Here is a 115,333-nt window from a genome sequence, read left to right as displayed (position 1 = left end):
TCTGCAAATGACTTTAAATCATGACACTTCTCTTTAAAAAACCTTTTAACCTGATGTCGAGAGGCTTTGTCAGGCCACCATAACATATTTAAGATGTGTGTCACTTGAAAAATTGTTTTAACACTTAAAGCATGGAGTTTGGTGAGCTGTTGCTGTGTGTGCACCACTTCAGATGGTAAACATTTAGACAGAACAGAACATTCAAAGTGCTTAGAAAAGCAAATGTCAAAGACTTGCCACAGCCTGGAAAACCAAAAGCTATCCCTGTTAATGGCTTCTAGCAGATCTATGAAGCATTAGTAAGTGATTTATTGACCATTAATAAAGCTCATAATGACAGCTCATGTTTTATAAAGGATGCCTTTCAAAGTGGGACTGAGGTTGCTATAAAACAGTTGTTAGATATCAACTGGAGGCCAATCTCAACATTGGCTGCCATCCAGTAAAAATGCTATAAATCCGTCCCCTCTTGGCATACATAAAGGTAAAGGCAGCCATGAAAATACAAAACAAAACAAAAAAAAACTTCTGTAATCACCCCTCTGAAGAAACTGAGGCTTTCACAACATCTCTAATCGTCAATGAAGCAACCTCTCAAAGCTGCAAAGGAGGTATTTGAGTGAAACTATCAATCTGCCAAGAGCTTGCGTGGGTTCAGAGACTTTCAAAGAGGAAAACACACTGAAAGAGCTTCTGGGTAACAATGTGCCCCCACCACTATCATCAACCTTTTTGACTTTGCCTGTGCATGCAGGGAGCTGGTGCAAATAAAGGAAATGATGCAAATGGATTTTTTGAAGGAAATGCTTCTCATTTTTTCAATCTTCGGTTCATTGATTGGCTGTTGAAATCTTTTCAGTGGTTGAGAGTCAGTATATAGCTCAGCAAAGTGCTGCCAGGCAGAAGCGGTTGAGCTGAGGACGCCAGACGAAGGCAAGATGTTTAGTCAGAGACAGACGTACCTGGAGAAAGGTAAGTTTCTGCTTCACTCTGTGGCGTCAGATTTGAAATGAGTTAAGATTCAGGAGAAGCCAGTTTTCGGAGTTTGTTGGGATGCACATTAATTGTCCTTGATTGTAGTAGTACTGTTGATATTACACCAACTTGAAGGCAATTCTTTGTCATATTTGAAAGTGAGTTTTGCAGGGGGGGAAATAAACCCCTTTCACAGTAGAATCTAATCATCTACGTTCACATCTTCTGTTATCTCCTCCATGTTTCGCAGCCCTCCTCTCAGCAGTGGCAGTGCTGCTTCTCCTGACCACAGCAGGACAGACCGCCATGACTGACGACCTGCAGACCACACCGACTCCTGCTCTGTCAAACTCCGCTCTGACCACGGAGCTCATCAACAGTACGTGTCTTCAGTGTGTTAAAAAGTGTTTTATCACTGATTTATAGAAAAACTATGAAGCTCTAAAGTTTAAAAAAAAACAACAGTATTTTTATCTGGTGTTTGGAGGTGCCATAGAAATCTGTGGGGGGACTCATCCCTATTGGGGCTCGACTGTGCCAATCAATCATCAACTGATCAATGAATCCATGTAATGATAAATAATTGGCAGCAGTATGGGTCCCCCCTCCTGTCACAAGGAAGAAATTTAAGATCAAAAACATCTGACAAATGAAAAATGTAATGATCTTTAAAAAAACAAAACAAGACACCTTTTTGAATGAGTTAATTGGTCAATAAATTTGGAGTTTTGATGTTATTTTTTGTTCTGTCAGTTTTAATTTAAAAATTTTCCATCTGTTCTGTCATGTATTTGACACTTTATTAACTGACTCACTCATTATCACTCGTGTTAAAACGTGATGACTGAAGCCACCCTCGCTCTTCCTCTCTGCAGGCAGCGTGGAGGAAGGTCGGGTTCTGCGCTCACACAGATCCTGTGGAAGCGAACATGCAAACTACTGTGAAAACGGTGGAGAGTGCATGTACCCCCAAGACAGTGACCAACCATCTTGCATGTAAGAAGTGTTATCTCTCTCACACACACACACACACACACACACACACACACACACACACACACACACACGCATGTTTAGGCCCAGCCTGTGGGTTCCTTGTGTGTTTTAGTTATGATCAAAACACTGCTTCATATCTACATGTTGGTTCGTGTTCACCTTGTGAATACACTCACATATTTCCCTGTCTGCTCTGCAGCTGCAAGCCCTCGTACAGCGGGCAACGCTGCCTGTTCTTCAGTGTCACTGGGAACACTCACACCAAGCCTGAGGTGGAGCAGCTCATCGCCATCAGTTTTGGTGTCGCCATGTTCATCCTCGTCCTCTTTGGCATCATTTACTGTTTTGTCTACAAGAGGTGAGGATCTGCACATCATTTCTCCATACGATGCTGTGTTTGTGTGAAGGAACAGGGGCATTTGGGAGCAGGTGAAATATAGTGTCACAGAATTAAAGCATCAAAACATCTGAGTTAAAACTTTTCACTTTTAAGGAAATGATCTAATTAATTTTCAAGAGATTACTCATCAAGTCGTTGCATATTTGTCTGGGATTTCTTCATACCATCAAGCAAAATGACACATTTTCGGTGCTTCTTCTTTCAGTCTTGTGGTTTACAGTTGTTAAAGTTGTTAAAGTTCACACTTTGAGTGAATTATATATATAAAAAAAGTACATTTCAAATTAGTAGCATTGGTGTATTTACAGGCAGTTAGGTGTTAAGAATTCTAATTCTGATGGTTTTTCTCTTGCAGGTGTATAAAATCAGCAAAACTGATCAAATCTGCACCAGTGTGAGTCGTCAGTGTGACCTCCAACAACTCACTGTTCATCATCATCATCATCTCCATCACGGTCTCTTTGGAAAAACATCAACAATCACATCTCATCGTACTGTACAATCCACAGCACTGATGACGGTTACCCAGCAATTAAGAGGATTAAGTTAATTAAAACGTGTCAGACCCTGCGGAGGATCTGATATTTATCGCCTCATCGCCCTTTCAAGAATGTGGGAAAGCAAACATGGCTATTTATTATAAATAGTAATTAATTTATTGAACGTGTTCCATTTATTTAAGTTTTTGTAATAAATTTCTGAAAAAAAAAATTGTGTTGTTTGACTTCCTGCGGGTGAAAGGTGCATAAACACACACAAACACCACGAATTGCCTGAGAAGATGTTAGTATGAACATGTTAGTATTTAACAAACCAGACCTGAAATATTCTTACTTTAAATTCTAAAAATCAGTAACTGTTAAGTCTTTAAAGGAATATCATAGGTGGCCTATGTGTAGGACGATGATGGGATTAAACCACATCTCTCTGCAGCGGTGAGGCCTTCATTCCACCACCAAATGCTTCTACTCTGCTACATTACACACAGAAATATTGTACTTTTTACTGCACCAACCTACATGTACTTTTCAGGTACTTTTGCAACTTTGTAATTTCTCAAACCAAATTTCTGAGTGTGTAAAATCGAGTGCACTGTTGCAGGCTATTAGAAACTACTCAACAGTGCATAAAGATGTTAAAATTATCCCACCTTGAGCAGCCTCAACAGTAACAAGCTTCTATATGTTCACATAGAATAACACATAAATCCATGATAACTAGGCCTATTTTTACATTCTGGTTTAAGTACTTTTTCTGAAGTAAAGGACCTGAATACTTCCCACATCACTGGTTATCCGTTATGTGCACATCTTTGAATAAATACCGGACTTCCACCTGAATTTGAAGTGATAAAAGGATGAAGAGGATGACGATGGCAGAAGCAGCCTCTGCTTGTTCTTTGGAAAGGGCTGCCTGCAGGGTCTGTCTTTTTATTCATACCTTTGAAGTGTGAAATTGTCTAAATTATAGGAGTCTGTCACCACACCCAAGCCGCAGGATCGGGCCCGTTGTTTTCCAGTTTGTCAGTGCCAGGACTCAAGCGCATCGCCTGCCCCCTTTTTAGTTATCTTGACAACTCGGAAGCGTCCCCAGTCCAGACTGGCTCCTACCTGCGCGCCCACCGAGCCTCCTGTCAGCGACCCGGCGCCTCTGAAATGAATCTGAACAGCAAACCTTCAGCGCTCCTGTCGCTTATCGGTGAGTTGTTTCATTTGATCGTTTGAGAGGAAGGTTGGCACGTTTGTTTGACGCTCATTTGACGCGTCGATCGGGGGTGACAGGGTTCAGGTGGGCCGTCATCATCGTCAGGAGACATGAAATGTACTCTGAGGCAAAGGCAGTAATCAGAACAAGCTATTATGAAATGAAAAGGGATTACAGTGTTGACGCACTGCTGCTTTAGGGCCTGCCTGAGTCACTATTTACGTTTCATTTCAATTTTTAATATACTGTTGGGTAGTTCAATCAATAGCAATGCAAATGAACAAGCTGGTCATGTGTGCAATCTCGATTTGCAAAGTAACCATAGTCACCATAGCTGCCAGATAAATGCAAGGCAGTAAAGAAAGGTGCAGTAGAGTATAAGTATAAGGTAGCATCAAATTAAAATAATCAAGTAAAGTACAAGTACCTGAAAACTGTTTTGAAAAGTTACTGACATTGATATTTCCATTTTTTGCAACATCTTATTTTTATTTCAGCACATTGAGAGGGAAGTGATGTCTTTCTCCACTATATTTACGCACTGTATGTATGTGCAGCTGTAGTTAGAAGCACAAATTACAACTTACTCCACAGTATTTCAGAAGGAAGTAATGCACTTCTTACATGACATGTCATTGACAGAAGTTTAAGATCAAGATGCACAAAACATACAACCGATGCACTGCTATATATTAAAATACCAACAGTAAATAAAATGATGATAAAAGATGACCTCAACCAGTTATATTAAAATGCTAATAAATAATAAACAACTAATGATTATAATAATAATATAGCAGGATCCATTCTGCTGTGCAATGAGTATTTTTACTTTTGATATCTGAAGTTCAAGTGCTCTGTACTGTTTCTTTTGTAAAATTAAATGAGTATTTTTATGCTATGGAGGTGATCGCAGCATTTCTTTCATGCTGTGAAATGTATCTTGCATCTATGCATCAAATCCTGTATCTGGACTGAGAGCATGAAAGTACCTCTGAGGAGACAGATGTGTGCAGCAGAATCACATCTGCACATCAGAACTCCGTCACCTGAACTAAAACGTCAAATGTGAGTGTTTGAGGGACCTTTTACTTTTAAAGTATCTTGCATGGGATTTTACTGAGTAAAGCATCTGATTTTCCTTCTCTACCACAGTTATCACCAATAAGCCCGCTTCTTAGTCATAACTCATTTCAGAAATCGACCTGAGTGGAAGTTTTGGAGTCAGATGAAAGACTCACATACCTGTGTTAATGAGCTGACGCACATGCTGAGCTCAGAGCCTGAGGGATGCTGAAAGATGTTGGCAATTAAGACATGAATGGGAGATTTAGTATTTGACAGCACATGTGGTCTGATTAGGCCTGTCATTTGCTTGTTGTTCAGGTTTGTTCTTATCTATAAAATGTCACATTACAAACAGTGTTTTCTAGCTTGTGTAAACTGATGATACCCAGCAGTGGAGTGAGTACTCAAATCCTTCAGGAAACTTACCAATACCACAATGTAAAAATACTGCATCACAAGTAAAATCAGTATTATCAGCAAAATATACTTAAAGTATTAAAAGTAAAAGTACTTACTCTGCAGAGAAATAGAGAAATATCCCACTGCTATAACATAACATATGACATTATTAGATAGTTAATACTGCATTAAAGTGTAAGCAGCAGTTTTCTGTTGTAGCTGACTGAGGTTTATCTAGTTTAAAATACTTCATGTATTTAGGCAGTTTGGCAAAGTGGTTCCCAAACAAGGGGTCGGGCCCCCTCTGAAGGGTCATGAGATTAAACTAAGGGGTCGTGAGATGATTAAAGGGAGAGGAAAAGAGCAAAAAACAAAATTCTGGCATCGTTATTTCTGCAAAATAAAAAAAAAATAACCAGCAGCTGCAGACAAATGAAGGGGAGTAAAAAGCATAATATTCCCCCCTGTAGTGGAGGTAGTAAAGTAGGAGTACCTCAGAACTCTACTTCAATGCAGTATATGTACTTAGTTATTTCCCAACACTGTGAGTACCACGAACACAGTGTTAATTTCTTATTAGGATTTAGAAAGTGATAGAAATCCAAAAAATACCTCCTTAAATGAACCACTTCTTGAGTTCTGTAGTAACTTCATGCAACTCTCAGTTTAATTCCTCTCACTTTGATGATGTGGGTCATGTAAAGCGAGCTTGTTGTGGCCCTGCTTACCTTTGCCCTGGACACGAACAATCTGGATTAACCAGTGTTGCATATTCAAGTGAGAGAGTCAAATTCCCTCATGATTTTGCAAACAGATGGAAAAATACAAGAGCAATTCTCGTCCAGATTAACGCAATGAGGTGAGCTCAGTATCTGGATCATATTGGCTCTTGACCTGCCAGAGAGAGTGAGTCAGTGATTAATGATACATATGGGCTGATCGAACAGTGGTAATAAGTGAAAAAAGTTGCTTTGTCATCACTTGCAGCTCAAGTGCCCTATGTATTTTACACCTATCAGCCACATCAGAAACACCCAACAACCAGCCTGAGCCCTCTCACAGAAAACACAGAGGAAAATATCTCTGCAGCCATAACAACAGACAGGAACAGAAACCCAGAGAGGGTGCAATGGCCAGGCTTTTATAGCAAGTATAACCAGATTCATAACCAGTCGTAACCAGACACATCTTGCATCCAGGTTCCTGTGTTTTTCTGTCCTGCCTGCAGGAATGTGGGCGTCTGCTTTATGAAGTTGTGCAGGCTGGTACAGGCATGAGGGCTAGGCAACACGAGCCACACCACGTCAGGTCCTTCTTGGCATAGTTTACACAAAGACACTGGAAGCCAATCAGGCTTATCTAGCCAAAAATTTTTCCCCCTTAATGCTAGTGTGGTGTCTTACAGAAACACACTCAGCAAACACAAATCAGTCGCTCTGCTCACGTAAAATATCATGTTACACGTGCGAAGCAGATTCATTCTTTATTATTGATGTTCATTTGAAATCTATGAAAAAAATGTAGCTTGTCATGCAAAAATGATAATCCAGGTCTCTACTCGCATGTCAAATTAAGGTTTTTATAAACAACAGATACTGTTATCTGTCATGACAAATGAAATTGGGTCAAAGTGATAATATGGGAGAAGAATTTAACTTATGACATTATAGTTTTTCCCTCATCCTGAATAAAAACCGTCACCAATGAGGTCAGACATCAAAGTTATGTATGTAAACCAACATGTCTAAATAGTAATCAAGTGACATTTTTATGATAGTGATTTCCAGGCACAGAGGAGAAAGATCTGCACGCTGTTAGTCTCCAAATGAATAATTTATTTCTCATTAAGAGACAGGCAACGTGTTGATCTGTAAGATCTTCATCAGGAATACTGTTTTCCAACTGTTTGCAAAATCTCAAAGGAATTGGACTCTTTGACTCTGTGAAAAGATGAATATGCAACACTCAGCTGGTTAATGCAGATGTTTAGGGTCGAGGGTAACAGTGAACAGTGCTGCAACAAGCTCACCTCATATTACCCACATAATCAAGAGCAGGAGAGGAGAGGAGGGTGATGAAGGTCTGAGGAAGTCTTACAGATGAACAAAACAATGTTTATTTTTCTGGTTTTCTTGTAAAATATTGGAAAATTGTACCTTTTCAGGCCCCAAATCATTCAAATTAAACAATTTGAGAAAAGAAAATCACTTTTTTTAAACTGATCTCAACTCATAGATATTAAACCTGTGACAAGGGGTCGCACGTTTGTTTTAAGGGACACAAGGCAAAAAGGCTGAAAAGGCTGGGAACCAGCACTTGTGTGGGATCGTTCAAGTCCAATCATAATAAACACTGACCTGCTGACCTTAAACGCAGCATAATTAACGAGCCAGTGTTTCTCTGTTCAACAGGGCTCATGCTGCTCTGGCCACATGTACTCACCAAGAGTGTCTCATCCAGCGCCTCTCTGTCTGCAGGTATTCAGCCAGACGGCCGTCATCTTATATTTGTGTATTTCAAACTTTCTACGATAACTAATGACTTTTTTTTGTCAAGTATAATGAATGTGCAGAGATTTGTCCTGGAAGTATTACTGCAAACACAGAATGCAACTGGAAGTGACCTCATGAGGGATATTGTGTATTGAGGCTGTAGAAAGAAATATGTGTGTGTCACGACCTCTGTCCAGCACAAATGAGGCATTTAAGGAGTTTATTTTAAAGCCTGCTCCTGTAAATCGAAGACATTAAGTGGTTCCGAAGATGTCTCTAAACACAGGTCTGTAAGATGAACAAATGTTTATTCATCCCAGAGGGTCCACAGAGTGCCATTCAGTGAAAACGCTGCAGTGTCCCGTGAAAAGGCTTAACAGAGGTCTTGTTTTTGGTCTTTTAGGGCAGGGAGAAGAGCGCCCTCATGTGGTGAAACGGTCAATACAGACCTGCAATACCACGTTTGACAAGTACTGCCTGAACCACGGCCAGTGCATGCTGGTGGTGGACAACAACGAACACCACTGCAAGTACGATCCTGTGTGTGTGTGTGAGTGAGTGTGCGTCTGCTGCTTTTAATCACCATGTGTGAGCAGGAATGACTCGTCTCTTTGTGTTGCAGGTGTGAGAGGGGCTTCTATGGCCCCAGGTGTGGCAAACTGGAGCTCGTCGTTCAGCCGATGGGAGAAGAGCAGATAATTGTCACCGTTTTCTGTGTGAGTCTGCTGATCATAGGTCTGTCTGGAGCTCTGTACTTCTGCTGCAAATGGTAAGGCTTTCGTCTGTGGATGAATGTGTGTGTGTTTGAGACTTTGATGTATGAAGGGTAGTAACCACTGTAAGTCACCAATTTACTCAAGTACTGTACTGAACGTGCCTATAATCATCGCTTATAACAGTGTATGAAATGACAGCATGATAACATGACAATGTGAAGGTGGCAGCTTGACGATGAACTTAAAGACAAGCATCACCTGGATGTGCAGCTCCCCTTAGCTTTATGGAGATTTACAGTGAGTTTCAGCTCAGTGTTTAGCTGACTCGCCCACAGTTTTACTGTTTTGATGAACCGTCGCCACTCTCATATCTTCATTTTCAGCCGCAGCAAGCAGCTGTTTTTAGCAAAAAAGGCCCTAAAACTGCCCTGTACACTACCTGGTCTGCACCAAACAGCAGATAGTCAAAGTTAACGAGAGTGACTGTTAGTTGGTGATATTACAAATGGAATTGGTGGAGCCCAAAAGCGGAAGAAAAGAGAGTGCATATTGGACTTACATTCAAATGAATCTATAATGTTGCTCTGTAACAGCTGGATGTTCAAGAACTTAAGATTTGATATGTCAGTGTTGTGTTTGCAGTTTGTTTACACTGCCCCCAAGTGGCCCAAAAAAAATTCAGTCATTGCAGTTTTAATTACAATTTTGAGGTACATGTATTTACTTGAGTATTTCATTCTGCTGTTACTTTATGCCCGTACTCACTTATTATTTACTGCACTACACTGAACTGATTGCTCGAGTTACTTTGCAGATTTTACATGCTGCACACGCTACAAGGACATTCACCTTACCAAGTAATTTTTGTACATGATTGAATCCTTGAAGTCTAAAACAAGTGAAAAAAATGACATCATGATGAGATAAATTCAGCTGTTGTAATAAAAGTGTGTATGTACAAGCATATGCTGCTTATATTATTAACAGACGGGGAGTAATAATAACTGTAATCTTTATTTACGTATGTTCCTTGTAGCTCAATGTATGTAGCTTCATGTTTTTGTGCTTTTTTCTTTTCATTATAAACCAAATACAAGTACAAGAATTCATTTACACCGAAACTCTCCTTTTACTTTTTCTGCTGATGCATTCTGTTCGTGCAAATACGGTGTGATCATGGATTTGAGGGTGACTCAGACACTGCCTTTCATCATGTAAAACCTGCAGGTGTAGCTCGTATTTGAAATGAAGCCCCTCATGACGTAAAGTCTGCCGCAACATCCTGTGTCATGCAGACACACGTCAAACCTCAGACGATGATTATGATCTCAAAGCCATTCCTTTGGACATTTAATCCGGGTCACCAGTTCAGCTCATCCCAAGGATTCTTTGAGGGTGGCACAATGTAAAGTAAATGATTTGGTTTGCGCCTGTTTGAATAGACTAAAAGATGTTCTGTGTTGCTTTTACAGGTATAAGAAAAAGAAATTCCCCCGTCAGCAGAAGCGGCACGGTTACAAAGGAGTCCAGAGTGTTTAGAATCCCACACACACCCACTGCATCCGCTGCTGGAGAGGGCAAACCAGGATTTTCCCAGTTTCCGAAATTGAAAATTTCATCATACCATGACGTTACCTGACCGGCTTACGCTCACAGGCTGCTTTACGGGATTGATCTTACTACAGAGAGATTAAAACGTTCAAAAAGAAGCAGCTTTGCGTGCGATGCAATGAATGAGACACATGAAAAAAGTGTCTGTGGGTGACATTACTCACAATGATGGAGGTTCATGGAAAATTCATGGAGACATGTGCAAGTCTGAACCGACGTCAAGAGTAAGAGTGGACGAACGTGGAACATGTCTGACCCCTCGTCGTGATCCATACGTATAGAAATTTAGGATTTCGAATCATGTACTTTTAAAGTTCTTAGCCAAGAAGCCACAGCTCAGATTTGACTGAATTTGACTGGCAGTAACATAATAATGATCTTTATCAGTAAGCAGCCCTGCTGTAGTATCTTCATGTTCTTCAGGTTGCACATCTTCTTTTAATGCAGCCTCATATCAAAGTGAAATGCATTACAAGAGAAAATGATCAAATCTTACCCATCGAGCTGCTTTCAGGCCTCTAATTTACTTCCTCAAGTACAGTTCTCTGCTGTTCTGTAGTTTTTTATGTGTATCTGACCTTCCTGCCTGGAGTAACTTCTACTTGTTGTTGCTTTGTTGTCCTTCGCAGCTTTGATGAATATTAAAAATACACATTCTTGTCATTATCACTGCCGTTAGACTGGCAGCTGAGTGTAACAGTTCTGTGCCTTTTTATGTGTTTAGTGAGAGAGTATTCTCATTTTGATAATTTATTATAAAGTATTATTTTCTATACTGGAATCTTCTCTGTTTTGGAAGCTCTGTTACAAAAATGAATGAAATGTATGAATTTCCTTTTCTGCGTCATTGACTCTGGTCTTCGTCCCACATTGTTGTCTGAAGGTTCCAGTTGAAAGTCTTCACATTTCACCGCCTTCTCGTGTCTTTGTACAGTTTTCACATTTTTCTGCCGTGTGATGAACAGTTTCCTTGAAAGAAAATATCTCTCTTTACCAACGCATATTTTTTTTTCTTTTCTACATGACACGACACTTTTGCTAAAGCAGTATTACTGTATCTGTACAAACACGTTGACTAAAATATGAATTATAACAAATACATTTCAAATTTGCACCTTGTTATCCACTTATTAAAGACTGACCTTTATCTCTGTAACTCTTTTCTGGACTTCGGATTTAGGACACAAATGTAATTTTTGTTTAACTGTATTGTTTCAAGTGCATTCAAAAAATAAAAAAAGAAGTAGGTCCACTGAGCAACGTTATACGGTAAGTGAAAGTGGATCATCTGAGATATGAGATAAGTTTCCAAATGTAGGTTAATGCGGCACATGTCTTTTTTTAAACTGTCGCCCCATTATTTAGAGCTCTGCTTAAAAAAATCAAGATGCGGCTTCAGATATCCTAAAAGCCTCAAAAGACCCTTTTTCTCACAAAGGACACAATGACCAAAGTGATTAAGCACATTCACAGCTGCATTTGCCTCACGGTTGCGCGGTGCTGTGCATGCTGGCTCACTTATGTGACTCATCATTAATGTTATTCGTTACACCTGTGCTGTTCCTGCTCTGACAAGTTAAAGTGTCTGCAGCGAAAAAAGACCTTTCATTAGCAGAACATCTGATTCACTAACGAACCTGTTACCTTTTGAATCAGACGCATGATGGTATCAGTGGGAGTGTGGCGTCTAATCATACCTCCACCTACAACCCAGACTCCAGAAGAAGTTGGGAGGCTGTTCAAAACATAATGTGATAATTTGCTAAGCTTTTTTTTAATTTTTTTTTTTGACATATAGCCCATTGAAAATGATACAATATAGTTTGACCTCATTAACTTCATTGATTTTTGTAAATATAAGCTTATTCTGAATCTGATGGCGGCAGTATGTTTCAAACAAGGTGTGACAGGAGCAACAAAAGACTGAAAGTTGTGGAATGCTCCAACAACACCTGTTTGGAACTTTCCACAGGTAAACAGGTTGATTGGTAACAGGTGATAGTATCATGATTGGGTGTGAAAGGGGCATCCTGGAAAGACTCAGTCGCTCACAAGCGAGGATGGAGCGAGGTTCACCACTTTGTGAACACATGATTGGATAATAGAGATTACTACACACATAAAATGTTTAGACCTAGGCACTTTTTTATATGATGTCAGAATGAAAGAATTTCTTATCAGACACATTAATCAACTTTACTGACCTTTGGATATAATTACACGTATCGGTATCGTATGGTTGCACTTTTGCTCATGTTGTTGCACTTGTACATTTACATGAGAGGGATGCAATATTAACTCGTTCAAAATAGAAAGAACTGCAGGCTTTTCAGTCATCGTCTGACCTCCTGATCACAGTGTCCGCTCTGGAGTTAATCAGTAAACTCTGCACCCTCATTAGTGCTTCAACCAGAGTCAATGAGCCATTCTTAACACCCAGCGGAAGCATCCTTACATGTTCTGTATGCAAACGAACAGCGGCGATTACACATAAACATTAACTCAGCTGCAGACCTACACACACACACTTAAAAACACATCAGCGTGCACTTACACACGCAAAGACCCACAAACACATTTCATTCTAAATATAAAACGTGGTGATAAACATTCACAACAAAATTCAGGAAATGCTTCTCTAATCCCCACACTGTGCTCATTCCCTGTTAACCGTTATTACCTAATTATTGCATAAGTAATAGTAGGTTGCTCATGCAGTGAGTAATGTGGTTGGTGGAAGCCCCATTAAGCTGCATCCTTGCGTGTCCTTTAACAAAACAAAAATGTCCACGTGTGTCATGTACACATCTGTTTTGCAGCTCAAGGCTGATTCATGTCATATTTTCACTGTTCTATTTGTTTGCCATGCTCGGCTGTAGGGACGTAATGTAGGTCTGTTGGTCGGTCGGCCCACCGCCGCTGATATGTCTCCACAGCTATCGGATGGATTGCCATGCAAACAGACATTCATGATCCTCAGAGGACGAATCCTAACGCTTTTGGTGATCCTGTGACATTTTCTCCACTCCAACATCTGCTATATGAACCAACATCTCCTCCAGCACTATTATCATGTCCAAATTTCAATTTGTCCAATATTTTGGTTTGATGGTTTCATAAGACTCAGATGTAGCCTGTGTTTGATTGCTGATTAACAAAATGTTATCCAGAATTTTAATCTTTGGTACAAAACTAGTGTAAAAAAATACTGGATACCTCTTTTGATATCACGGCAAAAAGAAAAAAGTCCTAAGCACACAAAATAATATATCTTTTTATTATCAACCTGCACACATTCCAACACATTTACTATAATGTCAACAGTAATGGTTGAGGACCAGTTGATTTTCCTCCACTTTGTTTGATTCGTGTAGCCTTGAAATCTGATTGAAGACTGGGGCAGGTGTTACAAATCAGGGCAATCAACCTAAAAAGGCCAAATACAAGTCCACACAATCAAGAAACCAACCAGCACAAACCAGGAAAAAGCAGCAGCGCTTGCCTCAAAGAACAGCCTTATACAGTTTTTCTTTTAATTCGCGCGTGTGTGCACACTTACATCTTACGTTGTGCTTCACGTGGGCAATAATCCCTTTTATTGTGACAGCTCCTGAGCGTGTAACTGTTTTGTGAAAAAGCATGATTCAAAGTTTTATCCAAATAGATACGGCTGCATTTGCGTGTCAGGACCGTTTCATCCCTCGTGGCATGGGCTGCGTTACAGTGTGATTACAGTGGGCGGCTGTTATGAGGTGCTCCTCTCTGGGCTTGTGTCAGACTTTCCACATGTTCATATCACATATCCCCAATGCCATTACACACAATCCAAACAATTTAATTCCACAGCCGCTGGAAACAAAACCTGTCAGAAGCGTCTGGCTGCTGTTGAGGCCGAGGAATGAGATGGAGAAGCTCCCAGCATTCCTAGCAGGTTTCTATTGGATTCCAGTGGAGCACAAATGATGGCGCAGCCTCTGTCTACAGACACAACAACATAGCCAACACACCCTTCTGTGCAGCAGCATCCACACCCAAACCTTAAGGTCTCCTTATGGTTACAGTGTACTGAAATAGTAACACTGTTCACCATTTAATCAAACCACAAACACGACAGTTCAGACACAGAAAGACACCCTGTTGAACAATACAAAACATAGGTGGAATATTAAAATAACAGGTCGTGTGTGTTCTAACCAGTGATTGAATAAAAATAGAACAAAAACTACATGTAGAGGAGCTCTTCACTGTTAAAAACACAACTAAAAAATGGTTTATCTAAAAAAAACCCATGACTTATCTCTCAGCAAAAAGCAAAATTCAGAGTTGAATTACTATCACTTTGTTCATGATGTCATTTTTATCGCACCTTTCACCATTAGCTCATACCTGTACATGACAGCAATTATCAGTCACAAGTCACAATCATAAAAAACTCATTTTATCTCATGCCTTCATTGACAAGCTTTTGGTCATCTTTGTACCTTGCTTTAAGTACAGACGTGGCTCGACTAATGGACTGACACTGTAATTAAGGCCCTATTCTTGACCAAAGAACGAGACGTGTGGAAGCAATAACAGCTAAAGAGGCAGGAACAAATGTTTCTGTGTGTGTTTTAATGGTGACGAGAAACGAGTCAGAATACATCAAACTGCTCTGTGTCTCAGTCTCGTTCAGACTTATTATTCCCCGACAGAAGCCTCATCATGTGTAAGAACATGAGGTGCAAAATGTGTTGCCTGAGGCAGAGCATTAATCATTAGACACACACACACACACACACACACACACACACACACACGTACAAGCTACGCATACACACACACACACCTTTGTTACGTGAACCTTTCTTGCTTCTTCTGGGATGTAACTATGTTAAGTGTGTTTAAGCGTGCACACACATACACACACACACGCACACACACACACAAACACTTAAACATACACATACACAATTGCGTCTGTCTCACACACACACCCTTCCTTCTCCTTGGAGTTGAGAGGCAGGCGTTGGTCTATAAAAGCTGCACCCAGCGGAGGTAAAGAGAGCAAAGCACAGCCTCTATCAGCAGGGGACAAACACACACTCTGACACACAGATTAGTGCAGGCCTGTCATACACACAACACTCTCTTCCTGGGATATGAACCCTCTCGTCCTCACCTGTCTCCTGTGCTTCGGTAAGTCTGGACTTGTACTTGTGTTCTGTGTTTGTTTGTGTCTGTGATGTGCAGAGAGTAATAATGAGGGAAATGGAAGGAAATGTAAAAGGGTACAAGAATGGGGGGGGGGGGTAGGAAGAAAGAAATGTCTCTGCAGGTGAGGACTTGTCAGGCAGGAGATGGATATTCAGGTGTTCTAGAGAAAAGAAATTGTGTCACAGGTGCAGCACTGCTGACTCTCAAATTATTACCGGCTCAGGTTCATGTACCCTGTGAAAGGTCAACATCCTTTAAATACTTAATTGATTCGTAGTTATCATTGTTGTGTCTAGTGTGAGCGATGCATTCAGGTACAGTGTGGCTCTGGATGTGGACTGGTCGTGCTGGTTTCAGTGCTAATGCAGTGTGTGCCTTGGAAGCTCAGATTGCTCTCAATGTTTTAAGATGAACGGATGAGTCAGTTGTAAATGGGCTAAGATTTCTGAATACAATGTCAGTGGAAAGTAACTAAACTACCTTCCTGGCGGCTGTAGAAGAAGAAGGGAAAAAAATGACTAGTTTGGTTTCTCGCTTTGACAGAAAGGTCTTCAGATGCTGTGTCGAAAAAGCACATTGAACTACATTATATGATTGGCCCTTACTGCTTATCATTTTCATGTCTCTATGTAGATTTGATCTCACGCATTATTCTTTTTTCTGTGTGTCCTGTTGGACTTACAGTCGTCTGCGGTGTTCCTGGTACTCAGGGATCTGAAGCCACATTCTCCGGTGAACTAACTGGAGTGTCTGGGGGTCCAGCCTCTGGAGAGGGCCTCCAGAGTCTGCTGGCCGACGATGACGAGCTGGAAGTAGACGAGGAGCTTTCAGGAGCCGACAACTTCAGCCTTCACGGTACGACAAACAAAACACACGCTTTCCTTTTTTAAGTCGAGTGCTGCTTGATTTGGGGTGAAGCTCATTTGTGACTGTTGATGGATGATGATATTCAATAATGTGACCAGTGGCTGAAAAGTTGTCACTCTTCAAAATGTTTAAAACAAAAGGCAGTGTTTCCTGTAAGTTCCTGTAAAATGATGCCATAAACCTCAGTTAAGTTTCATTTACAATGTCTCCTTCTACAGATTTACAACCCGGTAGAGATGAGAGGAAGAAAAAGAAAGGCAAAGGCAGGAAGAGGAACAAGCACAGGAGCAAAATCACCACTGCTTTCAACCCTGAGCACACCTTCCTCACCAGCGGATACTCCTCAACTCTCAGCACCACCGAGGATCCCTGCACCTCCACCCACCTGGGCTACTGCATTCATGGCTACTGCAAGCGCGTAGAGGGCCTGCAGGAGCCGGTGTGCATGTGAGTACAGCACCAGTTCACTCTGTATATGTACGAATATGAGCTCCATTGACCAGATTCAGACTATTTTGTGTGCAGACACCAAGTTTAAACCTCTGTTAAACACCCAAATAACACTCTGAGTTCCTGATGTCACATCTCCTCACTGGCTGAACTTTTTGCTCTGGTGACTCTTTGCTTTTCAGATGTATGAAGGGTTACGACGGGGAGCGCTGTGGGATCCAAACTCTGAAGACGGTTAAAAACGTGTCCGATCAGGGCACCAATATTGAGTTGGTGCAGACGGTCTTGGTGATCATTGCTGTGGTCCTGTCAGTCATCAGCTGCACCGCAATCCTGCTCATGACCTGCGCTCAGTAAGTATGCACGTGGCACACACACACACACACACACACACACACACACACACACACACACACACAACTTCATGTGTATCTGAACAGCAGTGTAAACCCTGCTTTAAGCTAACAGACGTGACTAATTGAAAGATTGTGTGATAAAGTGGTAAAAAATTAGAAACAGTAATGTATGGAGCACCAACACTGACAAAATGTAGTGAAAGTCAAAAATAATTAATTGATAAATAATATAGCGTGTAAAATGAAACAAATTTTGCACTTTTCCTTTAATTACAGTCACTTGGTAAAAAAAACAAAGATAAAATAAATTACATATATAACATGTTAAATCTTATTCTTTGGGTTCTCTGCACATTAAAACATTTAATAATCTAATACATTTAGAGAAAAATGAAAAACTGTATCCATGAAATTCACAGACATTATATATTTAGGCGGTCTCACCCCTTTCGTGTGTCATGAACCCATGGGGGTTGGTTAACATGAGTATGCTGGGTGCAGTTTGTACAGGATATTTAGGCATTTAATTTAAAAATGTTCAAACTTTACATGGACCAGCTCACAGTGCACTGGTTGTGAATGCCACCTGCCTCTCTCTTCTGCGAGGTATCACTTTTCATAGTAGTTGGAAGTATAATATGAAAGGCCTGATGCCAGTGGTTTAGTACAAAATCCCCTTTATTGTTCTTTATTCTTTAGGACTGTTATAGGGCAGATTAATGAAGCTTTAAGCGTGAGGGCAACCACCCTTACCTTGGTGAATCTCAACATAACACCCATTACAACCCACACATCCTGCCCAGAAACACTTCTTGGCATTCAAACACACTGACACATCAAAAAGCATATTAACACACCCAAACACACCCACACTGTACAGGTGTTGCTCACCAGCTTCACAGGATGGACTTCTTGACCTTTACACCTTTCACATCTCATTCTCAGATTTAGTGTAGACCTCTAGTGAAAAATGCAATTTCACAACAAATTGTGTTGCGTCAATGTCACACCTTACTCAAGATTTCCTTTAAACTGCAGTCTATTATTCAATGTAACAGTGTGACCAGTCATTGACTGTACAATCATCGTTCCTTATCAGTGTGTGACCAAATCACTTCTACGGCTGGAATGTGGGGCAAAGTCAGTTGTCCAGTAGCCAGCAGTGCAGTTAATGCTTTACGGCCACGGTTAGCCGATGTACTGAGGTGTGGCCATAGAGAAAAAGTTGAATTTATTACTGTGAGAGTGAACTACCACCAAGTTCTTTTCAGGTCAAAACAGCCTACAAATAAAAAACAATGTGGCAGGGTTGATAATCAATGCACTTTATGGGCTGTAGAATCACTGTACAGGATCAAGGTCATGCACTCTGCACTCCTCTCAAAAAAACTTTACTGCCATCGTCGTGACAGTCACGAGCCCTTGGCCCACATTATACTCATGCTGAATGTCTTTTGTAGTTACAGGTCACATAAAAACTTCCTAGCCTCCTACCTGGGGACCGGGTCGGAGCAGGAGAAGCTACAGAAGCCCATCGGTGACATTGTGGTGTGACGGCGTCCAGTTATGATGAGGTAGGTGTTGCTCAGGTTTTGACCTGCTTGTGTGTAGACAAACACACACTCAATCTCAATATCCACCAAACTTGAAAACTTCAATTGATAGTTTCCTGAACCTCTCGTCCAATCACAGCTTAGCAACAATAAAGCAGTCAAGCTTTGGAGTTGTCATGTTAAAGCTGCTTCTCTCTAAAATCAAGGAACCATTGTTTTGAGAGCTAATGAAGTGTGTCAGGGCGGCGGGGCTCAGTGAGCAGTCAGTTTCTAAGACTCAAAATGGAAAACCCAAACCTTCACCATTCGGATGCTGATGTTAATGCAAGCAATATTGTCAGAAGGCGATGTAATCAGGTGCTCCTGGATTTCCGGTGGTGTATATTTTAATGATCCAAAACTGTTGCTTAAGTTCTCAGCGGGCGGTGTCAGGCCTCCGTTCACGTGAGCCTTAAGCCAAACAGGAAAGAGTGGGCTCAGAGAGTGACAGAAAAGTCCGTACGGCTGTTGTTGTTATTGAATCAGGCGAGTTGCGTCACGCAACGAGGAATCCCTACTAGAGGAATTAGTCTGGATTAGCCGGGGATGTCTCGGCCTGTCCCATCTCTGCGCTGCATACCAGCGTAAAGAAAAACCACACGCTCGACGGTACACATTCACCCGTGTGTCCAAACAATAACAGTACTGACACACTGACTGTACACGTGATGACCCTGCTGTAAGAGCTTAATGTGTGCTTACATGTGGTGAGATCTCACTGAGCTACACACGCACACTGACATGCAGATTTCTCGCGTTTAGACACACAGACGTTTTCGCCTGGAGACAAACAATGCGGCCGTGCAGCATTCTCCGCGTAGCCTGCGTGTCAATCAATGTCCTTCCAGAGAAAAGCAAGTCTGGCTCACACGTACAGTAAAGGTTCGCTCCATAGCTTTAAAGGAATGTGTCTGTCAACTTGTAATTTGTTGGCTCAGTGGGATCAATGCCATACTGAAGGTCACACTCTCACGCTTTAAATTGTTTTGTTCATGTATTTAAAGGAGCATTTTTTATTGTTTTAAGACTTATTTCTATAGTTTTGGCCATTATTTCTATCAGCTTTGATAACTCACCAAAGCAATTGCTGAGATATGGGACAGACTATGGCAAGAAGGAGGTGGTTGGACAATTAGACAGAGTCATATTTCAACCACTTAATTTTGGTTGCTAATAATTCAGCCATGGCAAGTACAGTAAGTCAAGTTTTAATGGGGAAGTTGGTGTGAAAATTGATGGATGTGTAAAATGCACAGTTGTCAGACCATCTGTTGTTCCGGCCCTGATGTCTTTTTAATGATGCTGCCACCTGCCAAATCTCACACATCTTAACTTGGTGTGTACAATGTTATTAGTGAGAGGGAAATGACTGAAAAAAAGAGTTTTTTCTATTTAGATCATTTTTAATACATTTTTTATACAACTTTGTTTTAATCCAATGAATTTTAAAGCTGAGTTTTCTTCAACTGTGTAACATTCGCCCATTGGTCGTATAGAAAAACACACATTAGCCAACAGTTTTTATTGCCTAATTCTTAAACAGCACAAATTATTCTACTGGAATCCCAAGAAAAAATCTACACATAGTGGCTTTAATAACAGCATCTGAGTCAATAATCAAACCTTGTGCACAATCTACAGATATAAATGACTGGAAACACAACATCTGTGTGCTTCCTTTAAGCAGGATTAGATAAACTGTCGCATGCTTGATTTCTTAGAAAATAGTTCTACTGTTACACAAAGTGCTTGCTGTGTCTATGCTAACACATTCATTAACGTTTGATTTCTCTCCGTCTGTCCTCAGCCAGCTGCAGGATTCAAAGACGAAGCGGACCGGAGGAGTCTGAGGACCTGAGAAGAGCAGTAGAGTGAATAGAGCGCTTCATTAAATGCTGTGTAACAAACACGCCATCCACAACTTATTAGAATGTAATTTATTTCGTGTGATTATTTATTGCTAACAACTTTATGAGTGTTTGTATGTCGGACTATTGTTATGATGTCTTTTATGTGCGAATGCTGAGCATTCAGTGCTTTGATATTCTGTAGCTTTGGTTTTATTTATTGCACTGCTGTTGTTATAGGTCAGAGAAACGCTCTTCATCTCGCTCTGGAAAAGGGATGGAATTTGATCACCAATAAAGTGTCTCAGTGTTATGTGAAAGTGTCATGTGTTCATGCATCTCTGCCTGAGTTTTATGTTTACATTCATCCCATACCTCAGCAGCCGGCTCGCACAAACACCTCGGCCTTTTAGCCAAACATAGATCCAGCAGACAAGAATAATAACCCTGAGGGGAGCTCACTGAGGAATTCAGAGACTCATGAGAGCATCACAAAAGCATGAGAGGCTGGAAAAGTCGTTTTAGGTGTGTGTGTGTGTGTGTGTGTGTGTGTGTGTGTGTGTGTGTGTGTGTGTGTGACAAGCAGGAACATCGCATGAATTTATCACTCAACTTTAGACAACACAAATGTTTATACTGTACACTATTCATGCCACCACACACACAAGCTCAACCAGCCACTGTGTTGCTATGACACTGCAGTGTGTTTAACAGTGATCTTCAAAGCTTTGTGAGTGGGCCGATGACGTGCTGGTGTACAGGTGAACCGGGAAAATGAGCGGGGGCGTGTCTGGTCTGAGCTATTTTGGGAATGTTCAGGTAACTTGGAAGTAATCTCTAAAGACAAATACAAACAAAGACTTGAACATAATCAGACGGGACAAAGGACAGAGGAGCCTAGAATAGACAGTAGGCCGAGAATAGACACAAACAGGGCAACGCAGTTTCACATAAACACAGAGAGACGCAGGTTTGTTAAAGTGCAGCACAAAGTGAAATCAGGAGCAAGAAGAACAAAAATGTGATGCAGACTATAAGGCCATAACAAGGGGAAGATAATTTGCAGAGAAATATCGATTAAAGATAGCTGGCAAGTGTCACTGAAGCAGTTCATTATTAATGTGCAGTATTCATGAAGTCATCAGCCCGTTTCATGTTAACATACACGCACATATCACAGTGAAAATAATGGAGGAAGCAGCAGTTACTCTGGTGATATGCTGCCCCCTGTTTGTTTGGATTCTTAATTCTTACACATTGCACCTTTAAAGTCATAAAAATAATGTTATTCCACACCGTCTGACAGTCTCATACAGATACAAAGCCTAACTTCAGATGCAATGACTTGCCACAAGGAGGTCGGTGAGATTTCCAGTCAGAGGAGAAGACGACCGTGAAAGGTACAAGTGTGAAACCTCAAGAGCAGCAGAACGTCTGATGACATCAAACTACTTTATTCTGTGAAGTCTGGCTTTCTGAATACTCAGAAATGCTTCGGTTGGAGTTGTTACTTGTCGGTTCTAACTTCCTCCACTGACACCTGATCCCAGCGTGTCTTGATGACAACATTCGGGGTCCTAATAAACACATCAGGTAGTCAAATCCATCAGCTCTACGTTGTCTCTAAACTCAATTTCTGTATCTGTGATCTGGAGAAAATCATTAATGCTTTCATACTCACACACATTTCACACCTTTAGAAATGTGTTGGATGCATTTCTTTTCTCATAAAACATTGAATATTTACACACACATGTCCAACGCATGTTGAAAAATGGAAGGCTTTATTATTGTGTTGTTGGGCTACTATGGTACGAGGTAGACATGCACGGCATTTGCATTAAATTAGCATATAAAGATGAGTCACCTGCCGGGATACAACTGTTCCCGGTCACTTTTGTAAAACACAGTTTCACTCCATGTTTGTGTGTGTGTGTGTGTGGAATCGCGTCACCAGTGAGTGAAGAAAAAGGCGAGGCGAGGTGGGCAGCTCATCCAACACACACACAAGTGATGCAAGCCATGGTAAACATTTACTTTTGTGTGTGTGCGTTTGTGTGTGTGTGTGAGACAGTGATCTCCATGGCAGAAATGGCTATTTAAACATGCCAAAAGCATTCATAAACACTCACGCATTCATGCATTTGACAAAATAAATTAATACGGGTGTGGTGAGCTTTGATAGTTTCGGTGGCACTGAGGTGGGCCCGCGAGCTTTTGTGGGTGACCATGGAAACGGAGTAAACACAAAGGCAGATGGTTGGTCAGTGAAAATAAATAAAGCACCTGCTGGAATTTCCTGGGCGTGGTGACCTTTTTTTTTCCCCTTTAGGGAGCAGGTCAGTTGCCAAGGTAAGTATTTTGTGTGTGTGTCTGTGTGTGTGTGTGAGAGAGTTCATGTGTGGAGTGTTAAATGAAGCGTTTTAAGAGATGCAAAGCAAATTTTGTTGTACAATGTGCAATGACAAAGACTTTCTGTTCTATTCTAGTCTTAATTTCCCATGCAGACTTGCATATCAACACAATTACATGTGCTGTCAACAGTTTTTAGGTGTGTTAGTGGCAGAGCCAGTCAGCCCGCCACTTTGGTCCAGACTGAAATATCTCAGCAGCTATTGGATGAATTGCTGTGAACGTTTCCTCCAGCACCACCACGAGCAGTAACGTGCAATGACATCTCGCACAGGAAAGCAGCGACAGTGTGGCATATGTCACTGAATTAACATAGCGGCCCAAGTTCATGTTACAAATGGACAGACAAAATAAAGTCTACATTGGTTAGCCTATGAATCAACAAACATGTCTGAGGCCTTATTTGTGGAGCTACTGTCCAATCAAACCTGATCAATGGACATCTCCAGCGTACAAACACAGATGAGGAGTTTAAATATTTCTCTGCCAAAACTTGTAACAGTTCAACATAGTTTCTTCGTTTTCCTTTGATTTTGATGTGGAACCTGGACTGCTGTCAATGCAACCATTTCCAACAGTGTTCAGGGCGATCTGAGAGCAGATGTGGGCCGTTGATGTTTCATGCTTCAGCAGAGCTCCTGGGAAATTGTTCAGGTCACAACGACTCCTTTCACCCACATGCTGTCACTGCCATAAGCAAATACTGGCAGCAAAACTAATGATACAGAGCTTTGTTTTTATACTAGTTCTACAATAAGTTACATGTCGACATTATGTTCACTGAATTATTGTAAATGTGGACCCCAGGAAGAGTATATGCTATCGCAGTACCACTGTCAATCAAAATCAGCAATTATTAAAGCATCTTTCTATGTATCTCTATTCAATAAAATGCATTTTTTTTAAAAAGTCATTTTTGCTTTTAGCTGAGTCAAACCTCCTCTGTAAATTTCTGCACCACTAAGTCGAGCAGAGAGCACCACCTGCTGATGAATTATGAAAACTGAGTGTCAGCGTCACATTACAGTAAGTCCCAGGTCGTAAGGACTGGGTGTGCAGACGTAATAAGCCGGCTAAGGTAACTTCCGTGCGACACGATAAACCCAAAAGAATTTAAAGTGGGGAGCAAATATTGCAGCAAGACGCCAGAACTCCTTCAACTCACAGCGATGAAAGTGAACAAGAAGATAAGGGAGACAAAGAAAGCGATGAATAATCCTTCTGAGGGCCAAGGCAAACATTTCCTTTCACTGGTAATGGACGTTTCATGTGTTAATATCTCATTCAGTTTGAATAAAGGCCCTGATGCAACATTTTGCACATTTCCTGTATGGGGTCTTCAGATACACCGTGTGAATTTCTCTTCTGTGCTGTGGTCTGACTCAATCATGAACTCATCTTTTTTTTTTTTTTTTCTTTGTGGTACAGAACTTAATGTTCTCTGTGTTGACATTACTGTAGTCGACTCAGACAGGAAGCATTTAAGCATCATCTACAGATGATGCTGCAGAGGAGGAAGAACTGAAACATGATAAAATGATGAGACCTCAAAGGTTTTTATTTTGAGAAGAGATACACAAACCTGTGAGGAGCTGCTGCTGTAATGAGGCGCTGTGGCAGTACAAAATTGTATGGCTGTAAGACAGTAGAAAATGTCATTTTCACACACAAATGATATGGATCAATAATGAGGGAGGCACGCCTGAGAATTAACCACACAGGAAGTGGTGAATCTGTTTGGTTGATGGGGTGAATGCTGCCTCTTTGGTGTTTTGCTTTCATCTCAAAAGTCTTTGGTGTGCATCTTAAAAAAAAAACAAAAAAAAAAACAAAACAGCTTTTACTTTGGTTTATTGCAGGAGAGGCATCAATAAGAACCAGAGGGGCTCGTACCCCTGCTGTACTTCTACACTTACCAGGAGGAAAGTGGAAAGATTGTAGCGAATCTCAATTATTTAGAAAAAACAAAGCAGAAATTATGATTTGATGTTAAAAAAAAATGCATCCACATATTTGCATTAAGCAGGAAAATAAAAGCACAAAAATGGAATTTGCTAAAACTCGAGCAGTACAGTAAATCTTATTAGGATTAAATGAATGCAGCATAGCAGAGGTGCAAAGACACACGTGGTTAAAGTGGTTAACTTTGTCAAGAACACAGAGTAACGATGTCTCATTATATCTGAGGCGACTTCATGGTCTTTTTGATCCATGTCAGTTGTTTTTCTGAGACAAAAGCGTACACTCCAGGCTTTTTAAGTATGCCACACTTGTATCCAAAAGACGTGACTCCCATCAGAGCTCCATTGCACAGCAGCGGCCCTCCAGAATCGCCCTGAATCGAGACAGAAGAGGTACATGTCATTTTAGGAACATGTATGCATCGCAGCTGAGGTGGTGATACGGTGATGACAGGCTGTTCACCTCCTGTACTTACCTGACAGGTATCAGCCCTGTTTTTACCATTTGAACCAGCACATATCATGCTGTTGGTGATAACAGGCTTAAGGTTGTAATAGTCAGGAGAGTTGCACTTCACTCTGTCGATCACAGTCACGTTGGCAGACATCAGGACGTTTGACATGGCCTTTGCATTGTTCTTTGTACGCCCCCATCCAGCAACCAAACACTGGGTGCCAGCTGCTGGATCTTTGGCGGTTTTACCCAGTGGGAGACTCTTCACCGTCTTGGTTTGCTTCACTGGTTTGTCAAGCTGAAATTTAAAAGAGGAACATTACTGATTGATGCTGACTATTCTAGTAAAAAGTAAAAAAAAAGAAAAAGAAAGAAAGAATGCAGTGTCAAGTGGTTTAATGGATGATGGATGGGCATAAAAATGTATTTTTTACATTTTCTTATCCAGGATACTTTTTCGACTTAAAATCTGATTAGCATCAAAGTGTATTTTTCATACATGTGCTGTAATTACAGCAGCCAAATACTGCAAGAAACTGTTTCCACCTTAATATTCTCCATATTAAAACATTATTTATTGTTGTGGGAATGAAGAAGTGTAATGCAGTTCTAAAAACAATGAGTGGATCAACATTGTGAACAATACTCAAGGCAAAGTTAAAATCAGCTGTTTGAGGACAAGTAACAAAGATACAGAACATGCACGCTGGGATCGTAGCCCACTAGATGCCTTTTAAAGAGAGAAAAGCCTGACTTTGGCAAATATTTGATTTGGATCAAATCTGGTTTGCAGCTTGCATGACATCTTTATCTGCTGCCTAAACAAACTTAAAAAGCAAATATTGAGTTTAGACAAATAGCTCAAAATATGTTTCTCAATTGTCTTGAACCACTTTTTGCTTCATCTAGGTGATAATTCAAACCTTACCTTGAGCAACATGAGGTCATTGACCTTATCTCCTTTGTCATAGCAGGGATGACGAACGTGGCTCTTAACATTTCGGACCTGCCTGGAGTCTTTCTCCTGGTCTTTGATGGAGTGCACCCCCAGCAACACCTTCTTGATGCTGCAAGATCAGGAAACACATAGATCAAAGTTCACATTCACGAAAGGCAAACAGCAGTGCACAGACTAATGATAAGATGAAGACTTTATTACAGTTATCTTATGATTTCATGTATGATACACATAAGAAGAACTCTTTTCGAGACTCAGACAGAAACATGCAGCATTTTTTTCTTGGTTATAAGTATTGAGACGTCAGTGGTGGTTGGCGGGTGCTGGATGAAGAGTTTACACCCTAACAGCTGATATGATTCAGTGGCAGTTGTTGAAAGTGTAAAACTGGGTGTGAACTGATATAAAACAGTTTATCTTCACTCTCCCTCCATACAGGAGGAAATTTGCATCTATAGTTCTGCATTCATGTTGAATACAAGGGGAATCGACCTCTGACAAGGCTACAGCATCTGTCCTGAAGTACATTTTTCTCTTTGATGTCAGCCTCCTCTTTGTCTGTTTAGTCTGTAGAAGTCTTATCTCTAAAAATTACAGCAGGACCACAGTGCAGACATGAGCGGGTTTAGAGAGTTGTGTGCAGTGTATGAACCTCAAACCATTTCTTCTCCTCGATTTACCATGAACAGTGTCAACAGAGGAAACCAGCAACAAAATGTGCAAAAAAGAACTTCACTGAAACAACAATGTCTCGACCCTAAACTGCATTTGTCTTTTCACGCATGTTTTCTCTTCAGATTCTGTCGTCCTAAATGAAATTAAACATCATCTCAAGCCCGTCTCAGTATTTCTGTGGTTTCTTGAAGTGAGTCTCAGCAGTATGTCTTACAAGCTTGTGTCTCTGATGAGGTTAAAGAGAGCTTAGATGTTTCATTTAAGGAGCAAACATTCAGCTCAATATAACATCAGAGCAGCTATGGCAAGATTTTAAATGACCAGGACACAGTATCTTTTATGTCATCTGTAGAAAATAAACATTAGTTTTGGCGCATATATTGACATTTTGCAATTTTGGGGATATATGTGTGGAGCTTACTCAGGACAGTGTGCAGCAGTCAGGACCCATGAGGTGCTGATCAGTATCCCTCCACAGGTTGGTGCTTTGCTCTCCAGCAGAGCCATGAAAGGCAGCGAGTGCGGCTGCACTTCTTTCCCATCAATAATCTCAGAGCCCTGACCTAAAGCACAACACACTCAGTTCATTAATTTAACAGAAAAAGCAGAAAAATTGTTCAGTCAAATACGACATATTACTCGGCTGCTCTGTAACATTCAAAGACATCAGTAGCATTTCTTTGTATTCTGCATGTTTACGTGAATGAGCAACATAACGCAAAGTACATTAATGCAATATAAAGAACATGTAACTCACTGGACTGGACAGTGAGGAGGACCGCACAGGAGACACAAAGAACGAAATCCCTCAGGCTGAACATTTCTTCTTATCTCCGCCTGCGATGTGATGGTGAATGCACTGAAACCCACTTTGATGCAAACACTTGACTTTATGTGTTAAGCTCAGAGGATGTGGTCTGACCATGGAAATGCATGAGTCAGCACAATGGACGGCAGCATAACATGACAATAGGAGTGTACGGTCTTCATTTAGGGGGGCTGTGGTCACAGTTTTTGTCATTTACCAGCCATGATAAGCAGTTTACTCACATGCTCTGTGCATGAGGCTTTTTCTTTACGTGAAGCAGGTCACATCGTCTGCGTGCACATATGTCTGTGGTGTTGGGGGGGGGGGGGGGATATGGAACAGGTATGACTGGAAGCTGTTGTCAGCCCCTCTGGCTACACTTATGAGTTTCTAATAACGTCATTCATGAATCAGTGGAAAACCTGAGAAAATGAAACATATCTGTTGATATGACACCAGGCTGCTGGAGGTCAATGGAAAGGAAGAGGAAATTGCTGCAAGAACTGTTTATGTTACCTTAAAACAATGGTTTAACATTTTGGGAAATACATTTATTTGCGTTCTTATTTTGAGTAAGATAAAATATTGATACCACTCTCACATCTGTCAGATACTGCTTAAGGCTCCTGCCTATGCTGGTTAGCTTAGCTTAGCACCAAGACTAGAAACAGCTAGCCTGGTTCTGTCCAAAGGTAACAAAATCTGCCATTCTTTTGGTCTTTGGACAAAACCTGGCCAGCTGTTTTCCCACTAGCTGTTTCCAGTCTTTATGCTAAGCTAAGCTAACTATCTGCTGACTGTTGCCTCACATTTATCGTATCAATCTTCTAACACTCATGTATTTCCCGATATGTGGATCTTCCTTGTGAAACAAACAAACAAACAAACAAACAAACAAAAAACTAGGCATCATGTCAACCATTTAATGGAGTTTATTTATTCATATGACTTTTAGTTACATAAGCAGCCACAAAAGAAAGCAACAATTCGCTTCCAGTATTTTTCTAGCGTAGAATAAAATATTGTTCAACACCCCAAACAGAATGTTAAAGGATATCCTGAATGCACCACAGATCTTAAAAAGATTAAAGCGGAGGCACATGAGAACAACTACATTTGTAGTCAACACATACTTTATATAAGATGTTCAATGCCTAAAGCATCTCTGTGTGTTTTGGACTTAGCTTACTTTACAAACAAGTATGTAATTTTGAATCAAAATACTGTAAATGTAATTTTTCCTGTTTTGACATGCAAATTTTAGACCTTAAATTTAAAACGTCCAAATACCTGTAACACCACCAAAGGCCCGACTGCATTAGACACATTAAGTATGTCTCCTAAAAATGGTGTTAATATAGTACTCGTGGGTAGCAGCAGATACATGCTGAAAGAAACAATTCAAAATTTTACTTGATGTAATCTGCATGCAATTCTAGGCCCAAATTTAAAAATACTGCATAAAGAAATAATAAAAAAACAAACAAATAAAAAAAAACCAACATAAAAGTGCAAAATAAAAATACTGCCAATACTTTTGATAAGCTGTGGCCTAATGATATGACAAATATTATCTGTTTCCTGCCACATTCACATTAATGTTTTCCTTTGTGTCTTCATCTGGACTAAAATTTCTCACGTTTCATTGAAACAACATATTTAGATCAAGGCTTTAGCTAACTGGACCTTTTCACATTCACTGACCTTGTTCCTTTAGATATAAACTAACTAACTAACTGGATAATCCCTGTGTGAGATTTGATGTGTCAAAAAAAAAGTAACATAACTAATACTTTTCAATTTCTCATTACTGCTGATTCAATCTTTATGTGAATAGCGTGCATGACTAGTCCATCTATAGCTGCAGTCACATGAAGTTGCAGAAGAAAGGTTGGTGCAAACTCTACCTGCTGCAGTTTAACAATAAAACTTGATTTAGAGAACATGTTTCTGGGTAGCTTTGTTGAATGTACAGTGCATCTCAACGTTGAGCAGAGGAGAACCTCACAATACAGATCACACTGTGTTTCCCAGCTCAAAGTAAATTCTCTATGTCAACACTACAGTCATCCATGTGCCCACTGAAGATCATTTCTCCATTGCTCCATGCTAACACATTAGCTAAGATTATGATGTGTGATGGTATGGCCTTCACACCATCACTGACAAACTGAAACAAGTGGTCTGCCAAGACAAGAAAATATGACACAAAAATATCCCTAAAGTTTCCCTGGTAATTTTTCCTGTTTGGGGAAATAAACGTGGCGTGCCACCACAGGCTGTGTGCCGCTAAACATCATAGTGGCTCATCATAACCGGCTCCAACAAAGTCTCGAAAATGTGTCGAGAATATAATGATTTTCCTTGACAGTTATTTACTGCTAAAGGCTCAGTTTTCTTACTTTTGATATCAGTGCTAATCAGTGCTACCTGTTTAACTGTGATTTGTTGTTGGAGATTTTTCTTACTCCTTGTAGCCCACTGTTGTAACATGTAACGTCCATATCTAAAGGTTTCAAAGTAATCCACCAACAAAAGTCATGCAAAAAGTTGCAAATTTTGATTCACACAAACTTTCAGCAGTGCCTCTGAGCAACAAGTCAACCCCCGAAGACACCACTGAAAGCCTTTCACATTAGCAGCTGCAGAAAGTGTTAACTTTGCATTGGCATCACTGCAACTGTCACCTTTGGTACTGTCATGCTCTGTTTCTTCTTACAAGCAGAAGCTAAACAACACAGGTCAGCTCAGGAGACATCCTGATTAAAGCATATTATACCATGCCAGTGGAAATAGGAGGACACTGGAGCTGTGAAGTGAATGATCTACAAGGACACATGTCTATTTTATGTCTATTTCCTCATCACTTGTGTCCAACCCTGTAATTTTAATCAGCCCAGTTTTGTTACATATTCAACCTGTTCAGGATACTTCATGTTCTGTTTCGTGAACGAATCATGACATTGTGGACAAAGTTACTAATGGATTAATAAGCCATTCTCTATCATCTACACCTTACTCTCAAAGATCTTTCCCGTGGGGGTCTAGACTATGTTTTTTTTCCTTATTAACCAATTCCTCTGGTTTTCTGAGGGATCAAGTCAACAACGATGTCCTCAGTTGAGAGCTCCACCAGTGAGACATCCTGATCTGACTCCTTGAATTCACCTGGAGAAGAAAAAAGAATGTCACATGCAGGATAAATATTTGACATGCTTGTGTCTTTTGAGGAGCATTTTAGCATGTTAACTTTCTTACGCAAGAAAGAAGAGTTTTTCAGGATACGGTAAAGAATCCACAGCGGAGGAGCCAGAGACACGAGCTTGAGCGACTTCAAAATGACAATGATGACTTTGTTCTGTCTAACAGAGTCCACTGGGGAAAAAGACAAATATGCATCACATACAAATACATTCATTCATTCATTCATCTTCTATACCCGCAAATCCCTTTCGGGGTTGCGGGGGGCTGGAGCCTATCCCAGCTAGCAATGGGCGAGAGGCGGGGTACACCCTGAACCGGTCGCCAGCCGATCGCAGGGCAACATAGACAGACACCACTCACACTCACACCTATGGACAATTTAGAGTCACCAATTAACCTATTCTGTCTGTGGGAGGAAGAGAACCCACGCATGCACGGGAAGAACATGCAAACTTCCCTGCCCAACTTGCCCAACCCGGGGATCGAACCAGCGACCTCCTTGCTGTGAAGCACGCGCACTACCTGCTGCGCCACCGTGCCGCAAATACATAAAAAATTTAATTTTGCCAATAAAATAAGGACAAAAACCTATCACAAATTCTCAGAGCCCTGAGTGTCTGAACAGGTTAAAAGTCTTAAGGGATCCAGTTTTTCAGAATATTTCAGACAGAGAAAATTTGGGCTTTGATATGTTGACAATAATTAATTCCTAAATGAAGTCTTTCGTACCTCTTCTGACACGTAAAGCTGTGGGGTTACTTTGAAGGGTCACATTTCCTCCGGAAACGCTGTCAGGCCGGACGACCAAAGCAGAAATCTCTATGAAATACTCTGTGGCTGAAGTTAAGTTGGAGATGTTGACGTTCATGAAGGAAGAGCCATCAGTGTAGGGGTAGAGGAGCGTATCGCATGTGTTGGTGCATGTCGTCACATTGTAACTGTGTGGCGTCATCTGCATAAATGCAGATACATTCCAGCTGAGAATCACATGATCAGGGTCCGCTGAGTCTTCCAACACTGGCTGCGGAGAAACTGGACCTGTTAGGCAACGTGAAAATGAAAAAGTCAGAGAGAAGTATTAGGTCACCTACACTTGTCGTTCTTGTGTTGAAAACATGTCTTGTCCCACCTGGTTGGGGTTAGTTACCAGGTAAGGCATCACATTGTTAACTGGCTGAGGATTGGGTTTGGCTGTTTTAAGATTTGGCACTGTAGCAAGTGAATGGTTGGGGTTAGGGCTGAGGTTGGCTTTGGGCAGGTAGAGGGAAACGCACATTGGAGGGGAAGCAGACTTTGACACAGCATCAGACCAAAGGAAAATCATTATGCGATAACTTTTAATAATAATACACAAAATATTAAGAGTGAACAAGGAAGGTATAAAGGTCAACCTCTGGTCTGCTGAGGTGTAAACAAGCCGAAATATGAAATCTAAAGGACCAACATGTAACATATTTAAAACGAAGTTTGAAGTGGAGTCTGAGAGCAGGTAATGCTGCACTGCAACAAAACACGGCTTATTATAATTATGGTTATTGTTAGGTGGTGACCTCTAGTGGCTGCAGTGATTATGATTGGAGCAAAGGAGGAAGTCAGATGAAGTCGTCAATGGGTCAAGACAATACAAGGTGTCTTGTAACATAATGTTATTGATGGGAAGTAGGATTGTTTCCACCATCCACAACAAAATCACATATTATGTCATGAACATGTACAAGCTGTAAAAAACAATCTGCTCCTGAGACAATAAAGAAGATATTTCTTATGTATTAATATCATGTAAAAGTTACCACATTTACCAGTTTCTAAATTGTGCAAACAGGAAGCATTACTCACCCTGGCAGACAACCATGTGCAACTCGTCACAGTGGCGAGCCAGCAGCTTCTTCTCTTTCTCCAACATGGCGTCCAGACTTGCACAGTGGCCTTCATAGTTTGTCCTGAACCAGTCATCATACCTCAGTTCTTCCCCGTTGACCCACATCCAGTCGCTAAAGGTGGTCTGACGATGCAGGCCAAGCCAAAAGCTGACATTGTTTGTAGCAGTGGCGTTGAGGAGAGTGAAGTATTGCTCCTCTTTGCTCAGGACAGTGAGGTCGACATAGTGCCTCTGACAAAACTCCCGCGCTTTGAACCAGGACATTGGTCTCTGCACCAGGAGGTAATGTGAGATTATCCATCCCACTGCTAAGTCATGGCACACCACTGAGTGAGAGGATATTAACAGAGAGGAAAATGGGTGAGTTATTAAGAGCTTCAGTACTTTGTAATCTAGCTGCATTTCTGACCTGATTCCCTGCCTGTACACCTATGGATGGATCTATGATCCTGTTCTGTCTCTTAATAATGAGTATCTGCCAACAAAATCCATTTTTTGTTCTTCTAATTGAAGTTTCACAGCATACTCAGGCTACAGTGACATCGATGGTTTCCTGTAATATTTTCTACAGTGTGCTATAGCATCGATAATAATATGTGTGTAGAGGAGTGTCAGTGTGAATGTGTTGTGACAGGAAGCAACAGCAACGGAAAGGAACTCAAAACAACTACAAAGAGATGCAAAATGACCACAAAGTGTCACAAAATGACCACAACACAATGCAAAATGGCTACAGAGTGACATAGGGCAACTACAAAGAGACACAAAATGATGACAGCAGTCATCCTGTTGTCTTCATCCTGTTTTTAGTTAGCTACTATCAGACCAACCCGTGTTATATTTTTGGTTGATTTGATATTGTATAAAAAACGGTTTGAAGTATAAACAAGATCCTTGTAATGTACAGCAGGTAGCGTTGTGCTTTTCTTTGTCTTAAAGTTCCCTAATATGTCAGATCTTCTCAAAATCTGTCAGGCGGTGGTTTGTGATGAAACATATCAGTTAAAAAAAACACATGAATGATATATATTAGATGCACTTTTGTTATGTTGTACAAGAGCTCTCTAAATGATTACATATAATAACAAATAACAACAAGCTTAATAAGTTAAAGTAGGTGGTAGTAGTAGTGGTAGGTTACCCAGAACAGCCAGTCGCTGCAGAATCTGCGTCTTAAACATGCAGTAGAGTCCGTGGTTTTGTTTATAATGTACTGTTTGGTTCCTTTTCCATCCAACAGCAGACAATCAGCTGCTGATTATACAGATTCTTTGTAATGTGTAACCTTCTCATCTCTCCCCTTCGTCTGCCTAAAACCTCTGCTCGGCAGCTTTATAAACGCCATGGAGTGATGCAGGAGGTGGAGAGAATGGGAGTGGCCATGCTGCTCACCTGTGTCAGGATGTTTTCATTAATTATTCTCAAAGAGGCATTTCAGATTCTCAAACATTGCATCAGCTCTCTTACTTTAGGCCTGAAAAATTCCATTCATTCCTCACCTGCTTGGGTATCGCTAAAGGTTTGCACCACCCTTGAAAAACGTCACCTTTACTCTCTGATTACAGGTTGAGAGAACAACTGATTGTGTAGTTTGACATTGTGTTTTAACAGGCTGCACAGTGTAACTGAACACCAGGAGAAAGGTACTGAGCTTTTATAGGAGGTGCTAAAAATACTGACATGGAGCTCCGCCCTCAAGTCTATTTTAAGAGCCTGTAGTCTGGATAATGCTAGCTTCCGTGTGGAATCTGAATCTGATAATGAGTTACTAGAACAATCCTTAGTTTGAAGTAAAGTGAAAATTCAAGGACAATGAAGTGTGGGTGACCTCAGCCTCTGCTCCATTACTTCGCATATGAATACTTGTGACGTAGATTGGATGTGAAAGTGAAGTGTTCACCAGAAGAACATAGGCTGAAACTCAACTGCTCCAAGACTAAGACTGTACAGCTCACCGCGGTACTTTGAGCTAAATGTTAATGTCGCCATACCAATGATGCCGCCAGTAGTCATTTGCAGGGATTAACCCCTATTTCATTAAAATTTCACAATTTTAAGTTCCCTGTTGTTTTAAGGACTATTTCAGAGTTCAGATTAAATGAAAACTTGCTGGATGATTGAATGTGCAATGCCCCTCACTTGCCAATCCATGCTCCCATTTAAGGTACAGTGCTGCAAAAAGAAACAGGTAGCATATACAAACTAGTTAGCAATTCAGAAATAGTAATGATGGATCCAGCAATTACAACTTTTCACTGTGGTTCCATAAATCACCGCCATGGTGTGTCATTATCTCGGTATAGAATATGGCAACATGATCAGAAGAGACTTACCAGCCTCGGGACTAAATACTTCCTGGTGTAAAGTCAGTGTTTTATCCAGACTAGATGCTGTACAGTGTGTTTTATTACTGAAGGGGTGATGCATCTTGGTGTCTAAAGTCTAAACCTCACACATTCCACCCCCTCTGTGAACATGTTTCCCGCAACACGTAGCACATTAGATGGGGGTCTTTTTTTTTTCATAGTAAGTCTTCACCACAGGTACTTTTCCACCAAGTGTTCTCTCAAGTAAAGTCTGGACACATACGACATGCAAGTGAGAAATCTTTCAATGCCAGGAGGACTTTACTCAGCATTTTCTTGATGTGTAACTTAACCGTGAGAGCTGTCAAAGAACAAAAATAAACCCTAACAAATGCACTCTACTGTTGGATAAACTCACGTAGCTGTACTTCGACACAGTCTGCTCAGTGTGGGAAATGACACACATCATCAACAAATGTCAAGTAAAGACACAGAAGCTTGATAAAGATCAATCAAACTTAAGCTGACAGGCTGCAGATGAGAATAAAGATTTAATTTAATTGTTCAAAGTCCCACAGATATTTATAGGGTTATATACATATCTCAGAGGTTACATGTAAGATGTAATCAAGAAAGAAAAGAGAACAAACACGAAACAAAACATGAACATCTTTTTACAGGTTAGATGAATCACTCTCAGGTAATTAATCCCAAGTGCACAGTATTTGTTATCACTGTGACTCCTCATTACATACAAGGCTTTACAGCACCAAGCGCCAGAGCACATCAGTGAATTTTTAGCTGCTCACTGTCCACAAAGGCTGTGTAAATACAGGTTAGAGTAAAAAGACGATCAAGCTTTAGCTCTACTGGCACCTGAGCTTCAGCACAGTCCTCCAGTTAGCATTCAGTCAACTGTCTGACTTTATGTTTATTACCTAAGTATTTTGCTACATAAATACCCCGTCATCCACATTATAATCAGCAACATGTAAAACTTAATTGTAGTTTTTTTTTAAAAAAGGAGTCAGGAATATATTACATAGAATTTGAGTAAATTCTTAATATGTCATTTTATTTTTTAAAGGAAAACCTTCAGTTGTGGTGCATGACCTTTGACAATAAGCTTGACTGTGGTAAGCTAGCTCAGCAGTGTGGTTATTTCAGAGAAGGGGGCAGGAAATGTGCATTCTTGCCACAATGGCATTACCAGGAAGGTGAGTTAGTTTGTGGACACGAGTTTTTCGCAGGTCTGACTGAACGCGTTGATAATTACATGTCCCAGATGTGAAAGCGTTGGTCTGCTCCAGCAGAGAAAATCTGAGTGCTGTCAGGGTTCAAGGCCAAGTGCAGGACTCGTTGAGAATGACCTGACAAAATAACAACATGGTTGAACTTTGTCAGAGTTTTCATCACATCAATAAACAAAGTTTTAGCAACACAGAACATTGACATTTCAATGCAAAGCTGCACATTCACTCAACAGTAAGTCATGAAAAATATACGCAGTTTAGCATCTTACAGATGAAAATGAGTCTTAAAGATTCTCCAGATATGACATTCAGTCCCGATTGGTTAGAAAAGAAGCCCCCTTCCCAAACAGAAAACAGCCAAGATGAACACAATCACGACTGAATAATAAAGTGAAACAAAGTGGCAAAATCCATCCTGATTTTCAGGCTAAAAATCTCCACCAGAGTCACTGCAGCTTGTCAATCAATGAAGAACACAATTCATACATGTATTTTAAATGATCTTTACAGGACTTCTTAAGTGTATTTCTGACTAAGTTTTTCTTTGCCCCCGACAATTCACAATACTCAAGGAAACTGTGACGTCTCAAATCAAATGTAGTGACATTTGATGTGTTTAATTCATAGTTTCAGGACGTGAATGAGTCAGAACAAAATGACTATCAAATATCTCAGTGATCGATGACAGAGTTGCAGCAATGGTCCAACTGTCACACTGCTGCTGCTGCTGCTGCTGTTTATTAATATTACTCAGCGTGTATTGTGATGCAGTACATTTATTCCTATGAGGCCGAATGTGTGAAACTGACATTGTTGTAGCTGTACGTGAATCATATTTCATGTTCTCTAACCTGTGAGCTGGTGGGTCGGGCTGAGGGAGGGGAACTCCCAGGTCCAGCAGGTGAGGTGGTGCTGAGGAAGGCCGTGAGCTGTGAGCAGACAGCGCTTCTTTTCAGCCCATCGGAGAGAACAGATCTGCATTTGGAGTCATTGGGAATAATCTATAAGTTATATCTACAGCACATAGTAAAATACCTCTGCTGCACTTTGAGTCTTAAGCACCTGTGAATTAGTGTTGGCAGAAGTCACACAAGTCCCTGAGCCTGCATCCCAGAGTCTCAGCTCTCCATCGTTACACCCCCCTCCGGTGGCGATTGTCTTTCTCTGCCATGGACACCATCCCATTGCCTAAACACACAAACACAATGAAAACACGAGCACACACACAATGGTCTGCAGATTGTCTGGTTGTTCAAGCAGACCGCCCAGTGAATAGCTGCAGGATCAACTAAGCCCCTTTAGCATAGTAACCGGCCTCATGCCACTCAGATTCACACGAGCTGAGATTAGTCATTGTTAAGTCATACATATGCAGTTGCTGCTGGAAATGGTTGTGGTTGCGTGAGTGGTAAAAACCACCAATGTGTCATTCCCTGTGAATGATGCAGGTGGGCTCTTGCAAGAAAGTAAGACAAATAACCAGGTTGTGCTTTTCGTGCTGGGGCTGTACAGATGGCAATGTCTTTCAGCTGGTCCGTCTGAGATTTGGTGCAGACTTTGGTGATTTCTTGACTTTTCATCTAGTGCCACCATGCAAACATGCTAAATTAAGATGGAAACTAGCAGTGGGCGATATGGCCATAAAAGAATATGAAGTCCAGCCATGAAGCATCCACTGACCTTAACAGCACTGGGCTGTTCCATCTTAGTGACTGGCTGGCGTGACCTGGTGAGCCCTGTGACATCACTATCCCATATACAGAGAAGGCCCTCTGTGGAGCCGCTGGCCAGCCAGTCACCTCCTGGTGACCACTGAAGGCTGCAGATCCCCTCCCTCTGCGCGGCTGTACCTACCAGAGGTGTAGGAGCCCGAGGGTCGAGGTGATGGATGCGTCCGAGAGCAGAGCCGCTGGAAGATAGTGATAACTGTCATCCCCCTGCATAAACGCTGCACATTTCATACTGAGACAAAATGTTTCCCCTTTCTTATGCACAGTGATAAGATTGGCAGATGTAGAAAGAAAATAGTTCCTACTTAAAACTGCTTAGAACAAGGTCTGTGGATTATCTTGACTAAGCAGGTAATGATTTCTGGAAAGTACCATCTCGTTCTGTTATGTCAAAGAGTAGGCAAACATCTCTACAGCCAGTATCTCCAGAACTCAGCAACTCACAATCAAACAATCCAGATGGATAAACAGCACTATGGGTAAGAGAAAAAAAAAAAAAAAAGATTTTTGGGTGTACTGTCCCTTTAAATCAGCACAGCTTTGGATGTGGCTTAAGAACAAATGGTTTTCTGGGTCATTCCTGCTTTAATGAAGTTAAAGATAAGATAAGTAGCTTTATTTATTTTAGCACCTTTCAGGAGCATAACAACACAAAGTGACTCGTTTAAGAAGTGACTGACAAACTGACAAAAACGCACAGAAAATAAGATAGAATAGATTAAATTATTACACAAAGGCAAGTCAAAACAGGAGGGTCTTAAAGGTGTCCACAGATCCAGAGTCCATGCAGAGCTCTGTAAGTGATCTCAAGAACCTTGAACTGGATTCTTGTAAATGATCCAGGGAAAGCTGAGACGGGATGAGATAAGGGCGTAAGAGTGCAACTTAAAGTCACTTTCTGTATAGTGTACAGTCAACACTTACCTGCTGAGAAACTGCTGTTTCCAGGAAATAGCTCTGACCACAGACAAGTGAGATGGCAGACACCTCATATTCTGCTTGTGTTCGACATCCCACAACTAAAAAGTTAAAGACAGAGGCAGAGTCACCACAAACTGCCAGCCTGCTCATTCAGCTTGGTGTTTACACCCCTCCACCCCACCACCATAGCCCAATTGGTATGAAATCACTGGTTTACTTGAAGCTCCAACACTTCTACCTGTATCTCCCCTCGCCTGGTCCCAATGCAGAGAGCTCTGCCATCTCTGCTCCAGCTCAGACACGAGATGGACTGACAGTCTGACGGTCGTCCTGGTTGTGGACTCGGGTCCAAACATCCCACCAGAGCGCGAGTTTCTGAATTCCAAAGGTAAACAGAAGAGCCCAGGGCTAATGCAATCATACCGTTACAACTGCAGTCGAGGAGATTAGTGTCTGAGGGAGAAGAGATGGAAAAGAGAGAAGAACTGCAGAGCTATGTTGTGTCTGATGAGTCCAGGATTGACAAACAGGCTTAACTGGAGGCATTTTACGCACTGAAGGTTTCACTAGTGTGATTCTGTTTTTATTGAAATCACCAATGTGTTTGTCCCGGTCAGCAGCCATATTTTGCTTGCTATGTTAAATGTGATGTTCAGTGATGTGTTCAACAGCAGGGCGTGTGGCCTCATGAAGGCAGGAGCTTCTGACTGATCCATAAAGCTTCAAGGCTGAAGGTACAGGCCTGTAGACTGAGATCTAACACACTGTTGGTTTGGTCTTTTCAGAATAACACTGCCTTTACCTTTTAAACACAGAAACAGATAAAGAACATGAGTTCAGTTTCCTCCAGTGAGAATAACGCAGGTTTTGTTGCTCACAGTAGTCGTTCAGCAATGATGGTGCTGCCAACTTCATTACCGGCTTTCCTTGCAGACTTGCAGAAGCTTTGTCCAGAACAGCAAATGGCTGCAGATCAGGTCTTCTCCCATCAGAACCTGCAGTGGAAACATATCACCTAACATCACAGTGACAGTAAACACGTACAGAAACACACACAACTACACATAACAACACACACGAAACTACTACTAAATACCTCCAGAGCTCCATAAGACAATACAATCGTATCAGCAGACACTTAAGCACAGACCTCCAGCAGATTCACTTGATTAACAGCATTTCTGCTGACTGCTTAAAACATTCTCGTCTTCTGTCATGGCATCATGCTGCATTGCTCTGTCATTCAGTTATTTCCTTGTGTGTGTGTGTGTGTGTGCATGTGTGTGTCATGAAATGCTGTAAGAATGTAGCGAAAGACAAAATATTCTTGCCATACCAGCCTGTTCTTGAGCGGCAGCTCGCCACACCAAACCCTGCAAAACAAATGAATTATTCTTTGTAGATTTAGCCCTTTACATGATGTTTCTATTCATGTTTCATTAAAAGTTAGCAGTAGCAATGATTTTTGGACATACAGTGAGACCATAGTTAAACTGAAGCTTTCAAAGAAACCAGATGTTTCTCATTCTCTGTCTAAATTTTCAACATTATCACTGATATGCTCACATAAGAAAGGAACACAGCCTGCGGATGGGAGTTTAAACCCGATTTTCATCTCGCTGCACATCTTTTGTTTTGCTCTCTTGTGATCACACAACACATGCAAAAATCCCTACCGACAGTGCCAGAGCCACAAGTTCCTTAAACAGACCTGTTCTGGTGCATTTTCTATGGCAGGCCGCCCCCTGGCAGTGACGGTGCGTGGCGTGTTCAGTAGTGTGACAGACACGTCATGGGACACGCATCCAACCAACGCTGCCTCTGATTGGCACAAAATGATATCCCAGACAACGTTCAGCTCAAAAGAATGCTGCAATGAAACTGACATTATGCAGTAAAATATCAGTCGGAATTATCAGGCCTCTTACATTTAGCTGGAACTTCAGTTTTTTTTTTATTTTTTATTTTTTTTATTTTACCTAAAATGATTACATTATAGGGCGGCACGGTGGCGCAGCAGGTAGTGCGCGTGCCTCACAGCAAGAAGGTTGCTGGTTCGTACCCGGGGTCGGGCAGGGCCTTTCTGTGTGAAGTTTGCATGTTCTTCCCGTGCATGCGTGGGTTCTCTCCGGGCACTCCGGCTTCCTCCCACAGACCAAAAACATGCTCATTAGGTTAATTGGTCTCTAAATTGTCTGTGTGTGTGAGTTGTTTGTCTGTGTGTGTGTATGTAGCCCTGCGATCGGCTGGCGACCGGTTCAGGGTGTACCCCGCCTCTCGCCCATTGCTAGCTGGGATAGGCTCCAGCCCCCCGCAACCCCGAAATGGGATGCGCGGGTAAAGAAGATGAATGAATGAATGAATGATTACATTATAGGTTACAAGTAAAAGTCCCACATTCACCACCATCTTCAAATTTACTTAAAGCATGAAAAGTAAATTTTAATTTGGAAAGAAAATCATAATAATGAAACATTATGATATAATATATATACATGACTAGATTGTTGATAGTGATGCATTACTGTTGTAGCTGCTGGAGGTGGAGCTGCTTTTACTGGTTATACAGTCACATAGTTCAGTCCAGTGGTTCCCAGTCGAGGGGTCAGGCCCCTCCAAAGGGCCACAAGACAAATCTGAGAGGTTGTGAGTGTAAAATGGAAATACTCAAGTGCACCTTAAAATGATACTAAAAATTGGTAAATTGTTTCTGATGCAGCTGAATTTGAGTGTTTATTATTGACCACAGTTCTGGTGCTGTCGGTAACACAGCCAGCACATTCTGCTATGCACTCGTTTCTTGTTTACCTTGGAGGTTTCCCTTTCGGTCCCTGTGATCCGGCTCGCGGTGTCTCGGTGGAGAATCCAGCAGCAGCCTCTGACAGACTGCATCAAACTCAAAGCTGGGCTCACACTGCCCCCCAGTGGCCAGCGGTGTACTCGCAGCAGGACCGTCGCGGCTGCTCCCCTCGATGATCCGCCTCTTGAAGCGCTTGTAGGAGACGTGATGGAGGTCGTTTTGTCCCTGAGAAGACAAAACATATTTTATGATTTCATCTAAGAAATCCTAAGTCTAAGTACTCTCAAACTACTGTAAACTGACTTAAACTTCATATCTCTACAAACTTAAAACCACATAACTTCACAAGTGTCAAGCAAGCAACTTAAAGAATAAAACTTCCGGTTCACGCTTTCACAGCAAAAACAGATGGATATTAAAAATAAAGTAAAATCCCCTCCGGTTCCAGTTTCAAAGGCTGACATTAAGCCATCAGACACTTTAAATTGTATTTTGATACGAGTACACTAGTTTGACGAAAGTCATTTTAATTATGTTTGTAAGCAATTAGAATTACAGTCAGATTGATCTCCCAGAAACAACTCAATTTGGGAATTAAAATTTTAGCTACAAAGGGTTTAGTATTATCATGTGGATACTTTATATTTAACTGAATACTCCACTGATAAATGTGACCCAGTTGTTGATACATTTCATCTTATTTTGAAGGGACAATCACACAGCTTCCGGTATGTCTGCATAGGGAGCTTTACTCGGCTCCTCCAAATCCGCTCCAAGACGTTTGGCAGGAGCCCCGATCCCGACCACGGCTCGTTCTTCCCCCTCCAAGATGGAGGCCTTAGGGGGCTACCCTGCCAAGTCCTCCAGCCCAAAAGCGAAGAAGCTGACGGTCCTGCTCAGCATGACAGTCGGTGTGGGCTGTTTATTCCTGCTGCAGACGCAGCTGGTGAAGCCGAGAAAACCTGCGGATTTTTATTCTTTCGAGGTCAAAGACGCGAAGGGGAGGACGGTCTCTCTGGAGAAGTACCGAGGAAAAGTAAGTCCACATCATCACCAGATTTTTCGGTTTGACAGGGAACCCGTGCAGGTTGTCCAGCGTCAGAAGAAAGCGGGATTCGGGGCATAAGATGTATTTTCATAGTATTTCTTTGAGCATAGTTCCACCGTTTTCCCTCCTCTGCACAGGCGTCTTTGGTTGTAAACGTGGCGAGTCACAGCGAGCAGACGGAGGCGAACTACAGGTCTCTGCAGGCGCTGCACCGGGAGCTGGGCACCTCTCACTTCAACGTCCTGGCCTTTCCCTGCGGCCAGTTCGGGGACACCGAGACCATGACCAGCCGGGACATCGAGGCTTTCGCGAAGTCCACCTACGGCGTCACGTTCCCCTTCTTCAGCAGGATCAAAATAATGGGCTCAGAGGCTGACCCTGCCTTCAGCTTCCTCACAGGTCGGCACATCTGGCTGCTGCACACCGCATCTTAGTACTGTTACTTTTAATACTGTAATACAGTGTAAGATCATCTTACATTGTATTACAGTATTAAAAGTACCAGTACTAATGTCTTGCATTGATATCACAGCTGCATTAATGTGTGTGTTGTACTTTACTGCTGTACTTTAAGGTTGAGCTCATTTTAACTACTTAATATATTATTTGGTAGTTTATTCAGCAGCAATGCATCATATTCTTTAAGATCATCATATGGTTGTAATGTCGCCGTCCTGTGAGAGCCACATATCTCCAAAAAGTCCAGTTTTAAAGGAATACTTAATCCTTCAGTTTACCAGAAACATTCACATTCAGAATCACCAAATGTGGAGATACGTGGTTTTCACTGGACAGGAAGTGTGTGAAAATATATTATCTGTTAAAGTAACAAGTAACTAAAGCTGTCAGAGAAGTGTGATGTAGTATTAAGTTGAATAAAATGGAAATACTCAAGTGTAACATAAGTACCTTGAATTTAGTGCAGTACTTGAGTAAAAGTACTTCCAGTGATCGCCTGTATTGACAGCATGATTGATGATCATCTCTGGAGACACTCAGAGCATCGTTAAAACCTGTAAAATGACTGATTTTCTGCTCGTGTTTTAGATTCTGTCAAGAAAATCCCAAAGTGGAACTTCTGGAAGTTTCTGGTGAACCCAGAGGGGAAGGTGGTCCGCTTCTGGCGAGCGGACGAGTCCATGGAGAGCGTTCGGGAAGAGGTGACGGCGTTGGTGCGAGAAATCATCCTGAAGAGGCGGGGGGAGCTATGACGGAGCGTGTCCACGGATGCTGGGCACATCTGTGTGATGTGGACGTTTCCTGCGCTCTGACAGCAGGGGAATGACCGGACTGTGGACGGTCACGGCGAGCGCGGTCGGGTGATGTCTCGCTCCAGAACCACGCAGGACAAAGAGATCCACTAGTTTTAGCCACAAAGGCCACGGAAGTCATGCGAGGATATTCAGAATGTGTGTGTATGTGTTCGTGTGTATGCATGGGGACCATCCTGTGGTTAATGATGACGAACATTCCTGATAATGACCACTGCTGCAGCTGAAGGATCGTTTAACCGTTGAAGTGTTGGGTTTCACCAGGTTTCGTCTGTGCTTTGTACCATCTGTTTCTAATGTTTACATTAAAATCTTAAGGTGAAGCATATCATTTTGGCCCATTGTGACTGATGTGAGAGCAGCGAATTGTGAAACATCAATCCAAGAATAAAACGATCCAGCGTGTAGGATTTAGGGGGAACAAATGACAGAAATAGAATATTACATTCAGACGTAAAAAACGGACAAACTAAACTCCAGAGAGCAGGTTTTGCGTCTGTGCAGCCATCGTTGGGAAGGGTTGTTCGATTGGTTGTAATCTGCAACCTCACCTCTAGATGCCACCAGAGACGTTTGACTCATTTGAGTCACTTCCTGTATCTGTGCCCAGTGGGTTTCAACCCTGCCCCGCCCCTTTAGGAGACGAGTGGCATCCATTCTCTCCAATTAGAGAAATGAGGTGACTGCACACATAGGAGACAGGAAGTGTATGCCACTGAATCCCACACACTGGACCTTCAAGAAATGAGCTCAACACCTTTTGTTCAGTTTTTTTTTTATGTTTTAAAAGAAGGAAAAATGCTGAGAGCTGCTTAATTTACTGCATATTAGTACTGATATTCTGTACCCTGTAGCTGCTTTATTATTATTATTTTGGACATTTTTTATAACAAGTACAACTGCAGCTCTGAAACCTGATCTGCTGCTTATGAAATCATAGATGTGCATGTTAGGTGCAGAAGCCCTCTGGGGCTGCTGGTGTGGACTTAAATGGACAGCTGGAGGGCAGCAGCAGGTAAGCTGGTACACACACAATCAACCAGCTAACGAGACACTGCCTACCAGCCACCCACGACAAGAGAGCTGGAACACAATTAGTGGTATCAGGCAATATTTTCTGTCTAAAGTGTTCTGTTTTATCTCTACATGATACCAGAAAGTAAGCATCAACACACCAGCTGCCGAAGTCCCACAGCCTCTTGTGCAAAGTGTCTAAATGTCTCCAAATTCTGCAGGATGCTTGTGTCTCTTGATTCGAATGACTAATAAAATAAAGCAATCAGCTCAGTCAAATGTCACTGTTAAGGTAGCAGAGCAGTGTGAGCTGGCAGCACAAACGTCAGCTAACATTACACTGCCTCCCAACCAGTCACCACTCAAAGGCCTCCTGGGTGTGCAAATGCATGGGTTGGACTGTGCTGAACTTGTGCTGCTGTGCGAATGAAAGTGTAGTCTGTGGGCAGGATGTTGGAGGTCAGTTGGTGGCAGCAGTGGGGAGTGTTGCTGACAGCTGTCAATCAGAAGCACAGCCAGCAGCAGCACACTGCCTCACTGTCACCACCAGCTCAGGGGCTGGAGGGCAGCACGCAGGCGGCACAAGCAGCCTTTAAGTGCTGATTGTTTTCATGCACATTTCCCGTCTTACCTTGAAGGGACAGTGTCTCCTCTTTCCTATAAAATCTGTCAGCCCTCTGCTCATATTGGCCTGCAGACAAAAAAATCTCAGTCAAGGTGATGCTCATTATCATCAGAAATAACTAAACTCCCAAAGAAAAGACTGAAATCTCTATTTTCAAATCATCATTCAGAAAGCTGGGGCTTGTTTTTATCAATTCTATAATGATTAGCAGTAAACAAGTGTTGTTTTATGAGCTTTGGTAGTAAAATAAGTGTTTTTCCACTCGGCTGTAACCTGAAAGTCGCAGCCATGTGTTGGAGTTTGAAGTGGTTGCCTGGTCGCAGCAGCAGGTCATAGGTGACAAGGAAATACCTTTAAGACTATTTTAGAACATTATTTCAGAAATCACTCACCCACTTTTCAGACGCATCTTCAGTTTTCGTTCAATGAGTAAAACATCATGGTGTCCCCCTGAGCCTGTTGGAGGAGCCGGTCATGCCCAGTGCACCTGCGCTCTGCGCTCCTGGACGGACTGCGCTCCTAAATACTCTCCGCGGGCGGACGGCGGAGCGGGAAGCACCGTCCTCTGCGCAGCTATTGGCGGTTAGGTGGAGTTTATTCTGTTTCTTTGTTGATTCTAATGAAGTAGCTGCTCTTGTTCAGGGATTCCCTCCGCGTCCTGGTTTCCAGTGGAAACAAATAGACACAGTAAAGAAAGAGCAACGGTGATGTTGTAAAGGTGGAGACGGTGTAATCAGTTAATAACCCCGACAAGGACGGACTCTTATTTCTTTAGGAGGAGACACAGTTTGTCACTTAGCTGCCAGACTCAGGTCTGTTAATCATGATGATGATGATGATTAGGAGAGATAAATAGGCTTTTTAAAGGAATCGTGCCAAAACATTTAAAATGTTGGTACTATATAGTTTTTGTTTGTTTGTTTGTTTGTTTGTTTGTTTTTTTTAAATAATAAGAGATATTAGAGAATAGCAATAATAATACATTACCTATGTTAATACTACTGTAGTGAAAGCATATATTTTATATTTTTGTCACATTGCACGTGATGTAAGCAAAGTGTTTCAGTTAGACGTTTTATAGTTTATAGGCTTTGTTTTATTTTATTGAAGTTTTTGAGGAAAAAACTAAGTAACGACTAAAGTTAAAGCTCAAGAAGATAAAGATTCTGGAATTTCTGCAAAATATATTGATTTCATTTATTTTAGTCATAAAGTATATTGTTCTGTTAATTTTTCACAGTACAATCAACAAACACCAACAAACAGAATATGGATGAAACTTGATAAATATTTTTGGATAAACTCCTCTCAGTGCTCAGGTCTCTTGTCGCGACTCCTCTCCTCACCTTTCACCCCGGCCGTGTGTCCGCGGGCCACGCGAGCTGCTCTCGCGCTTCGTGGGCTGAACGGCGCGAGTAGCGCACGTTCTCGCCACCTGCCACTTCCATATGCGCTCACACCCCGAGCGCGAGCGTGGAACTGCGCGACAGGTGCGTGCTCTCAATGACACGCAGCAGCTGGACACATGCTGACGGAGCAGCTCCACCTCAGCTCCTCCACCGCACAGAACGAGCTGCGCTGCTTCAACCTTTAATTCATCCGCACGTATCAACACGCTGCACGGCTCAGAGGCCACGTGCATATTTAACCCATGATCATTAGATTAAATGCTATAAATCCATTATTAAGGGTAAATATAGGTCGCATTCACAGAATAATAATGGTTAAACCACATGTTTGCTCATAAATGTCAATACGTTTCGCTGCAGGCTGATGTTTTTCTGTGGGCTGTTCACTGTCAGCAGGTAATTAAACTGATGTAGGCTGTTTTATTATTGTATGTCTCTCTGTGTGCTTTTAATATAGGACCAGCAATTTTATGTGGGGCTTTTTGTTAGTGGCTTTTTTATTTTTACACTTTATTATTCAAAGTGTAGCTTGCTTTAAAATGTACAATATGTCCTCAGTGGCATAAGGAAAAGGCTTAACTAAAAAGTTGCCCATCGTCACCGCTAATTGCACCTTTAATTCTCCCCACCAGGCTCCATCAGCATCCGTCCACAGGGACAAAAAAGAAATGATTTGATTTCACCTCCCTCTTTCCCGCGGGACTCCGTCTGCTGTGCAGCCTCCCTCCGGGTTTGGCTTCAGTCACCTTAGAAACTCATTGTGTCTGTATTTTCCTTTCCCCCCCCGCATTGTCCCCCGCAGTTTGGCGGTAGCTTAACCGGTCAAATGTGTCACAACCAGCTCAAGGAAAGCTTCGCCGCTCAGTCACAAACGGATTTGTTTGCAGTAAAAGTGGAGTCGAGCTAAGCTGCCGTTACATGAGGGGCTGGGGGCTGCAGCAGCGTCCTGTTTGAGTTACGTTGATTGTTAGCGGTGATCGAGTCTTTGGGCAGCAGGTCAGGGTCTGTCATGAACTCTGCACAGACTTCACATTTTGTTTGTCCTGTTTATAAGTCTCTAGAATGACTTGATATAAACAGATGTGGATTTTAATAGTAACTACAAGTACTTTGAGTACTATCCAACTCTTGATGGATTGAGTGTTCCTTAATGGGTTGAGAGAATTTTTCTACTTCTTAAGATAAACTTCTTAAAAACGCTCTTAGATTAGCTGGAAAATGCATTGTCTCCAAGCTGAAAACAGGCTGTTTTTCTGAGATCACGAAAAATTGACTTTTTAGAGATACGTGGTTCTCGCAGGACAGTGGCGCTAAACAAACATATGAATAAGTTAAAATGAGCTGAACCTGGAAACATCAGCAGCAGTAAAATGCAAGGTATGCATTAATAGAGCAGTGATATTGATCCAAAAACATCACATCTAACAGTAAAACATAGAGAGGGACCATTTTACCGCACAGTGAGTACTTATACTTTGGATATTTGGAGTACATTTTGCTTCATCAATCAGCCGACCAGCTATCACAACACTTCCCTCTTACAGTTGAATGTTAAATCTACAGATCTGTAATTTTGACATGTTGACTGAGGGATTTCTGACAGCAGTGTGTAATATATCGCTTTTTGGGGATTTTCCCAACTAATGCTTCATTTTGTTTATTTCTCTAAACTTTCCCATCAGTTGTTCATGAGAATGTATCTACCCTCCCTCTGTGATGAGTCTTTCCATCATGTTAAGCTGAAGTGTCAGGCCTGTGTTTCACTATCTCACTATCAGGTTCCTCTTATCTTCATTTGTGTTGTTAAAGCCAGTGTTCATGGCAGCAGCAGCAGCCGCAGCACTGTATACTGTCCCCAGCTCATGGGCTGCAGCGCTGCCTTCACTGCTCTTAAGTAAACAGGCCCAGGTTTGGGGAGTTTAAACAGGTGTCTGACCTGAGGATTCGACATTGTCCTCTGGTCCGGTCTGCCTCACACAGACCCACGTTTTTACAGCTAAAGCCTTCAGCGGTGAGGCCGAAGGATGATTACATGACAGATACCCAAAGGTCAGAGGGTCACATCCTTCTCAGATTCATCTCTCCTTGTTTTGATTTCCTCTGCTTTTTTTGTTCTTATCCACATTCAAAAATATTATTGAATGAATCAGGGTTTAATGGAAGAAAAGAGTTAAAATGGTAGAACAGTCAATACTTTATACTGCAGCCAGCATTTGTTCCTACTGTGCAATGAAGAGTAAAAAGTGGAGAACAATCAAGACTGTTTAATTGCTGTCTGCATACTTTACAATGTAATGAAGAGATTTAAAATAATAATTATTATGGTCCTTATTTAACATTAAAGACGAGCTGCACCTACATATATATGTTATTAAGATTACATTACTTTATGATTGAACTTTTCCTCCTCAGAGTACAGAGTCCATCTATTGTCTGTTCAACAAGAATCCCACCATTTGAGTTTAGAGAGATTTTCCATATTGCTTTATCGTATATAAAGCAATATTGCTTCATAAGTGTTGCCAGCATGGTTTAGAAGGCCAGTAATTATGCAATCATGGGAAAAAAATCTATTTCAATTTCCAAAAAGAAGGATACAAACAAGGATGTTGGCTGCAATGCATCATGAGTGAATGCTCTTTTTCAGACCACACAGTCACTCAGACAGAGACAAAAGGGGAAGGAAGTCCAGGTTCCTTAAATGAGGTCACAGGGTCACATTTGTTTTACTGCTCAAACAAGAAAAGTTCAGGTTGAAAACAGTTTCTTTCCATTTGTGTCAATATCACCTAAGTCCTTTTCCCCAATTAAAATCTCTCCACAGTCAGCTTTAGAAAACATAACTTTTATTTCCATCTTGTAAAGTCATTTCCATTTTCCAAGGCAAAACATATTGTGAGGTGTGAAAATAAACATGACATTGCCTCATTGTTTGGCTTGATCATTACATTTTGAGGCATGTAAACAGAAAGACAAAGACAAGAAAAACATAGGCAGTATTATTTCCTTTGTCAGGCACCACCTCTGACTGATTAGCTTACAAGCTACCTGAGGAAGACATCATTTAATCATTCACAGATATCACTATAGATTATTAGTTAAGCATTAACAGTCACTGCCCACCCACACTCCCTTCCAGTCTTGAGTAGACACATGGCACTTTAGAAGCACAAATGGATCCAATTATACATTTGTTAACCCTGGTTTCAGCTGTGGTTGGGAACCCAGCGAAAGCGGTATCCTCCTTGCTGAGTCCTTGAGGTGAAGGCGCGTCCATGAGGGAACACCTGAGTCCTTATGGTGCAGTGTTCTCTAACAGAAGTTCTGAAAGATGAGACACTCTCTTCCGGCTCTGCTCCATCCGTTGCCATGCTGCTGTCTTTGGAAATAGACGTCTGCAGGCCTGAGAATGCACCATACAGCCGTATAGCCTCTGATTCCTGCTGTTGTCTTGTTCCAGTAGCAGCACTGTGCAGGACGGCATTGCAGCGTGTGCTGATGTCCCTCAGCATGTCCTCCACTGAGTCAGAGGACTCTGTTTCATATCCTTCATCCAGTCGCTGCCGCTTGCAGGGGCTTAGCGAAGTTTTATCACCGAAAGGCAACACTGGCTCTCTGACATGTGGGTCTCTGACTGTCATCAGTTTCTAAAAGAGAGCAATGGAAGTACAAGACAGACATAAAGATTAGGGATCACAGGTTTTAATGTGTCCAGGATGAAAGTGTGTGTACGTATTCAGTCATGTACTCACTTCAAGCACTGAAGCCAGGTGCTTTGCACGGCTGGCCAGCTGCCTGAGGTGAAGGTTTCTCTCCTGAAGGGAGTCAATCTCCTCCTGTTTTCTATGAAGAGTCTCATGGAGCTGCAGACACACAGAGACACATATCTATGATCAGTCATGGTGACAGAAGACGCAATACTCTGAAAGACTGAAAGTCCACCCCTTTACCTCGGCATGACAATTCATGTACTTTTGTGTTTATATACTGTATAAATATGCTGTTAAATGACATGTTTTACTGATTTACACAAACTCTCCAGGATGCACCTTATTAAATCAAATTGGCCTCAATTTGGAGACACAAAGCATTGACACAACAGAGGGACTATAGCTGAGTCTGTGAATGACCAAAAGGGTCAGTTAATTTGTGAGAACGGTGAACAGCAGGGCTTTGGGATTTCTAACATATAAAAAAAAGCACTTGTTGCATGATTTAGATCAATCTGAACACAAATCACCTAGAAATATTGCCTAATGGTGTGCACCACAGTCATAAAGTCAATCTGTTACACTGTACACTGGTCTTAAATTTCACACAAAAGATTTACCTGATTGTTGACTTCCACGGAATCGCCCAATGCTCTGCCTTGGCACTGGGCGAGACCCTTCCATAGAGCTCCATCTTGGGCGGATGGGTTGACTGCTTCTGTGGTGGAGCGGACCACACTGTCTTCTGAAGAGAAGTACCGCTGTGGGGTGAGGGGAGGTATGACACATCCCTGAAATGGTACCAGTTCAGCTGGAGACAGACTGCTCTCCAGCGTGGCAGGAGAATCTGACAGAGGAGACAAGCACGCAGAGGTTCAGTCAGCATGCTTTATGAAGATGATGATGATGATGATGATGATGATGACATGTTAATATTATAGTAGCAGTAACATAGCACACACGTCAATGCTCAGATGTAAAATGTTGCATCTCCACAGTAGAAGATTTGGTTTGCTTTACTCACCTGCCATGAAATCCAGAGCATAATCCCCAAAGTCTTGGTCATCTGCATCAGATTCATTCACCTGTGGGTGAGAGAAACTGAGCATTAAAAGAGAGAAATGTGTTAAATTCTCAGTCAACAAGAAATCAGTGCTACCCCACACCTGAAAATCCCACCACGACCAAGCTGGGTAATATGGCTTTATGGCAGAACATGTGTTGGTGGTCATTTCAGTCGGTGTGTCGTCGCGTACTGTGTTTTGGGCGCAGGATGAGCTGTGCCAAAGAGGCTGCTCAGGGACAAAACGAGCAGCAGTCCGGCCAATTAGCGGTAGCCTGCGTGTCACGAGTAAACACTCTGAGTGCAGAATTCCAGCACATCATGTCAAACATTAACCGCCTAGAAGTGATAAATATCTGCCACCAAATAATCTCTCTCTGTTGTCTGACACAAGTAGTTGGGAATGAGTGGATTCACATGAAAAATCAAATGTCACCAAAACAAAAATAAGACACTTCTGTCCGACACTGACAAGTTCTTTCTCCTCACCTGTGAGCCGAGGGGGTCGCTCTCTCGTCTCACCAAAGACGCACAGTCTTCCAAATCGTCCCATGCAATTGTTGAAAAGGCTGCAGGAAGAGAAATGTGTAGCTGCATGATTCAACCCTCAAAAATAATTTATTTGCATAAGCTGTTTTTTTACGCACACGCATGCATGGAGGCGTCATTCAGAGAGGCGCATACCTTGTTCAATGTCGCAGGGGAGCTCCACGTACACTGTGACTGGACTGCTGCTTCTTGGCACCAGCACCTTATCCTGCAGGTAGAAAGCCTGTTAACAGCACTGAGCTGGGCTGAGTTGTGCGCATTATTGTAGAAGAAAAGATTTCATACCTTTTTGCTTTCTGCAGCTCTCCTTCCCTGTTGGCCCATTTGGTTGGGGCAGATAGCACCAAACACCTTTCTGTGTCTTTGCATCTTCGTCAGCTCAGCTCTGGCTGCAGGGCAGAAGGATTTGATGTAGGGCTGTTATAGGCGAAATTCTCCCGGTTTGTGTCTCTCCATGCCGCGGCCTCATAGTTTTGGCCCAATCAAAGGCACTTATTTGGTCTCCAGGGAGTGACAGCGTCCTCGGAGATTAAACTGGTGCAGACTGACGGTTTTCTGGTATGAAGTGTGAAGTGGTACCGCGCGTAACGGCGCCATTACAGCAGGTGCCCTGTCTCTTCCTCCGCCTGCGGCCACATATTCAAATATTCCCTTCGTCCTGCCGGAGGCGCACGTAACCTTCTTCAAACCATGTCTGTTTTATAAAATCAAACACCTTAGCTTTTGTCTTCATAGTCTTCATCAGACAGACTAGTCCGTTGGCACAGTCGAGGCAGTTTGTGCAGCGGATTTCCTAGTTTTACGTTATTATCAATAATTCTTTGTTTCATATTGTTTCTATCCAACTGTGCGTAAAACATCTACCCAAATTAGGTCAATCCTGGTGCAACATTTAAGCGACGTGGAAAAGGAAAAGGGCAATTACAGCAGACAGCTCAGTAAACACTGGTGACAAATGCCTCGATTAGTAAACAAACAAGAGTAAGCCTTGTTGGCCCTTAACGCTGAATGCACCTGTGTGGTCGACACTGTGTCAGCAGGTCGAGATGCCACGCGTAATGGATTATCAGAGAGAGCCTCTCAACTGACCAGGCTTTGTTGGCGCTGTTCCGTTTTATTAAGTAGATATACCAAACGATTTGCGTGAACTGATCTCCATGCAGCCAAACAGCTACAATAGTCTATAAGCCACAAAAACACTATTCTTGTAGTCTACATGTCAGCAATCTCTCAGAGCAGTCTTTTACTGTATTTGTAGTGAGCTTTGTAAAAAAAAAAAAAAAAAAGAAAAGCCCAAACACTGCAGCATAGAAAATAGTGTCAGATGACTGATACTACAAACCCCTGTTTATGCCCATTCAGTCCAGATATGTTAGCATAGACAACATTTGTTCTTGTACGCGATGTTTTGTTGTTGTTTTTGTTGTTGTCGCTGTTGTTGTTGTTGTTGTTGTTGTTGTTGTTGTTGTTTTTCAAATTTCATTATTTCTTATTCATGTCATCCAGTCTTCATGACTTCCAGACAGATGAGTGGTTTTTCATCAAACACCAGCCAGCTGAGTTTGAATCATTGTATTCAATTATCCATTCAGAGACCAGCACAAGTTCATTTTACTCATCATTTATTTCATTATTAAAAATAATAAATCAATTAATTACAACACATTTTTCCAGCTGCTTTATTAAAGAGGTCGCAATAGCAATGGAATCCCGTAATATGCAAGTTAGTGCATATACAGTGAATAATGACTTTGATTTAGAATTAATTAAAATAAACAGAATATATTAATATACGTCATTGATAAACAATAACATAGTAGCAATAAATACAAAACTATGCTAAGTTGTAAAACACTCGTTGGCTGCAATCAACAGATTGTCTATGAGGTATACATGAAGTTTAGATAAGTTTGCATAAACACCAGTCTACTGGAGCATCCTCTTAAACTGACTCCATTAATATCACCTCCTGCAGCGGAGGGGAATTTGGCATTTTGCTCACATCTGAATGGTGGCACACCTGTAGTCACATGGTAGACATCACTTCCAATGTCTCCTGGTTTAATGACACCAACAGTTTCAGATTGTCTTTGCATTCCTGAGCCAGATTGTGGTTGTGGCTCCCCTGATTCACAGACAAGAAGTGGCCCCTGAGAGAGGCCAGAGAGCGGCCCTCCGATGGTTGGGCAGAGTCTGTTTGGGTACATAGTTCACCAACAAAGCTGTTGCACTGGTCTTCCTGTGATTGGATGGTTTCATGCTCAACAGGCCTTTTGTCATTTTTCAGTAAGTCACTGGCTAGCCTCAGTGCACAGCTTGCAGTCAGAGATGGTGGGTATTTGTTGAAAGCATAGTCTGCTAGACTCAACTCGCACACCTTTCGTGCCAGATTGCTGCACTGCCTGGTTGTTTTTGTGTTTGGATTCATTCTTGCAAACCGGTCGCCACCTGAGCTCTCAGACACAAGCTGGGCAGCTTCAGTGCAGTTGGTGTAATAGTCCAGGAAGAATGCCAGGGTGGGTGCAGCAAGGCGGAAGTTGAGACGGAGGAGGATGAGACACTCCATGTTGCAGAGCTGCTCCTTTGTGAAGGCGTCACAGCAGAATGACAGGAGATGGCTGATCCGCGGTGAGCACACCTCCACCTGGGTGGACACAGAGAAAGGGAGCGAATTATAGCATTTTGCATGAAATCCAAAAACGATCTGCTCTGCATTTACCACACTCGCAAAAGCACCTGTTTACTGGCTAGCAGGAGTGCAGTGACACCCAGTAGCTGGAAGCAGTCAGCAGCCACAGGCGTGGACACCAGGAACCTGTCCATGATGTTCACCGCCAGGCAGCAGCACTCAAAGGACAGACGGAAATGTTTGTGCACAGGGATGAGCCAGCTGACGAGCGTACACCGAGCCTCTGCAGTCAGCTGCAAATAAAACACAGAATCCATTAGTTTAAACAGCGGATCAAACATAACACCTCATACAGATTAAAAAGGAGGATTTTAGTAACAGTTACTTAAAGATGGTGTGTTTGTCTTGTTTAAGTGCATAAAAATACAAAGGTTTTTCTGGTTTCGCCCACCATTGTATCTTCATTTCATATCATTGATCCCCAAGTATTCATGCACTCAGCCACTACTCTACTGTATTCTACTGCAATGGCAAGACTTTAGGAGACTAATACATTTTTTTGACAACATAGGCTATGCAGAGATATTGAGAGATAGATAGTGAAGACTATATGATTATCTATCAAAAGATCATCAGGTGGAATAATTGGTGCCACAGTAAACTGTGGAATAACACAATGTATTGGAGAATTGAACTATTCCAATATTATGTACACAAGTGAACCACTATTTCAGAATACATTATAATACTTTTGGATAGCAGATGTTTTGGATTTGCATCTGATGATTGCAGACAATGAGTTAAGTATTTGGTAGAAAAGTAATTCTTACAATAGTGATTCTTACAAATAGTAAAAACAAACAAACAAACAAAAAAAAAAACTGGCCGTATAAAGTGTCTAATGGCCTACTTGTGGCTGGTGTGCCAAGCTTTTGCAGGGATGAAACTGCGCCTCTTTCGCCCTCTGGATGGTGTAACCGATGTCACCGTACTGGAGGTACCAGGTGGACAGCTGTCCTGCAGGAGGCTCGTCTGAACGGTGCGGGGACACATGTATCCGAGCCGGGGATGAAATCGGGGAAGATCCCAAGTCTTCATCGAAACCGGAGTCACTCAACTTGGACATGAGTGTCTGCTTTCTGTACCGGGTAGTCTGCCGCTGCCGGGCCGGTGTGAGCGCCTCTGTTGGAGGAGATGCACCGGTTGTCCGTCTCCGTTTGTGAACAGTCTCGGAGCCACATTCACCGTTCACAAATGACACCATCTCCAGGATCTCTCACTGGAGCCCGTCTACACCCCGGCTGCCAGGCCACTGGTTGTGTTTACTGACACCAGGTCTTACACAGCAGCTGTTTTCTGAATGTACATTTTTTCTAGGATGGCCAAGTCATGGCCCGCCCTACTCTGCCTCTGATTGGCTGATTGGCTTGGGTATGAGGCGTGAGATAGGGTTAGGGTAAACCAATCAGAAGCAGATTTGGCCCGATCATGCCTTCAGCATCCTGAGAAAACAAACGCCTCCTGGATAAAGGTTGGGGGGTGGTGTTCCTTCTGGTGACGTCACTTTTCCCGGGGTCTACCCCGCTCCTCGAGGGCACCTTTCTCCCGTCGCCTGGACAACCGAGGCTAAACAATCGCTTGTCTCATGTAGGAGTGAATTAACCTAAACCTTGGACCATATGTTATAGCTTTTGTTGTCTGCAGGTCTGCGCAGTGAGACAAAGAAATCTGTCCTTTCAGCGAGGATGAGGACAAATGTTTCACTGGAAACATGAATTTCACACGAGCTATTATTTATTTTATATTATTATTTTATATTTATTTTATCTTGTGTTTATCAAGTCATGAAATACAAATTACAGTTTCACTTGTGATGGTGTGTTTCACACTGCTGTTTTTCTGCTTTTTTTTTTTTTTTTTTAACTCTCTTCCTGTGTTACATTCACACAAATTATACCAGTCAGACTGGAGCCATCTCAGATCACCTTGTTCCGAGGTGCTCATGTGGTTTCCTGGCCAGCATTGGGGTTCCAAAACACCATTCACATTAACATGTCTTTCCAATTGAACTGCTAGTGTCAAAGCTAAGTAGGCCATCTGTGGCCTAAAGCTGGATTCAGACTGAAACTGTGGATTTTGTCAGTGAACATCATGTTAACTGATGGTGAAAACTCCCCAAAGAAACAACCAGCTAAAGCAGAGCCGCTCTGCAAAAGAGATAATCCTCACTCACCTCTCACCAAAGCTGAGTGCTTAATGTCAGCTTTCAGTGCATTTTTGTTGGACAATCCCATATATGAAAGACTTTTAAAATCCTGCCCCAAAACAAACAGCTGTGTAACATCTAGGCATCTGATAAGCCTTCAAATTGGAATTGGACTGACAACTTATTCAGTTGAATAAACTGAGACTGACCAGCGTTTCTGAGTGAGGGTGTGATCCAGAACAGTTGCAGATGGAGGTTTGCCAATGTTATTTGGAGTAGAAGGTGGTGCTGAGGTGCTTTTGGATCACAATGAAGACCACCTTGGGCTCATAGCTGGGGAAATTCTCAAAGCTTTTGATCAACTGTGGGATCTTGCACTACAATGCCATCGTCCATTGACCGTCTGACACACCATCCTGATATATCACAATCTTCTCTGGCAAGCTGTGGTTCACCTGCACAGAAGAACATAACAAAGGTCAGTGGTTGTAGCACTCCTGCCTCCCGCTGAAGAGTTTACTGAGACACTGAACCAGCTGAGAGAAACAGAGAAGACAAGGGAGGGAAGGTCCGTCCCCATCGTCTGTGAGTCTTGGCTGAAGGGGTTGGGTGTGATCTACATAGGATATAGTATATAGGATGATAACATTGACACTGACAAACATTACTAGATAACTTAATATAACCACATTTGTATTAGAGTATATGATGCTCATTGATTAAAATTAAGTACATTTTCATGAAATATTTACACTCTCTTTAGTCTTTATATGAAAATTTGTCTTTAACTTGCTTTAACTGCTAAGCCCTAATAGTAAATAATCAAGGAACCACATGATGTGGGGTGAATTGGCCCACATTATCCTCACAGCTTGCCCACCATCACAAAATCTGATGCAGAAGTAGTTGATTTTTAAAATGCAGAAGGGAAGTTATTCACATGCCACTGGGATATGACAGCACACCAAAAAAAAAAAAAACTTTTCCTGAATTCAATGCCATCCAAAATGCAGCAGCAGTTGTAAACTCTGAACGGATTAGATTTTTCTTAATTATGTAAAATTAAAAAACATCTAAAAAAAACAAAAAAAAAAAACAAAAAACAACAACAGTGGGGATAGGTGGAGATTGAGGTGACGTCAGTATTTATCCAAAAGATCGCGTCAAGTTTAGTTTCAGTTCTTTTAGTTTTGTTTCCTCCACTGTGAATTTGTTTGTTTCATATTGTCGCCAAGGTGCAGTTAGTAACAATATCGTATTATTTTACAATGTTAGAACGATTTTGTTTAATATGTTAAACCAGGGTGTCCGGCGCTATTTTTGTAGTGGGCGGAACGCTCACGACTACAAAACACACAGCCTGTACGTCACCTTTCAAACTCCAGTGCGAGACAAGCGATCATGCCTAGTCAGACCTGAAACAAGGCTTCAAGTATGCCCTTTGCGCACCTAAAAAAGGTATTTAAATGACTTAAATATTTTATGGATAATTAGCGGTTTTACTGATGGCTGCCTTTACAGCAGCTGCGGGGTGAAAAGCTTTACATAAACTATAAAATAAACAGTAACGCTCGCGTTAGCCGGGTAGCTAGCTGTTAGGCGTCCTAGCTGGTAAGCTAAATACCAGCATTTAACAGTAACGTTAGCTGCTGTATGGTCGGCTATGGGGCTAGTTAGCTAGCGTGAAGTTTGGCGACTAACACGAATTTATTGACGACATTTTAGCTACATGCGTGATGAAGTTATACGCTGTTAACTCGAGGAAGAAAAAGAAATAGCGCTTGAGGCAAATCAGACTGCAGAAGGTAGCAAGCTAACGTTAGCTAACGCTAACATGATGCCATAACAAGCTCCTGAAGTGAGCTAGGGTAGTAGGCTAACGTTACAGTTAGCAAGGCAACTTGAGTCGTTGGGTAACCCTATGTTATATGTGTACGTACACAGTCACCGTAAATGACCTGACTGTGATTTTAGATTAGTCATAGGCGTGGTAACATGAGAAACATCAATGTTAATGTTAACAGTAGTGTTTTCCAACGGGGTCTGATTTTCAGCTCAGATCTGTCAACGTCAAATTAAAGTCGAGATTTGCGGCACTCCGACAAGACGTCAACTATGATACACAACATGAAAATGAAACTATTTATCGCTAGCTAACTGTCATCTGTTGGCTCTACTTAATCAGACGCTGAGGTCAAGTTTTGGCTGTCTTTTATTCAGCTGCGAAGTTCTGCAACAGTCTGGTCTGAATTAAATGATAAGTTGTGAAAGCTGTGAGCAGTTGCAGCCAATGAATACTTCTGCACAAAAGCAACAAATAAAGCATTATGCTGTTACTAAGAAAGGACATCAAAATTTTGGCAAATTATCCTGTTGGCATTCAATTTGTGCCTGGGATGTTTTGATTACACAAGGGCTATTTCCATATTAACTGAAAGTTTCATCCTCCAGTTTTAGTATAAGTGAACCATGGAAAACTCGGGCAGGCCTTACCGAGTTAGACAAGGTGGCTGGGAGAGGGGAGCAGCAGCAGACAGTGCGGAAAGCTGGAGGATCCAGGACCAGGGTCGAGGACAGAACTTCAGGTTAGATGGAGGTCAGCAGGGCAAGAACCAAGGCGGACCCTACCGGGCCAGTTCCAAGAAGGGAGGACTGGGGCCTGTGAGCTACTCCCCAGGTGGATTCAGAGGTGGTCACAGCCCCTCACAGAAGGAGGATGTCCGGTGGTTCTCAGGTCCCGAGAACAGTGGAGGGAGTCGAGAAGATAACTGGAGAGAGCGCTCACAGCAGCAGAACTGGAGGAGGAGTTCGCAGGGAGAAGGTCCAAAGGAGGACAGGGAGCAGGGGAGGAGAGAGGACACTGATAGCAGTGCACATAAATCAGGTGAGGATTTGGAAATTAGAGTCTGGGGATGGAGTGGAACTCTTAGGATTATTTATCCCTACCTCATCATCCATAACATAGACTCATTACTGATGAACAATACTTCCATGAACACATAGCCAACACATTTTTGACGCGTGTATGGCTTCTTTCCAAAGGGAGAAGACGGAGAAACAGAAACAAAAAGAGAGCTTTTGCTGAAGAGAGCAGGTCCCTTGAAGAGTCCACACTCTCAGCCAAAGACCTGCGGAGCCTTCGGCAGGCAGAGAGACGGCTTAACAGAGATGAGATCTACTGTGTAAAGAAGGTACTGCCTCATTGTGTGGTAGCCCAAATATATAGCCTTAGTCATATTTGCTTGAGAGCTGCAAGGACTTGTTGATAAATTGATTAGTCAGAAAATTAATCAGCAGATATTTTGATTAATTGTTTCAGTTTTCCAAGCAAACATACCAAAAAATTGCTGGTTCCAAGTTCTCAAATGTGAAAATTTGCTGCTTTTCTTGGTCTTACATCATAGTAAATCTAATGTTATTGGTTATTGGACTGTTGGTCAGACAAAACAAGACATTTAATGCTCTAGGATGTTGTGTTGGCTGTTGTCTGATATTTTATAGACCAGTTGATTAATTGAGGAAACAATCTGCAGATTAGTCATTAGTTGCAACGCTAAGTCTTTTTATAGTATTTAAACCTAATAAGGCATCCATTCTGTAATTACAGTTGTTTCAATGATACAGTAGTTAATGTTTATGAGGTATAACTGGGTTAAGGACATCCATAACAGTGTAATTATGCCAGCTGTTGTCTGATGTCTGTACTTTCCTCCTTTTTTAAATTGGGTCAGAGGTCCCACAGCAATCCTGGTGCACTTTACACATGCGCTCTGTGTGATGTTCCCCTGGAATCTCTGTCTGATGCTTATAGGCACATCAGAGACAAACGGCACAAGAAGAAGGCCAGGGTGAGAAGTGGCAAATCATGATTTACACGATTACATTTAATGATCTTTATGCATTGAAAACTTGATGAACTCCTCTTTGCATGTGTGTGTTTATGTTCATAGGAACGCCAGGAGCAGGTGATGCTGATTGAGATTCTGCCTCCTGGTCCAGAGCAGATCAGTGCAGTGAGTGCTGCACTAGAGGCTGTTGTTCGGGAACATGGGATGAATGATGAAGATGTTGAGAGGAGACAATGTGTTGTCTCCATCATGCAGGACCTCCTTCTATCCGCCCTGCCTGGTAAATAACACCGGAACGACATATTCTGTTGTCTCTTATTCTTTACATCAATATTCCGAGTTGTGTTTTATTAGTAATAATACTATTCCCTCTCTTTTTTCTCATCTGTAGAAATCAGGCTCAGACTATATGGATCATCTTGCACTAAGTTTGGATTTAAGGATTCTGATGTCAACATTAACATTCAGTATCCACCTCACGTGAGTAGCCCAGTGTGAGTTCGATGATGTGAATACTGTTTTGTTTTTGTACAGTTTTGACATAATAGTTGCCAAAATATTTCTGTTGCTCTTATTTTGCTTTCATTATGTTAGAGTCTTTAAATGTGATTGTTTAGTGGTATCATATTTATGTTGTATGAAGGCTTTGAACTGGAATGTATTCACAGATGCATCAGCCAGACGTCTTGTTGTTGGTCAAGGAGAGCCTCTCTGTTAGCCGTGAGTCACCTCTTATACATTTAGCAGCTTTTTTTCCTGGTTAGAATTTAAAAAATCCGACCATAGGAAAGTCAGTCATGTGAGTGTCATGGAAGTTTTACATTTAACACGTCTTGTTTTGTCCTCAGCTCTCTTCGTCGATCTGGAAGCTGATTTTCATGCCAGGGTGCCTGTGGTTATCTGCAAAGAGAAAAATAGGTGGGTTTCTCCCACAGTTATAGGATTAGTTGATTTGTATGTTACATTTATGAATCAAACTTGTATGATTGAGAGAATATTTGAGATGTTGAGGCTGTTAAGGCATTATGAAACTACCAGAATGGTTTTTTGTACATGCACAGAGACAAAAAGAGAGTAGCTGATGTCAGGGTTGTATTACCACATGTTACGAAGAGTCGTAAACCACTGATGAAAACTGAATCTGTTTTTTTTTTTTTTTGTGACAGTGGCCTCATCTGCAAAGTCAGTGCAGGGAATGAAAACGCCTTCCAAACCACTTCCTATCTTTCTGCTCTGTCCAATCGGGAGCCTCTACTGCTCCCACTGGTTTTGGGCCTCAGACGCTGGGCCCAGGTATGTTTCCAGCTGATACCATGACCTTTTGCTCACATTTGCCAGGCAATTAGTAAAAGGGGCAAGCATCACATTTTGTTTTTAACACACGTTGTTCCTCCTTATGGCTTAGATCTGTGTGATCGACAGAGCAGAGGAAGGTGGGCTGCCGCCATATGTCTTTGCCCTCATGGTTATCTACTTCTTACAACAGCGCAAAGAGTCCCTTTTGCCTACTTACCTGAAACAAGAGGTTTGTGTTTCTTTTCATCTCAAGCCCAAAATAAATTGTACAGTATTAGTTGCAGAATTGGTCCAGGGCTCGAGACAAACAGTGTCCCATCAACCTGGGGTCGCAGATAACTCACTGTTGGTGTTTTTGGCGACGATAAATGATAATTCATATTCACTTCTGGACGGTTAGCATTGTTTTTTGGGTCAGTGGTGACAAAAGTTAGTCTGGAGCCCTGTTGGTCATTGCTAGTTGTTTTCAGCGGAAACTAATCTTAATCATTTGATTGTCTTTAGATTAAGGTGTTTTCACTCAGCAGGCTGTCAGACTTCAATCTCACACATGTGGAGGATGGATATGTACATTGGGCTTACACCCCGTCCTCCAAAGAATCATCACAGCCAGCAGAGGGCTCCTCTATAAAGGGAAAGGTAACCATGATATACTGTATATGTACTGATATTATAGTTTTGATAATGAATGTCCTTTTTATAGATCAGACCCTTTCATTTTTTTCATGTTAGTAAAACAAGATTTTCTCTTGTCCTGAACACAAGATTGATTGTGTTTATGTAAATAAGGGAAACTGCTTTTGGAAACTGGTATCGTTTATGTGTCCACTTTAGTAGAGGAGCTAAGGCATGCTTAACATCGTCTTTTAATTCACAGTCCCAGCACCTGAAAGTGTGTGCTGTTTGACTCGTTTCCTTGCAGGTTCCGCTCGTGTTTCAGAGCCCTCACCCACCTGTGGAAATTGGTGTTCTCTGGGTTGAAATGCTACGCTTCTACTCGCTGGAGTTCAACATGGCTGACAATGTGATCAGTGTGCGAACCAGTGCTGTCCTCTCCCGAGAGATGAAAGACTGGCCGAAGAAACGCATCGCTGTGGAGGGTCAGAAGCTTTCTCATTTGAACATTTGAAGTTTTTGCTTTTGGGCACTGGAGAGAAATCACAAATATTTCATGCATTGATGCTTTTCTAAGTGAAAAGGAAAAATCCATTTAATTGTCACTTGTTTCTTTAGTTTTGACTAAAGTGGACCTATCCTAATGCCCAGGTTGCAACAGACATGCAAATAAAATGCCACTTTTCCATATTAGCCATATAGCTTTTGACATTGATTACTCTTACAAGATTTAACCCCAACTAATGTCTCTGTTTCTGTGTTCAGACCCATTTGCTGCGAAGAGGAATGTGGCCCGCACAGTGAACAGCCAGCAAATGTATGAGTACATCCTCCACTGCCTCAAAACCACGTACAAGTACTTTGCACTGCCGCTCAACACGCCAGCTAGTCACAAGCCACAGGCACAGTGTGGATCCATTAAAGGGGCAAACGTGAAGACTTTGAATGAAGCAATTGTATCAGATTTCAGTCAGCTCAGCATTCAGTCACAACATGCAAATCAACCTAAAGCTGTAGAAAATGGTCCTGAAGATTCTGATTGCATTATTGAGGAAGAGGAGGAAGTTGAAGAATACAGTGACTCTGATGACGAGAGAGAGAAGGAAAAAGTGGACCTGGGCAAAAGTAGTTTCTCTGAGGATGAGGAGGATGAGGATGTTGATGTGGATGTGGACATGCATAACAGACACCACTTGGACAGCTTCACCACAGAGGATGAGGAGATTTTCCCAGTGGACGAGATCTCTGGGGAGGAGCTTTTGTCTGATGAGGAGGGTCCAGATTTGGACACACCTGGTTCAGTGGATGAAGAAGAGGAGGAAGAGTTGGCACCTGCCAGTCTCTCACTTGCACCTTTAGAGGATACAGTTAAAGACGAGAGCTCAGAAAATACAAACCAAAAACAGAGGAAACTGTCATATCAGTTCACCAGACAAGCTTTCACCAGAGGGAAGGTAATGCATAGCCTCGTGTTTGTTTTCACTTTACGTGCAGTACTTATGAAACCCTCTCTGGAAAGCAAGGATGTTTATCTTAATGTGTATTGAAACAACAAGTTTGAAGCTAAAGTGAACTTTTTAAGTTCTGTAGTAATCATTTGAGTTGTAGGTGACTAGAAGGTAAACTACAAATACACTTCATGCTGTGCATCATCTAAGTTAAACTCCTTTCAATCTGTTTTAGTCACACATGGTCGTGTGCAGCTTGTGCAAGCGTGATGGACATCTGAAGAAAGACTGTCCGGAAGACTTCAAGAAAGTGCAGCTGGATCCTTTGCCCCCAGTAACACCAGAGTTTCTCAATGTCCTCAACAAAGTCTGTGAGCAGTGTTACAGTGAGTATAGTGTATTAATAGGGCTTTGGGTCAGAAGTGATTACATCAGTGCCCTGAAATATGCTTCCTACCTGGGTCTGTTTCTTTTATAGCCGACTTCGCCCCAGGTGAACTGGAAGTGGGTGTCAGAGAGCACATCCTTCAAGACCTGGAGACCTTTGTCAGACGACAGTTTGCTGGTGAAGTAAACTTCCACATTCTCTGTGTAGCATCTAGATTTTACATAAGACATAAGATTTTATACATTGCAATAATTGCATTGATGACAAAACTGACAGTACTCTTTTGAATGAACAGGAGCTCGGCTACAACTGTTTGGATCATCCAAAAATGGCTTTGGCTTCAGGCAGAGTGACCTGGACATCTGTATGGTGCTGGAGGGACAAGAGACCATAGATGTAAGTTATCTGTTTATCTTATTGCAAGGTTTATTTGCATAGAAGAAGGCTTTGCTCTGTTTTTGTGGTCAGGTCTGCTTTTGTTTAGCATCAGCCTTCTTTGCTGTGAAAGAAGTTAGAAAATTGGCAGATTACTGAGATCAGATGTTTGCCATTCAAGTTTGGCTACATGACCAAATCAACAAAAGAATCTTGTATGACTTTGTTTATTGATGGATGGAAAGAGAAAAGATTTAAGTGTTGGAATACAGTATGATCTAAACTGTGAGGCATTGGTAGTTATTGGTAGTGGTGATAGGCTGTCTCTAATCCAAAAAATATAACTGTTCTTGAATTTCTCTCACAGGATGTTGACTGCATCACTATAATTGAAAGCCTGGCGAGATTGCTGAAGAAACACCCAGGTTAGTAATAAGTCAGGGTAGTTTAGTTATGTTGCTCAAGATCACAAATTTGCCTCAAAGGGCTTTATAGTCTATGCAGTTAATGACACCCTCTAACCTTAGACCCTCGGCTCAAATAGAGAAAAACTCCCCAAAAAACTTTATCTTTGCTTTAAGTGAGATGTAGAGTAAAAATTTCTAAGATGTACAAAGTTTCAATGCATCCCTTTAACTTGCCTCCACGCCTTCATCCTGTCACCAGGTCTGAAGAACATCCTGCCCATCACAACAGCAAAAGTACCCATCGTGAAGTTGTACCATGTTCGCACCGGCCTGGAGGGAGACATTAGTCTCTACAACACTCTGGTTGGCCTCTTTCTCCCTCTTTTTTTTTTTTTCTCCATATTTCATTTTGTCTGAAATTTGCCTTTGAATAACTCTTGCTGTTACGCTTGAAGAAAAACCTCTTTCCTTTTCAGGCCCTGCACAACACACATCTGCTAGCTTCATATGCTGCCATTGACAGGAGAGTGAAGATCCTCTGTTATGTCATGAAGGTTTTTGCTAAAGTGAGTATGCTTTACGCACTCTGAACTATGGTGGCTCTCTGTGTCAGGGTCATGTATTATACTGTATATTGTATTGCAATACTGTATTCCCATCATGTCTGTCATTGTCCTATTACAGATGTGTGACATTGGGGACGCGTCACGTGGCAGCCTGTCGTCCTACGCTTACACCCTTATGGTGCTGTTCTTTCTCCAGCAGAGAAACCCACCAGTTATTCCTGTGCTACAAGAGGTACAAATGGCATGTTTGTTTAAAAAAAAAAAAAAAAAAAAAAAAATTGCAAGCTTTATTTGAACACCACCTGCTTGTGTGCTGTATGAATTAACTACTCAAATAGATTTGACTTAATAACACTTTTTTCACTTGAGTTATCTAAGAACATCTCTCTGTCTTGACAAGCAATGTTATATCCCCAGGCATACAAATAACAAACGTGATTAGTTAGTATTGCCATGAACTTCAGCTGCTCTCAACTGTCTGTCTGTTGCAGATTTATGATGGAAAGAAGAAGCCGGAGGTGCTGGTCGATGGCTGGAACGTTTACTTCTTTGATGATTTAAAAACTTTAGTCAGTATTTTGTCATTTTACTTGGAGGGTAAACATTTTAGTGAGTCAGCATGTCACATCGCATCTTAATAACACGTCGATGTTGTCTTCTTCCACCTGCAGCCCAGTCGCTGGCCACAGTATGGAAAGAACAGTGAGACGGTGGGGGAGCTGTGGCTCGGCCTGCTCCGCTTTTATACCGAGGACTTTGACTTCAGAGAGCATGTTGTCTGTATCCGCCAGCATGCCCGCCTCACCACCTTCAACAAGCAGTGGACGTCCAAATACATTGTCATTGAAGGTCAGCTTGTCTGACACATTCCGAGTACAATAGAATATAAATGGATAATGTAAAATATAGAAGCATAGAAAGTAAAAACGTCTATCTAATAGAAACTAGTCATCTACCAGACAACACAGCTGTTCTATTATTGTTTTGCCACTTTGGGAATCATGATTACACACTGCTGTCTTTAAATCATTATCACTGAATTCATGATTAGTATTGTTTCCTGAATTGAAATGACTGTGTAAGGCTGCTTGGAAATAATTTTAATTGTCACTGCTCTTCTCTGTTCATATTACAGATCCTTTCGACCTGAATCATAATCTCGGAGCTGGTCTGTCCAGAAAAAGTAAGATTATGTCTCTCTCGAGTTGCCTCATTGCCTTTGTTCTGTCTCTTTCTCTTTTCCCTTGAAATTTTTTTCTAGTCTTCTCACGTTTCCTTTTTTGACATCAAAACAGTGACCAACTTCATCATGAAGGCTTTCATCAATGGCAGAAAAGTGTTTGGCACACCGGTCAAAGCCTTTCCTCCTGTGTACCTGAGTCAGATGGTTAGTATTCAGCCTAAACGCCTCATTTGCATATTGTGATGGAATTATCAAAGCATTGAATTGTTATTTGACCTCATCCATCGCAGGAGTACTTCTTTGATCCTGAAGTCCTCACTGAGGGAGAATTGGCTCCCAATGACCGCTGCTGCCGCATCTGTGGCAAGATAGGACACTTCATGAAGGACTGCCCCATGCGTAAGAAGTAAGTATAATCACAGAATGCCTGAATTTGTCACCCTTAACTTAACTTTGATGTCTGTCTGCACCATGTGTCAAGCTACATGTTTCTTATACGTGGTGGATTATTTTTGCACAGGTCAAAGCATAGAAGGGACTCTGAAAGGAGGCCAGAGCACCTGCGAGACAAAATGGACACAGGAGAGGACGCCAAGGATCAGGCCAGACACAAGAGTGACCACTGGAGGAAAAGAGATGCACTGGAGATGCGCTGCTGCTACCTGTGTGGCTCAAGTGCCCACATCAAGAAGGACTGTCAGCTGTACAGAAGCCCTGCAGGTTCATGCCAAGTTTCTTCTTCTTTTTTTATTACATTTTTAGGTTCTTGGAACTGGTAGTTTTGTCTCTTAGTTTCCTGTACTTTCTGCTGTACTAAGACTGTTAAGAAGAAGACGTAATTACGCACTGATGTTTTAATCAAAATAGAGGGGAGAAGTCAGTTGCTTCCTTTTAATCTTTTAATCGTCATTTGGCAGGTAATGTGAAGATAGAAAGCTTTTCTTCCCCCTCTTCAGCCCACTTGAGGAATTTGAGAGAAAAGGAGCGACAGGTACGATCTCAGTTTTGTGACAATGTTCTTTTGAAATGTGTTATTACTGACACTGTGGTAGACCATGTACCCTGCTAAACCTGTGCTCCTGTGTTTTAGGGTTCACCCATTCAAGAGGAGAAGAAGAAGAGAAAGCAACAAAATGTGATATTAAGTCCACAAGCAGGTATGTAAATTTTTACTCTACATTTCCCTTCAATTGAAAATCCTGAAGTACTGTCACTGCCCCCGTAGAGGAGGGTGAGATGAGTGGTATTCATGTGGTTGCAGTCTGCAGCCTCACTGCTAGATGCTGTTGTTTTCTGTATAGTCCAATAACATATTCTGTGAGTGATCAAACCTGAAATAAAGCAAATAAAACAGCAAATACAACAGCTAGTTTGTCAGGATGAGGCAGCGTGCCTATTCTGTCCTTTAGCCTTTTAAGTTTTTTTAAGTTACAGAAGTGGCTGGTGCAGTCTAAAGATCTGCTTTTCAATAAATATTGACCGTTGCACACATGGTTTGTTTCAGGTAGCTTATCCTGCCGAAATATGGGTCGCTCTGGTCACAGGAAGAGCCCAGTGGAATGAGCAGCAGCTGTGGCTACACAAACCATGAGGTTCTACTCTTGTCCAGGCAGACAGCAACCCAAAGTCCAGAAGCCCTTAAATCTGGATGGGACTGTTGGGCCAATGGGAGCCTATTAAAAGCCAAAGCCAGGACGCCTTGACTTGAAGCCAAATAGGGCCTTTTTATGTGTGTTGTTTTTTCCCCCTAAAGCTCTCCTCCTCTGAGGAGCTTTTTTTTAAAGCTTTCATTTTAACAAGACATGTCATTGTGCATGTACCTCACATCTTTGTTTACCTACTCTGCCAGTCAATTTTAATTTTTTTTTCAAACTCATTTACATTTACATTACATTTCAAGCGATTTCCTTGTCAATTCACTTTGGACTTTCCCAAATTAGAAATGTAAGTAATTGACAAGTATCTGTTACACGACTAACCGTAAATAGATAAGGTCTTGATCGCCATAATAACATATCTTAATTGCAGACAACCTCCTGTATATGTGTCTTATAATTGATTGTATAGGCTCAACAGGCCTCACAGTCAAGTAAGACCCTTAACTGATACAGCTGTAAGACAAATGGACATGGTGTTGAAATATTAGTCATCAAGATCAAGACCGTTTCAGATTAAACCAAAAAGTAACTCATCAGCTCACATATTCCTTATTTTAATTACAGGGTTTGTCCAGTGTGTTTCCAATCATGTTTTTTTGAGATTTTACCAAAAGAATTGCAATATAGGTTTCAAAAACTTTTGAATGGCAGTTTGTCTTTCACAATAGCCAGGGTCTTTTTTTTTTTTTTTTTTTTTTTTTTTTAAAAGCAAATTTCTTTTAAATCCTGCTTAATTTGTCCTCTACACTGATGTCCATCGGTCTGTCTCTCCTTCAGCCTTGAAAGCAGCTCTGCCTACATTTTGTCTGTCTCTGTGTTAGAGAAACCACCCTGTAGAGATTTGTTCCAGGATCATAGCTTTATTTTTTGAGACTGCCGATCCACCACTCTTTCATAGATACATACTGCCCATCGACTGCCTCTAAGTGTTAATGGTAGGACAGTAAATCTGTAGTTCCTCTGCTAACCCTGGCCTGTGTCTGTCTCCACACATGCTAGGAAGTGTGGTAACTAGAGTTCAAGAACACATAGTTGAGAAAGTTGGGCAAAAAGTTTCATGCTTTCACATGGCAGTAAGATTTCTTTAAAAAAAAAGAGAGAGAGAAAAAAACTGGTCCAGCTGATGGCGTACACTGCACTGTTCACTTACTCTAAACTAAACTATAGGTAATCTGTTAGCTGAGCAGAGAGATAAATGTATTTATTTGCCACAAAGGCTTCACTTTGTAGTAATGGTGCCAGAGATTGGTAGCTGCACTGTGAGGGTCCACTCCCTGTATGTTGCTGCTAGTTAATGTCTCAAAGACCTGCTTATCATTCAACTTTGAATATGGACTGTCTGGCTTTATTGTTGTCCTAATATGGCTGAATTTTATAAAAGAATTGTGTTGTTGATGTTATTGTAATCAAATTTCTCATTTTAAAGTAGCTCTGTTTTTAATGCCAGCCTTATTGCATTTCTTTTGTTGGACTCAAATGGGAGGTTTAGTTTGTTATTAAGGAATCCCTATCCTGCCAGGAAAGGTTGGCTTGCGATCCATTTGTGTAAAACAATTCATTAAATTGAAATCAAATCCCAGAATCCAATCCCAGTCTGGACTGTTTCTTTGAGAGAGTTTTTTTTGTTTGTTTGTTTGTTTTTACAGGAATGGATATGTTTGGCTTTTTTTCTTTTTTTTTGTTTCTTGTTTTATACATTTTAGCCAGTACTGAAGCCCATATAGAAAACTATACTATTAATATAGCTTTGTACAAGAAACTGGACTTGTATGTGTTTGAGATAATTGTATTATTAGATTATTCAGTTGGGGAGAACGCCTGTGTGCACACCAAATATATCACAGTGGAGTGTGAAACATTCATTATTGTCTAACAAAGCTGACAGAGAGTTAGGAAAAGGAAAAAGAAAACAGTATTATTGATAGGTTGAAAATCTTTCAAGTAAGTTAAACAACAGAAGCTGATATGCAGCTTGGTACACTTATCTGTAAGGTCATTGGCTGTCGCGCTCGTCCGTCATGGTATAAGCCAATCATTGAATGAGCTACTTTTGTCGGGGGTGGTTGCCATTTTTTACACGCGTGCGCAGTTCAATGTTGTGATTTTAACTGCAACATGTCTGCGTCCATGGTGCGAGCGACCGTCCGAGCGGTCAGCAAAAGAAAGATATTGCCTACAAGAGCCGCTCTGACACTGGTAAGGTTTTAATTATACTTATAAACTCATAGAAAATGCTATTCTGTCTGCTCAGTGCATGTTAATTAGAAAGTTTGGCGTTAACACCGACAGCTGTTGAGTAGTGATAATGTTACGTGATCCAAAGTTAGCTAAGCTAACGTTAGCTAAGAATCCGTCATGAACGTCGCACGCAGTAATGTTACAAATCGAATGTACGTTTATGGAGTTTTCCCTTAACATTTCAAATTTAATTGTGCTGATATTATCGTACTGGTATTAACAACTAGCTGATAGACACTCTGGGGCGGTTCTAGCATGACATTAGGTCGTAAGGTCGTTATTGCCCCGGGCTTAACTAGATGCTAACGTTACTCCAAAGTAAAGTAACGTCAGGTTGCTAAAATAAGCTGTAGCGTTGGTAAAATGCCATTGATTGATCTGTTTCTCAACAGCGACCGTTAACCTCGTATTAGCTACTAAAAACGATATATAAAACAGTGCCAGGACGCACAACGTTAACATAACCTTCTTCTACAATTTCGAAGATCACCGGAGTTAAGAAGGTTAAAACTGTCACATGAGGGTTTGATGATTGTAACTGTAATGTTAACGTTTAGTTTTGCACTTCCGGAAGGTTTGGGGGATCACGGGAGACAGTATAAAAAATATACCAATTATTAAGATAAAATCACTGCGCAGAACCCGAAAAATACTGACTTTTAGTCACTAGCAAGCTCCAAAAGTATTGGATCTCACATATTCTACAAAAAGCAACCCGTAACATTTATTCGTTTGTTCCTCCGAAAACCGCACGCTAATGCAAAGTCATCGTGACTTCACACTTTCACTCCTAGTAAATTAAAAAAAGAAAGCAGACAGACAGAACCGTCCCAGTGGGCCAGAGGTCTTACCATATACACATGGGTGACAAGTTAAAAGAAAATTCTGAATAAATGAGTGGACAACCATAATGAATGCAGATGCTGCATGGCACAAGGGCTCACTGAATGGTTGAATGAGCATGAAAACAATGTGCATCACATGCTATGGCCCTCACAGTTAGTGTGTCTCAACCCAGTTGAACACCAGTGGGTCTTTACAGAGGCATGTGGTGGCCCAGCACCTTATAAACATGCTTCATCTTGGTTTTTCCTTCAATTTGTCATGTGTGTCCATCTGTAATGTCCTCACTTTGGTTCTTTTGAGACATTGGTCATCCGCCTGAATCTCTGCCCCAAATTTACTGTTGTCTAATAGAGCCAAACATACCAGGAAATAACAATATAAGCTAACCATAATCTGTAGTTATTGGAAAAAGTTTGTCATTATGGGTGGGATAATAATGTTTTGATGGCAAACATCGGCCAGACGAGCTCTGCTAACAGTGCTGCTGCAAGATAATGTGTGTGTATGGTGGTCAGAGCTGATAAAGGTAGTACACTTAACTGTAAAGTAGTGGGACGTCCCTCACCACTGAGGCAACTGAAGATGATGTGTCATTTAAATGTTTTCTTTACCTGTCAGTGGCTAAGACCAAAGACAAACTAACGAAACACCTGATTATAATAATAGATAATAAGTTGTGTGCTTAGCCATCCTACCCATTATAAATTAAAATCCAGTGTAAAATACTTGTCTTGCTCTTAACTATATACTCTACAAAGATCAATAAGTACTATTGTACTTATTGTACTTTATGGATGTACTGAACATTTGGTATAAGCAGCCCAGGTGCACACAAAACTGATGAACACACCGGTTTAACGGATTAGCACCATGTGACTAATGTAGTTCACCTCAGTCTCCCAAATGCCTCAACGTGAGAGTCCAAACACTGGGATCCCTGTTCTCTGCACCTACATCCACTTAATTACAGCAGGAGCTGCAGGGGATTCAATGTGGATTGTTGCTGTGACTAGTAACCTTTTATTTTCCATTGTCTTTTATTTAGACTCCATCAGCTGTGAGCAAGATCAGGTTGTTGTTGCAGGACAAGCCGGAATATGTGAGTAACATCCACAGCCAACATCCACAGAAACATCATATCATTAAGCAGTCAGTGCCTCTCGACATCTGTTGTAGTGGCAGCAAGGTGCTGTCATTTTGAGTCTTGAAATTTCAATACAATCTTGTTCTCATCAAATTGATTGTCCTCTGCTTTGGGTTATTAAAAAGTTAACATTTCTCAATATTTAAGGACACAAAAAATAAAGCCAAACAATCATCTTTTCCCCTCCTTTGCTGAAATCACATCTGTTTTTACAGACTTTTCACAGAGTGGGACATTAGACTGCTCACACAAAGCCTTGCCATCTCTATCTGTTTAAAAACAACTTGAAATCTGAGTAGCAAATGTGGGGGCAGTTGAAACACTGTACAAACAGACAGAGACATGTTACTTATTTTTACCTTTAGAGACTTATGTGTCAGTTAGTTTTTGTCAATCATGAAAACAAGAAAAATATACTTTTAAGTATTTATAAAAATGTGATGGTTTTCCGAGAGAAATATTAGGAAAAGTATGATTTGTCTCTTGAGGTCTGCTTTCAGGGGAATTATGAGGCTTTTGTACATGTTCTGGTCTCATTCACTCTGAAGTGACTTAACCCCCTCGCTATGATGGCTGGGTTTTCATTTCATCTTTGAGAATGGCAGTTTGGAGCAGCTATAAAACACTGCCAGGGATCCACACTGAGACCTTTTTTGGAGAGAGTGCAAGTGAAAATTTTAGGCGCTAGCATTCAGAGTGGCCCAGTCTGGGAGAACATTGCCCTACAGAGCCAGAGAGCCGCTGCAGTTCCAGACACAGCCGATCCAGACCCATAGTTTGAAGACATGCACAAGTTAACGTGACAGATGAAAATGGCTCACACCAGTGTTGGAAGTTAAGATGAGATATAACTTTATTCATACCACACCAGGGAAAGGATGTTGTTACAGACAGCAGCAGACGTAGAAAAGAATAGAAGGAAAAAAATCAAGAAGAAATTAATTAATATCTCATATACATATACACATATATATATACATATATGTGTGTGTGTGTGTGTGTGTGTGTATATGTACATTATATTCAAAAAGTGTGTATCGATGCAATGTCAATGCATACACACATTCTTTTTTCAGACTATCTGATAGTATCCAGTTACTCATTGAAAGTATTTATAGTTATTCATAAACAATATGCCATCTATTTGCCTTGTTAATGTTCTGTGATGGGGAGTTCTATGATGTAATCTGTGTTTGCGTTCTACTAATGCATTAAACATGCCAAAAATAATGCAAGTTCTATTTGGTTATTTGGTTGGTCCAAAGACCTAGTTGTGATCGTTAAATGGTAAATTCAACTGAAAGGTATGTCTGTCTGGCTTTTCTAGATCGGTTTGAAGGTTGGCGTGAGAACACGTGGCTGTAATGGACTGACTTACACACTGGACTATACCAAGGAGAGAGATAAGTCTGACGAGGAAGTGCTGCAGGATGGTAAGATGTGTCTTATTTGTGCTTTCCTTTTATAATATAAGACAATGAAAGTTTGGGATATGAGGACACGTTCACAGCATGCATTGCGGTCCTCTACAGTAACCTTTTTGATGCTACCACTAGGGGGTGCCACAGTTGGGATGTTTCACATTTTCACATAGTGGCTTAATAAAAATATGTTTCTGTATGTTAGAAGGGTGTTGTGACTGCTTTACTGTGACTCTGTTGCAGGTGTGAGGGTGTTCATAGAGAAGAAGGCTCAGCTGACCCTTCTGGGTACTGAGATGGACTTTGTGGAGTCAAAACTATCAAGTGAATTTGTCTTCAACAATCCCAACATCAAGGGAACATGTGGCTGTGGAGAAAGCTTCAACGTGTGAGCATCATGGAGCCTGTGTCCTCCCTACACCCTTACTGCTCCAAACCCTGTCCCACCCATAAAGACTGAGAGACTGAATGTTGACGAGGAAGTCAGACATGAGGAAATCTCTTAGATGTGGACGTGCCTACGTTCCTACCACTGCTTTTCCAGCAGAACACTCATATACGCACACTCATGAAGTATGTTCATGCTAAGAGGAGGGTTTTAATACACCCAGTGTAGTCAAAACCATGTCGACATGTTGATTTTTAGGTTCAGATACCTCTGTTGTTGACAACTGTTTTTTTTTTAATTCTGGGTTCTACACTGAATACACTTTAGAAGGACCTCAAAAGCAAAAATGTTTTGTTAATTTGTTTTTTTTTTTTTAAATTCAGTGACTGCCATTGTGGCTACTATCATACACATGTACGCACATTATTTTCAGTCAAATTGCACCATGACCTGTGTGAAGGAGGAAAGGGTACAACATGACCAAGAACATACGCGCTGAAGCTGAGAGTTGATCAGGCTTAAGTCGGTAAAGCTAAGAGGCTGAAGCATGATGCAAGAAGTTAGTATTCAGTTTGAATTTTATCCACCAGAATCCAGAGATGTTGACATGATAAACGCTGTAAGACAGTGTACTTTTATCCAGTGTCATTTACCAGTAGTGTGAAAAAGTGGAAGAGTTTGAGTGTCTTGAAACTGCTTTATTAGTTTGTATAAGTATATATTTATGTGTGTAAATATAAAGAATGTAAATCTCCGTTGAACCACACAAACGCACAAAAAAAAGAAAACACGCACCAAACATATATCCCTCACGGAAGAGTACATGAGGTTGATGTTGGCTTCTTTTTGCTTGATTAAAGCCAGGACTTTGTATAGACTGTGTGCTCTGATTTGTAACCTGTGCAATATGTCTGTGTACATATGAAATAATAAATGGCTGAATCCAGCAATGTGGAGTAGTGTGGCTACCGTTTGATGTTCAGCAGCTTGACTGTAGGAGTTGTAGCGGGATGATTGTTACGTCACTACAACATGGTAAAATTAGAGCAGTTGTCATGCAGATCTCGGTTTGTCAGCGTCACATCCTGAAGTCCATGTTTCTGCTGCAAACTGAGAAACTTGTCATTTACTTTCTGTTGTTTTATTGAATTTAGGCAGAAGGAGAAGAAGGTGCAGTTTTTGTGAGAGGTTTATTTTGATGATCTATTTCAGGGTTTTAACATTACCAAAGTAACAAGTGGACGTGTGCTTCTTTTTTAAGGTCTTTTGGAGTTATGGACAATCAAAACAAGGAAGAAGAGTCTGACTGCACAGAGTTTTGTGAGCTTCAGGTAGTGAGAAATTGTATATACACTAAGGTTTACTTGTAGCTTTTTCCAAACCGGCTTCTTGCCACAGTTTTGCAATGAAATAACTGGATGTATTTAAATGCTGTGGCTCTGTAAATGATGCTAAATGACAAAGGAGGGAGTCACAGACATTCCAGTTAGAAATCACATTAACTGTACCTTGTATAGTGATGTAAGTTACCACGAAAAAAAAACAAAAAACTAGAAATGAGTGATTGTTTTCTGTCAGTTTTCTCCCTCTGCTACCTTTCTACGCATTTCTCTCAGATTTCAGAGTTATTGGAGGCCTTGGCAGAGAGCAGATCAACACCTTGTGACAGCACACGTGTCAACCCCCAAAAAATCAGCACCGGCCTCTCCATCCTAAAGAACACAGGGACAGGCACTCCTGACACTCATGGGTCCTTCAGATCCAGAGCCGTCCTCCCTGAAGACATCAGCCGGTTGTCCAAGTGTCAGTTTAAGAGGCAGGATCACCTGAGTGAGATCTGTCTGGCACCCATCACCACAGTGGCTTCATCTCTGGAGGGACAAGTGCAGCCCAGCTTACCTTCCTCAAATCCTATCGTCCTTGCACACCTTGTAGGAAGGTATAAGATGCTACAGTCTGACTCGACCCCCCCTACTGGAGAATTGCCTGAAAAGCATGAGGTGTATCCACACCTGCTGGGTGTGCAGGCTTGGACCAAACAGCAGTCCTGTGAACCTCTGTGGACGCTGCCAAAACACTTTCCCCAAACAGGTCAACACACAGTTATTCATTATATTCACAAATACAAATGAATTCCCTTTTTGCCATCTGTACACACAACTAAGCTTTAGAGGCCATAACTATTTTTGAGTTTTCTCAAGATACTGCAGTTAGTTTGTCTTTTATTCATTTTTCTTTTATTTCATATTCAGTCACTGATGGGGATAGATTTCACTTTGCCAGGTTGTGACAAATCCTCATCATTAACACTTAAAAGAGGAACATGAACACTATACACTATATAAGCGTTTGGTACAATTGCAAGATAGCAAAACATAAGAAACAATGTGATCACAGGAAAATGTAGTGGATGCCTTGTGTCATTACCCACTATAAGGCATTTATCATGGTTTTAGTGCATAGGCAGATCAATCAGTAGATCAATAGAGGATACTTCTCTGATTGCTGTAATTCTTGATCCTGATCCAGGGCCAACCAATGAATGGTTCTTTGAAGACTTGATGGACCTCCAGAGGAAGCTGTTTTTAGGTGCCTCAAAGAAACCTGGAGCCCTGGGGAACTCTAGGAAAACAACACACCAATCAGATTCGACCTCTTTACCACCCAGCTGAAGACAGTCAAAGGCACAGACGATATAAAATCCAACTGAAACCAGAAAAGCCAGTTTGCCTCTTCAATTTAATTTGCAGTGTCTGAAACAGCCAATGATGCTTCAAAATCCTGTTTTTCACTTTTTGTTTTTCACCCAAAGGAGAAACAAATATCCAGTATCCAGAGGCCCTGAACACATCCCAAAGATGTCTGACACCGTCATTCTCAGCACATTTAAGTTCAGATCACATTTATTTGTTGCGCACACAAGGAGCCCATAATTCCCCTAAGACACCTGTTCTCAATTATTTCATCCCAAGTTAAAAATAGCAGATTATTTTTACACGACTTACTGCAAGGATAACATGTCAAACACCTGAGAAAAAAACAAAAAAAAAAAAAATACACCATGACAGATGTCATGACAGCTTTAAAGACCTGCTGGAGGTGGAGGGAGATCAAGCTGTTCTGTCATCACGACCCACAGCTGCTTCCATGATTTATTCATTTTTATTTTGCAGGTCAGTGCCAGTCATTGTGATTTCACCGGTTTGGTAATAAATCAACTGTTACTGCATAGTGTGCATAATATAGTAGATGGTGGAATAACTTTCAACTGGTACAATTTCACACTATTCTTCCGGACCTGACCCAGGCTGCTGCTGCTGGATGACGAAGAAATAAAATGACTTCCTTCAAATTCAGCTGCAGTCATTTTACAGGGCAGGCAGTCCTGGGTAATTACAGGTGATGATGGAGATTTTTGCTTTAAAGCGCTTACTACCTCAGTCTCTTAACACTCACAAAAGCAAAATGACTCTTGTCTCTTCCAAACACCCCCCTCCCCTCCCCAGTTAGGCTGCTCTATAACAGCGCTTTCATCTCAGAGCTGCAGAGAACAGAACAGCAGTCCATCAGTGACGGACACGGGGCTGAACCTTGTTTCATACAGCGGAGTGAGGAGCGCTGCAGCATAGGTAAGAGAAGCTTCTTATACAGACAAAAGCTTATTCAGTATGTTTCAATGTCTGGCTTCGTCTGATGTCATGAGTCCAAATGAGTGTGTATGAAACGATAATTCTGAACATGTCTAAATGTAAAAGTTTTTTGTTGTAATTCTTAACTTTCTTTCATTCTTTATACACATGTTATTTTTTTGTGTAACATTTGCACAGTGTCCTTAAAGACTGGCTCCAAACGTGAGTCAATCTCCAGCTGAGATACTAACAAATTCAAAGATGTTCTACATGTGACATAGAGGTACTCCTGACTGTGAAGACGATGGGGAAATCAGCAGCCAATCACAGTCCAGACTGTGGGTCTATATGCAACGAGTCCTCGGCTCTGGAGGGCCAAGGGCCACCGGTGTTGATTGACGCCTGGCTCGTCCCCACTTTCTTCGGCCTCATCATGCTGGTCGGCCTGGTCGGGAACTCACTGGTCATCCATGTGGTCACCAAGCACCAGCAGATGAAGACCGTCACTAACTTTTACATAGGTAATACTTTTTGAAGCGCAGTAAAGCTGCATTTTGGACTGAGAAACTGTACAATTACAGTGGATGAGCAGTCTAAAAGTGAGAAACGCAGGTCAGCCCAGAAACCTCAGCTCCTAAAAGTGTCATTGATGCAGTTATTTATGACCTTTTTGCCCATTTGAATTCACCTCAACACGTCTTGCTGTTCTTGCTCTCTTGCAGTCAATCTGGCCACGACCGATATCTTGTTCCTTGTCTGCTGTGTGCCCTTCACCGCCACGCTGTACCCACTGCCCAGCTGGATCTTTGGAGAGTTTATGTGCCGAGTGGTGAACTACCTTCAGCAAGTGAGATACACACATATAAACACACACAGAACAGGTCTGAAATTGCTGGAAAATGGTTGTACCATTAAAAATGGTACTGTTCCCATGCCATCTTGGTAACTACTAAAATGGTAATGTTACCATACAGTCCTGTGGTTCAGGTAATAATCAGTGTGTGTGTATGTGTGTTTCAGGTGACTGCTCAGGCAACATGCATTACTCTGTCTGCTATGAGTGTGGACCGCTGCTATGTGACAGTCTATCCTCTGCAGTCATTGAGACACCGAACTCCACGCATGGCTCTGGCCATCTCTGTGTCTATCTGGATAGGTATGACACAAATACACCCACATTCACAACCTCAGACACACACACACACACACACACACACACACACACACACACACACACACACACACACACACACACACACACACACTGGCATTGCTCTGAGTCACACAGCTGCGTCCCCTGTCCTCTCCAGGTTCCTTGCTTCTCTCGATCCCTGTCGCCGTGTACCAGCGTCTGGAGGCTGGATACTGGTTTGGCCCTCAGACGTACTGCAGCGAGGTCTTTCCCTCCGCCCGCCTCCAGAGAACCTTCATCATCTACAGCTTCCTGGCAGTCTACCTCCTGCCCCTGCTCACCATCACCGCCTGTTACGCCTTCATGCTCAAGCGCATGGGGCAACCCAGCGTGAATCCCATCGACAGTAGCTACCAAGTAAGAGAAAGACGGGCAGTTACTTCCACACACTAAACGCAGAGAGCAGAACGTGTTTGTGATCATAACAAAGACATTACAAAGCCTCTCTAACTCCAGCTTCAGGCTCAGGCGGAGCGAGTGGCAGCAGTGAGGGCGCGAGTGTCCCGGATGGTGGTGGTGATGGTGGCCCTGTTCCTCATCTGCTGGGGCCCCATCCAGGTCTGCATCCTCCTGCAAGCTTTTGGCCTCCGCAGTTACGTCCTATACAAGGTGACTTATGCCTCATGGTGTGTGGGAGGTAGTGAGAGTATATATAGATCATATATGTGTATATTTTGCAGTCACTAAAAAAAAAATCAAAAGAAAAATGAAGACAACTTGAAACTTTTAAAATGTTCTTTGAGAGGAGTTGTGGATCTTCCAGGCAGTGACAGTGAACGAAACTGATCCTCTTGTTTCCAAAATATCTTTCATCTGTCTGTCTTCATTTTGCATGCACAGCTGAAGATTTGGGGTCACTGCATGTCTTACTCCAACTCCTCCGTCAACCCCCTGGTTTACGCCTTCATGGGCAACAACTTCAGAAAGGCCTTCAAGCACGCCTTCCCTGCCATATTCCTGTGGCGCACGAGGGGGCGAATGAGGGTGGGAAACATGGACGCAGAGGAAGGGGGAGAGGTGGATCGCCAGGCGCCCAAAGGAGAAGCAGAGATGCACTTTCTTTCATCTGGGTCCTAAAGGCCATGCTGGGCATTCAGACACTGTGCACTCATTGTTTATTTATTGTTTGTTCTGGAGATGAGAGCGGTCTACTCACCCTGGTGTGCGTGTGCATGGACACGCACACACAGACACACACGCAGACCATCGACTGTACACTATGGGCTTAATATAGAAAGTACTAAGAACACCAGTAAATGACAGGTTTAAAAAAAACAGACTCACACACACACACAACATGTGATCTCCTAAAAGGGACAGCCAGTCAGCTCCTCTCGTGACCTTCACAAGCTGCTGAGATACAATTATCTTTGTCACATTTTTCTAGTTTAGCCAGACTGATGCAATCAGGCAGCTGGATGTCAAAATGTCTGATCTGTTATTTTTGTCAGGTTCTCAAGGAAGTGAAGAAAATTGTGTTGGACAGCAGTTAGTGGCAGCATCTTTTATGGACAGCATTAAATACAATGATTGTCTAAAAGTGCAGCAGTAAGAATGTTGGTTAAACACAGTCTGCTTGGTTTGGTTTCTTAAGGTTTTCAAAGCTTCAGTGTTATCTCCTCTCTCATGTTCTTCCTCCAGTGTGTCCTGTTGCCTTTGTTTGAGCAGCACGTTTAGATGAGATTTGTCTCAGTTTCATGAGATTTTTCTGTGCTTACCCAGAAACCTTTACTCTCCCCCCCTCAGTCACAACCTGTATCTTTAAAGACACATTGCAGCTGCAATGTGCTGACCAGAACTGATTTTGAGATGCCCTGCAGGGCCATTGATTTATTGTTGACATTATGAAAGCACAGCCAAAAGTTACTGTGTCTTACCTGAGTTTCTTCTAAGAGAAAGCAAGTTTTCATTTTACACAATGGGAAATTATAAACAAGCAAATTCATGCATCATATTTCAAACAGGTTTTCCTGCTGAAGGGTAGAACAGTCCGTTACACGGTCTAACGCAACATTAAATTGTTCTCTGTGAAATTAACTGTCAATCAAAAGCTGTTTTGCGTGGTCTTTCTTGTGCCCGTGTGGCGCGCGCTCACATTTTTGTGGCGTGACTTTGGAGCCAACCAGTCCAAAGCTAGGTCGATATTCACCAATGAGATCCGGCTACCAAACAGACATGTGACGCCAGCCAATGAAATGGTTGGCAGGGAATTTTGGTCCTTGTGCTGCCTTCAGGTGATGCCGGATATAGTTGGATTCCATAGCACTCGCCGGAACGAGTTAACGCACTGCAACATGCAACCACCCAATTCAAGCCTGAATTATCAGCTGGGTGTAGCGAACAGCTGCCTCTCAAGGACCCCAAACGTCCCAATGCATTAAACTATATCTGGTCATTTATTGTTTTTTTTTGTTTGTTTGTTTTTTTTTTCTTTTTTTAATGTTTACAGCACTGCACAATATCAAAGACAGGTTCTGCATAATTGAATCATTTTGAGGCCCTGTCTTGCAGAGGGGCCCTGTGTCAAAATGTACTTTTAAGACTTTCTGCTGCATTTACATGGTGTGTATTTCTAAAGCTGTGATAAATCAAATTACTGTGTTATTCCAGTATGAGAGTACTGGTTTGTTTTGGGTGCCTGTAATATAATCATGAATCTGCCATATAAACTTTGATGTGTGCACCATGTAGGGGGGTTAAAGGAAGCAATTTTTCAAGTCTGTACAGACATACTTTAGAAATCGTAAACCTGCCCTTTAATAGGGGCCCATCAACAGTTTATGCCCCCGGCAGGTAAATCCAGCTGTTTTGACTTGTGTTTATGGAGGCCTCTTATGTGACCTATAGAGTGCTCTCTGTTATTTAGAGGCACTAACGCTGGTTGTGTCCAAAAAGCTCAGATGTGGTAAACACTGAGGGCTAACAAAACACTCAACTCCTACAGGTGGCCCTTGTCTGTACTTATGTAGTATGTTTATATTTGTTGTCCTTATTTTGGCTATATGTCTAACTGTATGAGTGCACAGCCACTATAAACTACAGTCTAATGCCCCCTGAGTAAAATATACCTGGCCAGTAAATCTGTCTACAGCTTGTTGTGCCTGTAGCTACTCTAATCTGTTGTTGTTGATGTGTTTTAATAAATTAGACTAAACATTTGTAGCTCTTGCTAAGAATATGAACAGTAACAAGCTAACAGGTGTTTCTGTCTGAAATCCTGCTGTTACTACCATTACTACTACAAATAATGATATAATAAAATTAGACAGCACTTCCCAAAACTAAGTTACAAATGAAAACACATAAAATGGTTCGAAAATAAAACTAAATAAAATACCCAACAATAAGACAATAACAATAACATTAAAACACTGCATCTTCAGTTTATAACATCAGTAATTTGCTGTAGGCTCATTCTACTTTAACACACAGTGTACACTTGATTTTTTTTTGTCGAGTTTACGCGTTTACGAGGAGCCCCTGAATGCAGCATTGTACACATAGTTCGCTGATTGCCATCCACATCGACGAGAGCAGGAGGAGAGCAGAGGAGCCGAAATCATCCACATCGCTGAATCAAACAGAGGAAACACGAACTCATTTGTCATCATGGAGCAGAAAAAAACCATCAACTTCGGCGCCGGACCTGCAAAACTGCCCCAGTCCGTAAGTTCACACCCGCATCCTGCTTGTGTAACACTCATAAAGAGAGGAAAAGGCTTTACCACCGGAAAGAGACATGTCACTTTCATGGAGAGGTGTTTGCACCCTGCAGACGCTTCTCTCATTTCCAGGATTATGTTGTTTTGTGTGTGTGTGTTTGAGTGAAACACTGGACGCGTTCACGGTCAATGAGCTCGGTCTGTTTCCCTTCATGTCGCGCAGCTGAGCGGCTGAATGACTGCTGCTCTGTGCTGCTGCCGCTCCAACAGGCTAAAAACTGAGCGAGTTGCATCAGCCTTCATTCAATCGTGTGGAAACCTGCTCCTTTGTGCTTCACTCGCAGCGGCGCATACAGCTTCTCAACCGGCGGCCTGCGGACCACATCACGCCCGGCATAGCTTCCCATCCGGCCCGAAAACTGTTACTGAATTCAGCAAATATTAGTGAATTATAAAGTTAGTCACCAGTGGAAGAGGCCCAGTTCGTCCTGAGAGTCATTTTATATTCACATTAGTTTTCCGACCCCTGAAAACAAGCCACTCATGGCTCACCTTCTACAGAATCAGATTATTATTTCTCCATCCTCTACTTTGTGAACCCGGGGAGGAATCTCTTCTCTAATGTTGTGATCAGACTACACAAAATGTAGAATTCAAGAGAATCTCGGGCAAAATGGGAGGGTTGACAGGTCTGCTCTCGATGGAGGAAAACGCCTTGTTTGTCAGAAATCTCATGCCTCTTCATATGTTTCAGGTGCTGCTTCAGGCACAGAAGGAGTTCCTGAACTACAGCGGCATTGGCATTAGTGTCCTCGGTGAGTAGAGCTACGGATGGGTTGCATTTAAGTCATTATATCACCACTGCATTCCTCGTGATCATTAGATCTGCACATCATGCATCGAGTCAGCTGAGTTGACACACTTTTGAACATGTAGAAGCTGTACGTCCATCGATTATACTCCTTTGTGGTGATTTTTTTCTTCAAGGTTTTTCCTACACTTAACAGGAAGTTCCAAACTCACTGAACGATCACAAGTTTTTCAGGTTTTCAAGTCAGTCTTTAAACAATAGTCAGGCTCCCAAAGGTACATTGTTCATGCTCTAATGCACTTTCAAGATAAGTGATCGGGGACAAAATCCACAGTCCTGCTTTGAGCAAACATGCGCTGCAAAGTTTATCTGATGCTAATATGAGGCGTCAGCAGTCTGAATTAAGCGCATCAAGGAGATATCATCCAGCCACAGTGTTTTTAGTGTGAAATTGTAACTTTATGTTTCCATGGACTGTGTGGTTAAAGAGGGGATTTTGTACAAAAAAGGCAAACTTTGCAAGATATCCTCTTGATTTGTGTCAGACTGCCGAAGGAAGATAGTGAATCTCTTCATCACCTTGGATGCACATTAGGAGAAGATCTAGCCCGAATGGACGGGAGGAATGATCACAGCAGCACAACCTGTTCAAATGTTTATATAGGCACCTGACTGCTGTTTGAGGACCGATTGAAAGTGTGTGAACCTGCTCTTTGAGTCAACAATGACGCGTCTTTGTTGTTTTATATATATCTGCAGCCTGTAGCTGACATACTTAATGCACACAGTGTGTTTACCATGCAACAGTATTCTCAGCCCTCATAGCTGCGCCCTCTCTCTCACTCACAGCAATCTGTTGTACACATGTGTTAAATGACCCATTTAAGACAGTGAGATAAAAGCCAGATGTTTTTTCCATTCTTTTCAAACCAGAGATGAGCCACCGATCATCAGACTTCAACAAAATCATCAACAAAACAGAGAGCCTGCTGCGAGAGTTACTGTAAGTGCTGCCTTTGTGTCACACATGGCCTCTACTGTGTTATCCTCTGCCTTCATGTCACCATATACCATGGGAAACTTAAACCCACATACCCAGACATACAGAAGAGGAGCAGTGGAAAATATGAGTGCAGATTAGAAAGAGCACGCATATTGCTGCTGTGATAATTGCCTAAACATTATCTCTCATGTTTTTCGAGACATTTAGTTCCTTGTTAACACTGTCGGTTGCTCCTCAGGCACACTTGTGCTCACACGCCAGGCTGTTGACGGCTTAACGTCAGTAAGGTTTAGGGTGAGGCTGTGCAAAGGCAGCGTCAGTCATTCAAGTGGGTGTGTTTCTCCACGTTGTTGTTCATGTAAGACTCATCAGGTAGAGCTGAAGACAATCCGAACGGTTTGATTTTATAAACTGCATGTTTGACTTCTCACGTTTTATTAATTCTTGCTTTTTATTTTTAATTTTATTGTAGCGAAGTGGAAAAGATGACTGAGAACTTTGTTGTAGGGCTGCGATACATTAAAGCAGCTCAGTTAATAACATTAGCAAGTGTTGTGAGGAACTTGCCTTGCTAAGCTCACGTAGGGCGGGACAGACAGGGCGTCATACGACATGGCATACTAAAGAAATCATCAAATAAATGAACCATATTAAATACTCAGAACAGCAGCTGCTCTGTACACATTGTTAAAAGTGCCAGAACTTTACAGCTCAAATGTCAAACAGCAACGAAATAGCATAAATAATAACAAAGAAAGTAGCAAAAAACAAAATCTATGTATTATAATGGTAATTTCTTAAAGTTTCATCAACTTAAAATAAATTTTTTTCTCAGAAATGGTCAAAAAGGACCAAAAATAGAGTTCTTCCATCTGTAATTTTCGGGAAATTGATATTAACTTTATGCATGTTGTTGCTGATTGCATGCAAACTGGTGGGACCAGATGCAGAAACAGACACCGTTAAGTCAGTAATAATGTACTGCCATTTACTATTTTTATTAAATGAACCAGAAAGTTTAACTATGAAGAAACAAGGCACAGCTGTGTGTTTATAGTTGTTTCCTCCACACCGGTGTATCTGTGATACTGTGATGAGCTGTGTCTGTTGGAGACGTTTTACAAACCGTACGGGTTCATGAATCAGTGTAAGAAGATGAGACCAGTGAAAGGTCCTTTAGCACTGCGTACATTGTTTAACACAGTGACTTTGGTCTTCACAGAAACATCCCAGACAACTACAAAGTGATGTTTCTGCAGGGCGGCGGCTCTGGACAGTTCAGCGGTGTGCCTCTCAACCTGATTGGCCTGAAAGAGGACAGGTGCGCTGACTACCTGGTGACCGGCACATGGTCAGCCAAAGCAGCAAAAGAAGCGGAGAAGTATGGCAAAGTCAGCATCGTCCACCCGAAGCTGGATCGTTACACAAGTAAGTCTGTGCATGGGGGAATGTCTCAGTTCTACTTGTGTGAATACAGAGCAGGAATAATGAAATAATGAATAATGACTCTGGTAATGAACTGCCACCACTGTTTTTATACCTACTCTAATTGTAAATTAGAACTACTGTCATGTCAAGCATGTATTAGTGACAAGGTTTACTCCCAGAAAGGAGATTTAGTAACTCAAAGTCATTTGGATGGCATGAGTATCTAATATATATACACATACATATATATATATATTTTCTTTTTGCTAACTTAATTGCCATCACAGCATCAAAATGAGTTTCAGCTCAGGTCCTTTTCATTCACGCTGCATGAGGACAGTCCCTCTGCAAACTCTGGCTCTGTGTCCAGGCTGTTATATAACGAACAATAGAGCCGACTACCAATGAAGACTGTGGTATGCGGGCACTCTTCCACATGGTTGTGTCTGATTGGGTTTTCGGTGGGGTTCTTTGTTATCCTGAGGGTTTGAGTTCAAGATGTGAAATTCATTTCATTCATTGAACGTTTTTGGATTCATAAGTAAAGGATATGAAATATAAAATCCAAATCCAGTCTCTCTGGCCTCAGACGGACTGGCTTGTGTTAAAGAGCTTTCTTCACAGTCTGCCACAACCACGATTTAACAACAAATTACAGAAAGCACCTCACATGTTATGAACATGTGTGTATTTTATTTAGACAGTTCAGTGTCACTAGCGAGCGCGTTGCAGACTTAAAGTCAGGTTTAACTAAGCTCTGTTGTTGCTCCCTCCAGAAATCCCCGACTCCAGCAGCTGGACCCTGAACCCATCAGCCTCCTACGTGTACTACTGCTGCAATGAGACGGTCCACGGCGTGGAGTACAACTTCGTACCTGAAACAAACGGGGTGGTCCTTGTCAGCGACATGTCCTCCAACTTCCTGTCCAGACCAGTGGATGTTTCTAAGGTTAGGACAAGAAAGATACTGAGAGAAATATCCATCTCTTTCCCCTCTGGACCCTCTTTTCTCTGAACTTCCATATTGATCATATCAACAACAAACCTTTATTATCACTAAACTACATTTAAGGGAAATTTGATTTGAAATAATTAAGTAAAAATTAATTAATTAAAATAATTAAAATAGAAGTTCTGGTAAGATAAAGTAAGATATTAGAATAATAAGATGACATAATATGAAAAATCATTGAAGAGTAAAAGAACACGACAGATGAAGACATGCTAAGAAACTTACATCCTGAATGTCACATGCTAACCATCAGCGTGCTAACATCAAATACCTGTTCACATATTAACACAATAATGTTACCATAGTAGCATGCTGATGTTCATTTCACAGAGTCTAAGCTCTTTTGGGATCAGGGTTTTACTCCAGAGCCTGACAAAGTGCAGAATGAATTAAGTGGAATGAAAGGTAACAATGTGGAGCAGAGTCTGAAGTGTCCTAAAAGAGCCACCGTACAGAGGAAGGATCCCTTCCCCCTGTGACCCTCTCCAAACCAAACCTAACACGCCGACAGCATTGTTTTAAAGTGACATTTCGATGTGTCCTCTTGCGTTGTGTAGTTTGGGCTGATTTTCGCTGGGGCTCAGAAGAACGTGGGCTGCGCTGGGGTAACTGTGGTCATCGTGCGAGAGGACTTGTTAGGCCACGCTCTGAAAGAGTGTCCCATCGTCCTGGACTACAAGGTGCAGGCTGAAATGAACTCCCTCTACAACACACCGCCGTGTTTCAGGTACAGATTCACCCGTTCTTACATTAGAGCTCCTGCAGATTGAGGAATATCAATGTATAACTATCTTGGTGAAATAGATTTTGTAGAACATTTGTGAAATGTTTCACAATTTTTCATAAACATGCTGAACTTTTTGCTGATTTCTGTGTGTTAATTGCAATTACTGTTGCGTTTTTCACTTTACAACTTTTAAAGGAATAGTAAATTTCATCTGTCCGTCTGCTAAACATGAAGGCACAGCCAGCAGCTGGTTAGCTTGGTTTAAAGACTGCAAACAGGTGGAAACAGCCAGCCTGGCTCTGTCCGAGAGCAAAGAAAACACCAGCACCTCTAAAGCTCACTGACTAACACGTCATGTGGTTTTCCTGCTGTTCATGTGATGGAAAATATGAAACTGTTCCTTTAACAATGTTTGCAAACATGTCGTGATCACCATGTAAAATGTTCTTGCTCAATCTTGATGTAAGGAAGAGAAATCACTGAATTTTTTACGATTTTGCTTGTTGTGTTGGTTCAGTATCTACATCATGGGTCTGGTTCTGGAGTGGATTAAGAACAACGGCGGCAGCGCTGCCATGGAGAAGCTCAACAAGCAGAAGTCGTCCATCATTTACGACATCATCAACGCTTCTAATGGCTTCTACGTGTAAGCATCACTAAAGCACTGTGATCCATCAGTGCAAGCCCACGTCCACAGTCTGTTTCACTGCTTATTCACACAACATTTAAAACGTAAATCTGCCCGTGTCAGCATGAAATACTGGAGAGCATACCCGACTGCATGATGGTCTACAATGAAATACACAGCGCAGTGCCTCGAAGATCTAAGAAGTAAAAACATTCCCCTCATCCTGACGGGCTCGCTTAGACACACACTCACTTTCAAACTTAGTAAACGATGAAAAGACATGGTAGTACCGCTCAGCATGACATGAAGTGCTGACAGAGCTTGTGTCCTTATCGACACAAAATCTAACTTTTTCTTTCATTTGGATAACACTCTTTCCCCGTGCTGACACTCTCTTTTCACTGTGCAGTTATGCCTCAGGCACTCCGCCTGCAATATGAGCTCTCTTTCATAATGCAACGAAAGGGAAACCAATAACACAGCCTCAAGAAAATTGAGAATAGGCTACTAGACCAAACTAAAGGTCATTTACATCAAACCAGACTGATAGAACTCAAACTCTGAGTCTTAGCCACTGATGAACCCCCTCCTGCCCCCCTGAATAGTTTCTGTTTTTCATTTTGCCTTGGACACTTTTTGTATTTGCACAGTATTTGCACAGACTTTTTATTCTACTATGACGGTGAATACACTGATGTAATGAAGTGAAAAATGTGAATCAGAGCTGCAGAACTCACGGCCGTGTCCACCTGTCCAGGTGTCCTGTCGACGTGACTTGTAGAAGCCGCATGAATGTTACATTTCGAGTGGGGAAGCAAGAGGGAGATGAGGACTTGGAGAAGAAGTTTCTGGATGGCTCGTCCAAACGTGGAATGATTTCGCTGAAAGGACACAGGTTAGTTTGTCCAACACACGCCTCCTGTTGGCACATTTCCTCCTTTAGTACTGCATTTCATGGGTTGCTAGAGAGAACACAGGGTCCTGTATATTTTTAGTATGTGATGTTCGACATGAACATCAGCAGCTGGATGCATATGGAATTTGTTCTCTTGTGGTCTGTAGACCTCAGACATGACGGTTTGTCTCCCCCTGCAGGTCAGTTGGGGGAATTCGTGCATCCCTGTACAACGCTGTGACACTGGAGGACACTGAAGCTCTGGCCGCCTATATGAAAGAATTCCAGAAAGAGCACCAGTAAATCAGACCCCACTAAAAGTCGGCTGATGTCACACGGTGGCCTTTTGTTACTCCAGTACAGTTAAAAATCCCCTCTGGTTTACCTCTAGTTCAGATCCATGTTGGATCTGGAAGGTGCACGTTCAGACACCCAGTCATTCTTCCTAAGAAGCTTTAACCACTGCTGTTCCCACTATTGTCTTAATTACATCTGCATCTCATAGAATTACCGTTTTAATACGTTTGTTGACTGACAGTGCTTTGATGTACATACTGTAGGTAATCCTTTTTACTTGTTCAAAATATATTTACATTCCAGTAAAATTAACTTGGCAATACTTACGTGTTACAGTGTCATTCCTTGTCCTGTGTGCATTATCAACCATTATCAGTGAGTGATATCTTCTGAGAATAGAGAAGCTGTGCTCCAGTGTGTGTCAATACACCATGACATAGCTGGTAAATGTGCTTACAAGTGTATTAAAACACACTTCGAACCGCATCTCTCAGTGATGCTGTGTGTGGTGCAACAGGCTTGAAACTCTGAACCAGAGAGGGCAGCGAAAAACTGCTTTTCAGCCTGGTGCTGAGTTGCTCTTAAATAAAAATATGCAGCGCAGCTACTTTACAAGCACAGTTAGTTCTTTTGCCTGTGTGGTTAAGCAGTCACCTCCCACTGCTCCACTGCCTGCTGACATTAAAAGCAGCTCAGTATGTAGGAGTGAGCAGGTCTGCATAACATCAGCGGGGCGGCAGGATGGCTTCGTGGTGAGAGAGGCCGTCCTCCATCTGGATGTCCAGAGGCCAGTTCCCTGTTGCGTTCACCCCGCTGAGGCTGTTCTCCAGCAAGACACTGCAGCCGCACCAGTGAGTGTGTCTGACCCTGACCTTTGACCTCCCTGGAAGGGAAGCAACAGGAAAGGCAAAATTTGAATTCCATTACAGGCCTCAGATGGATGACATACCCTAAAATGCTGTTAAAAATCCAAAAATATTCTGTAGGTTTTGGTTCACTAACTTTGTCTATGATGGGTCTTCTTTGGCTTATGAAACCATTTTAAAGATCCCCATGTTTTTCCACCTCTACACTGGTAGAACACAGGAAGTAAGAATTTAGTCTTCTGCTTCCTCTGATACTTTTCCATGTACAGAAGATAAAGATCAGTGTGTATATTCAAAATACACACAAGTAGTCTGTTTTAACTTCCTGAATATCAAACATTTATAAGAAAAAAATCTGATGACAATAAATAGTCATTTTTATTTATAAAATAAAACCCCAGGTTACAAACAATAACCTATAAATGACAAAAGCCATGAACCTGAACCTGTAAGATAAACTAAATAAAGACACAATTTAGGTCAAATCAGGTTAAATGAAACAAAGAAAAGCTCAATTAAAATAAAGATTAGCTTTCAAATGAAAGAGGACTTACTCATAAACCTTAAGATAAACATTTAGAGTCTCAGCCACATGTTTGGTAATGCTGCTCACTAGTATGGAAAAAAAAAAGATGTTGAAAAGAAAGATGTTGCTGCAAATGGCCACTAGGTGGAAATGTTAATCAAGAAACGTGTGTTTGCAAAATGTCGAGGTTACTCGTCTTACTGTGATGGTGCCCCCATCACTGAGACTTTATTGGCATGATAGTTTAATTAAATCATGTTGCCAAAGCATATACATAAACAGGTTAAACACCATATGCTGAATTACATATAGAAATATAGACTAATTATAGTTTCCAATTATAGATAATATGGTAATTAATACACACAGTAAAGATAATATAAATTGAAATGTGACTGAAAGTGAATTCAATTGTATTCTCACTCTCATGCCTGTGCGTGCGCACACACACGCAGATTCACGTGGTTTCCTCTGATAAGGTCAACTCACCACCACAGGCAAAGCGTCCTCAAGTAGAGAACAAAGTCCGTATTCTCTCCCAGAATAACACATCTCTGCTTCATAACGTTTTGACCGAAAAACACTCTCCAAGTGTTTAGAGCTCAGTATAATTGCGTTTCATTTTCTATCAAGCATTTATTCCTCTCAGAGGAAATGTCAAGCACTGAAAATATCTATCCAGACACAGAAAAGGATATTGTTTACACGATTCACCTTCCAGGAGCTGCATGTTTTATGTGATTAACGGGAACAACTCCTCTCCAGATGACCGTCAGACTTGTGTAAAAGGGATATTAGTGGAGTGAGCGTGATGTTAATATAGCATGAGATGCACCTTGATGTCACTGCTTTTATCTTTCGTGCTTTACAACTCTGAATGGTTGTATGGGTGGAATAAGTGGGAAACTGAACTTATAACCTCTGAAAATGTTTTCAGGTTTAGCACATGTATTGTGTTGCAACCCATTTTTGTAGAAGAAAGATCCTTTAAGTGATATTTCTCATTAAGTCATTCTTCCCCCTGAAAGATTTAATATACCTCTTGAACGCTATCTAGACTCTGGGTGATCATGAAGTGTAATCTCTGAAACTGACTCCTTTTGAGTCAGGCAACGAGCTTTTTTTTTTTTTTTTTTTTTTTACTTTCATTTTGAAGTGTAATGAAACACAAGGTAAAGTTGATCCAGGAGTTATTATTTTATATAACATCCCAGGTGATTCTTTCCAAAAAGTAATTTTGGCTGTTGGCAAATATCAATACCAAGAGCAGGGGAGAAAGTCTGAATGCTAGTGTTGACTGTTGATCCCCAGGGTGGGAGATGTTGGACCTGCTGCAAAGGTTTGTGTGCTGAAAGGTAAAAATGTTCTGCCGGAGTGAGGTATTGCTTTAAGTCAGATGAGTTTTATGTCAATGCGATATGACGCAGCCTCATCATTTTCTTTGCATTTACATCTGCAGCTTTCTGAGGCTCAAGTCTTTCACTAACAGCTTCTCTGAGTTCATGGTCATCTTCATGGCCTTGAAAGCTTCATCCTCCCATCAGCTGCAGGAACATAGTCATCAATGAACCTCTCTGTGCACACCTCCTATTAGTGCCACAGGAGCATACGCACACATCCGAGCCTTTTAATTTCCATGTTTAGCTTGTAGCTTGATTTGGTGGCTCATCTTCAGTGTACCAAGACCTGAGGCTCTCTGCATTTGTGTGTTTTAGCTCAGCTCCTGGTTTATCTAACCTCTCCTAGCACATTGAGGTGATTCAGAACATAGAGAGAGGATGTTGTTGTATTGTGAGGATGTACAAGATGGCAGCTTGACAGAAATGTATGATCAGGTGCTTGGATCAAAGTGTAGTGCAACTTTGGAGACTGAAACAAGAGTAGGAGTCTTCAGTCATGCTAGCAGCGCTGTGAAACTGTACATAACGGTGCTTAAATGCTGACATCAACATGCTAACATGCTCACAATAACAATGCTAACATGTTGATGTCTAGCAGGAACCATGTTTACCACATTCATCATCATGGCAGCTTGGTGCATTAACATGCTAACATGCACTATAAACACAAAGCACAGCTGAGGCTGATGGGAATGGTATTAGTTTGGCAAAAATTTTGTCATGAACCGTAATATCTAACAAATTGAAATTTTGGACCTGATGATGGTACAAGATAAAAAGTCAGGAGATTCACCATCAGGGAACATCCTGAGGGGAACATGAATGTCATTAAAACCACCCAAGAGTTGTGGAGATATTTCACTCAAAACGTCAACCTCATGGTGGCGCAAGAGGATCATAAACAGTGGTGGGATTCATTCTCTGGACTCCATGTATGTCTGTGTACAGTCTCATGGCAATCCATCCAGAAGTTGTGGTATTTCACTCTAAACTTGAGTGGTGGACTAACATACTAACACTGCCATCCATAGAGCTGCAGTGCTAACAGGACTAAAAATGTACTCAGGTGAGAATTTGAGAAACAGCAAAGTTGTAAGGGAGTCGGGATTGCAGCAGCCATGTGGTTTGACAATATGACATTCCTGCTGATTTAGCTCAGAAAAGGAAACCTGGGAATCTATACTGTTATACAAGCCTGCAGTGAAGCATCCCAAAGTCCATGTGGATGGGTGGAGACCTTCACAATAAGACCCGCTGTTGCCTGAGGCAAGTGAGGTACAGCAAATGATGCAAAAGGATTAGTGTGAGGTCTTTCCTCTCAAGATCTCTGTTTCCATATCATGAGGCATGTCTCAGGAATAAAAAACGGAACAGGTCTCTTATTGCAAAGCCAGGAGACCTTTAAACCCCCCGAAGCCTATGCAACTAAAACCTGAGAACTACAACAAATCAGCAGGGGTAAATTCAAGAGGGGATGGGAAGAGGAACCCCATCCCTCTGACAAGCCCAGCTTTAAGATGGCTCATTAGAAGTGTTGATGATGACGATGTAGAACTTCTGCAACACAAGAATCCGCTGCCATGGACCACAACAGCCACTGGAGGGCACGGTAATGGATAGCAGTCATGCATTAATTGGAACAAGCCTGTCAACAATTTGTGCATGTTTGCAAGTGCATGACTGTGTTGAACAAACCTTGCTGTTTGTGCCTGTGGCTGTGAAATGGACTGTGCAGTGTGCATTTATGGCAGGAAATAAAGGAAAAGACTGTGACTGGGAAATAATCCTCGTTAGAAGAAGTTAAGACCGTTCAGATAATTTCAACAGCTCTTCTGCATTTGAGAACTGGGACATTTGTGAAGGAGATGTGAGAAGATAGTATGCAGCTTTATCCAATGTTCCCTTAATCTTTCCAATGGAGGTTATGCTCAGGTGTCTCTAGCAGGTGTACAGTGACGAGTTCTTTATACTCTACTCTGCTTAAACGCAAGTGCGGTGTCGACCAAACCTCCCAGCAATTTTCCCAAAAGTATTGTCCATGACCCTGCTGCGGATGCACCTCAAAGCAGAAAAAAAGGGAAGTGAAAGATAAGAAGAGGCAGAGGGGCTTTGAAATGCGAGCTGGGTTACAGCAGAGATGGGAGGTTGTGACAGGATTGTGTGGTGATCCTCGTCCTGTCAAGCCCACTAATGTCGTGGTAATGCCACTGGCAGGCTGCAGTAAGACGGTGATAATGAAAAACACCGGGGAAGACAATATCAAATGGCTCCTCTACATCCTACAGTGGAGATTAGTCGACACAAAAGTAGGGTGGCAGAGGCAGAGGAGGCAGAGGCAGGCTTTAGTGCTGCTGATTGAGTCTCTTGTCAAGAGCTCCATGCTTGCAGCATGAAAAGTTACTGTGACTGACATCCTTTATACAGTCTATTTCAGACACACACACACACACACACACACACACACACACACACACACACATTTATACGCACATACACACACAGTTTGCATTGCCTTGGAATCTGTTTTCTATAGATACTGTATATAATGTCTGCTCAAAGAAGATCACTAAATTCCGAGTTCATCCTTGAACTACTTTATTCCCATTTCCCTTGAAATGCTCAGCATGCCTTACGGAGCATTTAAGACACATTTCCCCCCCAAAGAAAAAAAGAAAGATTGTGTTTGTACCCCAAACACTGTGTTGCCACACTGCTGCATAAAGGAGCTGCACAGGCAAATAGAGCTTTAAGGTGGACAGTGGTGACTTTGTATAGAATAAGTGCGCACTGTTACACACAGTGGCAACAGATCAGTTATCCAAAATGTATGTATAGAGCTGAGAGGAGCTGCAGAGTTGGGCAGTAAATCTCTGTATGTTTGTCTCCACAACCTCCCATTTCACTTTACACTTAATGTGAACTGTTTCTTATTTACTTTTTTTTTTAACATAAAAATATTAACTAATGCAGTTTTAACTTAGTCAGACAAGCTCTTCCAGAACCAAGAGCACAATAAGACAACTTGTGGTCATGGACAGCATGAGAATTAAGTACAACCAACAAAGAGAAGCAACAGAAAGGACAGACGCTTTTGTCTGAGAATGTCTGCATACTGTAAACGAGCTATTGTACCACAACAAGGTCAGAATGAGCACAAAACACAGATTTCTGCTATGATTGCAAAGCATAAGCAATGTGCAAATGTGCACAGAGAACCACTGTCGTCATGGTTTTAGATTGCCACTGCAGATTTGGAGTAGCTGAAGAGTTCATCATTAAAATATTTTCGCATTTTGTTGTATTTTATTTCCTCTAGCGCCATCAATAGGCTGACAAATTATTTTGAGTGTAAAGCCTCAACAATACCATGAAATTTGGTACAGACGTTCGTGTCTCACTCGGGATGACTTGTAAAAACTTTGGTGATCGCCTCATCAAAGCACCACCATCAGGTCAAAATGTAACACTAAAATACTAAACCTGTAAAAGTATTAACTTTCCCATCAGCCTCAGCGGTTCCTTGTATGTTGATAAGAAAATTTTAGCTTGCTAACATGCTTAGCTAAGATGGTGAATGTGGTAAACATCGCTGTAAGCATCAGCATTTCAGCATTGTCACTGGGAACATGTTAGCATGCTATCCTATTACTTAATTTAGTTGTAAAGGAACCCCTTGAAGCCTGTCGGCCTGCAGACCGCAGCCATGTGACTCGCTGTGGGAGTGATCTAATTCCACGTCCTGATAGTTGTACATACATGTAATAACTGGTTAAACTGGTGCCCGGGTCTAAACACAACAGATACAACATTTTTTTTTTACATCCCGAATGTGTTTATTACCTCTATAATCTCTCTCACACAGGCTCAAATATTGTTGGTAATTAAATGCTGTCATGCTCAGAGGTGCACAGTCTCTTCCCTGCCTCTCCTATTATTCTGTGAGCTCATGAAACTAAATGTCCTTTATGCAACAGCCCATTTAAAGGCCGCTCTGGTGATTCATGCAGGAAAATGAAAAAAAAAAAAAAAAAAAAAAAGGTTTTGTTTGAATTAGAAGCACACAATTTCTCTCTGTTTTTTACTATCTTGTCTTCTGTGCACCATCCCTGTCCTTCCTCATTTAACTTCATCTGTGTTTTCCCTCTGCCTCCTCTTGTCTCATTTTCGTCTGTTCTCTCTCTTTTCATTTCCTCACATCCACACTGTCTCTCTCCATCCAGCACCTTCCAATATCTTTCTCTCTCCATTGAATCTCTTTCCGAGCGTCACCTTCCCCTTTCTCTGTGACTGTGTCTGTCTCTCACGTAAACTCAGGCTAATCTTGTTAGCACCAAATGCACCATGTTCCGCCAGCTCCTCTTAATTGCTGTTGTGTTATTAATGAGTGGGGAGCGGGGAAATCACTCTTAATTAGCTTGTCTCATTCGGCAGGCATCTCGAGTGAAGCGGTGGCGGCGGCGCTCAGGCACAAACACACTGGGGATAATTAAAGCACTTCACTTGTCGGAGTATTTATCTAAACCAAAGAGCAACAAGCCGTTCCCGCAATTAGCCTTGTCATTCATTAGCAGCAGAGTGCCATTGATTTGAGTGTTACGTTGTCATTTTGCCACCACTGACACTCATTCATTCAGCGCCGCTGTGGTACGAGTGTGCTTAACTTATTCATGTGGCGAAGCCATGGCATGGAATCACTGCACATTTATTTTTCATGGCTTTGCTGAGTCACTGGCTGCGTTTACAAACCAGATTACTGTGATAAATCAGGTTAGAGTAATGCAAGAAATAAGGTAATGCGTTTATGTTCTGCATTTGTTTTTTCTCATTACTCTAAAACTCCGTATTTTTCTTGCTCTCACAGACAAACATTTCCTGTCCTGGGATTTGTCATGCAAATGCACATCTGGTTAATGTGAGATGTCGTCTAATGAAGTTACCTCTGGAAAGTACCTGGTCTGAGGGTTTACATTGCCAGGTAATTGTGTTTCTCTAACAGAAATCTAGGTTCCTCTAAGTCCTTTAACTCAAATGGATTAAACCTAAATTAATGTCACCATGGGTTCTAATCCCCCAAGACTCCACATATCTCCTCACATATTTGAACTTGTTTTATTCTGCCCAATGTGTCAAAGAAATGCGCGTCTTAATAATTTTTCAAGTCTCTCCTGATTGAAATTAAACTCAGCAAAAGGCAGAGAAAGATCTTCATGCTTACTCTGTTTATTTAGATTTGTCCTGAGGGCTTCCACGTTTTTAACTTCAAGCAATCAGATTTAACCACAACCTGTTGGAGCCAATCACCTTCCTGTTGTCAGATATCAGCTAGTATCATATGATGGTCTGAGCGACTTTGTTGCCCATTTACAGAGCCGAGGCTGTGTTTCAAATTCAGTGGATATTGACAATCTTTCCAATGACTCACCCCACCTTTAATAACATTAATTATATCAGCAAAAATGCAATAAATCAATCCCACAGGAGACGGTTGACAGCACCGCTTTATCGCCTTATTTCAGGTCTAAACTAATTGACAGTAGACCTTAGCGTTCCACTTCCTGATTATCATTCTACATACTTTATGAAACTTGAATTGGATGCATTCAATCGGTCAGACACTGAAATTCACTTTCATCTTTCTCATCTTAAAAGGAAGACAGAACTTTTTCGTTTTGAGGTCATCACCTTAAAATTACAGACAAACGGCATGAAAGACAATCTGTCGCCTAACAGAAAAATCAACGAGATGACGAAGTGCCAGTAACCTTTACTTCCTTCAGTGCCTGAAGTGCAATCATATCTAAGATACTGTATGATGGACCAATTCACCATTTCACAAATGTATAAAAACACCATCAAACTCACTGCTGGCATAAAAGTAAAATTCACCTTGGTTAGCTGTTGAGGTGATTGGATAAAGTAAGCTTATAAACCTTGCAGACCTTAGCTTACATTAGTTACTATCTCTTAATACTTGGCAATGAACCTCAACATTTTTATAACACTTTATAATACAGAATGGGATGTGTGAGTTTGTTATATAATTCCAATGAAGTACTTACTGGTACTCATAAAGCAGGTGATAGGGAACTATAGAGTAACAACTGGGCATTTTAGAGCAAAGGATAAAGGTTAAGTATTTCTGTAGATGCTGGTTACTGACAGCGGCGGAAAACAAAGGTTTGGGTGTCAAGTAGTGTCCAAAACAATGATATATAGAGGAACCTGTGAAGTAATTACATGTACGTACAGTTGCTACCAAAGCTGTGGTGGGAGCAGTAAGGTAAAGTCACAGCTTTGTTTCCCAACACTGTATCCCAAAGGTACCCAGAGTTTACAGAAATCAATAATAAATATATGATCATTTATTTATCTTTTCCTCTAAAATGCCCTGTTGTTACTCCCTTGTTTCCCATAGTCTTGTTTTCTTCGTCTGAATGTGCATTTAAACACCAGTAAGAACTGGTAAGCATCTTATTGGTACCTAACTCATACAACACAATGACACTGTAAATCGGGGGCTGTTTAATAAAGTGCTACTGTATTTTTCTCATGAACTTCATTGATTTTTGTAAATATCTGCTTATTCTGAATTTAATGGCCGCAACATGTTTCAAACAAGGTGCGAAAGGAGCAACAACAGACTGGAAAGCAGTGGAGCACCTGTTTGGAACATTCCACAGGTAAACAGGTTCATTGGTAACAGGTGAGAGGATCATGACTGGGTATGAAAGGGACATCCTGGAAAGGCTCAGTCACTCACAGGCAAGGGTGGAGAGAGGTTCACCACTTTTTGATCATATGATTGTATAAAGGATGTTACTACATGGACTCGGGAACACTTTGTAAAACTGTTGCTGATAAACAGTTTGCAAATCATTGCATTCTGTTTTTATTTATCTTTTTCACAGCGTCCTGACTGCTTTTGAATCAAGGTTGTATGAGCAGCCTGTCTAAATTGGCCAAACTATTGCCTAAATGTTTAAACTAAAACCTTCAGTTTCCTCTGAACAGATAACAGCTTCACTATGAGATCAGCTGTGTGTATAATGTGACGCTGCTTCTCTGCACTCACAAAAACAAATTTAAACTCTGCAGCACTCTTCCTGAAATGCTACCTTCCACAGCAGGAAATGCAAAAAAAAAATCGTACTATGAGTGAGTGCACCTGTCTTTGTATCTGTGTGACCCTGACATGTTCATGTTATGATGAGAGACCTGTGTCGGTGCATTAAGACAGGTTTAATTTGTACCTACAGCTAAGTGCGATGAGGGAGGGAACTCATATGGGGCAGGACTAATTGCTGCCTGAGGATCTGTGTTCATGTGTTTGAGTGTGTGCACGTGTGTGTTTGCCTGGCTGTCTTTCTGCCAAAATAAACACTTTAGTGAATATTTAATGCACGTGTTTATCTGTGTGTGTCTGTCAGCATGTGATAACAGAATGTCAGCAAAGACACAGGAGTTAATGAGGCCTATTTTGCCACCAGGAGTGGATTGAGCAAGGTGCACACAGCTCTGTGGGCATTATTTCTGTGTATAATCATGACTGTCATGAGTAATCCGTGTAGCCACAGTGCAGAGTATCAGAACAGGTGCTCAAATTCATCATCACTACAGTAAACTATCATTCTGCTTGCCAAACATAACATCGATATCAGACGATCCTGCAGTCCCAGATACATCATTGACCAGAGAACACACAGACTGATATCAGCCCCCTCTTATCATGATTAAGCCATCGTTACCATCTTTATTTCTTATCAGGGAGTAATCGTACAATGATAGTAACGATGTTATGACTTGAGAACTGATAAATCAATCTCTAATAATCCTGAAGTAACTTACGTAGCTTAATATTAATAATCTTATTTTAGAAATAAACTCAAAGTAACCCAAATGTAAATATAACATGTACAACAAACTGCTCTGTCCTTTTAACTCTATTGTGCTGAAATTTCAGGTTCGGACTTACACAATTATTTCCACACATTTTGACCACCGTACTTTGTTTTCATGTCTTAAAGGCAAAGCTCACTCATGTCTCCGTTGTGCTGCAATGAGACTTTAAATGAGACTTTATAAAGACCTGAATGTTTATGTTTCTATACACCACAAAACTAAATGTGACCTTAAATTTTACTTTCTCTTAACTGTTGGCTGTGTAGTGTTACAAACTTAATTTATGTTTAATTATCTATGAATCTGCCTCTCTTAACTTGTCTGGTTTAGCTTTAAAACCTGCTTTCAACACAGCATATCATTGCTGGATTAAACAACAATAACGTGATCACATTAATGCATCAGAGTTTTTTCTTCTTATCATTCAGTTCTTGAGTGTTTCCACGCACGTATGACAATAGATGTTACAATTCCTTCACTTCTCGTAAGAACAATCTAACACAATGTCTCGTGTTTGCATTTCTGAATAAAGCGCGAGAAAAAGTGCTGTCAGGGGTAAAACTTTTTGTTCTGTGTAATCTCATCTGATGTAGGGCTGCGGTGTTTCCTCTCTCTCTGCGCGCTCATGTCCTCAGCAGGCAGGCTCATAAATTGGACAGCTAAGCCTTTCATAAAGTTTAATAAAGCGCTGTATCGTGGCTCAGGGGAGCTGGTATTAGTGACGAGAGCCGCTGCTGCCATTCCAGCAAATCACATCATCATAATGAGGCTGTACTGTGGGAGTAAGACACCTCCCTTACCACCCACACCTCCCCTCCACCCCCCTTTGTTTTCTTTATCATTCCTCTGACACAATACGATGTCTTCACTTCACGGCATTTTTCCAGTGGGAATTTGGGGATAGCGTTGTTTAAACGTTGTGGGCAGCTTGGACAGGCTAGGGTTATTTCTCATTTAGTAAAGATCACAGACGCTCTAAATGCTCCGGCGGCATGCCGTGAATGCCAACACCGGCGTGATTGGCAGCTTGACGGCAGCGGCAGCATTTGCATGGCATTTAGCTGGGCGGGCGATGGCCACCCCTAACACCAAGGTGGGTAAATAAGATGACTTCTCTGTTCACACAATGTACACATGCACAAACACACGCACACACACACACGCTCACACACGCTTATGCACTCACGCATGCAATTTCACAATCTCAACAACCCCCAACCATCTTGGCCTGCCAAACCTGGAGCCACTCATAATTGTGTGGCATTTAGGCAGAGGAAAGGGACATGTAGTCGTGTGGGCGCGTGGACCGCTGAAAAGCCTCCCATGTCCACATTTTAGGCTGTTATTTGCGAATGCTTATTGGCACAGTTGCCATTTCCAAGCTTAAACAGGTGGACTGATGCAAGCTTGGATAGACCTTATATATTTTGAGATTAATACTATACCTGTTTGGAATGGTTGGAAAATAAAAATTGTTGGTGGCTGTTGGGTCATAACGATGGGAGGAATTTGATTTGAACATTGAAAAGTGGGCTCGTCATAACAAACGTGGAGAATTACAGTGATTTCAGGATTGGATGCTAGTCTCCGTTCAATAGTGGAGGACTACTTGTCTCCTTCGACACTTTAATCAACGCAGTTAGCGGAGCAGGTAACGGGTTACCTGCTCAAACTGCAGGAGGTGAAGGGTTACCACTTTTCTGAAAGTTAATAAATAAACAGGCCCCGAATCACAGTGTTTTGGGGAAACGGAAGCGGATCATGGTTTGAGGTGGTGAACACCTGAAGACACACTGATGTACAATGCTGTTGCTAGTTAGCTAACTAATGAATCTTAGCTCTGTGCCTGTAAAAACTGATGATTGAGTGATGGGCGGATGCCATTATACATGAGTGCACGTCATACTTTGTTTTACTGGAAGAAAATATGCTTTGATTTTGATATACAAATACAAAGAAATGTTTGTTTGGCATATATTGTTAAAAAGATGCATAATATGACCGGGGATGTGATCTAAAAGGGTTAAAAAGGCACTTTTCATTCCAAGATGCACCAATGCACAATTCAACTGAAGGTGCAGTCACTTTCGTCATAGCAGATTTTTCCAGCACCAAACAGCAGTAGACACAGTTAGTGGCTAGCTGGTGAACATGGTGGAGTGTTTAGCAGCTAAAGGGCAAAAAATTTGATGTTGTTGGAGACCAAAAGAGAGCTAACAGGACTTAAATTCACCAGGTGACCAGAAACATGACTCCAAGTGAATGCTCGTCAGCATCTGCTGGAAACATGTTCACCAACTTTACGAGGTGCTAATATGACATTTATGTCGACTCTAATTACTTACAATAAAAGATGTGTCATAGAATTTGCTCAGTGCCTCTAATTTACCAACATTATCAACAGCAACACATTGGTCAATTGTAACGAGTGACAACTCTGGAGTACTGTAAGTTCAATCCAGCTCACATTTTTGTTGAGTCACTCTTGATTGTTGTGTTTTGTGTACTCAGCTTTAAAAGAAGATTATGGTTTCAGCCTATGAGATTGCACAGATAGCACACTGTTAGCCAAGCTGGGCTCCATATAGTAAAGTCTGACAAACATGTTGGAGGGCACTGCGGTCACTGGAGAGATTACTTCTTTTAACAGTATCAAACACTGCAGAAGAAGCAGCCTTACCTCCGGTGGAATCAGTCAAATCTATTTATTTCCATTTCTTTGTATTACCAGGCTCTGATATCAACCTCTATGATCCAGTGGTACAAGTGCTGTTTAGACAGTTGCTTTCCCTGGACAGGATGAGCAAAGCAGACAAACAGCTGGTTGCATAAGCACAAATCTGGCTGGGGGCAGAGTGCACGAAGCCTCTATTCAGTGGAGGCAAAAGTATGGAGGGAAAAGAGCTTCTCAGTCAAGAGACAGGTACCAAATTAAGTGTATGCTATTGTGCAAAGTGCCTTCAAACCCTACAGTGCAGACTGAGTAATGAACTAACACCCTTTTCACACTCAAATTAGTGTGTGTATGCAGGTTTTCTAAATGTGGAGAGACCTGCTAAAAATAGCCGAGTTCGCGTTTCTGTTTTTTTTTTTTTTTTTTTTTTTTTTTGTGGTGTGTCATGTTTGACGTCACAAATACGCCAGAAAACCTGGAACATTAGAAAGCAGCATGGAGGCCAGAGACAATGTTACACTGCTTACCTTTTAAAATATCTTTTACTTCAGGCTCTCTTTCATACTCAGTGCTCAGTTCAAAGTGAACAAATCAGGAGATACTCTCCCATCTGGTCGTCTTACCACTGTGGCGGCTTGCATGTACACAGAACAAAATCGCCATAGCATGTTGTTCCCTTTCCCATATTCCCATCCCATAGCATGTAAACTAATGGCAGATCTTTATACATGTACAAGATTTTAGATATTAAGCAATACATTTCTTTCTTTTGTTGCAATTTAGCCTTTCAGTTGCTTATCAAAGGTCTGCCTGTATAATCAAATTTACAATACAGAACCATACGACCTGCTGTTTTTCACTTTAATGCTTGAGAAATGTGATGTGATTATGTGTAGTTCAGAGGCTTTTTGGGTACAGCCTCATTGCTACATGAGAAATGACTTTGGCATTTAAAGTTAAAACAATTAAAAGTCAAACAAGCATACTGTTGCTCTCAAACTCAAGACATGATCATTTCTGTTTGTGTAAAGGTCTTTTTGAGTTTACGAGATAAACACAACACAAGTGACACACCTTAATGATTTCTTCAACCCTTAAAGCTGCATGAAGTGATTTTTTGACCACTTGGGGGCAGCAGCAACAAACATGACACAGACATGTTGGATTCCACCAACTCCAGATGGAAAAATCAGCCTCTTTAGCTGCTAAATGCTCCAGTATGTTCACCAGCGAGTTGTTAATTTTTGTCGATGTCTGTTTGGTGCTGTGCAGGTAGTGTATAGTGGCTTTGTAGAGCTTTTTTGCTGAAAACATCTGCTTTCTGCGGCTAAAAATGATCAAGACAAGAGCGATGAGAGTGAACCGTACAACCAGAACAATTAGCTGAAGGACACTGAAACACTCTGTCGAGCTGAGGGAAATGGCAGAGTTGAGTGGTGTTATTCTCTGTGGGTTCATCATTATGAGCAACATAGAAAAATATTGATTATAGCATTTTTAAGAGAACTTTTCCATAGTGAGATGAGTGTCACTAAATCATCAGCATCACAATTAGTTGTCATTTTATTGACTTCAATGGTTGATACATTTTGTCACATGTTTTCAGGTTGGTTAGAAGCTTATGTCTGTATGTCTCCTGCCGGTTTAGCTTACTTTGGCTCTGTAGCTTCTGAGGTTTTAATTAATGAGGAGGGACACCTGCACGGACTGTTTGACCACATACTGAAGAGCATCTGGGCCAACAACACTTTACTCAGTAACATTTACACATGCAGTATAACTGTAGGCAACTTTTAAAAGTGTAGGCTGCTAAATCAGCTAGTTTTTTCACTTTCAGCTCCTGTGTGACAGATCTGATGATTTATTTCTCCATACAAGTAGTTTTATGCTAGGATTTGTTGTCCTGGGTGCTTGTGTTCAGTGTGTATTGGTGTAGTTTTACTGCTGGCAATAATGGAGGTAAGATTAAGTAATTAAGGCTTGTTCAGTTTCATTTTCACACCTTTGCCTCTGTTCTGAATCCATATAAATTAAAATCTTTGCAAATGTTCACATACCTTTTGCTATTCCCAGAGCAGGAGATCTGTTTATGTGTCAGAAGTCATATTAACCTCTCCAAGTCATCTTATTTTCTCATATTTTATCCAGCTGCAGAGCAATCACACGCTCACATTTATACACCGTCCCTCAACTTTTATTCACCTGAAATGATTCTGAAATGACATTACCGGTGACAGCCAGGCAATAACAAAAGTACAAAAACTTCTTTGAAAAACAATAAATCAATAAGCCTCGCCAACATATCCTGTTACATCCCCGACTCCTTGACACCTGAAGCTCATTAAACACAGCCTAACGTCAACTTAGAAGAAGAAGAGTACACAGAGGCTCGCCTTTTCTCAGCCTATCACAATAAGAGCTACTGAGCAGCCTTGATATATTGTATATACTAGAAATAAATATGATTGTCCTTTAATCTGATTTTATTATACTGGGGACTCCCGCTGGCAAATCTACTGAGGGCTGATAGCCTGTAATCTTATTGCAGGGAGCGCGGTGTGTTTCATATCCCCTTCTTGATGGTGTTTTATCATGTCAGGACTATTATTGTTCCTATTGGTATATGTGTTTCTGCATTTATATGCGCTGGCGTATATAACCTAATAAATCGAGTTATTGCACATTCTTCTGTCTGTTTGCATATGTATGTGTGCATGTTTGCGTGCACACTGAAGTCCCTCCAGCTCGGATGTGGGTGCTAATTTTGCCCCTCAGCGTGCCGGGCTGCTTGGAGGGTTCTACTCTGTTTATGAACCAGGCATATTGACCCAATTTGTGGCCTTGCCGCTTTCTCTCTCTCCTCTCTTTCTCCCTCCGTCTCTCTCTTTGTCCACCTGCCGGGGCATATTGTGAGCCTGCATGGCTGGAGAGACGGGCGCGCTCAGACTGAACTAAACGCCATACGCATCATTGAGCAGCATTACCAACCTCTCCCCACTCATCACTGCTGCTGGATGCTGCAGGTGTGTGTGTGTGTTCATGTGTCTGTGCATGTGTGTGTGTACAGTATGCGCCTGTGTAGAGGGCTCAGTTAACTAGAAGGTCTAATAAATCAACCTGTCTGTCCTTTGCTCTTACCTATTCTGCCATTACTCCACCCTCCTCCCATCTCATCTTATTTCTCTCCCTTCTTCTCTCCTTCCTCCGCTCTGTCCATCTCTCTCCTTCATGTCCTGTAATTTTTCTTTTAAAGCTCGGGGGGTGGTGTTGGAGGCATTACGTGCCTCCTGATAAATCACTGTCTGAGAGCAGGTCACAGTAACACGGCTATCTGCACATCAGCTTAATATCGCGTGTGTGCATGTGGATTTTCTGGCCTTGCATAGCATTGTCCGAGTGATTGCACACCTTTTTAACAGTGTGTATTTGTGTGCATGCATGTGTACATGAGTCTCAGGTATTTGTGACTGTATATTATGTGCAGTGTATGTGTGCATGCATGCTCTCTGAAAGTGACTGCAGTTTCTGGAAAGTACTGATCTCCCTGTCCTGCTGAATGGTGGCTGATTGAGACACATGGACTGCCTTTGTGCCCTGATCTAGTTGCTATTGATTACCTATCAGGGTTTTTGATTGCATCCTGGAAGTAATTCTTTTAAATAGGCCCTAATGGCCTCCAATCTGGGCTGATGACGACCTCAGAGAGTCCAATCGCAGATCCATTTAGGCCCTTTCAGACCCCTCCGTGTACACTCTGAAACTCTCGCTCATTGCTCACATCCCCCCTCTACCGCCGCCGCCACTACCACCTCTTTGCCTTGTGTCGTGTCAGCGCCACATCTCCACGCTCTGTTACTCATGTGCAAAAGCATGGAGACAATGAAAATGCCTCAAACTTAGATATAGACATCCTTTATAGCAAGGACCAGGTCTTAAAAAGGATTAGAGAAGCTGGTGATGGCAGGAGGTGAGTAAAGTAATTGAGAATGAGAGACAGAGAGAAACATAAACAGAGCGCAGTCGTGCTTTTAACTGAAAAAAGACAGAGCAAGAGGGAGAAAGTCCAGGTTTCAGATGGGCGAAAAGAGGAGGAAAATGAAGCCATGGAGAAAGAGGAGGTATGACAGATCTGTTAGGGATAAGGGAGAGAGGGGAGGAGGGGGAGGAGGAGGAGGAGGAGGGGGAGCTCGTCGTCAGTATGTCAGGCTGTGTTATTATAGTCTGAGGGTTGGATAGAGGCATGAGAAAGGAAGAGGAGGAGGAGGAGGGGGGAGTTGCAGCAGACAGGAAGAGGGCTCGCCGTCTAATCCTCCAATTTTCTTACATTACTGCTCCCCCTCCTTCTCTCCACCTCCGTCCTTCTCTCCTCCACCAGCCCCCTCCCCAGCTCCTCTCCTCTCCTCCATCCTCTCCTCCCTCCCTGCTGCCAGACCTGTCGACAAATGAAACTGGAGATAGCGGCAGCTTCACAGAGATTGACTTGAAGGAGTAAAACACACACAGAAAAGGAAGAGCGAGACACAGACCTCCTGCACCTCTAACAACATAAATGTACCCAGAAAACCCCACTGGCTCAATCATCTATTGTTCTGCGCTGGAAAAAAAAACTGGCAGGTTCCTACATGTGCTATATGCTTTTCGCAAACTTTCCTTTGCTTCAGTCAAAGAAGAAATCACTGCTATGTGAGCAGGGAAATGTTCTTGCACCTGCTGATTTGAATGGTGCAGAAAATACACAGCTGTCTTGTTGTGAAGGCAGCCCTGAGCATGATCAATAACTTCCTGCTGATGAGGTGAAAACCTGATGACAGAATATTAAATTAAAGAGATTGTTTTACGCTGGGAATGTATTAACGGCTCACTTAGCAGAATTACGAAGCAATGATGACAAACAAGGTTCCTTTGCCAGGCAGTGCTGCTTGTTAATATGCTGAACCTTGTTTATTTATGATAGATTTTTTTTTTTTTTTTTTGTTCTCCAGGATTGGGTCATTTTATTTAATTCAGAGGCATGCTGTACCTGGCTGACCTGGCGCTGATTTGATGAATGGTTGCTGATGATTAAATGGGGGGTTTGGTATTTTAGATTGAAGCTGAGCTTTTAAAGGAATTAAACTCACAAATTCACAGTCATTTTCTTACAATTTACAGTCGATTTCCTTGGACTACAACAATCACAATGAACAGTGGAAGGCATTGCCCTTGAATGTTTTTCCTCTCAGGTGAAGGCAGCTGCCACTGGCCAAAAACACTTCCTCCAATTTCTGCTAATAACAAACCAAAACTGGCTCAATCTTGACCCTTTCTGTTTTTGTGTCTGATTTCCAGCAAACAAGACAGCTTAATTTTTCATCTCCTCCAAAATAAAAGTTGACACAATACTCTCATCCTCGCTTCTTCACCACAATTTAGTGATGTCCGTTTCCCCGCCCTCTTGATTGATTTGCATTCCAGTCACTTCTCATTGGGCGAGGCAGAACCCTGACTGAGCGGGACTAATTTGCCATGCTAATGAGATGGCTCCGACAAACAGAGCCAGCTGGAGACCAGAGTAAATGATCCTGTCATCAGTCAAAAACACAAACATGGCTAACAGCTAATTAGCTCGCGGCAGTTTGTAGAGGTGACATCTGATCTGTGCCGCGGTGGAAAAGAAGAAGAAAAAAAAGGATGGGGGGAACAATAAAGGAGAGAGGGAAGGGGCGGAGAGGAGGGAGGTTTGGATTGCTGATGAATTTGGCTTTTTGCTTTCCCAAAAAAATGCGACGGAAAACGCACACACGCACACTTGCAGACACACACACAGACATCTATAACTTCCCCTCCGTTTCCTTTGCATTATGCCATGCAATGAGGATAAGAGCGAGTATGTGCCATCAAAATGAGGGGAGAAAATATGCTAAGCAGACAATCAGAGGTGTACCCCCTGATGCTAAACAGCCAATCATGGTTGTCCCAGTGTGTGTCACCAGCCAGCAGGAGGCAGAATTAGTCCTGGTTAGCAGCCAGAGCCCCGCCGAGTGGCTGATTAGTCTTTTAGACTGAAGAGGAGACAGAATGTTTAAAGTCCAACTGCCTATCTGCGACTCTTCTGCACAGCAGACAAAGGCCTTTTTTGGATTAAAGAAAGAGTTAGCAGCCTCAGTGCAGCCTTGTGAACGTGATACACTAAACTGAGCAATAATTTCACCAGTGTTACACACACAGGTTTAGCTCACGCAATTGATTTGCTACAGTAGAGCAAACACAGATGAGTTGAGGTGGATGAACAGCTTTTAGTCCACATATAAGACGTGTGAAAGTTTTCACTGTTTTTATTTGTATTTTCAAGGACATTTATCCACCACTGGCCCCTAATACTTAACATTCATAAGCACACTTTTAATAAATGGTTTATAACATGCTATAATGTAGTTGTAAGCACGTAAAATGTGTTTATCCATGTATTCACTGACAGCTATCACTCTTCCTGTGGACATCCAGAAGTGGAGGCTGGTACATTTAAACACATGAATGACAATAAAGTACAGCACAGTTGTCATAATATAAAATTTGTCCTCATAAGAGAAGTTGACAAATAATGGATGTTAATAAAATGACCTTATGCTGTTGTGTTGTAAAGCATTTATTATATGTTTATATATTGCTCATTAATATTAAATAGGGGGTCTTCTACAGTGTCTGTCTGAGTCATGTATGTTTTGGGACGCTGTAGCTGATTAGCTCGCTGCATTACTTGGACCCTCAGGATTTCTTTCTTTCAGCTGTTGTCACCACTTCCCTGGTAATTAATTGGTCTTCATTCTAGGTTTGTCTCCCTTTTTCCTGCTTTCAGCGACTCGGTCTGTTTGTCATCTGGTGTGCTCCATGCTATTTCAGTTTTTATCAGCACAAACACTTTGCATCCATCCATTTGTAATCTAATAAAGAAATGGCAGCAGTCAGTATGTTCCTTTTGGGGGACTGGATGACTTTGAGCACCAGATGCTGATGTTCCCCCAGAGTCGTTACAGTGATGGAGCCGATCCTTAACTGTCTCCAATAAAGACACACACTTCCTCACACACGCACACGCACCGCCTCCCCTCGCTCACTCAGTGTGGAGGCAGGATTAACCTGCTGGTAGCGGAGTAAATCCAGCACTGCCTCCGCCTCTCTGTCTCTGTGTCTGAGGAGGCCTGGTTATCCCTTCACACAAGCTCCCTGTTCAAAGGGGTGGCTGCCGGGGATTAATGACGTGTTAAAGGGGCGAGCATGGGGGATTTAGGCGCAGCTTGCTGTAAGGACAGGAGATTTAAGAACACGGACCAGTGGTTAGTGCTCACTGAAGTATGATTAGTTAGACACTGTACCCCCCAACACACACGTACACAGACAATGACAGACAGGTGCTGTATTATTATTACTCAGAGGATGGTGTGGTGGTGAAAGGACAATAGAGTTGTGCTTGTCTTACAGTAAATATACCTCTGTCACTCTGCTGACCTGTGGGACATTGGGTCATTGTCAAAGAGGAATACTGTCCACATCTTTGAAGTCAGTTGATCGTGTGTTTCATTTCTGTTGAAAGGTTTTCTGTATTATCATTATTTACTTTATGTAAAGCACCTTGAATCGCCTTTATAAATGAACTCACCTTGCCTTACACTGATGTGTGTCTGTGAATTGGATCTTTCAAGCTTTTGAAAGTGTAATTGGCTTGTTAGGATGTGAGTAATGTTTAAAACTTGAGAGAGATGCATTTGATCAACCCACAGTATGTGATAAAAGCATCCCGGGCAATAGAATCAGTGCAAAGTGTAAGTTATATATATTTGTGAAAGAGACTATGTGTACTAGTGCGTTAATACTGCAGTATGCATGCAGTTTGTGTGTATGCATGTGAAACATGCAGTTATGCAGCATAATGGCTCTGATGGCTCTGCCATCATTATGCTGCATGCATTCTACACAGTTAAAAGTCTGGAAAACTAAGACTCCTTTGTGACAATGCCAATACAAGCTAACAGAATGAGGTAATGTAACTGTATCACAAAGTCCACCTGTGCTATATCATCGCTGTGTCCCTCAGAATTGCATCTATATTAGAAGTTTCTGAATCTCACAATTTACATCCAATGCCAATATTCAGTGGCAAAGTGCAGAGTAGTGTTTCCTTTATGTAGCAAGGTGGAAAGTAAGTGTGTACCTCATGCAACTTTCATTCAGGAGACAGGAGTCCTGTAATTGGCAATTGACGTTTTATCGGCCGTAACCATGACCTTTCCCTAACCTTAACCAGGACATAATAGCCATGAGCAGATATTGCAGAGAGCAAGAATTTTAAAAACTTTCTAAAGGAATGTAACATGTGCAATGGCAGAATCATCCAGTCTTCATGCTCTTGTCTGGTGATATTGTTGCCTCTGTCCATTTATGAGAGGAATCCTGTTTCAAATTTGGAGCTAATCGGCACGCTGCTGTTGGTTCAACAAGGCCTTGTTAGCCTGCATTTTCCAATGAGAATTTCCACAGACCTCCAAGTGTCTCGTGGAACAATAAGTGGCTTAAAGCAGCTAGAATGCTGTAACTAAGTCTGTGGACGCACAGCATGTGTTTAGCCCACCGCTTCAGTTGGTGTTGCTGTGATGTGTAAAGGGAGTTCACAGCAACCAGCGGGACTTTAGTGATACTGTTGTTATATCTCCCTGTTTTAAACTCTCTCCTAAGCTAAAATGCACCCTCTGCATTTGACTTTAGGGTGACACACTTTATAAAACATACATTCAACTTGTCTGGACTTGTGTTGCTGGGTGAATTGCATTTAAAGGGGAACTCCACAGATTTTGCAAAGTCTGTTTACAGGTCTTGGATTCATTTTTTTTTATCCTTTGAAAAAAATAACTTGTCCTTAGAGGGTAAATACTATGACCAGTGGGCTGTGTGTGTAAGAGTGCATGGATGTCACAGTTGGTAATGATGAGGGAGTATAATATTAGAAATAAGTAGATACTGTAGGAAGTGATGTGTGTGTGTTTGTGCGTGTTTGAGAGTGAAAGCAGGGAGGACTGGAAAGAGATTAAGAGACATATGTACAGGTGCTGATAGCTAGTCAGGATCAGTGCTCTGAGCAAGATGTTAAGGCCGGGGTTTCTCGCCACCCACTCCCCACCTCAACCCAAGTCAAACCTCCCCCTCCCCTTAATCCCCCCTCCCTCTCTAAACCACTCGTCCCCCCCATACACACACATCCATCTACACTCAAAATCTGCTCCTGTGCAATCTCCCGCGCATCAGCTGCCAAATGAAGTTCCTCTTTAGAAAAAAAAAACTTGGCCGTTGAATCGTCTGAGGCATCGTGGCTGGCGGCAAAGGCAGCCCTTGTGTTGAAGCCAATAATCCGGCGTCAGGGCTTCAGGTGCGCGGAGGGATGTGATTGACAGGGCTCGATATGAGGCCCTCGCCTCACTTGACATTTGGGTTTCATAAGGTCTGGAACAAAAGGCAGGGGCAAAATAATCAGAGAGGGGCGCAGGCAAATAAATCTGTTTATTCCTCCTCACCTGCCCCCCTCCCTCGCCTCTGCACCCCACATGCTCGCCCACATCACGGCTCAACTCTTGGAGGGGAAAGAGGGAGGGCATGATATTACCTTTTCTGAGCCTTAGTGGATTCACGCACCACGACAGCAGGTCACTTTAGGCCCTGTGCTTACCTGAGATATTAGTTTGTATGTGTGGTAGATAGAGATGTGTATTTGAATGGCTGAGGCGGTGTGTATGTGTGCACAATCCTGTGTATGTATGAGGGAGAGGGAGAGACAACAGGAAAGACAGAGAGACAGAGGCGGACAGACATGAGGAGAGAGGATTGATGTGGTGTGATGTTATGGATAGCTGCTGGTACGCCTGCGTGTGTGTGTGTGTCTGAGCAAGAAAAATTAAAATACATAACGATGACAGATCTCCTCTTTCATCATGTTAAAGGAGGGCAGCAGCTTTAAGAAAGGCCCACTAATTAGAACAGATCTGATCCTATATGTAGCTGTAAGAGGTGATAACAGAGAAATTCAGAGAAAGAGCGAAGAAATATGAAGTGCGGTGCAGCGGAAGATGATTAAGATTTTCGACACAGTCAGTTAGTGAAGCTAAATGACTGAACGCTGTGGTTGTAAGTGAGCTGCTGACCCAGCAACAGTGTGTTTCATCACAGCACACTAAACATCTCCTCGCAGGCATACTGTATACAGAGAGACAGAGAGGTAGAGAGTCCTACAAAAGACCGTGTTTCAATTTTGATCACCAATAGTGGCCTTAATTGGGTTGCAGCACTTATGCAGGCTAGACAAATAATACTGATTATTAATAATTATTTCTCCTTTGAGTCATTTGACGTGCCTTGAAGGTGCCATAATCTATAACTTTATCTCAAAAACGACTCAAATTACAATGGTAAAGGAATAATATGTGATATTTCCACACTAAAATGTCTAAGAGAATTATCACTGAAATCTGCAGCTTCTGTCAGTGTTATGGAGCCTTATGGTGATTTTCAGCTCATGTTTAGCTGTCAGGCCACAAATCTGCTGTTCTGGTCCACTCCCACTGTACTTACTGTAGGTACGATTTTGAAGTACTTGTACTTCACGTGAGGATCTCCTTTTTCTGTGATTTGTTTTAAAGTAGTGGTAATTTGTAGTTGTAATTTGTGAGAGATCCCCAAAGTGATTCCAATTCATCCTGAGGGCGACGTGAATGTCTGTGCTAAGTTTCATGATGATCTATCAAATGGTTTTATTTTGTTTACTCCACAGCAATTCAGTCATTGTTCTTTTTACACTGCTGCATTTACTTGATAACTTTATTCATTAGTTACTTTGCAGAAAATATACTCAACAAATAGGTTAAGACAAAGCTTTATTGATCCTTGGGGGGTGTTGACAAGCTTCCCAGCAGTATATAAAGTAATTAGAATTAGTCCCAGCCTAAGTACCTGCAACATTAAAGAGATGTGCACATAAATACTGAATTCATCAAGGGTTATAGTCCAATAATATGATACACATTATTCTGAAATGGGTCATTCTACATAATGAATACTTTTGGTTGAGGCTGTGTTAATACCCCCATGGGCCCCTCCATGGGCACTGCAGCACTTTTTTGCCCCTCCATTCGCGCACGGCCCTTTAATGCTCAGGGGCCCCTGGGCATGTGCCCAGATCTCCCATATGGTGGATCCGGGTATGCTTTTAGTTCTTAAACTATATTTCATGTAATAATTTGTATTTTCAATTCAGTAAAATTTTGAATGCAGTGATATTGCTGCTTTTG

At 41.7% G+C, this 115,333-nt stretch overlaps 13 protein-coding genes across 13 annotated transcripts; 8 read left to right on the top strand and 5 right to left on the bottom strand.

Moving 5' to 3' along the window:
* Positions 1-839: 839 nt before the first annotated feature.
* On the top strand, positions 840-2,995 carry epgn (epithelial mitogen homolog (mouse)). Its single transcript, XM_076731547.1, has 5 exons — positions 840-972; positions 1,226-1,354; positions 1,851-1,971; positions 2,171-2,329; positions 2,727-2,995. The coding sequence occupies exons 1-5, from the start codon at positions 939-941 to the stop codon at positions 2,767-2,769; spliced, it is 486 nt and encodes a 161-aa protein (XP_076587662.1). The 5' UTR covers positions 840-938; the 3' UTR covers positions 2,770-2,995.
* Positions 2,996-3,956: 961 nt separating this feature from the next.
* LOC143321257 (proepiregulin-like) lies at positions 3,957-10,363 on the top strand. Its single transcript, XM_076731487.1, has 5 exons — positions 3,957-4,069; positions 7,954-8,019; positions 8,438-8,564; positions 8,657-8,803; positions 10,223-10,363. The coding sequence occupies exons 1-5, from the start codon at positions 4,027-4,029 to the stop codon at positions 10,287-10,289; spliced, it is 450 nt and encodes a 149-aa protein (XP_076587602.1). The 5' UTR covers positions 3,957-4,026; the 3' UTR covers positions 10,290-10,363.
* Positions 10,364-15,452: 5,089 nt separating this feature from the next.
* On the top strand, positions 15,453-20,826 carry areg (amphiregulin). The gene is made up of 6 exons (XM_076731840.1): positions 15,453-15,539; positions 16,242-16,412; positions 16,643-16,871; positions 17,057-17,227; positions 18,691-18,804; positions 20,630-20,826. Exons 1-5 carry the CDS (start codon positions 15,503-15,505, stop codon positions 18,782-18,784), a joined length of 702 nt encoding a protein of 233 aa, XP_076587955.1. The 5' UTR covers positions 15,453-15,502; the 3' UTR covers positions 18,785-18,804; positions 20,630-20,826.
* A 3,853-nt stretch (positions 20,827-24,679) lies between these two features.
* Positions 24,680-27,980, bottom strand: LOC143321089 (granzyme A-like). The gene is made up of 5 exons (XM_076731216.1): positions 27,887-27,980; positions 27,551-27,692; positions 26,425-26,563; positions 25,519-25,794; positions 24,680-25,416 (listed from the first exon to the last, which is right to left on the bottom strand). Exons 1-5 carry the CDS (start codon positions 27,948-27,950, stop codon positions 25,258-25,260), a joined length of 780 nt encoding a protein of 259 aa, XP_076587331.1. The 5' UTR covers positions 27,951-27,980; the 3' UTR covers positions 24,680-25,257.
* Positions 27,981-31,754: 3,774 nt separating this feature from the next.
* Positions 31,755-34,246, bottom strand: LOC143321511 (uncharacterized). The gene is made up of 3 exons (XM_076731917.1): positions 34,162-34,246; positions 32,978-33,346; positions 31,755-32,179 (listed from the first exon to the last, which is right to left on the bottom strand). Exons 1-3 carry the CDS (start codon positions 34,199-34,201, stop codon positions 31,851-31,853), a joined length of 738 nt encoding a protein of 245 aa, XP_076588032.1. The 5' UTR covers positions 34,202-34,246; the 3' UTR covers positions 31,755-31,850.
* Positions 34,247-36,425: 2,179 nt separating this feature from the next.
* Positions 36,426-46,048, bottom strand: LOC143320673 (cell division cycle protein 20 homolog B-like). The gene is made up of 11 exons (XM_076730518.1): positions 45,995-46,048; positions 42,039-42,255; positions 40,942-41,051; positions 40,327-40,348; positions 40,109-40,225; positions 39,469-39,683; positions 39,234-39,328; positions 38,260-38,488; positions 37,642-37,767; positions 37,431-37,554; positions 36,426-36,696 (listed from the first exon to the last, which is right to left on the bottom strand). Exons 1-11 carry the CDS (start codon positions 46,046-46,048, stop codon positions 36,599-36,601), a joined length of 1,407 nt encoding a protein of 468 aa, XP_076586633.1. The 3' UTR covers positions 36,426-36,598.
* On the top strand, positions 42,803-44,696 carry gpx8 (glutathione peroxidase 8 (putative)). Its single transcript, XM_076731173.1, has 3 exons — positions 42,803-43,066; positions 43,216-43,477; positions 44,126-44,696. The coding sequence occupies exons 1-3, from the start codon at positions 42,860-42,862 to the stop codon at positions 44,287-44,289; spliced, it is 633 nt and encodes a 210-aa protein (XP_076587288.1). The 5' UTR covers positions 42,803-42,859; the 3' UTR covers positions 44,290-44,696.
* A 4,290-nt stretch (positions 46,049-50,338) lies between the features above and the next one.
* On the bottom strand, positions 50,339-53,088 carry mcidas (multiciliate differentiation and DNA synthesis associated cell cycle protein). The gene is made up of 7 exons (XM_076731871.1): positions 53,005-53,088; positions 52,855-52,927; positions 52,660-52,739; positions 52,132-52,192; positions 51,728-51,954; positions 51,150-51,260; positions 50,339-51,044 (listed from the first exon to the last, which is right to left on the bottom strand). Exons 1-7 carry the CDS (start codon positions 53,086-53,088, stop codon positions 50,604-50,606), a joined length of 1,077 nt encoding a protein of 358 aa, XP_076587986.1. The 3' UTR covers positions 50,339-50,603.
* Positions 53,089-54,745: 1,657 nt separating this feature from the next.
* On the bottom strand, positions 54,746-56,695 carry ccno (cyclin O). Its single transcript, XM_076731925.1, has 3 exons — positions 56,259-56,695; positions 55,456-55,641; positions 54,746-55,363 (listed from the first exon to the last, which is right to left on the bottom strand). Exons 1-3 carry the CDS (start codon positions 56,610-56,612, stop codon positions 54,746-54,748), a joined length of 1,158 nt encoding a protein of 385 aa, XP_076588040.1. The 5' UTR covers positions 56,613-56,695.
* A 2,190-nt stretch (positions 56,696-58,885) lies between these two features.
* Positions 58,886-70,419, top strand: tut7 (terminal uridylyl transferase 7). The gene is made up of 29 exons (XM_076731169.1): positions 58,886-59,012; positions 60,006-60,438; positions 60,597-60,745; positions 61,286-61,402; positions 61,505-61,682; positions 61,794-61,882; positions 62,071-62,122; positions 62,251-62,320; positions 62,569-62,695; positions 62,808-62,927; positions 63,203-63,337; positions 63,621-63,798; positions 64,079-64,767; positions 64,997-65,147; positions 65,240-65,326; positions 65,445-65,545; positions 65,892-65,949; positions 66,191-66,294; positions 66,408-66,497; positions 66,616-66,729; positions 66,989-67,066; positions 67,169-67,346; positions 67,633-67,680; positions 67,793-67,884; positions 67,971-68,086; positions 68,201-68,400; positions 68,598-68,671; positions 68,771-68,837; positions 69,185-70,419. The coding sequence occupies exons 2-29, from the start codon at positions 60,024-60,026 to the stop codon at positions 69,241-69,243; spliced, it is 3,936 nt and encodes a 1,311-aa protein (XP_076587284.1). The 5' UTR covers positions 58,886-59,012; positions 60,006-60,023; the 3' UTR covers positions 69,244-70,419.
* Positions 70,420-71,432: 1,013 nt separating this feature from the next.
* Positions 71,433-76,325, top strand: isca1 (iron-sulfur cluster assembly 1). The gene is made up of 4 exons (XM_076731833.1): positions 71,433-71,534; positions 73,468-73,521; positions 74,894-74,999; positions 75,231-76,325. Exons 1-4 carry the CDS (start codon positions 71,454-71,456, stop codon positions 75,377-75,379), a joined length of 390 nt encoding a protein of 129 aa, XP_076587948.1. The 5' UTR covers positions 71,433-71,453; the 3' UTR covers positions 75,380-76,325.
* Positions 76,326-78,964: 2,639 nt separating this feature from the next.
* Positions 78,965-81,451, top strand: kiss1rb (KISS1 receptor b). Its single transcript, XM_076730861.1, has 7 exons — positions 78,965-79,004; positions 79,286-79,525; positions 79,727-79,851; positions 80,025-80,160; positions 80,315-80,553; positions 80,653-80,805; positions 81,037-81,451. Exons 2-7 carry the CDS (start codon positions 79,309-79,311, stop codon positions 81,271-81,273), a joined length of 1,107 nt encoding a protein of 368 aa, XP_076586976.1. The 5' UTR covers positions 78,965-79,004; positions 79,286-79,308; the 3' UTR covers positions 81,274-81,451.
* Positions 81,452-83,704: 2,253 nt separating this feature from the next.
* On the top strand, positions 83,705-90,983 carry psat1 (phosphoserine aminotransferase 1). Its single transcript, XM_076729863.1, has 9 exons — positions 83,705-83,862; positions 84,613-84,673; positions 85,603-85,672; positions 86,895-87,100; positions 87,877-88,049; positions 88,670-88,839; positions 89,357-89,485; positions 90,225-90,362; positions 90,563-90,983. Exons 1-9 carry the CDS (start codon positions 83,806-83,808, stop codon positions 90,663-90,665), a joined length of 1,107 nt encoding a protein of 368 aa, XP_076585978.1. The 5' UTR covers positions 83,705-83,805; the 3' UTR covers positions 90,666-90,983.
* Positions 90,984-115,333: the final 24,350 nt, after the last annotated feature.

This window comes from Chaetodon auriga, chromosome 5 (genome assembly GCF_051107435.1).
Source record: "Chaetodon auriga isolate fChaAug3 chromosome 5, fChaAug3.hap1, whole genome shotgun sequence".
NCBI lineage: Eukaryota > Metazoa > Chordata > Actinopteri > Chaetodontiformes > Chaetodontidae > Chaetodon > Chaetodon auriga.
This window is presented reverse-complemented; position numbering and strand designations above follow the sequence as displayed.

Coding starts and splice junctions, on each gene's coding strand:
- psat1 (XM_076729863.1), top strand. CDS start 83,806: ATGGAGCAGAAAAAAACCATCAACTTCGGCGCCGGACCTGCAAAACTG. Junction 85,673..86,894: donor AGCCTGCTGCGAGAGTTACT/GTAAGTGCTGCC, acceptor TGGTCTTCACAG/AAACATCCCAGACAACTACA. Junction 90,363..90,562: donor ATTTCGCTGAAAGGACACAG/GTTAGTTTGTCC, acceptor CTCCCCCTGCAG/GTCAGTTGGGGGAATTCGTG.
- isca1 (XM_076731833.1), top strand. CDS start 71,454: ATGTCTGCGTCCATGGTGCGAGCGACCGTCCGAGCGGTCAGCAAAAGA. Junction 73,522..74,893: donor TGCAGGACAAGCCGGAATAT/GTGAGTAACATC, acceptor TGGCTTTTCTAG/ATCGGTTTGAAGGTTGGCGT. Junction 75,000..75,230: donor CGAGGAAGTGCTGCAGGATG/GTAAGATGTGTC, acceptor ACTCTGTTGCAG/GTGTGAGGGTGTTCATAGAG.
- LOC143321511 (XM_076731917.1), bottom strand. CDS start 34,201: ATGTTTAAGACGCAGATTCTGCAGCGACTGGCTGTTCTGG. Junction 33,347..34,161: donor GCAGCGACTGGCTGTTCTGG/GTAACCTACCAC, acceptor CCTCTCACTCAG/TGGTGTGCCATGACTTAGCA. Junction 32,180..32,977: donor GCACATGGTTGTCTGCCAGG/GTGAGTAATGCT, acceptor GTTGCCTAACAG/GTCCAGTTTCTCCGCAGCCA.
- LOC143320673 (XM_076730518.1), bottom strand. CDS start 46,048: ATGAGCAGAGGGCTGACAGATTTTATAGGAAAGAGGAGACACTGTCCC. Junction 42,256..45,994: donor GGAGACACTGTCCCTTCAAG/GTAAGACGGGAA, acceptor TTGTCTTCTCAG/GGACAAAACGACCTCCATCA. Junction 37,555..37,641: donor CTGCCAACACTAATTCACAG/GTGCTTAAGACT, acceptor CTCCAAATGCAG/ATCTGTTCTCTCCGATGGGC.
- tut7 (XM_076731169.1), top strand. CDS start 60,024: ATGGAAAACTCGGGCAGGCCTTACCGAGTTAGACAAGGTGGCTGGGAG. Junction 62,123..62,250: donor GGAGAGCCTCTCTGTTAGCC/GTGAGTCACCTC, acceptor TTTTGTCCTCAG/CTCTCTTCGTCGATCTGGAA. Junction 66,295..66,407: donor TTAGTCTCTACAACACTCTG/GTTGGCCTCTTT, acceptor TTTCCTTTTCAG/GCCCTGCACAACACACATCT.
- LOC143321257 (XM_076731487.1), top strand. CDS start 4,027: ATGAATCTGAACAGCAAACCTTCAGCGCTCCTGTCGCTTATCG. Junction 4,070..7,953: donor AGCGCTCCTGTCGCTTATCG/GTGAGTTGTTTC, acceptor TCTGTTCAACAG/GGCTCATGCTGCTCTGGCCA. Junction 8,565..8,656: donor AACAACGAACACCACTGCAA/GTACGATCCTGT, acceptor TTTGTGTTGCAG/GTGTGAGAGGGGCTTCTATG.
- mcidas (XM_076731871.1), bottom strand. CDS start 53,088: ATGCAAAGACACAGAAAGGTGTTTGGTGCTATCTGCCCCAACCAAATG. Junction 51,261..51,727: donor CCGTGGAAGTCAACAATCAG/GTAAATCTTTTG, acceptor GTGTGTCTGCAG/CTCCATGAGACTCTTCATAG. Junction 51,045..51,149: donor ACCTGGCTTCAGTGCTTGAA/GTGAGTACATGA, acceptor GCTCTCTTTTAG/AAACTGATGACAGTCAGAGA.
- epgn (XM_076731547.1), top strand. CDS start 939: ATGTTTAGTCAGAGACAGACGTACCTGGAGAAAG. Junction 1,355..1,850: donor GACCACGGAGCTCATCAACA/GTACGTGTCTTC, acceptor TCCTCTCTGCAG/GCAGCGTGGAGGAAGGTCGG. Junction 2,330..2,726: donor TACTGTTTTGTCTACAAGAG/GTGAGGATCTGC, acceptor TTTCTCTTGCAG/GTGTATAAAATCAGCAAAAC.
- areg (XM_076731840.1), top strand. CDS start 15,503: ATGAACCCTCTCGTCCTCACCTGTCTCCTGTGCTTCG. Junction 16,872..17,056: donor CTGCAGGAGCCGGTGTGCAT/GTGAGTACAGCA, acceptor TTTGCTTTTCAG/ATGTATGAAGGGTTACGACG. Junction 17,228..18,690: donor CTGCTCATGACCTGCGCTCA/GTAAGTATGCAC, acceptor TGTCTTTTGTAG/TTACAGGTCACATAAAAACT.
- kiss1rb (XM_076730861.1), top strand. CDS start 79,309: ATGGGGAAATCAGCAGCCAATCACAGTCCAGACTGTGGGTCTATATGC. Junction 80,554..80,652: donor CCATCGACAGTAGCTACCAA/GTAAGAGAAAGA, acceptor CTCTAACTCCAG/CTTCAGGCTCAGGCGGAGCG. Junction 80,806..81,036: donor GCAGTTACGTCCTATACAAG/GTGACTTATGCC, acceptor TTGCATGCACAG/CTGAAGATTTGGGGTCACTG.
- LOC143321089 (XM_076731216.1), bottom strand. CDS start 27,950: ATGTTCAGCCTGAGGGATTTCGTTCTTTGTGTCTCCTGTGCGGTCCTC. Junction 27,693..27,886: donor CCTCCTCACTGTCCAGTCCA/GTGAGTTACATG, acceptor GTTGTGCTTTAG/GTCAGGGCTCTGAGATTATT. Junction 25,417..25,518: donor ACAGGGCTGATACCTGTCAG/GTAAGTACAGGA, acceptor GTCTCGATTCAG/GGCGATTCTGGAGGGCCGCT.
- ccno (XM_076731925.1), bottom strand. CDS start 56,612: ATGGTGTCATTTGTGAACGGTGAATGTGGCTCCGAGACTGTTCACAAA. Junction 55,642..56,258: donor GCTTGGCACACCAGCCACAA/GTAGGCCATTAG, acceptor TTTTATTTGCAG/CTGACTGCAGAGGCTCGGTG. Junction 55,364..55,455: donor TCCTGCTAGCCAGTAAACAG/GTGCTTTTGCGA, acceptor GTGTCCACCCAG/GTGGAGGTGTGCTCACCGCG.
- gpx8 (XM_076731173.1), top strand. CDS start 42,860: ATGGAGGCCTTAGGGGGCTACCCTGCCAAGTCCTCCAGCCCAAAAGCG. Junction 43,067..43,215: donor TGGAGAAGTACCGAGGAAAA/GTAAGTCCACAT, acceptor TCCTCTGCACAG/GCGTCTTTGGTTGTAAACGT. Junction 43,478..44,125: donor TGCCTTCAGCTTCCTCACAG/GTCGGCACATCT, acceptor CTCGTGTTTTAG/ATTCTGTCAAGAAAATCCCA.